The following is a 129,494-nucleotide window of genomic DNA, read 5'->3' as shown; positions in this document are numbered from 1 at the left end:
CAAATACATTTTTGCATCCTTTTTGTTTGCCTTGGTGTAAGCATCACTTTCCCCCACAACTATGAGGGCTACAAATATATTTTTTCTTTAAATGAGCACTGAGATTGCCATATAAGTACTTCCCTCCATCAGCGGGGGCTTAAGAAAACATACCAGATATCACAAGAGGTGGAAAAACTGCCAGCATGAGTCTGATGAATCAGATGCTGCCTAGTGCATAGACACAATGCCCAAAACATAAATCAGAGACGGTGGGAAAAGGTGGTGTCAAGCTCTCCTAAGCGCTGCCCTGATCCTGTTCTGTGTGCACAGTACTAGTACTTGCTGTGCTGTTAGAGCAGCCTGAGGGATGATCTAATTTGCACCAGGCCCTAAACTCTGGAAATTGACCTGCCTTTGTTGACCTTCAAGGTAGATGGCAAGGCCCATATATTCTCCTTGGCTTATGTGATAAAACCCTAATTGAGGCTGGTATTACAGGTGGGACATTCTGACGGGGATTCTTTGGGGGCAGGAGGTTATATTAAATGTTAGTTACATTTTTTCTGCTGCTGGTGTTGCAATTTGGAAGGAAGACTAGAGTTTGTACATTTAAAAGCAATTGTTAAGGGTGCCCAGAACCTGGAGTGAGTGCTCATTGTTGGGGATTAATCTAAACCAGTGATACTCAGACTGTGGCTCACGAGCCGCAAGTGGTTCTTTAACCTGTCTCCTGAGGCTCTTTGCAACACATGATATTAAAACACTGTGTGATTTAATTATTAACCAATTGGGATGCTTTTACTATGTTATTAACCAGTTGTAGTTCATAAAATAATAGTACTTGGTTAGTCATTTTGCTGTGAGAATAACTGTGGTACACACAATAATATATATTGTGGTACAGATGAAGGATACCTGAGTCTGTGAAGGCTTAAGATCTCCCTTTCTTTCTCAAGGTTACTAGGGTCAATCAGTTATCTCCTGGATCTCTGGAGAGCTGGTCTCTTTGGGCCTCTCACCCACACAGGAAATGGGCCACCAACTGTGACAAGGTTACAAACTCCATTTTCAACTTACAACTTTTAAATCCATCCTGACTCTTTATTAACCGAAAACCAATGGCCTCCAGGATACTACAAGGAAGGCAAAAAACCTAAAATAACCCCTCCTCCTGCCGCAAACCCACTGGACACCTTGTCAATCTAGTTCCAAGGGAAAATTTCCTTCTTGATCCCCAAAACTAGCAATCTATCAGACCCATTGCATTCTGGAAACACAGTTCCAACTGCACCTCCGTTAGAGGGCAGGGAGAATGGGGCAGCAGCCACAGCAAAGTTCCAGTAGAGAGCTCCAAATACAAGACCAGGCAGGGTGCAAGAGGCATCAAACTTCCATTGCCTCCAGAGCCTAACCAATCACACCTGGGAGAAGTAGAGAATTCTCCTGTCATCCACCGACACACTCAATCTCCATATATGTTCTGGATAAGGAGAGGAATGAAGGTCCCAGACCAGCCACGCCTGCCTCTGCCCTTCTTCTCTCCTTTCAGAATCCCGGGGTTGTGTTTCCCCTTCTGGTCAATCAAATATCTTGCCTGTTGAGATGGGGAAGCTGCCAGTCTACTCCTCCTCCTCCACACGTGAAGTGGTGGGGCCTTATTGCCCCCAGCCTCTCATGCCCCCATCAGCAGCTTTGAGCCAGTGCACCTAAGGAGGAAGTAAGCCACATCAGGAAAAGGGCAAGCCTGGCTCACATCTGCTTGGGAGAAAGGGGGAAGCATGAACTGAATTGTAACACTGGGTCACAGTTTGTTCCCTGGCCTGCTCATGGGGCAGCACAACTACACTCTTCCTCATATTTTAAGGAAGGGGCCAGTCTAGCCACAGCATTTTACATCTGCAAAGTGCTATGTAAGTCTTAACCATGAGAACAGGGACTGTCTTCTATCAGAAGAATGATTAGGTAGCTGTATTTATATCTCTTGGGTGTTGATGATTGCCCATATAACTCTATTACAATGATTTTGGCAGTCTCTTAGTCTTCGGGCTGGTCTACATTGAAAAATTACATCAGTACAGCTACATGTCTCAGGGATGTGAATTTTTCACACCCGACAGGGACGTAATTAAACAGACCTAACTCCCCACCCCACCAGATGCAGACCTAGCTACTGCCTCTTGGGGAGATGGACTGTCTACATTTAAAATGCTAAAGTGGTGTAGCTGCAGGAGACATAGCCCCTTCATTTTTTGGTTTTCTTTCACTCTTACAGGGTTTAATACTTCACTCACTGAACTGGACAGTGCCAGTGTCTTTAAAGTGTGCAGGTTCCAGGACTAAGACTGTTTAATTTGATCAATTTAGATCCAGTTTTGTATCACTAATACAATATACTACAAGGCTTACTTGAGGATGTAATTCTGGTCTGTTTTATTCATATGGAGTAGTGTCACTAAAGGGGACCAGAAAATGGGGAAAAATAGCAAAAAGTTTTGTGATCCTCCCACAACCCCATTTTTTTCAAAATGTTGTTTCAATGGAGATTTTTCAGCCAGTTCTAATTATTAGACATGTACATCATAGAAGTCTTGGTAAACATTTTTTCAACGTGGGACAGGACGTTATTAATACTTAGTGATTCACAGTTGAAGCAGGTTTCTATCTGATAAGATCACGTAGTCAACAAAATTGTAGGAGTATAACTGAACACAAAACTGTTTACAAAAACATTGTGTTGTGAAATAAAAGTTGCAACCTTTGTCTTCCAGGAAATGCTATGTGAAGTATTTTGATAGGCTGTGGAGGAGGTGATGAGTCATTTTAGACTACACAAGAACAGCTCAGTATTCAAGAACAAACTGCAGGGAACAATTGTGGAGTGGCCAGAGGGGCAGATAACATGAGACAATATGCTTTCATTTTTAATTTCCATGGTGTTGTGAAATCTTGTCCATGTTAGGAGTTTAGACATACTGTGTAGATGTATGAATGTTTTGTGTATGCTTGTTATTTTAAAAGTTTCCAAAATGGTGCGTGCACACAAAATGTGTACCTACAGCTTCAGTGGCTATTTTGAAAAATTGCCTCTGGATGTCAGATATTATATGAAGAAAAGGAGGACTTGTGGCACCTTAGAGACTAACAAATTTATTTGAGCATAAAAATCTGTCAACTTCTTGAAAAAACTTAAATTTGTTTAAAAAAACTCCTTTTCTCTTTGCAAATACAGACTAACACGGCTGCTACTCTGAAACCAGATATTATAGAGTTATTTTAGCTGCAATAATTTCATACTTAATAATGGCAGAAATTTCCTTGCTGTTATAGTTTTGCCCCATGCGCACTTCTACAATACTTTTTCTATTCACATGGCAAACACATTTGCTCCCATATTATGGTTCTTTCATATTGCCTAGGGAGCAACATTATATCAAACAAACAAAATAGTCAACCAGGCTGGAAACATTGTTATTATTTATTGATAAAATGTATGGAGCAATTTTACAGAAGAAAAGCAAACATGCAGAATTCAACAGGTTTTCTTACGATTCCCTCTCTTAAAAACTGTGCAAAATTCCAACAGTTATTACTGTTAGTGGTATTTTAAGGAGCAGAACACAGCTAGGGAGGGCATTCATTCTTTATATGGGTTTAACAGCACAATACATATGCTAACAAATATAAACAAAGGCTTAGCATATGTATCCTGCTGTTAAGTTGGTCAGGAGTTCTCAAGAGGGGAGTGGGGGGAGAGGGGAGATGGAAGGTGTTTAAACTGTGTTTTTGATTCCTGCTCCAGACTCTGGACTATGAACATATACTGATGGGAGCATTCTAACCAAGGGACAGAGGACTTTAATGGAATCTGGAGCTTTCATATTTCCTTGATCCTTTGCAGATGGACTTATGAGATGTATATGGTACAGAGACTGTTCTAGCCTCATTGATTGCCGATTTCTCCCTTGCAATGGACAAAGATCAGATATCTGCTGACTTTCTCATATGAGTCAGCAGCCTTTGATACCTGAGGTGTAAGCCACATAGCCCTTGCTTGAGTAGTTTTGTTCTTTCCTCTCCAAATGTAAAAGCCTGTTCCCATTGAACTCCATAGCAAAACTTCTTTTGATTTCAATGGGAACAGGATTTGGCCCCAAGAGATCAGAGAATGTGATTTTGATCAATTGCTTATCTGTCCAGAGACAGTTCTCATGCATGTTCTGCCAGGCTGGTTTTGATTGCCCTGCCTGTATGTCCTATTGAGGAAAATAATAAAACAATTTGGGCTGTGGTTCTATCAAGATGCACAGGACACACACAGTTCTATGCCTCTTTTCCATCAAACCCAGGTGGCGCAGCATCTTTGCTTTCCTAGTGCCTGGCGGAGAGCAATACTTAGGCCTTGTCTTCACTGCCACTTTACAGCAATGAAACTTTCTCACTCAGTGGTGTGAAAACACACCCCCTCCACCAGTGATGCAATTTTCAGCATTGGAAAGTGGCAGTGTAGACAGTGCACGAGTGCTGGGAGCCGCGCTCCTGGAGCTGGGAGCTACTCCCCTCGTGGGGGTGGGTTTTTTACAGCGCTGGGAGACCTCTGTCCCAGCGCTGGTGCTGCGACTACACAGCCATGTACTTTACCGTTGGTAGTGAAGACATACCCTGAGATAAAGGCAAGCTGGCAGAAGTTTAGCTTAGACCTAAGGGAAGCACTGAGAGTGTGTTAAGGGAAAGTGGGGTGATTGTCCTGGCTATCCTTCTTTCATTTAAGAAGTTTTCAATTTGGGGTGCTACTGGATCCCCAATGACACCTGCAAATGCTTTGGGCCCCTGGTGCCACCTGTATCATTTTACAACTGTTTAAACTTTTGTTTAAACAAAAAAAGTCCCAACCCACCAACTGTTAATTATTAGAATCATATTGCAACTTGCTGCTGCTTAATATATGAAGCAGAGTATTTATTTGTAACCTTTTTAGTAGATGCAGAATGCCAGTGAAATGTTCTGATATTTGCACCATTGGTTTCAATAGGGTTTTCTATGATTTGTGTGATAAGAGTAATATTGTTTGTGTGATGGTATGTACAAAGGTTCTCTCGAGTAGAAATAGTGGATTGCTAATGCAGGTTATGTGATAAGAAAGTATTCCATGGCAGTACTTACTTTACATATTATTATATTTAAATAGTTTCTTTTTTTAAATTGAAAATTTAATAAGGGCAGGTCTTCACTACCCACCAGATCGGCAGGTAGTGATAGATCTATCAGGAATCAATTTATCGCGTCTCATCTAGACGCGATAATCAATCCCAGAACGCACTCCCCGTCGACTCCGGAACTCCAGCTCGCAAGAGACAGAAGTGGAGTCGATGGGGGAGCAGCAGCAGTTGACTTGCCGCCGTCCTCATGGCCAGGTAAGTCGACCTAAGATACGCCAACTTCAGCTACGCTGGTCACGTAGCTGAAGTTGCATATCTTAGGTCAACCTCCCCACCTTCCCCAGTGTAGGCCAGGGCTATGAGAGCAAGAATGAGTAGGAAGAAAGTGCTATGGTACAAACAGAGAAGAAAGGCTATTATATAAAACCTATTATTGCATGTATGATCCAAAGTGTGGCTAAAATGAATGGCAACGTGCTTTACCTAGGAAGAATACTTTTGTACACTTTCTCTACGGAAATATACTGTATATAAAAACTAACATGGTTGCTGATGCATATTAGTCAATAACAGCATTCCTCAGAAATTAAAATGTAACATTTCATTAAAAATACTGCTGAAGAGATCATCACAGTTGCAACATGAAGCGCTTAAAAGTCAGGACATGCTAAAGTTAAAATGATGTGTCTTAGCACTGCCCCATTGTATTATAACATATACAGCGGTTAATCACAGGTGGGGAAGAAGAATGAACTTGTGGTTAAAGCACGAGAAAGATTCAGGAGACTGGGAGTTTAGTTCCTGCTCTGTCACAGACTTCCTGTGTGACCACAGGGGAGTCACTTAATCTCTCTGCAAAAATAGGGATAATAGCCCTTTCCTCACCTCACAGGGATGGTATGAGGATAAATACATTAATCATTGTGAGGCACGCAGACAGATATATGGCCCTCATCACCATACTATGTACCTCAGACAGATAACTTCATTGCTATATGGCCATGTCTATCTACAAAACCTGTACTCCTATAGTGTGCAAACTGGACTGCAGACAACGAAGCAGCTGTTTAATATTTATTTTCATCTCCATTGTGCAATGAGCAGACCTTTGCATCACTCAACTGCTGACCAATTTGCACACTGAATAAAGCGCGGGGGGTGGGGGGGTTTACACGCCACTCTTTGAATTCTATAACTTCTGCTCTCAGTTATACCTGTGTACCTTTGGGGTAAGTCCACTGACTTTGGTGGATTTATGCTGAATTTCACAAACTCCACGGGACAACGGAGGCACAGTTATTTATCAAGTCCATGTTGTGACTCTGCCACACTTTCTAATGAATTATATCCATTAAAATACGAGACATGGGCAATTTCAGTCAGGCTAGGGTTGTGCAATCATAATTTTTTCTTGAACATGAAAGAAAGTTTACAAACGTTTTCAAACAAACTCATACTTGCTATATTAATAAGTCTCAACCCATCCCAATGACTACCATATAAGCCAAAAAGTAGATACGAGGGACTTCATGATTTACCCCGATATCCTCTTTCAGATATGAAGCACCTCCTAAATTTCCAGAGCTTTATTTGCCCACATATATAATTCAACCTATGGTCACTTTTTTTAGAAAAATATACACTCATATTAAAAAGTAACAATACACTTGGTAAGACTATTATCAAAGAATAGAACAAATATGCCTGACATGTTATATTCTTTGGAAAAACTGCAGTGGCTTTTGCATTTCAGTGAAATTTGTACCAAGGAGATGAATAAACTCCATTGTCTAAATGCTGGGCTACTTTTGGAAGATGGAGGCATATCCACATATGCTCATTCGGTAGAAGGAATGTGACCCATGTGAAAAAAAGAGGCAGCTTTATATTAAAAATGATTAGTGTTCAAAATGGGTTTAGAGAAACATAATGTTAGGATCTATGTTTCAGTGTATTATATAACATTTTAAATCTTTGATACAAAATAAACATCATTTAAGTGCTTAGTCACTGTACAAAATTTTGCATCAGTTCTTAAACTTGTAAGTAAAAAATGATTTGTAATGGTTTGTAATACAAAAAGCTTGTCAGTGCTTTTCTAACTGCTCTTTTGATAATTATCTGGTTGGGCACTTTCAACCTACTGAATTAAATAGCTACACAGTAACTTTTCATGGATAGTTCAAGAAGCAACCCTACTGGCAACTCCAAGATACACAGTGAGGGGCAAATTTTTGGGGTGCCTCTAAAAAACACAAGACTTACAATTTTGCTGCCCACATCAGTTTGAGAGTCCAAATGTGATTCTGCTTATTTGCAAACAATGAGCAATCAGCTGTGCTTGTAATTATAGTTTTGTGAGCATAATTTTACAGGTCTGCTAAAAGTCAGATTCTGGTTCAGACACTTGTATGACTTAAGGGATCAATCCTGAATAGTTTTGTTAATAATAGAAATTTATTTCATGGAATGGCCTCTGTACATCTGGGTGAACTACATTAAGAGGGAAGAAAAGCCCTTGGAATTGCAAGTTTTGTGCAAGCTCTGCAGTTGCCCCTTTCCTCTGGATTATCCTTTTGTCAAATATACCCAACTGTATCTGGTGCATGCTCAAAGTTTGAAAGTCTGGCTTAGCCAATTGCCAGTCCATTATGAGAAATGACTTTTGAATACTTTGTTCTTTTGAAAATAAGGAACATGTGGTAAAGAGATTATGATTACTGCTTGAAACTTGGCTTCTTGCATAATTTGGGCTAAAGAAATATTTCATTTGATGAAAAACATGAATAGACTATTTTCCCTATACAAAACAACTCAGAATTTTAAAATTGAATTACTCTCCAAAAATGAGTAACAGCTTAAGATATTTTCTAACATATTACAAAATACTATAGGGCTGTTTTCCCTTTTTAACATCCACCTATATACTTGATTTGTTTGTTGCTGTTTTTTCCTCTTTTTAAAAAACACCTTGATTAGTCCATGATGGAGTTTAGAAAATGTTGTGACCATCAAATTTATAACTATATTTATAGCTTTACAGTCATATATTTGAGGCAGACCTGAGGACAGATCGTTGTTTAATTGCAACATACTCTCCTTTGGTAGAATTCTTTATTTCTCCATTTTCTTCTTTAGTGGCCTTTTGAAAAATCCAGCCTGTATATGGCAGAAAAAAGAGAATGCAATTCAAAACTGGAATTTTAGAAACATGAGACATTTTGGCAAAGCTTAAATATTTTTATTTACTGCTTTAATGCTTACAGATGATACAAATTCACTTATTACTGAAGTACAATGTTGCTTTAATGGATTGGAACAATAATGACATATCTCACACTAACAGACGAACTGAGAGCAAAGTTAATGTACAATGATTGCTGAATCATTGTTATGCTGACGGAACGTGTCAAAGGTTTGTCAAGTCTTCAAACAAACTAGAGGACTGTTGAACAAATATTAATTTACTGTTTAAATTCCAGATTTTTCAGTGGCTATGCATACTAATTACTAACATACTGACTGAGTTTTGGCTTTGAGAAGACTGCCCACTTGTGGCAAAAGATTTAAGCACAGCAGTCAAACAAACAATGTATCTGTCATTACACAAACTAAAAGCTATTTCCCCATGCTAATTTTCCCCCTACTGTTACTCACACCTTCTTGTCAACTGTTTGAAATGGGCCATCCTAGTTATCACTACAAAAAAGTTTTTTTTCTCCTGCTGATTATAGCCTACCTTAATTGATTACTCTCGTTAGAGTTGGTATGGCAACCCCAATTTTTTCATGTTCTCTATTTATCTTCCTATTGTATTTTCCACTACATGCATCTGATGAAGTGAGTTTAGCCCACGAAAACCTATGCCCAAATAAATTTGTTAGTCTCTAAGCTGCCACAAGTACTCCTTGTTCTTTTTACTGTCTTTAAATTATAATTTGAAATTTGAATTGCTGAAGAATATCAAATCTGAAGTCAATACAAAATATTTTTATAATGCTACACTGTTCATTTAATTTTTCAGCTAACAACAAATATAATGTCATATTTTGCAATGTTAATGAGGGCAACAGACAACTAGTTATACAGCATATTTATTCCACTCAGAATCACCACTTACCAGGCCAGTTTTTGTTAACCTGCAACATGGCACAGACAAAACCTGCTTTTGTGCATGAAAATCTGGTAATTTCATGTCTAAAATTATTTGTGAATTTTAGATGTGTAATTTTGAAGATGCAAAGGTAGTGGTGGCCACTTTTGAAAATTGGCCCCAACATATCAAGGTATTCGCTAGTTTTCTATTAGTTCTGCTGATTTTGTAAATATGTAAGCGCTGGAGGTATTTTCATAGTTACTTAATTTTAATTCTGCAATGATTAAGAATCAGTTAATAGGTACTAATGACACTTAGTATCTACATTTTTAAATTCACTAGTGATTTTGGTTGCTAAACTGGACACCTTGAAGGGGCCTGGTTGTCAGATAGTGGATGCATAGCACTTTCTGATAGTCAGGCCCCTTTAATGTGTCTCAAGTCGGGCACCCAAAATCACTATTTACTTTTGACTTTATTGCCTAATTCTAATTTTTTACACATATCATAAAAATAAAGGGTTGAGATCAACTGAAGAAATATGAGCAATGTTGTGCCTACCACGAGTGTACATACAAATCAAGTGACCATATGTGTGTACATGGCTAGCTAAGAATGTAATCAGTTTAATTATATGTTCAAATGGCTGTACATGTGCAGTAGTGTATCTGCATGTATGTATATGTGAAATTATATGTGGATTCTTGCATATGGACCTCAAGACTCCCACTTTTTAAAAAAAAAGTAGCGTAAAGTATACAGTAATATTTTTAAAAGAGAAAACTGTTATGAATCAGTACCAATACTAAAATTTTACTAGCACCATCTCTCTAAGGTACTGCTGTAAGGTATAAAACAGACTGGCAATAGCAAAGTCCTTAGTGGACTTTATGGATTTTGACTCTTCTCCCTTTTCATGGTATAGAAATTTTGCTTGGGATAGTTAATAACGCTAATCTTAGTTTACTATTTATGGTTACAACAATGGTCTATTTCTAGAGTTATTAGAAATGGCTTTGGATCATTAAAGGTCTTGCAAGGTTTTAAATGCTTATTGTGGGATGCTGAGAAACCTTAATTCCTACTGAGTTGACTGAGAGTGGAGGGCACCCAGCACCTTCAAGAAGTACTCATAACTTTGCAGGATCAAACCATACATACCTGGAGTTAATGCGTGATATCTGAGAATAGCTATTTAGGGCCTGACCCTCAGAGGTGCTTTGACTTCCCAAATTTTTAAGAAATTTTGAGACTGTATTTCAGCTAAAGCAACCCAAAATTCAAGGAACGCAGGAGAAACCTGGCATGGTTAGCTAAAATTATTTACCATTCTGTATTGTATACCTTAACTACTTCACTGTGATGAATCAGTGTTAGTGTTCCACAGAGTAGCTCTAAGGTATTTCAGTGAAACTTTCATTATTTTGATCTCTGAAGCATGACCAGATTGAACTGGTTTAGAAATGATTTCACAAGATGGAAGAATCTCTTGTTAGTAGGACAAAAGTGCAAAGCAGCACTTTTTCTAAGCATCCCTGTGTCAGAACCCACTTTTTGCGACAAGAACTCTAACTGAATCTAATTTTAATGAAATCTCACTGCTAGAAAACTGGCACATATTGATTGTACCCAAGTGGTTAGAATGGTCTATTTTACTTAGGGAAAAATCAAATTTCATTAAGTATTTATTATGATATTTTACTAATTTAGAGATTTATTATGTTTGTCAAATTCTAATGGTAAGAACACAGGACTGAGCCCTTAAACATCTAAGTATGTAAAAATCTAAACACAAATCAAACAAATGTGTAGCTTACCTTCCACAATGCAAATATAAGAAGTGCAAGAATCAAGAGTCCAGCAAAGGCACTCAGTAAAATGACCCATAAAGGGATGACGCCAGGGTGAAGTTCTCTTGAAATTTTAATCGTGATCTGTGAAAATTATTCGAAAGGTAAATGGTAAAAAAAAAAAAAAATTCTCTAAGTAACAAAGTAACATAACTTGTATCACCTACTGTAGATACTGTAGTATGACTTTCAAAAGAACCCTATAGTTTCATTTTGTGGGTAGAATTTAAAGGATGAAAGAGAGAATTTAACTCAGTATGAAAATTGATATTTATGTAAAGTCTCACAAGATGTGTAAAGTTCACACAATGAGCCAGTTTCCTCAAAGACGTTACAAGCTTCCTCCGAGACTCTTCAGCATCAACAACCTCCTTCATAACACCATCCCTACCACCATGGATATCATCTCCCCATATACCAACATCCCTCACCATGATGGCATCTCTGTCTGCCTCAAATACCTATAAAATAATGAACACTCAGAAATCCACCCCAAATGCATAGCCAAACTCATCCTCATCCACAACTACTTTATATTTAACAGCAAACACTTTGTCCAAACTATGGGAACAGCAATGGCTAATAAGATGGCAGTCTCTTTATGGGACACCTCATGGAGGAATTTCTGGAAAAATGCACCACAAAAATCAATGATATACCTGAGATACATCAATGATATTTTCATCCTCTGGACAGATGACCTAAGCTTCCTCACAGCTTTTTACCACAACTTCAATCACCACCACTGATCCATCAAACTCTCTCTACAACACTGTCACACCAGCACCAAATTCCTGAAGACCATGATTGGATTCAACAATGGAACCCTACAGACAACTATATACAAGAAAGCCACGGATCACTACATTTACCATCACAGATCCAATAACCACCTCAGACATGCCAAGAAATCTGTTATCTGCAGCCAGACACTCAGATACCACAGAATTTGCTCCAAATAGGAAGTCCGGGATACACATCTAAACACATTTAAATCTGCCTTCACTAAACAAGGACATACTACCAAAGAAATAGATTGTATCATGGAATGGGCCACCCAAATACCCAGAAGAACCTGCTTCAATATAGGGGAAAAAAAACTCACTGACTGCACACTTCCAGTTGTTACCTATCACACCACATGGGGTATCATGTAACAATTATAACCCATACTTGATGGGGACTACATCCTGAAAAATCTTTCTCAAACCCTGCCTTCTAGCCTTCAGACAACACCCAACCTCAACAAGCTCCCCATAGACCAGGACACACCAACTCAAAGTGCGACCAGACCCTGCCAGAACAACAGATGCAAAAACTGCGGACATAACTCCACTGCTACAATGATTGGTAGCCCCAGAATAAACCTTTCAAGATCCATGGGTCCCACACATGCCTATCACAACATGTGATATACCTCATAGAGTGCATCAAATGCCCTAGCAACAGTTACATAGGTGAAACCAGATAACTGCTACATTCTCAATGAACTCACATAGAAAAATGATAAAAGGCAGAAATACACTATCACCTCTGGGGGAACACTTTTCTCATAATGATCATTGTGCATCTGACCTCTCAGTCCTCGTCCTCAAAGGAAACCTGCCCAACACCATCAAAAAATGAGCCTGGGAACTTAAATTTGCAACTCTGCTGGACAATAAAAAACAGACTTAATAGAGACACTGTTTTTTATGGCCCTTACAACAATTTGTAACACAACCTACTGCTTGCTAACCCTTAATTGCTCACTTCATTTTAAGTGGTCTCCTACAGCATGTGTGAATCCCTTATGCTTAACAATCTGTCCCACCTTGTATTTAGCTCAGACACTCGTTTCTTCCTCCAGACCTGAGGAAGCGTTCTGAGAAGCTTGAAAGCATGTCCCTTTCACCAACATAAATTGGTCCTATTAAAGACATTACCTCACCTACCTTGTCCCTTTCATATCCTGGGACCAACATGGCTACAAGAACATTGCAAAGTACCTGCTAATTAGGAGTCACTGTTTTATTTATCACAATTCTGCTACTAAGTGACTGTAGTATTCTAATGAACTATATTTTCTGAAGTGTGATGGGGTGCACAAACCCCAGACATTAAGAAACCAGGCATTAAGAAATTACTCTGGGCTCAGCGAGCTCCAACCTGCCACACCATAGCAAATGTACCAACTGGAGAAGGAACTAAAAGGCAGGAGAATAGCTCATTTGGGGGCAGACCAGGGAGAAGAGCAGACCTGCTACTAGCAGCTCCAGGGAGATGAGCTGAGGGAAAGGCAGTATTTCTCCCAAAACAACTGCCCAAAGGCCCCTCCCTGGGGGAAGGGAGGGCCTGCTGCAGAGACACACTGAGAGAGAAGCATTGCCCTCTCATATGAGCTCTGGACTGGATTGATCCCCTTAATTTTTGTTTGAACTATCCCAACAGGGGAAAGCCTTGGACTGAGTTGGCCCAGGAGGCTGGGCCATACCCCAGGAGGAGGCAGTTGTCCTCACTCTGCCTTACCCCAGATGGCGACCTTGGGACAATTGCAGGAAGTGGCCTAGGAAGGGCTGCCTTAAGCCTCCCCAGCTGTCAGAACATGGATAGCCCTCAAAAGGCCCTGGGTTGGAGCCCAGTGGAGGGGGAGGGCCAGGGCTCGCCTGCCAACAACCCCCCAAACTAACCTAACCACTAGGCAGCGCTCTCCTATCAACCAACCCTGAGCGAAGGTTGTCACAAAAATTCTGGCATAACATTTCTCTGTTTATCATATGGTTGTGATTCTCAGAAAGGATTTTCAGTAATACTGGGAAATGTTTATTTAAGTTTGTGTTAAGCTCCTAAAAAAGAGATGTGTGTTCATTCAGAAGTACAGAAAATCATGTGGAAAGACTGCACACTATGGAGTGTTTACAGTATCTGCTCCATGTTAAGGGCTTAACTTCATGAAAAAGTTGCAGTGGTTTAAGTACATTTGTGATTTTAAACCAATTTAGTTAAATCAATATAAAAGGCTGTGTAGAAAATCTTCTCATTCTAAACCAGACTTATTTTGTTTTTTCAGTTTTATTTGTAATTGGTTTAAGATGACCTGAAATAAGAGTGTCCATACAGGGCCTTTCACCATTTTAATCTTAAATTGGTGTTAAAAACTAATTTAAGTTAAAACAATGCAACTCTCTTGTGCAGCAAGGCCTTAAAATTTGTAAACTAAACATTTAATTTCAATGACTTTTTATAATTAAAACAAGGTATTTCTGATTCATATCACAATGTAGAGGTAGCTCAGTTTATCCTCAAGAGAAGCCAAACTTCATTTTAGTTTATGATCTAAATTTTAATCTGTGTTTTAAAAGGAATGTATGTAGTAAAATAAAGAAAAAGCTTATGGCTTATCACTGGCATGTAATTAGTAGTTCCCAAAGTAATATGTACAAGAACTAATTCATTCTGAAGGTCATTCTTTCAGAAATTCTTGGGGGCACTGCACAGTAACATACAGTAAGATTTTTTACCTAGAGTTACCAGTGTAGTTATCTAATACAATATTACACAAACAAGAAATTACCCTAGAAAACAATACAATACATTTATTTTGTATAGCTTTATGCAATGTATTCTAAGATGTTTTAAAGAGTTAAATAAAAGTTACAAACGAAAAAATAGGATAGAGATGATTATACTGGCTCCCATTAATAGGCAATGAACTTTAATAGGAGTTGATCAGGCCATAAGAGGTATTGCAAATGAGGATTGCACAGTCAGGGTAGATGTAGCTTTAAGAAATAAAATCTTATTTTCATATAAATACTCTTGGTAATGAAGAGGAGGAAACAATTAGAGGAAAATATTGCATATAAGCAGAATTGTTTCTAAAGGACATTGTTTTTCAAGACTACCTAGGACAGCTGCTTTTTAAATTATTAATGTTTTTAAAAGATTCATTTTAAGTGTGTCTCATATCCACATGGACAGGGGAAGCACTAATGTACTGCAATGGTTAGCTCCAGATTAGGTGAATAATTTTCTACTTCATATGTAAATTGATAAATAGCATAGTTTTTCTATCATTCAATATTATTTTAAGTTAGTTCTGACATTTTTTTTTTTACTCTGAATAGATAGAAAATTATAGACCTCTTGCTCAGAGAAGTGTGGTTCACTGCGGCAGGTAACATATCAAACATGTCATTAACAGGGTAAATCCTACAATGGGTGTCAGAGACTAGGGTCACACATACCTCTCGTTTTTGATTGTCTCTTCTCAAAATCAGTGATGAGTTTTCACTCTGAAGTAATGCTCTTACAATGAGATGTAAACTGTGAACACTTGCCTGGAAGAAAGCAAGACACCACTGTTTATGTTAAATATTTTTAAGACTGAAATTTCAGAGATGAATAACAGCATAGAACTAAGTTCAGGTTGTGAGGTGGTAGGAGAGCAAAACGGAATGATAAATAGAAAAATCACAGAGAGGCATAGTGGGACAGCACATTAATTCTGTACATGATGCTAAAGGACAGAAAAGGTGGGGGAGCATCACTGTATGTAAGGGAGCAGTATGACTGCTCAGAGCTCCAGTATGAAACTGCAGAAAAACTTGAGTGTCTCTGGATTAAGTTTAGAAGTGTGAGCAACAAGAGTGATGTAGTGGTGGGAGTCTGCTATAGACCACCGGACCAGGGGGATGAGGTGGATGAGGCTTTCTTCCGGCAACTTGCAGAAGCTACTAGATCGCACGCCCTGGTTCTCATGGGCGACTTTAATCACCCTGATATCTGCTGGGAGGGCACTATAGCGGTGCACAGACAATCCAGGAAGTTTTTGGAAAATGTAGGGGACAATTTCCTGGTGCAAGTGCTGGAGGAGCCAACTAGGGGGAGAGCTTTTCTTGACCTGCTGCTCACAAACCGGGAAGAATTAGTAGGGGAAGCAAAAGTGGATGGGAATCTGGGAGGCAGTGACCATGAGTTGGTCGAGTTCAGGATCCTGACACAGGGAAGAAAGGTAAGCAGCAGAATACGGACCCTGGACTTCAGGAAAGCAGACTTCAACTCCCTCAGGAAATTGATGGGTAGGATCCCCTGGGGGAATAACATGAGGGGGAAAGGAGTCCAGGAGAGTTGGCTGTATTTTAAAGAATCCCTATTGAGGTCACAGGGACAAACCATCCCGATGTGTCAAAAGAATAGTAAATATGGCAGGCAACCAGCTTGGCTTAACAGTGAAATCCTTGCGGATCTTAAACATAAAAAAGAAGCTTACAAGATGTGGAAGATTGGACAAATGACCAGGGAAGGGTATAAAAATGTTGCTCGGGCATGTAGGAATGAAATCAGGAGGGCCAATTCACACCTGGAGCTGCAGCTAGCGAGAGATGTTAAGAGTAACAAGAAGGGTTTCTTCAGGTATTTTGGCAACAAGAAGAAAGCCAAGGAAAGTGTGGGCCCCTTACTGAATGAGGGAGGCAACCTAGTGACAGAGGATGTGGAAAAACCTAATGTACTCAATGCTTTTTTTGCCTGTCTTCACGAACAAGGTCAGCTCCCAGACTGCTGCGCTGGGCAGCACAGCATGGGGAGTAGGTGGCCAGCCCTCTGTGGAAAAAGAAGTGCTTAGGGACTATTTAGAAAAGCTGGACGTGCACAAGTCCATGGGGCCGGATGCGTTGCATCCGAGAGTGCTAAAGGAGTTGGCGGCTGTGATTGCAGAGCCATTGGCCATTATCTTTGAAAACTCATGGCAATAGGGGGAAGTCCCGGATGATTGGAAAAAGGCTAATGTAGTGCCCATCTTTAAAAAAGGGAAGAAGAAGGATCCTGGGAACTACAGGCCAGTCAGCCTCACCTCAGTCCCTGGAAAAATCATGGAGCAGGTCCTCAAGGAATCAATCCTGAAGCACTTACGAGAGGAAAGTGATCAGGAACAGTCAGCATGGATTCACCAAGGGAAGGTCATGCCTGACTAATCTAATCGCCTTCTATGATGAGATTACTGGTTCTGTGGATGAAGGGAAAGCAGTGGATGTATTGTTTCTTGACTTTAGCAAAGTTTTGGACACGGTCTCCCACAGTATTCTTGTCAGCAAGTTAAAGTATGGGCTGAATGAATACACTATAAAGTGGGTAGAAAGTTGGCTAGATTGTCGGGCTCAATGGGTAGTGATCAATGGCTCCATGTCTGGATGGCAGCCGGTATCAAGTGGAGTGCCCCAAGGGTCAGTCCTGAGGCCGGTTTTGTTCAATATCTTCATAAATGATCTGGAGGATGGTGTGGATTGCACTCTCAGCAAATTTGCGGATGATACTAAACTAGGAGGAGTGGTAGATACGGTGGCAGGTAGGGATAGGATACAGAGGGACCTAGACAAATTGGAGGATTGGGCCAAAAGAAATCTGATGAGGTTCAACAAGGATAAGTGCAGGGTCCTGCACGTAGGACAGAAGAATCCAATGCACCGCTACAGACTAGAGACCGAATGGCGAGGCAGCAGTTCTGCGGAAAAGGACCTAGGGGTGACAGTGGACGAGAAGCTGGATATGAGTCAGCAGTGTGCCCTTGTTGCCAAGAAGGCCAATGGCATTTTGGGATGTATAAGTAGGGGCATAGCCAGCAGATCGAGGGACGTGATCATTCCCCTCTATTCGATATTGGTGAGGCCTCATCTGGAGTACTGTGTCCAGTTTTGGGCCCCACACTACAAGAAGGATGTGGAAAAATTGGAGAGAGTCTAGCGAAGGGCAACAAAAACGATTAGGGGTCTGGAACACATGACTTATGAGGAGAGGCTGAGGGAACTGGGATTGTTTAGTCTGCAGAAGAGAAGAATGAGGGGGGATTTGATAGCTGCTTTCAACTACCTGAGAGGTAGTTCCAAAGAGGATGGTTCTAGACTATTCTCAGTGGTAGAAGATGAAAGGCAAGGAGTAATGGTCTCAAGTTGCAGTGGGGGAGGTGTAGGTTGGATATTAGGAAAAACTTTCACTAGAAGGGGGGTGAAACACTGGAATGCGTTACCTAGGGAGGTGGTAGAATCTCCTTCCTTAGAAGTTTTTAAGGTCAGGCTTGACAAAGCCCTGGCTGGGATGATTTAATTGGGGATTGGTCCTGCTTTGAGCAGGGGGTTGGACTAGATGACCTCCTGAGGTCCCTTCCAACCCTGATATTCTATGATTCTATGAAAGTTTCAAACAACAGTGAAGACAGAAATAATGCACATGGACCTATGGTCTGATCCTGCAACATGACAGTACTTGTAGTACATCTCAGTACTTGTAGGATTGAACCCCAAGTATAGTTAAAATTATGGGAAAGAAACAAAAAATATGAAATTAAGACTGACATATTTAAAGTCCTGATCCTGCAAAAATTGCACACATGAATATCTTAAGCATGTAGGTATAATTAATGAGCATCAAGTTAAGTGCATACATAAGTGTTTGCAGGAGTGGACCCTAATACATCTCCAAAAAACAAGGCAAAGCTTAGATATTTAAAGGGAAATAGAGTCTTGAAAAACTGAATTGCTGAAATAGGAGTTTGCAATGTGAAATATTAGCTATAATCTGAATGCTATTTTGGGTCATATACACAGAAGTATCACATCAGAGGTAGGTAATAATTCTTTTCTATGCAGCTCTGGTGAAAATGCATTTTTAATTCTGATGTTCTGAGAACCTCAGTAACAGAATATATGTAGGTTAATTTCAAGGGAATTCTTAAAATAGTAAGGAAACAATTTCAAGTACTAGAAGACTGAAGATTAAAAGAAATATAACTGTCTAAGCATTATATTTGGCTTAATATTGTTTCAAACCCATAGTTATACTCAATGTGGAGAAGGCTTACTTACTTTTATAAAGGTAGGTTTCCATAATCTTAATGAAATGTTCACTTGAGTTATATCAGATGGGGCCAGAGTACAATTAATAGATGCACAGTTGTATGTATCACAGTCCTGTTTAAATGTTTATGGACAGGAATTAGTAATTAAACATTTTAATATGACTCTCTAGAATAAAACATCCGATGTATAGACTAGTGATTTGTAATTTACTATAGGTTAGTTGTATGTGTTATTAACACTAAAAGAATATTGATTACCGGGGCTTGGCTAGACAAAAAAATTACACAGAAATAACCAAGCTTACTTTTTAATTCAAATGTAACATATCAGAATGCTAGCATTTTGTACCAATTTTGCATAGTTGGAAATGACTAAACAAAGTTGCCAGGAAGTGGAAGGTCAGGTCTTTAAAATATTACTTAATATTTATTTCATTAGACAAGAAGGACAAGGATAAAAGATTTACACCGATGTAAATAGGCATAGTTCCACTGAAGTCAACGGAGCTACGCTGATCTACACAAGTCGAAGATCTGGTCCAAGGATGTGTAGTTCAGCTTCATGTGCAGTTTTTGCAGCAAGAGCTAATAAAAAAATATAGCATGTTACCTTTAAAGGTAACGCTTTCAGCTATTAAAATATTTAAGACGAAATTATATGAAGGAATATCTTAACAGTATTTATTCAACTCAAAACATTCCAGATAAATACTGCAATGAATGTACACGTTTTAGACAGGCTTACCATACTTGTATCTTTTGTAGGCTCTTTTTTTTTTGCCACTACAAACAGCGTCCCAGAATTGATCTTGAATGGATCTATAGGGTGACTGGTTTGGCAGACTGCATTCTGTTAGAAAAAATACCAACATCTCTCTTACTGCCCGAAGGTCCAAAACAATAACATGAAAAAGCTCCAGAAATAGGTCAGTACCCTAAGATTTAGCAACTGTAACAACAAGATCATTTTATAGTATACCCATTTCTATACATTTGTTAATAACCGGAGCATAGAAGAGCAAAATGAAGGTGACATACCTATTGAAGCATATTATTTTTATTATCTTTCTCATTACAAATATGACAGTCTTTTAGGAGGTAATTTAGGCTACATCTAATCTGCACACCATTGGCAGTGGTAGGTAGGGTGCATGTAGCTAGATGCTTCAGTGAAAAGCAGGGTGCTGCTGAAGCTTTTCAGTGCCCTAAGCACTAAGCCACGCGCTTGACAATAAATGAAATTAATCTTGATATCTTCAAATTATTGTTCAAACACCAAAGCGAGGCAGGCCTTATTTTGTGAACGGCTACATTTCTAGAAATTCTTCAAGAAGGTTTACATCTTATTCCAAATCCAAGTTATCATGTAGATTGCAATCAAAGCTAAGTTTACGTGCCCAGATGTAATCAAAGTGAGTCTTTCATTTTCTGACACCAAACACAAAAAAATGGAAGAAAAACATTTAAACTTTAGAGTAAAATGAAGGTGCATCCATGTTTATAGTCATAACTTACATCTGAAAATGACAATCCACTTAGGTAGAGAATGGGGTTTTTGGACAAAGTCAAGTTGGGGAATGAAATCTGCAGAGTGAGTTGTGGCACTGGAAAGTGTTCACCTTTTTCAATCTACAAGAAACAAGAACAACTCTGTATTTTCTGTTTTCTAGTTAGGACCTTCCTTATCTTATTGGTGTTTGACTGTGGTTCCCCCCCGCCCTCCCTTCATAGAATCATAGAATATTAGGGTTGGAAGAGACCTCGGGAGGTCATCTAGTCCAATCCCCTGCTCAAAGCAGGATCAACACCAGCTAAATCATCCCAGCCAGGGCTTTGTCAAGCCAGGCCTTAAAACCTCTAAGGATCAAGATTCCACCACCTCCCTAGGTAACCCATTCCAGTGATTGGGTTTATTTCACCCTCCTAGTGAAATAGTGAAGTGTCTCCTAATATCCAACCTAGACCTCCCCCACTGCAACTTGAGACCATTGCTTCTTGTTCTGTCATCTGCCACCACTGAGAACAGCCTAGCTCCATCTTCTTTGGAACCCCCCTTCAGGTAGTTGAAGGCTGCTATCAAATCCCTCATCACTCTTCTCTTCTGCAGACTAAATAACCCCAGTTCCCTCAGCCTCTCCTCGTAAGTCATGTTGCCCTGCCCCCTAATAATTTTCGTTGCCCTCTGCTGGACTCTCTCCAATTTGTCCACATCCCTTCTGTAGTAGGGGGACCAAAACTGGACACAATACTCCAGGTGTGGCCTCACCAGTGCCGAATAGAAGGCAATAATCACTTCCCTCGATCTGTTGGCAATGCTCTTACTAATACAGCCCAATTTGCCGTTGGCCTTCTTGGCAAAAAGGGCACACTGCTGACTAATATCCAGCCTCTCATCCACTGTAATCCCCAGGCCTTTTTCTGCAGAAATGCTGCTTAGCCAGTAGGTCCCCAGCCTGTAGCAGAGCACGGGATTCTTCTTTCCTAGGTGCAGGACTCTGCACTTGTCCTTGCTGAACCTCATCAGATTTCTTCTGGCCCAATCCTCTAATTTGTCTAGGGACCTCTGTATCCTATCTACCAATCCTCCCAGTTTAGTGTCATCTGCAAACTTGCTAAGGGTGCAATCCACATCATCCTCCAGATCATTAATGAAGATATTGAACAAAACCAGCCCCAAGACCGACCCTTGGGGCACTCCGCTTGGTACTGGCTGTCAACTAGACATGGAGCCATTGATCACTACCTATTGAGCCCAATGATCTAGCCAGCTTTCTATCCACCTTATAGTCCAGGGTGATTGAAGTCCCCCAGTACAAGCAGGGCCTGTGATCTGGAAACTTCAGTTAGTTGTCCGAAGAAAGCCTTGTCTACCTCATCCTTCTGATCCGGTGGTCTATAGCACATGTCCACCATAACATCACCCTTGTTGCTCTCGCCTCTAAATTTAACCCTTCATAACTATGCAGTCAGCCAGTGGTGAAAGGGAGCATGATGTGAGCTCCATTAATTTTATTCAAGCAGCAGACAGGTATTAATTGTACTCCAGAATTAGCAAATGCAGTTTACTATGTATCTGATGAATAAATAGGTGGATGCAGACAGAAAGACAGGATTCAGTCCGCGTTTCTATTTTGACATATTCTACATTTCTTGCCACTCCCTTGTACAGCTCATCTGTTTTCCCTTTAGGGCTTGTATTACATGAGTTCCTAGGGGCTTTTCTTTCTATTTTTAACTCCGTGTTCAAGTCCAAAACAATGCTCTAACTTGGGAAGCAGTAGAGGAGCCATTGTTGGGAAAAGGAAATGGCTTCTGGCAGCAGTACTAGCTGGCTCAAAAGAACGTTCTTCCCCAAAGACTCTTAGAACAGCTCTAAAGCAACAGTCTTCTTGCAGCTCCCCTCCTTCCCTATCTCAACTCAGTCTGACTTGTTTCTCAGATCACAGTGGCTTCTCTCTCTCTCACACACAAATTTCTGCTCCTTCTGAATCGGCACTCTGCAGGAAAGGGTGGGGAGGAGGACTATCACTTACAAGCAGGGTCCCAAGCTAGTAGCAGGGACACTGTCTATCAGATTTCTGACTACGCGCTTTGCAGCCCCTCAGCTTCTGTCTTTATTCAGTCAGGTAGGGTTTAGAAATCAGATAATCCCACCTCAAACAATCTCTTAATTTTAACATTAACACAAAGATTGGAGAATACTGTATCTAAACTGTAATGTTTAAAAAGTATGGGTGGGTAACAACGACATAGGTGGGATATAATATAACAGAGGGATAACAATTTCACCTTTGTAATTACTGCATAGAAAGAGTTAGTCCTTTCCCAAGGCCCATCTATTACACACAGAAAGTTGCTGATTCAGACTTTTCATACGGATAGGACTAATATTCAATGCTAGATTTAAAACTGGGAAACAGGGATGTTTTAGAGATAACTAAAATCAGTCCTGCTACAATGTGAGGGATTTATAACCCACTAAATGTCTCTTCCAGCCCAAGTATTCTACTTTGCCATCTTCATTTAATTAGAAATGCAAAGTCCTTAGAGCATGGTACTTCCTTCAAAGCTAGCTGGTTTCTGGAAATATCAATTTTCAAAAATAAGTACAAACTGTAATGAATTAAGGGAAGCTTCTAGTTTCAATAGCACATGCTTTCCCATTGACCGTCTTGAATGGCTCCATGGCCCACAGATCACATTTGAATACCGCTGATATATAATATTTTGAAAGCAAAAAACACAAAATGCTGCTGTAGGAGGTTTAATATGTTGCAAATGTGACACTTAGGTAATAGGTTAGCAAAGGACATAAGTGCATTCAACCAAGTTCAAAAACAGAACTAGTCCCTTTATAGTGTCATTGTAGCTCCTGTTTCTTACCTTATAGTTTATGTTAACTTCATCCCCAATGTTCTCAGTTGTATTAATAACAGCAGGAACTGTATCATTTGCGGCAATTATAATATGGGGTTCTTTGGGATCTTTCAAATGACTGTGGGTTAAAAAAATAACAAAACCTTTATAATCGTGCACTCTAAGTTAATTATAGAGAACTTTTTGTTACTTTAAGTTAATCCTTCAGGGCTAGTTTTATTACAGTGTGCTACTATTTCCATTAATGCACATTTTCTAAGAAGTGCTTGTGTCTTTTTAAGTACAAATGTACATTACAAATCCCTTGTTTGGTTAAAACTATATCAGAACAAATCATTCATAAAAGAAAGATGGATTCAAGGCCTGACTCTACACTGCCTTGCTCACATTGAGCAGTACTTCACTCCAACCCTAGTGCCATGCGAAATAGGCAGAATCCTAATAAACAAACAGAAAAGAGAAAAGGTGGAAAAAAACAGATGGGTCAAATTTAACTCTATTCCATATGGGGAGGACCTGTATTCAAAGCTAGATTTGACACCCATTTATTAGGGATGATTTAAGTCAACGAAGTAACACAAAGAGTGGGAAATTTTCAGAAGCAAAAATGGGAGTTAGGCACTTAACTGCCTTCAGATGCTTTGAAAATCACAGTTGGAATGAATTCAGCCTAATCATTTACATATACAAATATACACACAGCACATCCCATATTGATATATGTAGGCATACCCTGCACACATATTTCTAAGGATGGAATTCAACTGAATTTCAACTGTTCCTGAGAACAAAGAATATATCTTTACTATGGCAGAACCCTTGAATTAAAAATGTATATGTGAACTGATAAAAGGCTTTTGAGAATCTGGAAATTAAGGCTAATTTATGAAACCTTAAAAAAAAAACAATAGAAGGCCAATACAAAATGCTAGTTTTCACTACGAGGGGAAAGCTATGCTTTCTAACGCACGTGACACACCTCTGAATGAACAGAACAAAGTATGAGAGTCAGCGAAAGCTGCTATTGCACTAGTCATCCTATAAATCACATGTAGATAAATAAAAAGTGGCTGCAGCCTGCTGCGGACAGTGACTGATCCATTTCAATAAACCCTTTGCTTTTTATTCACGAGACCAGTGTTTGTCTTTTGTCTACACTACCAAGTACAAGCTAACAGCAAAACCACACAATAGTCTCTTTAAATGTCTGCTGTATCCTATACTAGAAAATTAAATACAGAAAAACATTAATACCTTAAAAATATTAATCCCATTTCATATTTTACTGGGATTCTAACGTCTCCTCCATTGTCAGTCAGGGTCTCAAGTGGTTCTTCGCTGTCACTAGAACAGAACAACACATACCACTCTGGTCAGATTATGATACTCCTCAGTACACAGTATGTATAGTCGGTGGGGAGGGCTCTGAGAGACTGAAATACCTGCAGCTGTGGATATAAAAAATCCCACTGGCCATTTCAAGTTAATTATGGTCTTTTAAAAATAAATTGAAAGGGCTCTTTCCAGTAAGTAAAAGGTACATACTGCATTAGGCCAAAGTCAAAATTACACCCTTGTAGAAATGAGAATACAAACTGCTGTAGATTGAAAATAGCTACATTATATCAAGTAGGGGCAATCTCCATCACACAATCCCTGTAATTTCCTGTGACACCATATATTACAGGCAGGTGCAGTCCAATTTACCCATGCAGCTATGGCAAGGCACCTCAATCTTGACTTGCTGCAACACCATTGCTATTTGAGGCCTAGGCCTCTCTCCTTGGCAGAGACTGCAAATTGTGTTACAATGTATGGTAATTTTATTATCAGAACAGATGTCTTCTGCGGTTGAGGCTAGAAAATCTGAGTCACTCGTCTCATTGGCCTCTATAAATGAATGTCCATTTATTTAATCCACATCATTTGATAGCCTCAGACAAACCAATAGTTCTGTACATCTCTAAAGCTGGCCACTCTAGACATTTAATATTCTCTTTTGAACCAAACCCCTCCCCGCAAAAACCCCCCATCTCTGTCATACCAGCTGGAGCGCAAGCTATACAGTAACTAAAAGGAAAGTTTGAGATATAAAAGCAATTTTGGTAACTAACCTTGTTACATACACCTGAACAGTAGCATTTTCCAGAAGATAAGAAGCGTTGAATTGGAATACTATTCTGAAAGAAATCTGGGGGAGAAAACACATTTTAAAAAGATACTAAGAAAAGGAGAGTAATACTCAGCTAAACATTAAAATGTATTCAGATGAAAACTGGCAAAATTCCTAAGTCAAAAATCTTGGAGTCCATACTGAGTTTTCAGTCCATCTAACTGAACGAGTAGGACTTCAGGATTTTGCCCAAAATGAAAAGGAAATCCAATAGCAATCAGGTTATCACACTGCAGGGCCAATTTTTCAAAACTGGTGGCTCAGAATAAAATTGAATATATAATGTGTGTATGAAAGATAATTAAAATAAAATTACATATTTAAATTCCAATTTGTAAATTTAATTTCCTTGATTTAAGAATTCCACATCTGTTGATCCCGAGAGCCTGGTACAACAGCTATCAGGCCTTTAGGGAGGGATCTGTATACAAAGCCTTGGTCGTATAGCTGGTATGGACTGTTTCCCTTCCTCATTTAGAAGAGGCTGCTGGGTTTGCATCTGTTCGTACTAATGTGATGGCATTTTTAATACATGGCAAAGGTGCCTAGAGTGTTGAATAGGTATTTTTAAAATGTATTTAAGAAATCTAAACAAATAAATAATCCTGGATTTTACAACAATTTACTAATGACTATAATTAAGGCCAATATAGCATAACATGGTCACTTGGAAGGCTTTGGAAGCTCTGTTCTAAACATGCACCTCTCAGCATCACTAGACAGATTACACCGTAGCAGTTTTGCTTTGGTTTAATGAAAATGTAGCATTTGGTAATTATGTGATATAGCAATCTTACAGTTTGTTAATCTAAAGGAATTTGAATTCAAGCTCTTTATTTCTCCATTGGTTTAAATGTGTGCACAACTTTAGTATAAGTGATCCAGAGAACATTGTATGGGCAATTTGAGCATATAAGGAAGTCAGGAAGACCTAGAACAGGAATTTACTGGGACTGTTTATCAGCCAATTAGACGAATTAATATCTGAATGCAAATGAGGGTATGAAACATCTAGGTTTTCAGACTGAGTGGGAATTGAAGGACTCTAGCCACAGACAAACTGACAATAACAGTTGGAAAGTAAAATGAGAAGACTCTTAAGAAGCTGCGAATGGGAATAATAAGTGGGGTTTGTCCTGATTTGTCTACATGGAAAGAACAGTTTATCTAGTTGCTACTGTTCAGAGACTGGAATTGGAAAAGTGTGTATATTGGTGTCTGAGAGAGAATCTAAGGTAATTTATCATATCTGCACAAGATTTGGTGTACCCCAGAATAAAAGGAATAAGATATTTTATCCTAGAGCAATTTAAGTGCAATTGATTGTCCTTATTTTAAGCTATTTTACAAACACTGAAGTCCAAATTTAAAGTGCTGCATTTGGACATTTGATTTAATCACCAAAGAATACATCTGGGCTACCAGAAATTTATTCCTAAAATATAAAGAAATAGTTTACAATTGTTTAAACATTTTTACTTCCAGGTCTCTAGGTATGTTTCTTATGCAAAATGTTGAGGTTATAGGAAATTTTCTTTCATCTAGCTCAGGGATGGCCAACCTGAGCCTCAGAAGGAGCCAGAATTTACCAATGTACATTGCCAAAGAGCCGCAGTAATACATCAGTAGTCCCCACATCAGCTCCCCCCCGGCTCCTAGCGTCTCCCATCCAGCAGCAGCCCCGTCAATCAGCACCTCCCCTCCCTCCCCGTACCTCCCAATCAGCTGTTTCATGGTGTGCAGGAGGCTCTGTGGGGGAAGGGGAAGGAGCAAGGGCACGGCAGGCTCAAGGGAGGGGGTGGGATGGGGTGGAGTGGGGGCAGGGCCTGTGGTAGAGCCAGCCACAAAACTCCTGCTGAACCCTTAGGCATGTAAAATCAGTGCCTACATTTCCAGGGTAAAAGCTCTCTCTGGGCATGTGCACTGCTGCCTCAGTGGAAGAATCCAGACACCTATCTCCTGAGTAAGCCCCAGAGCGATCTGGAACTGGGGAAAGTTTGACGTTTGCCTGCCTATCTCGCATGTGAGGCCCCATTCAGTAGGTGTGCTCGTAGGCTGATCATCATGTTGGGTCCCATTTAGAATGGAAAAGGCGGTGGCGGCGGCAATGTTATAACTTTTAGCTCAGTGGTTAGAGCACTCACGTGGGACGTGGGGGACCCTGATTCAACTCCCCCTTTTGCCTGATGGGGATATTTCAATGTGGGGCTCCTTTAGTCTCACCCGTTGAAGTGATTTCATTGTGGATAAATTCTTAAAGAGCCATAGGGCCAGAAACAGAGAGAGAGAGAATGACTCTGTAACCTGCTAGCTAAGGCATCCACCTGGAAGGTGGGATACCCAAGGCACAGTGCTCCTGCTCTTTAATTGAGTGCCATAACCACTGAGCTAAAAGCTATAAGGTGGGTGTCATCTTAACCTCCTGTTTTGTGTGAGTGAGGCACATGCCTAACTCATTCTCACAAAACCCAACTTAGGTGGCTAAACTGCCTGATTCCAAGAGAGGGGTTTCTGTTTGTGGTTGACTAGCAGAGCCAGGTGCGTTCCTGCATCCTGGAATGAGACAACTATCTCTGTGAGAGGGGCAGGGTTTAGGACACACCTCTCTCACACATGGCTTTTGTGAATCACATTCTAAGGTACCTATCTCTCCCCATTCATCATAGAGGCTAGGTTTCTTCCGTGAAGAATTGAAAGTTAAATGTCCGGGGGGGGGGGGGGGGGGGGGTGGTGGTGGTACATCATGGCATTTCCTGGATCTTACATGGCTATTTCCATAGAGACAAAATCTAGACCTATATTAGAAAGGGGACCTTTTGAGTTTTATTTTAGGGAGGCACAGTGAGGTGGGGGGGGGGAGGGAGTTCTTTTTTCATTGACATGGAGTTATTTGAGATTTATTTACATCTAGAAGCTTAATTGGTGCATAAATACATAACTGATCATGTAGCAAAGCTCAGGATGGACAGCTGCCATACAGGGCTGCTGCCCTCTCCAAAAATATTCCATTAACAGTTTCCTACCTCTTCTCCAGACTTTAGGAAAGGGTATCCCACTTTACAGGTAATATTGTGATTGGATTCACAGCTATCTTTCTGTATACCCTAGACAGAAAGAGTCACATCATTACAAGAGTGATTTCACTTTTATGTGAAACATTTTAAAAAATGTGTTAATTAAAAATTAAACAGTCCAGAAGTATATCACATTCTTTGTAATAGTTACATTCCATCATCATCATAATCATCATAATCTAAAATTCAAATAGTTAATGGATAGGACTTTCTACATTTTTGTTTCATAACATATATAAAATATTTTTATCATAATATTGTTATATAAAGTTATATCAGAATTACTATTATTATCAGTGAAAGTGTACAGAGAACTTCACAAAATGCATAGGGCTTGAGTTTAAAATATGCATACATGCAAAAGAATTCTCTTCTCATCCAAAAGCATCTTTACAAATATGGGGAGCAGTACAGTGTCACCATTCAGTGGTGAAGTGGGGGACTTCAACTACTCAGACATCTATTGGGAAAATAACACAGCAGGGTACAGAGTATCCAATGAGTTCTTGGAATGTATTGGAGACAATTTTTTATTTCAGAAGGTGGAGAAAGTTACTAGGGGAGAGGCTGTTCTAGATTTGATTTTGAAAAATAGGGAGGAACTGCTAAGAATTTGAAAGTGGAAGGCAGCTTGGGTGAAAGTGATCACGAAATGATGAGTTCATGATTCTAAGGTATAGTAGGAGGGAGAACAGCAAAATAAAGACAATGGATTTCAAGAAGACAGACGTTAGCAAACTCAGGGAGTTGGTAGATAAGATCCTGTGGGAAGCAACTCTAAGGGGAAAAACAATTGAAGACATTTGGCAGTTTTTCAAAGAGACATTATTAAGGGCACAAGAGCAAACTATCCCACTGTGTAGGAAAGACAGGAAGTATGGGAAGAGACCACCCAAGCTTAACCAGAAGATCTTCAATGATCTAAAAAAAAAAGTCCTACAAAAAGTGGAAACTAGGTCAAATTACAAAGGATGAGTATATACAACTAACACAAGTACATAGGGACAAAATTAGAAAGGTCAAGGCACAAAGCAAGATCTATCTAGCTGGAGATATAAAGGGTAACAAGAAAACATTCTACAAATACACTAGAAGCAAGAGGAAGACTAAGGACAGGGTAGACCCATTACTCAATGAGGTGTGGGGGTGGGGAATAATAACAGAAAATGTGGAAATGGCAGAGGTGCTTAATGACTTCTTTGTTTCGGTTTTCATCAAGAAGGCTGGTGGTGATTGGACGTCTAACATAGTGACTACCAGTGAAAATGAGGTAGGATCAGAAGAGGCTAAAATAGGGAAAGAACAAGTTAAAAATAACTTAGACAAATTAGATGTCTTCAAGTCACCAGGACCTGATGAAATGCATTCTAGAATACTCAAGGAGCTGACTGAGGAGATATTGAGTCATTAGCGATTATCTTTGAAAAGTCATGGAAGACTGGAGAGATTCCAGAAGACCGGAAAAGGGCAAATATAGTACCAATCTATAAAAATGGAAATAAAGACAACCCAGAGAATTACAGACCAGTCAGCTTAACTTCTGTACCTGGAAAGATAATGGAACAAATAGTTAAGCAATCAGTTTGCAAACATCTAGAAGATAATAAGGTGATGAGTGACAGTTAGCATGGATTTGTCAAAAACAAATTGTGTCAAACCAACCTGATAGCTTTCTTTGGCAGGGTAACAAGCCTTGTGGATGGGGAAGTGGTAGACATGGTATATCTTGACTTTGGTAAAGCTTTTGACACTGTCTCGCATGACCTTCTCAAACAAACTAGGGAAATGCAACCTAGATGGAGCTACTATAAGGTGGGTGCAAAACTGGTTGAAAAACCATTCCCAGAGAGTGGTTATCAGTGGTTCACAGTTATGCTGGAAGGACATAATGAGTGGGGTCCCGCAGGGATCAGTTCTAGATCCAGTTCTGTTCAATATCTTCATCAATGATTTGGATAATGGCATAGAGAATACATTTAGAAAGTTTGCATATGATACCAAGCTGGGAGGGGTTGCAAGTGCTTTGGAGGATAGGATTAAAATTCAAAATGATCTGGAGAAACTGGAGAAATGGTCTGAAGTAAATAGGATGAAATTCAATAAGGACAAATGCAAAGTATTCCACTTAGGAAGGAACAATCAGTTGCACACATACAAAATGGGAAATGACTGCCTAGGAAGGAGTACTGGGGAAAGGGATCTGGGGGTCATAGTGGACCACAAGCTAAACATGAATCAACAGTGTAACACTGTTGCAAAAAAAAAAAAAAAAGAAAAGAAAAAAGCGAACATCATTCTGGGATGTATTAGCAGGAGTGTTGTAAGCAAGACACGAGAAGTAATTCTTCCGCTCTACTCCGCGCTGATTAGGCCTCAGCTGGAGCATTGTGTCCAGTTATGGGCGCCACATTGCAGGAAGGATGTAAACAAATTGGAGAGAATCCAGAGAAGAGTGACAAAAATGATTAAAGGTCTAGAAAACAAGACCTATGAGGGAAGATTGAAAAAAAAACTGTGTTTGTTTAGTCTGGAAAAGAGAAGATTGGGAGGGGACATGATAACAGTTTTCAAGTACGTAAAAGGTTGTTACAAGGAGGAAGGAGAAAAATTGTTGTTCTTAACCTCTGAGGATAGGACAACAAGCAATGGGCTTAAATTGCAGCAAGGGAGGTTCAGGTTGGACATTAGGAAAAACTTCTTAACTGTCAAAAGGTGGTTAAGCACTGGAATAAATTGCCTAGGGAGGTTGTGGAATCTCCATCACTGGGGATTTTTAAGAGCAGGTTTGACAAACACCTGTCAGGAAAGGTCTAGCTAATACTTAGTCCTGCCAAGAGTGCAGGGGACTGGACTAGATGACCTCTCAAGGTCCCTTCCAGTCCTATGATTCATTTTGGACCATGATTTGTACCTCCACTAAGCCCAGCTTGGTCATGTCCCTATGTATGATGTTCCATCACCAAGTCTGATCAGCCTCTAGGTCTGACTGACCCTGGTTGTGTTTTGCATTATTTTCTTTGGCTTTCTTTCTACCGTTTATCTTGTCCAATGTCCCCACCATTATAATATTTTTGATTGCAGCCAATCTCATAACGATCTCCGATTTCACATTCTACTCTCTTCCTAACTTCATTTCTTTTAACATCATCCCACTTTTTATACCTGCCATCTTCCAAAGAACTCTCATCTCTACTGCCTAAAGCCTTCTGATATCCATTTCATTTAATGCAGCTACTTCCAGAGTACTACGTTAATAAACTCGCTTGATAAATTTTCACTTTGGTAGCCAAAGTACATGTTTTAACCTCAACTTTGATGGAACCATCGACAATGATCAAGCTTCCTAGGTACACATAAAATTTCACTTGTTCAATGGCTTCACCACTGCTGCATTTCAACACTTCATCTATTGTCCATTTCACAAGATGCAACCACTTCATCTTCTTGGCATTTATTGTAAGTCCAAGTTGACTACACCAATTTTCCCTGGTAGTGAAGAGTATCATATTTAAATCAAAGGTGTCTGGCAGTTGTACAATGTCATCTGCATAAGCTACAGAACTTAATTCTAGATCACACAATGTCACACCCTCCATCTCATCTACTATTCTTAACATCTAATTTAGGAACATGATAAATAGTGTTGGTTATTCCATGCCCTCTTGTTTTACACCCCTCTTACTTGAATCAGATGCTTAATCTTCCACCAGAAATACAGGAGACTTCATACATAACTTTTTTCACTGCGGTTATCCTAGCTGGAACTCCATATAGATATTACTACTTTCCACAATACTTCACTCCAAACCAAATTAAATGCCTTTGTGAAATTGATGAAAGCAGCAGACATCTTTAATCCACATTCCCACTACAGGGTTCAGCATTTTGTCAAAATGTTCCTTTCCAGACTTTAATCACCTCTTTGACATTGGTTGTTAATTCACTGGAGGCTGTCTGACAACTTGCATTATTGCCCTGATTGTGTTTCTGTACAACTTAACCCTTTTGTATATCGTTTTCATATCTTGTTTTGTTGCTGCTCCTGCCAGTTGTTGAGTGTCTTCATTCCAAAACTTTTCTTGTCCAACATTTGTTATTTCCTCACTGCTTTGTGCAATGCTTTTAATTCTTCTGCTTTCCCAGCTGTCTTGGCTTGTTTACACTTCTCCTATAATGTTCTTGTTTCATACTCAGAATGTACAAAAATGCATGCACAATCACGCCTACTTGCAAGCACAATTACCATGACTCCATATAAATCTAGCATTTACTCCATACACACCAGGAATCATGCAATCAAGCACTGGATCTAACTGGCCATTTGTATGCACAAATACTTGATTTGTACATATAATGGTGGAAACTGTGTACACAACTTAGGCACATAATTACATGCACACTTTTAAAAAGCAGGCCCATGATAAATAGATCAACAACATTTTAAATTCTTGACATCTAATCAAACCAATCATCTTGGTAACTTCAAAATTGTTTATCATTAACTTTCTATAGCCCTGAGGTCATCACATGTTTATTATTAATATTTGTTTTAACTGATAAGGTGCTTCCCCGTACCCCTGATATCAGAACGTCAGCAAAGCACATATTGTTATTCTCCCCTTCCCGTGCATTTCATAATCCCCTCTTCCCAACTGTTGCTGCTGTAGGTGCTCCTTCTTGCCCTTTGACTATGATGATATGATGCAGAGCCTCCTCCAAGACTGCATTCATGGAACTGATTCCTCCTTTCACTTACACCAATGAATATGGTTCCTTTAAGTCAAAAGAGTTACATCGTCTTCCTGATGTAAGTGAATTTGCTTTGATGCTGTTGCTGTGTCAGTCCCAGGATATAAGAGAGACAAGGTGGGTAAGGTAATATCTTTTATTGGACCTACTTCGGTTGATGGAAGGGATGAGCTTTCAGACTTCACAGAGCTCTTCCTCAGGTCTGGAGAAGATAACCAGAGCATCCAGGCTAAAGCTGAAGAACATGAGGAAAAGCTCTGTGAAGCTCAAAAGCTTGTCCCTTCCACCAACAGAAATTGGTCCAATAAAAGATATTACCTCACCCAGCTTGTCTCTCTGGTGGGAGTGAAGGCAGATTTAGGCCCTATGTATCTTCACTGCTCTGACATCATCCTCAGTTGAACAGTACTGTTTCTCACCCATTTCCTTAACGACCATAATGGTGCTTGGTTTGCACTGGCCTAATTAATTTTAGTCCCATGATAATTCTCAGACTGATGTCCCTAGTTTAGCAGCTTAATAGACCAACCCCCTCAATTCTCTCCATCAGATTGTGATAAATTGAAAAATCTATACCTCAATTCCAGCAAAAATAATGTTTGGAGAGTACTGTACTAAGACTCTGGTATTATAGGCACTGTCTTTTTTATTCCTGACAGACAGTAGCACGTTGAACTTATCATTGCTTGACTTTATGATGAATGGAGAGGAACTGTAAAATAAAATAAAATAATTGTGTTAATTATCTTTACTTTACAAACTGATAAAAAAAATTAAGCAATGGAACTTTTTCCCATGGCCATACTGTTTTGTCTTTGATTGAGAAAACATTGATCACCAGTATTCTATCAGAACACAGAATCTCTATTTTATTAGTATGGCAGCTATATTAAGTTTCAGTGTAGTTACCTGTCTCCAGCTATACTTGTTGTTATAATCAGAACGAGATCTGTAATACATTTATTTTTGATTCCACAGTCTTTTGTGAAAGGAATCTGCAACAATAATATTGATAGTTGTATTCACGTTTTGTTATAAGTATAATCAAAATCTAAGTATCAGCATTTCAAGTCATTATGTATTTTACATTATAAAACACCTTTTGTTTGACTGTCATGGAGACCTTTGTTGTTATTAGTTAATGAAGCCTCCTGCTACCCTGTGAAATTATTGGGTGTTATTACCCAGCTGCAGAAGAGGGATACCTATGCATGGATGAACAGAAAGGTTAACTGATTTAACCAAAATCACAGAGTGAGTCAGTGGCAAAATTGTGAATAGTACCAATGAGTCCTGACACATTCCCTTGCTCTAATTTGTAGACTAGATACAGCTGCCTCCTTTCGCTGGAGTGTCCTATGGGCAGGTCATTCAGCTTTAAAATTCAGTTAGAGCTTCGCAACCTGATTCAAATGCCACTGAAGTCAAAGTCCCCACTAATGGAGGTTTCATGGGAGAATGCATCTCCCAGCCTGGCCCCTCCATCCTCACTGTCCAGCCCTAGCCAATTTATGGACTAAGCCATCCAGCTCTAGGCCTTGCAGGAGCTGTCTGGAGAGGGGTGAATCTCAGCTTAAATACTCTAGATATTAGCAATGAATCTTAATGACTTACATATTCATACGCTGAGTTCGGCTGGTCACTATCGAGAACTGGCCCATTCTCTGGGTTGGAAAAATTGAACTCCAACAAAACCTTTACAGAGTTCTGAAAATCAGGCTTGTCCTAGAAATGAAATAAATGAAACTGGTTTTGACATTTTCCCTTAAAACCACCATTGGTATGGAAGCCTCTAAAGGAGAATAAATACGGAGAACCCCCCCAAGTGCAATATTTTTCAGTCTCATTCTCATCAGAACCACAGTGTAGGAAAAATATCTGAAAAAGGAACAACTTGGTCTAGTTAGCTAATGACGACCAGCTTGTTTCCAACCAAAACCTCCAAAATACATGTCCCATAGGATCACAAAAGGTCATCTAGTCCATCCCTCTACCAATGCACAATCATTCAAGATCTTAAATGCGTCAACATTTACAGTTACTTTTATACTTCTTATTTTTCAAAGGCAGCCCTGGAATAGGCAGATACGAGGCTCACGGACATGAATGGAGTGCCCTTTTGTGCCAGGGATGAATCTGTGCCCATTATTCTTACACATATTGCACGTTCAAGCAAATCTTATGCATCATATACCAGTAGGGTAATTTTTTCAGCAAGCAACTGTGGAGTTGCTAGGATATGGGTGCACAACAGGAGTTAGGAACGTAGGTCCCAGTTCTCTGACCACTGCGATGCACAAAACTCCCAATGACCTTGTAGGCATCTCAACTCGCCCGCAACCTGAGTTTTTGCTGTAAAAGCTCCTTAGGCACTTGTGTTTCTGAGCAAGTGCACTGCTGCCTCCCTGTGAGCGTCCAGATGCCTAAGCCCTTGCGTGATTCACAGACCACGGGAAGAAAGGTGTTTGGTCCCCTAACTCCCCCAAGAGGCCTGATGCAGTAGATGTGCTCACAGGCTGCCTAACGGATTGGGCTCCCATAGGCGAGCTTACACAAAGCAGCTTGAGGGGTGGAGAGGAGGAGGAGCTGCCACCTCTCAAATGAGTGCTCTAACCATTATACTATGGGATATTCTGATATAGGGAGTCACTCTGTCTCTCCTGTTGATGAAGTTGCACTGTGGATAAATAATGAAAGAATCACTGGAGCAGGGGGACTGGATGCTGTGTCTCCCACATCCTGGGTAAGTAGTCCAAGCATCAGGCTACAGAGTCATTCTCATGCTTGTGCTCTCATTCTTTCCCCTTTAAAGAGTCAGTTGGGCCAGTCATTGGGCTCAGTGTGACAATGCCGAAATCCTTTTGAGCATTCAGCGCTAGATGTTTTAAGAATAGGTATTGAATAGTGTAAATCCCTAATGATTCTATAAAACCAATGATCATAATGGACCTTTCATATGAACTGCTAACTGCTTTACATTTATTTTTTCATAGTAAAGAGGTCTAGCTCTGGTCATCTCACACATACTCTGTCCCAACCCTAATTAGAGTTACACTAGCAAAGAATTGCACCAATGTGCAAATTACACTTTCATCTCACATCTTCCAGCTGACTCTTTTGCTCACACCTAAGTCATCACCACCATCCTTTACATGGCTGATGAATTCAGCCCAAATGTGTTATTTGGATTTTAAATATAAATAACAAAGAAATAAAAATAAATTGAGCTAGGAGAATTTAATATATAGTCAAAGAAATATTAATACTATGAAACTGATTAATAATGTGTATACCGGCTATTGACAATGATCGTGAATGTAAGGAGCCTTTTTAATCTATTTTAGCATTAATGCAATAAAAATGCACTTAGAGATAACTGTAGTGTAACAATGAGAAAATATAGCCACTTTATATGATTTACTTGCCAACATGTAGAAGTTATGTTTAATACATTCTGACCCTTTGACAGTGATATTTTTTTGTATCTTCCTTTCTTGACTTTCCATGAACAAGCTTCGAGATATCTGTCTTTGTGAGTCAAGCGTAGCCCAATACTGTATACCTACAAAGATAATTGAAATAATAAAACCTATGTGGATAGGATTATAAGCAGATAGACATCTCCCTACTCTTTTTTCTCCCCATTTATTTTTGCTGTTTTTTAAAAAATAAACTGTAATAAAATTTTAACAATTCTAATATTTTTATAGATTGTGAATATCAAACTTAAAAAATAATCATTTCAGAATTGCATGCTGTTTTCTGGGGGGAGGAGGGAACCCAAACCAACCTACCAAAAACAAAAAACAAACCAAAACAAACTCAAATGCAAATAGAGCAGGTTTTCATGCAAAGATTCAATGACTTGCTGTCTACTTACTGGTTTCATTTATTGTATCTTCTTTAGACTTTAGTCTGACTTCAAAACAAATTGTGGCATTTATGCATACTGTTTCTTTTTTATCCATATTACAGTTTTTCTTTTGGATATTGATTTTATTGGGTGTGAAATTCATGGAAACATTTACTACAGCTACATCACGAGACCTTAAGAAAACACCAAGAGGAAAGAAGACACTTAAATAATGTAAATCTTTTAGCATTTTAAAAACAAACTTGTCAAACTGTGCAATACTGTACATTACTGAACATACATACAGTGATATAGGCAGATAATGACATACACTATACATACTATAAGGTATACTGTATAATGGGAAAGGAGCAGTTACTGGAATACTCTTCAGACCTTCCATAGAAATGCACAAAGGATAAGATTTTCAGAAGCATCTAAGTGACAGAAGCCTAAGTCCCATTTTCTAAAGAGATTGTTAGGTACTTAGGAGCCTAAATCTCATTGCAAGTCAAAGGGACTTTGAAAATGGGACTTAGTCTGCTAAGTCATTTTGGAGTTTTTGAAATTTTTATCCAAAATGGTTGTTACTTCTTACTTTTCTGATGTTTGCAAAGTATGTAAAAGCCAGCAAATTAAAACCACACTGAGGCAACATAAAATGTATTAAGAGCAAAAAATAAAAGTAGTTCTAAGTCCAAAATTCTGGTTGGCAAAGTCTTCGGAGAAGCATTATTTGTTATGACGATTTCTGTTCTGTTTTTATAAGACAACGCTGATTTGTCTATGAAAACTTTCACTGACTTCAAGGTTAAATCCAGCCCAGTATAAATAGGCACAACATTCATTGGCTTCAGAAGTTGTATCTGCTTTCACTATTATGACTTAACCTATCTAATGTTGAAGTACCTAGATGCCTCAACCAGGTCAGGCCTCTGTTGTACCAGGCATATATAGTAAATGACAGTCCCCATGCTGCCACGTCTTATGATTTTGTCAAGAGTCTTGTGATATTTGGTATTTTGCTTAAAGCCCCAGCTCCTGGGGATCACTGATTAGGTAAGAATCTTAGCTGTCATTTAAAAACAAAAGGAAAGTTTCTAGTCTTTGTAGTCAAAGAAAAGCTTGAAAATGTAACCCAAGGGCACCTCAATGGTTCAAAGGCCAGAATGTAAATAAGAAGACCCCAAACTTATTATTTTTAAAATTTCTTATGATTGTTAAGAAAATCTGATGATTTTTGGAGTCTGACTCATGATTTTGACCTTTTGGGGTTGTTAACATTGAGTCTCTGCCCCAAAGAAAGACAGGCTAAGTAAGACCCTTGATCCTGCAAAGACACATGCTTAACTGTGAGTGGTTCCATTGCGAAACTGGGGACTAAAAGACAAGACAATTCGATGAGACAAAAGTAGGTTGGAAGGGGAAAGAAGAAAAATGGGGAAACAAAAGACAGGATCTGCTTAGAATAGACTAGCTGTCATTCAGACAGTAATCACAAACTCAGCACCAAGACTGAATTTAGTCTCAGGTGTTCATTTAAATTAGAACAGGATTTTATATGTTTAATTATTATTATTACAGGAAGTGCTGGATTTGTTATTTATTCTTTTGACCTTAGATGTAATGTATGCTTAATTTTGCCATAACATCTTAAGCCACAGTTAGTTCAGTGAAAATGTTGCAGGTTCTATTTTGTCTACATTCTAAAAGAATAGGGTCTTTTTGTTTAGATAAAAATTTTAAAATTATGTTTCCTTTTATAATATAGCAAGTTTCATTTTTTCATTATTCCTCCTCTCAGGGAGACATTAAAAATATTAAGATCCATAGATAATTCTAAAATATGAGATGAAACAAGTACACACAGGTGAGATACATCGTTTTCCTGCAATAGTCCACCCTTCAATCTGGAGTGTGTACGTTAATTAATTAGGTGCTTAACTTGTGCTATTATTTTAATGGACACGCACACTCCTATAATAATTGGGCCTGCAAATTTACCCTAATTGTAAGGTCAAATGTAAAAAGTAAGCGTAAGTTTAAAAGATGTCACAATAACCTATAGCAAATGTTGATGGGAAAAGATGCAAAAAGGCGACAAAAAATAAATTAGTCTGAACAAAAAGGCCTATTAATATAACTCAAGGTATGTGTTAAGATCCTGCTTTGTAAACAAGAAAATTCTAGAACTGAAAATCAGTAAACCAAAATTGGTGTGCTAGAAACTAGGCCTAATAGATGGACAATACTGAGAGGACTAGTCTGCTCATCATTCCCCTTTTGGGGTCCTCAAAAAGAGACTGCGAGAGGAAAAGCTAGCTACTGTGATGCTGGTTGACTGTGAAAGGAGCAAGCTTCACTATCATGGCTGCTACTCGTACTGTCTTCTAATCCTGAAAGACGTCCTGACTAGACCAGACTTGAGAGAGGGAACCAGATTACATCACCACCTCCACTGGCTTTGGCTAAATCCCAAATACTACCTGGAATGTGAGACTTGTATGTTCTTTTCCTTCTCCACTTTATTTCTTCTCTTTCCTATCCCTCTCCTTTTTTCCTTCTGTCTAACAAGAGTCTGGCTTAGTTGGCCAAGACTATATATTTTGCAACACTGCTCTAAGCCTCTGTCACGAAACAGGAAGATAAATGCAATGCCCTAAACTGCCCAATGTTGGTACAAGTTTGCCAGGTCTTGGAGTGACTGACAAGACCATGAGCCATGCTTGTGTTTCTCCAGAAGTGAGGCTGCAAGTGAGAGAGCTGTATTTTCTCTTTGTTATTTTTTTCTCTCTCACTTTTGTGTGTGTGTCCAACTTGTTGGGTCTTCTAGGAAATGGGAAAGGATGGACAATAACAGCAGGAGCAACAGCTCAAGTTCCAGCCCATCTCTTTTCCCAAAGAAAACAGTTATTACCACCTATAAAATTGTCGAACAAGGTGTGGAGGGGGTGGGCTGGAAGTGGGAATTCCTTCTGAAGACTCTCTCCAGGGAACAAGGAATGTTGTTAAAATGAAAACCTTATTTAAAGGCTTTGCATTTCAAATGCTTTAACTGCTTTTCCTTATTTTTCTGTACCTTTAATAAAAGGTTAAAAGGATGCTTAATGGTTTGTTTGCCATGGCACAAAGTAAGTAAGCTGAGGTCTCTGTGTACCAAACCCTGAACCTTGTTTAACTCTGTTTAATGTTGGAAAGTTTCAGGTCATATTAATGCCTATGGCTCTTTAGGCTCTTTTATTCCATCTAAATACATACAACAACAGTACAGGAATAAGGAAAACAGTCAACATGAAACCTTTCATCTACCAACAGAGAACATCCAACCATCTACAGGTGACTAGGGTTTTGCCCTTTAAACAAATGCTTTTAATATACATACCAGAAGAGGGCAGCACCACCAAGGCCTCCAATAGTGACATCCGTTAGACCATCACCATTTAAATCCATTTCTCCATGTATAGACTGACCAAAAAATTTCACTTTTTCCCCATCTCCACCTGATGGAATATGCTATGAAAAAGAATTAATAGCTTTATGTCGTATACAACAACTCATATATCAAAAAATTAAGGATGCACAAGTTGGGTGTGAATAGGCTTTTTAGAATTTTAACACTGCATTTTCATTATAGACCAGGGGTGGCCAAACTGTGGCTTGCGAGTCACATGCGGCTCTTTTACCATTAAAGTGCGGCTCACGGAGCCCCCCCCATGCACCTCCCCATTCTCCACCTACCAGACTGGGGGGAGGGAGAGCTCAGGACCTCTGTCTTACAGCAGGGTGCTAGGGTAGGGGCTTCTGCCCAGCGGGGAGCAGGGCCTCGAGGCTTCAACCCCATGGGGCACACCTGTCAGGGCTCAGGGCTTCTGCCCAGTGGGGAGGGGGGGTCTCGAGGGTTCAGCTCCATGGGGTACACCTGCCAGGGCTCAAGGCTTCAACAGGAGCTGGGCTGAAGCCCCGGCAGGCACCTCTTGTGGGGCTGAAGTCCCGAGCACCATCAGGTGCACCCTGGCTCTTGAACTTCTGAAGGTTGTCTTATGTGACTCGGAGGGTGAGTAAGTTTGGCCGCCCCTGTTATAGACCTTCTAAAAGAGTTACCATGGTGATAAGCACAATATAAATGCCCAATATAAATGGATCTTTTAGGAATTGTTAAGTGTCTCCTTTATCTATTCATACAGAGCATATTTAGAAGGTTTCTAATGAAAACACAGTAGAAAACATGATAAAACATAAGAAACAGTGTTTTCTAACGATAGATCATAATAGTCAAATTTAATAAAGTCAGAATGAGTTTAACTGTACTTAGCATTCTCAAAAGGAAGCTGTCAAGGTTGCGGAGGTCACAATTTGACCCTACTGAAGTCGATGGAAAAACTCCCATTGACTTCAGTGGGGTCTATCAAACTCTGACTGAAGTCAATAGGAATCTTGCCATTGAGCCACAAATGCTGTACTAAAGAAACTAAGGATTTAATCCAAAGTAAATGGAAAGACTTCCACTCATTTCAATAGGAGCTGGATCAAGCCCTCAAGGAGTAATAAGTCCACCCTAATCAAAGGATATGTCTGTTAAGATACACTGTTTATAAAAAGAAAAGGAGTACTTGTGGCACCTTAGAGACTAACAAATTTATTAGAGCATAAGCTTTTGTGAAGTACAGCTCTGATGAAGTGAGCTGTAGCTCACAAAAGCTTATGCTCTAATAAATTTGTTAGTCTCTAAGGTGCCACAAGTACTCCTTTTCTTTTTACGGATACAGACTAACACGGCTGCTACTCTGAAACCTGTCACTGTTCTTAAAACTGCTGCTAAACTATATGTTTGACTCTATAACGGTCCTCACTTGGGGAGTGTGGCCTAGTGGTCATGGCTGCAACTCTTGACTGCCAAGGGGATTGTGGGGAGGGGAGCCTGGGCTCTCCCACTCCACCAGGCTCTGACCCAGGGCCCTTTGGGCTACCAGTAATCTGACAACCCAGGCTGTATAAGGCTGTCCTTCCTGGGCCTCTTCCTCTTGGACACCCCCTGGGATCAGCTTAGTCCAAGGCTTTCCCCTGGGGGGGAAACCCAAATCACAATAAGTAAGAGGGGGTTACCAATATCCAACCTCCACAGGATACTTCCTTCACTGATTGTTTCTGGGGTGGGTCCTTCCTTCCCACACAGAGAGCCCCTTTGGGCAGTTGTGTCAGAGTCTTAAGCTTCCCGCTGCTCTGCTGGAGCTGTGGGCTGCAGATCTGCCACCCAGCTCACCTCCAGCTCTGCCACCTAAATGAGCTAAATCCCTGCCTTTTAATTCCTACACTAGATGGAGCATTTGCTGCAGGTGTGGCTGAGTGCGGCTGGCTGAGCCCAAAATAATCCTTTAACCCCTTGTAGCCCAGTGTGGGATTTGTACACCCTATCACAGACTCCTACCTGTGCATATTCTTTCCTTATACTATTGCCATTGCCATGATATATGTACACAGCTCCTCGATGATCATCCTCTAAAGGAGCTCCTATTACAATATCGTGAAACCCATCAAGGTTGAGGTCCTTTACTGAAGCAATTGCAGTCCCAAAGCGTGCACCGCAAGGTTCGTTCTTGTGATTTTTGCAGGAACTGTGCTTTAACAACGAACAGCAAGTTTGCTTCATAGGTTCAAGGCTCATCTGATATTCAAATGTTGTCTGTGAAAAGGATAAATGTAATGTTTAGGGACTGCCATCAACTTTACAGCAAAGCAGGCTTTTAAAAGCACGTGCACTCAAGACAAACAGATAAATTACACAAAGTTAAATCGCTTAACAGAAACCATGTGGTGTTAAAATATTATTCTATATATGGTGAAAAGCTGTGGTTCCTAAACTATGGCTGCCATACTGACTCTAAGCAGGAAAGGAGAGACATGCAGTGTGTTTGTCTGTCTGTGACAGCTGTCTGAAGTAATGGGCTGTAGGAAGGCACAGCATCCTAATAGTGTGTGTATGGTACTTTAACTAAACCACTTAACCCCTTAAGATGCTGCAAGGATTCTTTCCAAAAGAAGTTCCCTGAACTGGAAAGATACAACAAGGTTTATTCTGGATCACAAATGGCAGTTGTCCTGAATATTGTAATTCCAGTCTTGGTAAGGTATGGGTTGTTTACTAGCCCTGAAATAGTCACCCCATGTGTGCAAGATTGGATTCTTTTGGTCATCAGGGTCCATTCAGGCTGTGCCAGGTTCTAGCTGTCCTCAAGCCCCCCACCTGAGGTATAAAGGGCAGAGTGTGCCCAACCATCCTCAGTTCATTTGTCAATACAGAATGCCAGAGGAGTAGGTCTCTGTAGAAGCAGAGAAGGAGGGCAAGTTGTGGAATCCATGTGGACAACACATCTCAAAGAGTCACAGTTACTGTAAGGGAAGTAACCATGCTTTCTTCTTCAAAGGATTATTCATATGGATTCCACTTATGATGGCCATCAAGCAATTTTCTGTTTGTGTAGAGGTGGATACTAGGAATCCTGCAGGACAGCCCTACCAAAGTAGGCATCTGATCTGGATGCCTGTATCAAAGAATAGTCTCCTGTTAATGTGTGGACTGAACTCCATGTTGCTGGCCTTATACATGTCACAAATAGGGACATTCTTCAGTCAGATAGCAGAGGCTGCATGACCTCTAGTGGAATAAGCTGTAATGTGGCTGGGTGGATCTAACCTGGATAACTGTAACACACTCTTATACACTTAGAGACCCATATTGATACTTTCTGCGATGATATTGTGAGATCCTTAACCCTATAAGCAAAGGTCACAAAGAGCCTACGTGTGTTCCTGAATGATTTTGTCTTGACAATGCCCTTATTACATCAAGTATAACTTCCCCTAGGGTTGAGTTAACCTTATGGAAGAAAACTCGGAGATTAATAAATTGGTTCATATGGAATTCTGAAACAACTCTGAGCAGGAAGCTAGCTCTGAGAATAAAGCTGTCCTTATGAAACACTATAGAAGAACTGACTTATGGACCTGAGTCACCCCTATCATGCAAGCTGATGTAATGACTACTTGTCATAAATATAAAGGGAAGGGTAAACCCCTTTGAAATCCCTCCTGGCCAGGGGAAAGCTCCTCTCACCTGTAAAGGGTTAAGAAGCTAAAGGTAACCTCGCTGGCACCTGACCAAAATGACCAATGAGGAGACAAGATACTTTCAAAAGCTGGGAGGAGGGAGAGAAACAAAGTGTCTGTGTGTCTGTCTATATTCTGTCTTTGCCGGGGATAGACCAGGAATGGAGTCTTAGAACTTTTAGTAAGTAATCTAGCTAGGTACATGTTAGATTATGATTTCTTTAAATGGCTGAGAAAAGAACTGTGCTGAATAGAATAACTATTTCTGTCTGTGTATCTTTTTTGTAACTTAAGGTTTTGCCTAGAGGGGTTCTCTATGTTTTGAATCTAATTACCCTGTAAGGTATCTACCATCCTGATTTTACAGGGGGGATTTCTTTATTTCTATTTACTTCTATTTACTTCTATTTTTATTAAAAGTCTTCTTGTAAGAAAACTGAATGCTTTTTCATTGTTCTCAGATCGAAGGGTTTGGGTCTGTGGTCACCTATGCAAATTGGTGAGGCTTTTTATCGAACATTTCCCAGAAAAGGGGGGGGGGGTGCAAGTGTTGGGAGGATTGTTCATTGTTCTTAAGATCCAAGGGTCTGGGTCTGTAGTCACCTAGGCAAATTGGTGAGGCTTTTTACCAAACCTTGTCCAGGAAGTGGGGTGCAAGGTTTTGGGAAGTATTTTGGGGGGAAAGACATGTCCAAACATAGAATCATAGAATCATAGAATCATAGAATATCAGGGTTGGAAGGGACCCCTGAAGGTCATCTAGTCCAACCCCCTGCTCGAAGCAGGACCAATTCCCAGTTAAATCATCCCAGCCAGGGCTTTGTCAAGCCTGACCTTAAAAACTTCCAAGGAAGGAGATTCCACCACCTCCCTAGGCAACGCATTCCAGTGTTTCACCACCCTCTTAGTGAAAAAGTTTTTCCTAATATCCAATCTAAACCTCCCCCACTGCAACTTGAGGCCATTACTCCTCGTTCTGTCATCTGCTACCATTGAGAACAGTCTAGAGCCATCCTCTTTGGAACCCCCTTTCAGGTAGTTGAAAGCAGCTATCAAATCCCCCCTCATTCTTCTCTTCTGCAGGCTAAACAATCCCAGCTCCCTCAGCCTCTCCTCATAAGTCATGTGTTCTAGACCCCTAATCATTTTTGTTGCCCTTCGCTGGACTCTCTCCAATTTATCCACATCCTTCTTGTAGTGTGGGGCCCAAAACTGGACACAGTACTCCAGATGAGGCCTCACCAATGTCGAATAGAGGGGGACGATCACGTCCCTCGATCTGCTCGCTATGCCCCTACTTATACATCCCAAAATGCCATTGGCCTTCTTGGCAACAAGGGCACACTGCTGACTCATATCCAGCTTCTCGTCCACTGTCACCCCTAGGTCCTTTTCCGCAGAACTGCTGCCTAGCCATTCGGTCCCTAGTCTGTAGCGGTGCATTGGATTCTTCCGTCCTAAGTGCAGGACCCTGCACTTATCCTTATTGAACCTCATCAGATTTCTTTTGGCCCAATCCTCCAATTTGTCTAGGTCCTTCTGTATCCTATCCCTCCCCTCCAGCGTATCTACCACTCCTCCCAGTTTAGTATCGTCCGCAAATTTGCTGAGAGTGCAATCCACACCATCCTCCAGATCATTTATGAAGATATTGAACAAAACCGGCCCCAGGACAGACCCCTGGGGCACTCCACTTGACACCGGCTGCCAACTAGACATGGAGCCATTGATCACTACCCGTTGAGCCCGACAATCTAGCCAGCTTTCTACCCACCCTATAGTGCATTCATCCAGCCCATACTTCCTTAACTTGCTGACAAGAATACTGTGGGAGACCGTGTCAAAAGCTTTGCTAAAGTCAAGAAACAATACATCCACTGCTTTCCCTTCATCCACAGAACCAGTAATCTCATGATAAAAGGCGATTAGATTAGTCAGGCATGACCTTCCCTTGGTGAATCCATGCTGGCTGTTCCTGATCACTTTCCTCTCATGCAAGTACTTCAAGATTGATTCTTTGAGGACCTGCTCCATGATTTTTCCAGGGACTGAGGTGAGGCTGACTGGCCTGTAGTTCCCAGGATCCTCCTTCTTCCCTTTTTTAAAGATTGGCACTACATTAGCCTTTTTCCAGTCATCCGGGACTTCCCCGGTTCGCCACGAGTTTTCAAAGATAATGGCCAATGGCTCTGCAATCACAGCCGCCAATTCCTTCAGCACTCTCGGATGCAACTCGTCCGGCCCCATGGACTTGTGCACGTCCAGCTTTTCTAAATAGTCCCTAACCACCTCTATCTCCACAGAGGGCTGGCCATCTCTTCCCCATTTTGTGATGCCCAGCGTAGCAGTCTGGGAGCTGACCTTGTTAGTGAAAACAGAGGCAAAAAAAGCATTGAGTACATTAGCTTTTTCCACATCCTCTGTCACTAGGTTGCCTCCCTCATTCAGTAAGGGGCCCACACTTTCCTTGGCTTTCTTCTTGTTGCCAACATACCTGAAGAAACCCTTCTTATTACTCTTGACATCTCTCGCTAGCTGCAGCTCCAGGTGCGATTTGGCCCTCCTGATTTCATTCCTACATGCCCGAGCAATATTTTTATACTCTTCCCTGGTCATATGTCCAACCTTCCACTTCTTGTAAGCTTCTTTTTTATGTTTAAGATCCGCTAGCTCTTCCCCAGTAACCAGTATTAGTTTGGTGGTGGTAGCGGCCAATCCAAGGACAAAGGGTGGAATATTTTGTACCTTGGGGGAGTTTTGACCTAAGCTGGTAAAGATAAGCTTAGGAAGTTTTTCATGCAGGTCCCCACATCTGTACCCTAGAGTTCAGAGTGGGGGAGGAACCTTGACACTACTAAAAAGCCAGTCTTCTTAGATAGGTGGTACAGAGAACAGATTGCTAATGGTTCAAAGTGGGGAATCCATCAACCTTATTAATACTATGCTGAGGTCCCAAGTGGGATGGAGCTTCTGAACTGTAGAGAAAACATTAAAGAGGCCTGTAAGGAATCTGGTCACTGCAGGGTCAGAAAACACAGCGTGGCCCTGGATAGGAGGGTGATGCATAGATATTGTTGTTAGATGGATCCCTCTGAAACGAATAGAAAGTCAATCATTTCAGGGCCAGGAAATAGTCCAATATTGATAACATGGGTATTGTTGGGAAGCTGGTGAAGAGACGCCCAAATAGAAGACTTCTTCCACTTAGCTTTATGGAAGTCAGTCTAGTTGAGGCTTTCTTGCTTTGGAGCAGAATGTTCTGAACTTCTGCTGAACACTTTCTTTCAGTGGATGTTGGCTAGCCAGTTTCCAGGCTGTCACGTATAACAATACTGGATCTGGATGTAGGATCTAACTGTTGTGTTGTGTGACTATGTTGGGTGATTCAGATGATTTCCCTATCCCTGAGATGAGACATCTGTCACCAGAGTATTGGTATGCTGATGTGCAAAAAAGGTTACTCCCTTGCACACCTGAGATGTCTTTTCGCCAATCTAATGAGAGGGGACTTCTTGAGGGTGGAACTGTGACTAACACATCCATGTAGTGTCTGCTGTGTAGATACACTGATTTCAATCACCCTTGCATGAAGTATAGGCAAAGTCTGTCAAGCTGTCACATAGGACCATAAGGACATGTGTCCCAGAAGTATGAGGCATGAGGTTTTTGGATGAGCTTGAAGTTGGCTGATGAGGTCGGCTATAGTTTGGAATCTTTCTTTTGGGAGACAAGCTCTTGGTAATCTAGAATCTAACATGACTCCTATGAACTCTATGCTTTGATTAAGAGTAAGTGTGGATTTTTCACTGTCTTTGAGCCCAGTGTAATGTTACTTGAATTGAGTTTGTTACCTGCTGGGGATGATCTTCCTCAGATCAACCTGTAAATGGGATACATCTCCTCAAATGAGCTGCCAAGTACTTGATGGTACCCTTCGAGCTGTGGAAAGGCCAAAGGGCAGGACTTTGTATGTATACAGAGATATTCCTGCTAGAAATGTGAGATACATCTGACTCATAGCAAATATGCAGTTAAGACACTGAACCTTCTTTCTTCTTTGGAATGATACTATTGTAGAAATAAACCCACCTACCTCTGAACTCTAAGGGTACCTATTTTGTTGCTCTGAGACGTAGCAGAGAGTCTACTTGCTTCAATGGTATTTTGTGAGGGGTCCCTGAAGGGGATGGGAAAAGGGGGTGGAGGGTAGGAAGGGACTGAAATTGTATGCAAATATCCATTACTGACAATCTCTTGGACCCACTGGTCCATGATGATCCCAATCCAGGCTACTGAAAAAAAGGAAGGCAGTTACCAAAAGAGGCAAAGTGGGGGAGGAGAAGAGTAGAAATCTCCAAAGGTTCTGACTGTGGTGTGAAAGCTGCTGTCAAGAGAAAGACATCAAATGTGTCGTATCTGTCAGAGGCAGTGGGTCATCTGCATTGGAACCTCTACTTCTTCCTTGGTAGCTCCAGTGCCCCCTCTGGGTTATAATAGTATGAGGCACAGGAATGCTGGCTGAAGGAGGCTTGAAGTCTGGCTTGCTTTCTCTTTGGCATGTACTAGACTAGAGAACACAAAATGGCTCTGGAGTCCTTTAATGAGTGGAAGGACTTGTTGGTCTTTGAGTTGAAGAGATTGCAGTCCTCAAATGGAAAATCCTCAAATGATTTGGACATCCCTTGGTATCCCCAGTGACTAGCACCAGGAGGATCTTCTTATTGCCCCCAGTGTGGTCATGGTGTATGCAGATGTCTCAGACACATCCAAAGCAGCCTGCAGGGAAGTTCCCAGCTATCAGCTGTGCCTCTAGCATGATGAATTTTAATACTTCCGTGTGCTCCTGCAAGAGGTCTTTCTATAAATTGAGACAATTTGTTCGAGTGCAGATAGTCACATTTTGCCAGAAGCACCTGGCAGTTGGCAATGCCTATCTGGAAACTGTCAGAGTAGACTTTTTTGCTGAACAGATCCACTCTTTAATGATCCTTTTCCCTTTGTGTTGTTTATAAGGCCCTTGCTGCTTGGATCTTTCCTGAATAGCTGCTATGACAAGTGAGCTTGGCGCCAGAAGTGAATAGAAGCCCTTGTGAGGGGCTTCCTCAAAGCCCTTGTGATGAACTTGGTACCATCTATCCACCCTCTTAAAAGTGACAGATATTGATGCTGGAGTCTGCTCCTCATCCTTGCATCCTTGCAACGGTCCCTCGTTAACGCATATGGGTCAGCAAGGGGGACTCTGGTACCAGGCTCACTTGGTCTCAAATAGGCCACAGGTGTCAAAAGGGATGATATCAATGCACTGGGTCCTGTGGGTATCAAAGAGTCAGTACTGGAGGAAAGGTGGTCAGTGGATTTAGATTTAGCTGGTACTGCTGGCATCAGAGTCCAGAGGAACCCATCTTAGGCCATTCCACTGCAAAGTTCAAGACCAGCCCGAACACAAGTTGACAATTGTGACCCAGTTATGAGAGTCTCCTTATCTCTGGAGTGAGGCTCTTTCCTACCCCTGCTCCAGACAATATAACCTTTGGCTGGCATCCCTTCTCAGTGCGCTTGGAAAAAGAGAGGCAGCTGGAGCAATGGTCAGGGATATGCCCTTCACCTAAACGAATCAGCCATTTAGAGTGCCTATTGTTGAGAGGCACAGAAGCATCACGAGGAGCATGTCTTAAACTCCTAAGATGCAGCTTCTATTATCAGAAATTGAGTCCCAGTACTGGATGGCTGGGGCTCTGAGCCTATTAACTGTGTAAGAAAAATTAATAAAAATGTTATATTTTTAAGCCACTGGGCAAAATAAAAGTTAACTAACTACCTCAACTAATAAATCACTAACGCTAACTGCAACAGTCACAGAGATGCAGTCAGACACTGCAAGGGTTCTATCTCACCACCATGGGCAGTAAGAAAGAACTAAGGGATGGTTGGGCTCACAGTACCCTTTATGACTGGGAGTGGGGATGGTGGGGTATGAAGACATCTAGGGCACAGGCATAGCCCCAACAGACACTGCTGGTCAAAAGAATCCGATCTTACGTGAATGGGGCACATGCGCCTCAAGAATGGAATCCACATGGACAATCAATTTGAAGAACATTCAGGAATATCATTGCCAAGTTAGAGAACGAAGTGAATCAGAATCTATCTATCTGGGCCCCATCCCTGTAATATCTCCACAACTCACAATCTTTAATGTGTTCATCCTAACAGCACCCCTGTAAAGTATGGGAGCACTATTACATCTATTTTATGCATGCACTTGGGGCTTGTCTACATGGGGACACTTGGGAAAATTAATTTAAATTAACTAAAGATATTAATTTAAAGTGGATTACTTAAACTAGATTAAACTCCTGTGTGGACACTTTGATTCATAATTAAAACTGCCTTAATTTGATTTAGCTTAAGGTAAAGGCCATTTAACTTCTGATTCAGAGTGTCCACAAAGAGGCTTAATGTGGTTTAACTAATAATCCACTTCAACCATTAATTTAGATTAATTTCCCTGACTGTTCCCATGTGGACAAGCCCAGAGTCAAACAGGAAGTATGTGGCAGAGCAAGGAACTGAACCCATTCTCCCCCGACCCAGACTAGCACTCTAACCATCCTTCCTCTTTAAGCAGGAAGACCCAACAAGTTCCATCCGCACTGCAGTTGTAACTAACTCAGGAAACCCAGGTACAGCAAGGTTTTCCCCTAATTTGTTGACAACACAGATGAAAGTTGTAGTATGAATGGGGGCTGAACTCAGTTTTCACCCAGGTCTATTAAGGATACATTTCTTAGCCATATAAAATATTACGTTAGATTCCCTGGAACTACTCTGTATTATGTGCTGGTAATTTAACTAGATTTGTCATTAAAAAATATTTTCCATTCTGCTCTTTTTGTAGGCCACCTCCCTCACCTTCTGTCATTTGAGTATCTCCAAGTCAAGGTTTTAATCAAATTATTTGTTCAAATAAGGGATCCACAGAAACTAATGAGCATATCCCTTTTCCCCAGCCAATAACTGTATCGCTGTTACCTTGTTCAAAGAATACACATACACTTTTCCTTGTTCCTCTTTTTCAGTTCCCATGTACATAGGAGCTCCAACTAGCAAAATGTCTGTAAATGAGTCTTTATTGATGTCAACTGTAGTAATAACACTCCCAAAGTATGACCCAATCTGCAATAAAAACATATGACATATTTATTATAGGCGAGACTGATAGTACTGCCTAATATTACGGAGGCTCAACATTTCCCATTATAAGACCATGTTTTCAGTTGCATATATCTTTGTGAGACATTAACCATTTGGGCTGAAATTTTACAACTGAGGTTTCTGCCTTAAGTTGCATTTTCTGGAAAATTTCAGCCAAAATGGTTCACCAATTTCTGAGAATCAGACTAGAAAAAAATGTTTTTTTCCCTTTAGAAAAATGTGGGGACCTTTTCCTTGAACTGCTTTAGCACTCCTCCCCCCCTTGCTTTGGGGGCAGGGAATTGACATTTGGCAGGGCGTGGTCTTTCTGTCAGGGATCTGTCTTTTGCTCTTCCCGTGAAAATCTGCTCAAATTTGGACAAGTTATAAGCCTTTGAAAAATATCCGTTTTTAGTTTTAGTAGAGAGTTAGAGTTTAGTGCTCTACCCTCCATAACTCCTACATGTGACCAGACTATGCATACACCATCCCCACAAGGAAAATGAGCATACTGAACCCCAGGATTATGGGGAGCAAAACCCGACTTTCCCTATAATTACTGCTTCTGCTGATGTGGACTGGGGTGCTCTGGAAGTGACAGCAAGGAGTCTGTCTCTCTGGTGCTCTCAGTGACCATCTCTGCTGGTCAGACAGTATGGAAGAGGAAGCTGTCTGACACAAATCCAGACGGCACAAAAGCCAGACTCAGGGGAAAGGAAAGGAGCAGATTAGAACAAGGAGCCTCGTGAGGCAGAAGAGAAAAAACTATGACTGGGAGTTGAGGGGAGAGTCTAGGATTTGTTGGGTAAGGAGGCTGTGCCTGGGAGCTGGTGTGGGGGGAGATGGAGGGGAGGCAGTGGTGAGCTGGAGCCGGTTCGCACCGGTTCGCTAGAACTGGTTGTTAAATTTAGAAGCCCTTTTAGAACCGGTTGTTCCGTGAGGGACAACCGGTTCTAAAACGGCTTCTAAATTTAACCAGCCAAAAGTGGCGCCTTAAGTGCTGACTCCATGGGTGCTCCAGCCCTGAAGCACCCAAGGGGAAAATTTGGTGGATGCAGAGCAGCCACCGGCAGCTCCCCACCCCACCCCTGGCCCCAGCTCACCTCCGCTCCACCTCCTCCCCTGAACGTGCCACCCCGCTCTGCTTCTCCGCCCCCCCAGGCTTCCTGTGAATCAGCTATTCACGCGGGAAGCTGGGGCAGGCTGAGAAGCAGGCTGCGGCTTCCTGCTCAGGCCCAGGGACGTGGAGGTGAGCTGGAGCAGGGGGGCATGAGGAGGGCCACCCGTGCCGCAGCAGGTAACCCGGGAGGGGCACGCAGAGAAACCACTCCCTGCCCTGGCTCACCTCCACCTCCCTGGGCCTGAGCGGGAAGCCGCCGCCTGCTTCTCAGCCCTCCCTGGCTTCCCGCTGAACAGCTGATTCGTGGGAAGCCGGGGGCGGGCAGAGAAGCAGAGCAGGGCGGTGCGTTCAGGGGAGGAGGTGGAGTAGAGGTGAGGTGAGCTGGGGCCGGGCGTGGGGCGGGGAGCTGCCGGTGGGTGCACCCACCAAATTTTCCCTGTGGGTGCTCCAGCCCTGGAGCACCCAGGGAGTCGGCGCCTAAAGAGCCACTTTTGATGTGATCAGTGGGGGAGCAGCCGCTCCTCCTGCTCCCCCCCCAGCTATGCTCCCCCGCCCCTAGGAGTCAGAGGGACCTGACGGATGCTTCCTGGGAGCTTCCCTAAGTAAGCACCTCTGGGATTCCTCACCTTACCCCCACTATGGTGGCCCACGAGACCCTCCTGCCCGGTTCTGGGGACAGGGGAGGGGGGTGGATGGGGCAGGAGTCCTGGGGGGGTGGGGTTGGGTAACGACCCCTTCGTGGGGTGAGGAGGGAACCCGTTGTTAAGTTTTTGGCAGCTCATCACTGAGGGGAGGCTGGCACTGCTTGGACAAGGAGACAGGGAGCCAGTGAGGAAAACTCTGTATGTGTGTGGGGGGATGGGGAGTGGGACTGGGAGCCAGTTGGGACAGGTTACCAAGATCAGATGTGGAGCTGGGAAGAGAAGGCAAGTGTGGTGCTGGTTTGACAAAGAATGGGAATAGCATGAGAAGTCTGAGGAGTGGAGACTGGGAAGGCAAGGAGAATGGGATGGGATGAGGAGCTAGGGGTGGGGGAAGAGTAAAGACTGGGACAGGTACAGGTGGGAGGGAACATGACAGAAAGGGTCAAGCTTGGGTAAGAAAACAGGCAGAAGGTTCTGTGACTACTAGAGTACACTCCCCTTCAAAGGCTGGAATGGAATGCAAGACTCTCGAGTCTCACCATTCCTCTGCTGTCAGCAAGTATCGATGATTCCCATTGGCAGTGTGTGTTCTCCTCCCTGCCTGGGGCTGCTCCACATAGAGGATGACAACCTACTATTGCTATCCTTTACTCCATTAGTTCAAGAAGCTGAGATCTGTGCAGTGGATCTAAAGGTCCCAACTCAGCAGATGAACCATGTGGATGTCGATATGATGCCATATGATGGAATTTCTGATGTTTCAGTTTGCTTTTTTAAATACCTAGGAAATTACGGAAAAAACCCCAACCTGATTAAAGGCTATTAATAAGATTGCAATGCCGAGCACTCAGAAGTTAGGAAATGCCAGAATTAGGGTTGCCTGTGCACCCTTAATTTGGCCCTCTTGTGCATTTGTATTTTGATATAGTCTTTAATTACACGACCACATACTAGTTTTTCCAGAGGACTCCTGCCTCATTCAGTGCACTGGATGGATCTGCTCTGAGGAAGGATCAGGGTTGTGTAGTGACCCCTCTTATTTGCTGCAGAAGTTGGAAGATGTGTAGTGAATGAGGCCAGGGATTACAGGGATGAGAAAGGAGTGTCTCATGGTTAAGTCTAAGATTTAATCACAGGTATTTTTAATAAAAATCATAGACAGGTCACAGGCAATAAACAAAAATTCACAGCCCATGACCTGTCCATGACTTGCACTATAAATACCCCTGACAAAATCTTAGGTTCTCTGTGGGGCTCCAGGGTGCTGCTGCTGCTCTGGGGGAAGGAGGGGCTCTGGGGCACCGCTGCTGCTCTGGAGTGGCAGGGGTGTGTGCTCGGGGCACCACTGGTGCTCTGGGGCAGGGGCGGGCGACCTGGGGCACAGCTAGTGCTTGTGGGTGGGGGTGGTCCAGGGCGCCACTGCTGCTTCAGGACCGCTGCTACTCCGGCAGCCCCTAGGGCCAGCTGCCTGGGGCTACCCAAGCAGTGGTCGGTGTGGCTGGCCCCAGGGCCGCCCAAGTAGTGTCTGCTGTGGCTGGCCCCCAGACTGCCCCAGCTGCTCGGGCGGCCCTGGGGTCAGCCACACCGGCTGCTGCAGAAGTCATGGAGGTCACAGGAAGTCACAGAATCTGTGATTTCCATGACCTCGGTGACAGACTTTCAGCCTTACTCATGGTTAAGGCAGTTGAATGAGGTCCTGGAGAATTGGGGTTTGAGTGATGTACAATAAATAAGATATGGGGCCACACACTGAATGAGAAGAAAACAAAATATTGAATAAAGAACGAGGAGTACTTGAGGCACCTTAGAGACTAACAAATTTATTTGGGCATAAGCTTTCATGGGCTAAAATCCACTTCATCAGATGCACCTACTACAGGACAGGCCCAACAAAAAAAGTAACAGAATGCCGCTAGCTGTCACCTTCAGCCCCCAACTAAAACCTCTCCAGCACATTATCAAGGATCTACATCCTGAAGGATGATCCCTCACTGTCACAGATCTTGGGAGACAGGCCAGTCCTCGTTTACAGACAGCCCCCCAACCTGAAGCAAACACTCACCAGCAGCCACACACCACACAACACAAACATTAACCCAGGAACCTATCCTTGCAACAAACCCCGTTGCCAACTCTGTCCACATATCTATTCAAGGGACACCATCACAGGACCTAATCACATCAGCCACACCATCAAGGGCTCGTTCACCTGCACATCTACCAATGTGATATATGCCATCATGTGCCAGCAATGCCCCTCTGCCATGTACATTGAACAAACCGGACAGTCTCTACACAAAAGAATAAATGGAAACAAATCAGACATCAAGAATTATAACATTCAAAAACCAGTCGGAGAACACTTCAACCTCCCTGGACACTCAATTACAGACCTAAAAGTCGCAATTCTTCAACAAAAAACCTTCAAAAACAGACTCCAATGAAAAACTGCAGAGCTGGAATTAACTTGCAAACTGAACACCATTAACTTAGGCTTGAATAAAGACTGGGAGTGGATGAGTCATTACACAAACTAAAAACTATTTCCCTGTGCTAATTTTTCCCCGTACTGTTACTCACACCTTCTTGTCAACTGTTTGAAATGGGCCATCCTGATTATCACTGCAAAAGTTTGTTTTCTCCTGCTGATAATAGCCCACTTAATTGATTAGTCTTGTTAGAGTTGGTATGGCAACCCCCATTTTTTCATGTTCTCTGTATATATATATAAAATCTCTTCCTACTGTATTTTCCACTGCATGCATCTGATGATGTGGGTTTTAGCCCATGAAAGCTTATGCCCAAATAAATTTGTTAGTCTATAAGGTGCCACAAGTACTGCTCATTCTTTTTGCTGATACCTGAAATTGTGAATCAAAGATACACTTAGACTCCAGCTTTATATTAATGTATAAGCTTTATAAATTTACCATAATCATAATAAAAGGTCATTGTGATGACACAGTATGAAATCTGGATGAGTGTTAAAAAGGTCTCTCCTGCCTTCAATATACAAACATCAAATTCTCAACCATATCCGCTGTTCTCAGGCATACTTGACAATGGCAGCAGTGAAACTGGTTGTGATTCCCTGGTCCCTGGCTGCCCAGTCCTGGTGGAAGTTAAAGCAGCAGGGGGGCTCTGTAACTTTCACCACTACTACAAGGTGCTGCAGAATTTGTACTAGTGGGGAGATCAAGTGTAGTGGAATTTAGCTCAATCACACCCCTGCTCTGCCCTGCCATACCCACTCCTCCCCAGGGATAGGCGTAGCAGCTGGTGTAGGAGGTGGCTATGCCACCTTCACTAGGTATACACTGGCTAAGATTCCCTGTACACGGGAAATTCTCCTGGGAAAATATCTGGTTGATTTAAGTTCATTTTGCGTTCCTTAGCAGATAGGAGAATCCTGTGAGCATGTTAACAGGTTATACTTTATGAAGTATTAGTATCAACCCATCCCTATGTGTAGAAAGAATAGTAAATATGGCAGGCAACCAGCTTGGCTTAACAGTGAAATCCTTGCTGATCTTAAACACGAAAAAGAAGCTTACAAGAAATGGAAGCTTGGACAAATGACCAGGAAGAAGTATAAAAATATTATTCAGGCATGCAGGAGTGAAATCAGGAAGGCCAAATCAAAACTGGAGTTGCAACTAGCAAGGGATGTTAAGAGTAACAAGAAGGGTTTCAACAGGTATGTTAGCAACAAGAAGGAGGTTGAGGAAAGTGTAGGCCCCTTACTGAATGGGGGAGGCAACCTAGTGACAGAGGATGTGGAAAAAGCTAATGTACTCAATGCTTTTTTTGCTTCTGTCTTCACGAACAAGGTCAGGATGAACGGACTATAAGGTGGATAGAAAGCTGGCTAGATCATTGGGCTCAACGGGTAGTGATCAATGGCTCCATGTCTAGTTGGCAACCATTATCAAGCAGAGTGCCCCAAGGGTCAGTCCTGGGGCCGGTTTTGTTCAATATCTTTATTAATGATCTGGAGGATGGTGTGGATCAGCAAGTTTCCAGATGACACTAAACCGGGAGGTGTGGTGGATACGTTGGAGGGCAGGGATAGGATACAGAGTGACCTAGACAAATTAGAGGATTGGGCCAAAAGAAATCTGATGAGGTTCAACAAGGACAAGTGCAAAGCCTGCACTTAGGATGGAAGAATCCCATGCACTGTGTGACAGGGTCGGGCCGGATGGCTACAGGAGAGTAATAGAAGGCAGATATATTAGCCCCAGGTTAAGTAGGTCCATTTTCCCTGGGTAAAGTAACAGGCAAGGTTCCAGAACAATCAGGAACCTTCTGGAGACCATTAAGAGAGGCTGACTAGAACACCTGCAGCAAATCGAGAAGCGGCTAGAATCAATTAAGGCAGGCTAATCAGGGCACCTGGGTTTAAAAAGGAGCTCACTTCACTTTGTGGTGCATGTGTAAGGAGCTGGGAGCAAGAGGCGCTAGGAGCTGAGAGTGAGAACGCAGACTGTTGGAGGACTGAGGAGTACAAGCATTATCAGACATCAGCAGGAAGGTCCTATGGTGAGGATAAAGCAGGTGTTGGGAGGAGGCCATGGGGAAGTAGCCCAGGGAGTTGTAGCTGTCGCACAGCTGTTCCAGGAGGCACTCTAGACAGCTGCATTCCACAGGGCCCTGGGCTGGAACCCGGAGTAGAGGGCAGGCCCGGGTTCCCCCCAAATCCTCCCAACTCCTGGTCAGACACAGGAGGAGTTGACCAGGACTGTGGGTTAAAGAAAACGTCCAAACTGAGGGCTACTATGAAGCTCCAAGGCGAGCAAATCTGCCAATAAGCACAAGACCCACCAAGGTAGAGGAGGAACTTTGTTACAACTGCTATAGACTAGGGACCGAGTGGCTAGACAGCAGTTCTGCAGAAAAGGACCTGGGGCAGTGGTGAGCTGGAGCCAGTTCGCACCGGTTCGCGCGAACTGGTTGTTAAATTTTGAAGCAGTTTTAGAACCAGTTGTTAAAAATTATTATGGCTCCCTGAGCTCCTGGCCGGGAAGGCTTCCCCAAACCCTCCCCTGCCTTCCCCCCCACCCCCACAGAGCCTCAGCATGCTACGCTGCCGGCACCAGCACTCTGGACCGCTCCTGGGCAGCTCTGCAGCTCCTTCCGCTTTGAGTGGCATGGTAAGAGGGTGGGGCTGCGAGCTCCAGCGGGCCAAGCGGCATCCATACACGCTGCCCTGAGCAGCATGGTAAGGGGGCTGGGCCGGGGCTGAGAGGAGGGGTTGGATAAGGGGCAGGGAGCGGTTGGAGGTGACAGAGGTTCTAGGGGAGTGGTCAGGGGACAGGGAATGGGGGAGGGAGGGTTGGGGAGGCGTAGGAGTTCCGGGGGTCTGTCAGGGTGGTGGTAGATGGGGTCTGGGCAATCAGGGGACAGGGAACGGGGCAAGTTGGATAACGGGTGGGGTCCTGGCAGGCAGTTAGGGTGGGGGGTCTTGGGAGGGGGTGGCTAGGGGACAAGGAGATGGGGGGGGTTAATGGGTTGTGGGTTCTGAGGGGGGCAGTCGGGGGCAGAAAGTGGGTGGGAGTCGGATAGGGGGCAGGGACAGGCTGTTTTGGGGGGGGCACACCCTTCACTACCGAGCATCCGATACAATTTTGCAACCCCAATGTGGCCCTCGGACCAAAAAGTTTGCCCACCCCTTGTCTAGTTTATTATTTTATTAACAGGGGTCGCACTTGCCTCATTCATTATGTTGATATGCGTTTAATAAAGCAATAATTTGTTTCTATTGTAATAAACATGTAAAAATGTTTTTTTTTTTTTTTTATTAAGTACGACTCCCAGTGACTCAATGCATTGCCACTTCTTATGGAGAAAGGTACAAAAAATACATACTGTGGCACTTCCCTTAAATCAGAACATTTTATAGGGAACCGGTTGTTAAGATTTTGGCAGCTCATCACTGCCTAGGGGTTACAGTGGACGAGAAGTTGGATATGAGTCAACAGTGTGTCCTTGTTGCCAAGAAGGCTAACGGCATTTTGGGCTGTATAAGTAGGAGCATTGCCAGCAGATCAAGGGACATGATCATTCCCCTCTATTTGGCATTGATGTGGCCTCATCTGGAGTACTGTGTCCAGTTTTGGGCCCCACACTACAAGAAGGGTGTGAAAAAATTGGAGAGAGTCCAGCAAAGGGCAACAAAAATGATTAGGGGGCTGGAGCACATGACTCATGAGGAGAGGCTGAGGGAACTGGGATTATTTAGTTTGCAGAAGAGAAGAATGATGGGGGATTTGATAGCTGCTTTCAACTACCTGAAAGGGGGTTCCAAAGAGGATGGATCTAGGCTGTTCTCAGTGGTACCAGATGACAGAACAAGGAGTAATGGTCTCAAGTTGCAGTGGGGAAGGTTTAGGTTGGATATTAGGAAAAACTTTTTCACTAGGAGGGTGGTGAAACACTGGAATGCATTACCTAGGGAGCTGGTGGAATCTCCTTCCTTAGAGGTTTTTAAGGTCAGGCTTGACAAAGCCCTGGCTGGGATGATTTAGTTGGGGATTGGTCCTGCTTTGAGCAGGGAGTTGAACTAGGTGACCTCCTGAGGTCCCTTCCAACCCTGATATTGTATGATTCTATGAATTTCCCTAAGATGCTTTTCTGATCCATAGTTTTCATTCAAATTACATTGTGAACAGATTTGTTTACTATATTCCACCTACATTTTAACTGTAAAACACATGCTTACTTGTTCTCCATTTAACCGCTGTAGTATTTTTACATCTCCTCCTACTATTTTGTAAATGATAACTTGGCCTGTGTGATTATAGCGAGGTTGACCAGCAATGTATAGCACATCTCCGGGTGTCAATGCTGAATTTACAGTGTATCCTAGGAGAAGTAAAATAATTCAAGATGTAACATTTACAGACTGCATCAGCAATAATTGCTGTGATTTAAAACCTTAAGGTCCAATACTGCAAAACCACATACAAGTGTAACTTTGTTTCCATGAGGCCATGCTAGCAGATGTGTATAAGGGTGTGTCTATGCAACCCACAGACCTTCTGGGTGTGGTGTTCTGTCCCACCAAGACCACTTAGAGTTAAATGAGTTTGCTCTACAGCCTTAGCTAACAGCCAGTTAGCCTTTAGCTCATGCAGTAGAGGCTCATGCACTAAGCTCCAGAGGTCCCTAGTTCAATCCCGACAACCAGGGTCTGTCAGTGTTACATCTACACTGCAGCTGAGAGCGAGCCTCATAGCCCAGGTAGAAGGACTTGTGCTACCTTGGATTCAACTCCCCTGGGTCTGAATTCAAGTGGTTAGCCACTCTGCTAGCATGTTAGCTTGAGCCAAACTAGCATGAGTCAATCTGCTCAGGCTGGGAAGCTTGCTTTCAGCTGCAGTCTAGAATGACCCAAAAGGTTTGGGTGTTTTGTGATCTACATTGACTGCAGAGTTATGGTCATATTGTGTCATCTAACTCGATTGGTCATACTCAGGTTCTAATATGATGAAATATTATAGTTTAGACATGCCTCTGGAGTCCAAATCTTCCTCACCACCTGGAAGCCAGGACTGTATTTTGTTAGGAATATCTTTTTGGAAGAGTTTTAGAGAGAACACACAAAATTCATAGGGGTTTCCGCAAAGTTTTCCGCAGGATCATTTCTCTTACCTAGATAAGCTGCAAGAGGTTCATTTCTTTCTGAAGACTTGTCACGAAATGTATCATTTCTTGGCATTAAAACCATACTGTTTTTTTGCATGACTACTGTCCCATTCCAGTCATATGCTCCAACTGCTCCAAGCATGATCCAGTCCTTACATTCAGAAAAAAAAACAAAACCATTGTTCTTTACAAGAGCCATAATCATCATCTCTAGATTTTCTTTGATATTCTTTGATTTTTGTTTCACATATACTTGCAATATTTAGCCTTGCATTTCATACATTAGTATGTTCCTCACAATCATAAAGTGAAGTCACTTTTCATCCCATTTTTATTAACAACTTTGGGCCAAAGGAGTAAAGGCAAAGTGGAATATGTCTTATTCCACTGGGGTATGCAGAGCCAGATAGCATAAGCAAGACAGCAAAAGTAGCCAGGGCAAGGCCAACTAGGAAATGCACTCATTTAATGCCATTCTTGGGTAGCCTCTTAGTACAGTGCTTCTACTGATCTCCAGATGGATTTTAAACCCCTTGGGATGGGTCTGCTGATCTTTTGTGCCTGTAGGAGTCAGTCTGGCCTTCCAGAAAAAGTAAAGGTGTCCCATTTCCAGTCTGCTGAAATATCAACAAATCCATTCCTTCAACGAGGTTCTGATCTTGGCAGTTTGTCCCTTTGGCTACTGCAACCATATACAATACCAAATGGATCTTAAGCCTTCCTCTGGCTGGTAGTCTGGATAATATCTGTGTGTAAGGGCTAATAATCTCTCTGAATCATAATTACCATGTTATATTTTATATCCCTCCATGTAAAAGTGGAGAGATTGTATTTCTGAAACAGTATTTGTGCAAGGTCAAATGAAACAAAGTCTGTTGCTCAGGTTTTCATCAATGCTAAACTCTAACTGCATTCAAACCTGTGGGGGAGGCCTTTTCACATGGGCCAGTTCATCTCTGATGAACTGCCCAGTTCATTCCCTCTCTCTTTGTGTTGTTTTCCTTTGCCTCTATTTTTTTTCTTAGGGTGGAGGTCTTTCCATCCTTTGGGCCTAGTATTTAATTAACATATTAATTTTGTACATTGTCTAGATCATCACAATGGGCACATTATTATTTTCTAAAATAAATAAAGAGTTAATGATTTCTGGTTACTACAGTTTTCAGCTTGCGGGGGGAGAGATAGTTCAGTGGTTTGAGCATTGGCCTGCTAAACCCAGGGTTGTGAGTTCAATCCTTGAGGGGGCCATTTAGGGTTCTGGGGCAGAAATTGGGGATAGGTCCTGCTTTGAGCAGGCGATTAGACTAGATGACCTCCTGAGGTCCCTTCCAACCCTGATATTCTGTGATTCAGTACCCTGCACTGATGTTCCATTAATATTTACCACTTAGAATTTATGTATTTGAAATAGTCAATGTATTAAAAAAATGCTATACCTCTAGTAATACAGAACTTATACATTTCAGTATTTTATAGTTAAAACTGTCATTTAATAATATGAAATCTTTCCAAGAGATGGCATAAAAACCTCTTACTTTTAAAATACAGTAACAACAATTTGCATTTATAGAAAATCATTTGCTGATGCCACAGTGCTATGTGAGCATTAATTAATTTAGATTCACAAAACTTATTCTTATAAATATTTTTCTATTCATTTTACAAATGACTGAGTTATTGAGAGCTTCAAAATGTGATACAGCAAACCAGTAACAAAATTGTGGACAGAATTCAGGAATCCTAATTCCAGATCCATGCATTAACCAATAAACAGCTGCTTCCCTTCTAAAAACAATTTCTACATCTAAACAGTCAATTTACCTGGGAATAATGAGCACTGAAGCCAGCTTGAGACATTTCCATTTCAAACGAGGCTGCCAGCTGGTCTGTTGTAGCTATCAAACAGGACATTTGAAATTTTAAACATGTTATGGGTTTCAGTATAAAATAATGAAAACTCTGACCTGAGTTGATGGTGAGATGATGCAATTAACTAGATTGTTCACTAAACACAGTTTACTGTGCATCATTATTTAATGAACATTACAGACTTAATGGCCTGGGTAATTAGTGTTACTGTTAAGAACAAGAAGCTGTTTCCACTCTACTGCATTATATCCATTCTAACTTATTGTATTATCATTTGTTATAAAATAATGTTTGGACTGACCTCAGCCCAACGGTAAATATGTCTGGTATGTCTGATCAAAACTGATCCAGCCATTTTTCACTTGAGCTAAGTAACCAGTAAAACCCCTATTTGTGCAACCTTTGTTTTGCTCTCAAATACTCAAAAATGGTAGGCAGCTTTAATGAAAATGTAGCAAAGTTGCCACCTCAGTGCACCCCTTGTGGCCAGATATAGTAATGCAGAAACACTGCCTCATTTTCCCCAGTGTCTACTCTGGCCAGACCATTTTAGCTAACACCTTCCAGGGCCTCTGAGCCTGTTACCAAAATCCTAAAAAATATGAAAAGTAGGGCTGTCAAGAGATTAAAAAAATTAATCGTGATTAATGGCACAATTAAAAACATTAAGCATGATTGATCCTGCGATTAAACGACTAATAATTCACCTCATACAAGTACTGTAGTGCAATCTCTTTATCATGAAAGTTGAACTTACAAATGGAGAATTATGTACAAAAAATAACTGCATTCAAAAATAAAATAATATAAAACTTTAGAGCCTAGTGGCTTTAGAGCCACTCAGTCCTATTTCTTGTACAGCCAGTTACTCAGACAAACAAGTTTGTTTACATTTGCAGGGGATAATGCTGCCTGCTTCTTGTTTACAATGTCATCTGAAAGTGAGAACAGGTGTTTGTATAGCACTGTTATAGCCAGCGGCACAATATATTTACATGCCAGGTATGTTAAAGATTCATATGTCCCTTCATGCTTCAACCACCATTCCAGAGGACATGCGTCCATGCTGATGACGGGTTCTGCTAGATAACAATCCAAAGCAGAGCGGACCGACGCATGTTCATTTTCAACATCTGTGTCAGATAACACCAGCAGAAGGTTGATTTTCCTTTTTGATGGTTCGGGTTCTGTGGTTTCCCCATCAGAGCATTGTGCTTTTAAAACTTCTGAAAACATGCTTCGCGCTTCATCCCTCTCAGATTTTGGAAGGCACTTCAGATTCTTAAACCTTGGGTTGAGTGTCGTAGCTATCTTTTTAGAAATCTCACAGTGGTACCTTTTTTGCATTTTGTCAAATCTGCTGTGAAAGTGTTCTTAAAATGAATAACATGCTGGCTCATCATCTGAGACTGCTATAACATGAAATATATGGCAGAATGTGGATAAAACAGCAGGAAACATACAATTCTACCCAAAGGAGTTCAGTCATAAATGTAATTAATGCATTTTTTTTTAACGAGCATCGTCAGCATGTAAGCATGTCCTCTGGAATGGTGGCCGAAACATGAAGAGATGTATGAATGTTGAGCATACCTGGCATGTAACTACCTTGCAATGCCTGCTATGAAAGTGCCATGCAAATGCCTGTTCTCACTTTCAGGTGATACTGTAAATAAGAAGCAGGCAGCATTATCTCTCATAAATGTAAACAAACTTATTTCTCGTAGCGATTAGCTGAACAAGAAGTAGGACTTTGTGGACTTGGAGGCTCTAAAGTTTTACAATTATTTTGTTTTTGAGTGCAGTTATGTCACAAAAAAATCTACATTTGTAAGTTGCACTTTCACGATACAGCTATTGCATTATAGTACTTTCATGAGGTGAATTGAAAAATACTATTTCTTTTGTTTATCATTTTTACAGTGCAAATATTTGTAATAAAAATAATAATATAAAGTGAGCACTGTACACTTGCATTCCGTGTTGCAATAGAAATCAATATATTTGAAAATATAGAAAAACATCCAAAACTATTTAATACTTTTCAATTGGCATTCTATTTAACAGTGTGATTAAAACTGCGATTAATCTCAATTAATTTTTTTGAGTTAATCGCATGCATTAACTGTGATTAATCGACAGCCCTAATGAAAAGCAACCAGTCCTTCAGCCCAGCCAGGCTCAGTAACCCACCTATTCCTCAGTTTCTACCATTTTCACCACACCTTTCTGCAGGTTCCTGTGTCTCAAACACCACCACTGTCTAGGGGTTAGTACGCTCCTCCCCTTGCTAGCAGTTCAGATAGGCTGCAGCTCATCAGGGTTCCTGTCTCCAGGCAGGCTCCTTGCCTTCCACAGGACAGTCTGTCTGTACCACTTTCCCCATCAGCCTCTAATTGTTGGGCTTCCCCCTTTTAAACTCTCCTTTTAAGCTTAACGGCCAAATAAGATGTGATAGGGTATGGCTAGTTAAGCCTCAGATTGCCAATTAACCCCTTCCAGCCAGGGACAGTGTTTATATGCCCTGTCAGAAAGGAATAATTAATGTTAGAGCCATGTGAACCTTGCACACCAAAACCCCCACTAAAAGATTCACTGAGCTTCAGGCAAGACTTGGCTGACCTGGCTTCAGACAAGGGCTGGGAACCTTATTCTTTTCCAACAAGCTACAAGAACACCCCACTCTTTCTTTTAGATGGCTTTGGAAAAGGAGCTAATCTGGTGGCCTGGTATGGTACAGCATCTTTTCAAAAGATTCAGGAGGCAGCCAACTGGCCTCACCTTAATTTTCGGGGGACTGCTGTCAATCTAGCTCCTGTTACCTGGAGTGTTAGGGGACTGGCAAAGTAGTCTTCCTCACTCTGAGAAGCATACCAAATATCTTCAGTGGAATAAATAGTCTGTCTGGTCCCACTTTCATCAATGGCAGGATTAGAAAGGCTCCCTGGCCCAATGCTACATTCAGCTCATATCTTTACTTCATTCCATGGGTTGATAAATCCCAGAGAACAACCCATGGTAACAGAGGAAAAGGGGTTGTAAAACATACCTTGAGGTTTGCTTGGCAAGAACCTTCTGTTTGCCTGTAGTCTGAGAACCTTAACTCCAGGTAAACCTCAAAGAATGTGAAACAAACCCCTTTGTAAGAAACCATTGCCTCATGCATATTTAGTCACCAAAGGCATCAGAGGAAGTTCAGCCTGTGAAGTTCAGTACATAAAACCCAGGTGTCCATCACTTGAGCAAAAGGAGTAATTTTTTTTGTCAACAATAAACTATTAATTGTTGTGGTCAGCCACTAGAGGGAGACATGATCATGGCCACTCAGGCAATGTATTATACGAGCAGACACAGCCCCATAGATGCACAAGACCTAATTATTGTACTTAGTCTGAGAAAAATAGGTAATGTTTAAAAGCAGAAAATTCTAACGTTACATATTGGCTGATATTTAATATTTACCATGGGCAGCCTTAAACTCCCCATTCCGGCCTCTCTGAAGCCAGTTGTGTAAAGTGGGATCCTCCTGTTATACTGTAGATGACAATATTACAGTTACCGCTGTGAATACAGATTAGAGAATGGTGCCCACTCTAATTTTCCATTTTTTTTTAAACTGCGAAACATTCTAAAGATGTCTTGTGCAAAAAACACTTCTGCCAACCTAAAGTTTGGGTAAAACAGAAAACCACAGCCCATGCCATGAGATTTAGAGTCATATGAAAAAGATTATGTATAAAAATTCATTTTCTGGCACAGAATTGAATTGTGCAGTGTTACTTGGCTTTGGTTTTTGCACTCTCTCTCTGTTTTTTTCCTTTGTAGGTTTTTTTAAACAAACAACCCCCCGCCCCCCAGGAAATAAAATGTAAGATTTATGTTAATATGATGCTGGTTAGACTTAGAATTGAAACACATTAAAGTCAGGCACTTCAACATGAAGTTTCATGCTGTGCTGCAGAAGATAACTCAACCATCTTGAGCACAGTTAGCAAACACTTTCTAGCCAGCACCAAAACCATGAAGCTGTGTTTGACACAGGGAAGCTTCCCAAGGGCAAGGACAAAGTGAATCCTTCCCCTCCCCTAGCAATATTGTGTCCATGGTTGATACTGCAGCTCTGAGACCGGAATAACTCCAGCTGTGTCTTCGGCTCTGTGTGAGGCAATGACTACAGAATCCACAATCCACCTTGCCTAGCCCCAACACAGATTACATTGCACATTGGTACACAGGGGTTCCCACAGAGCTGGGCTCCTTAGTGCACATTCTGCTGCCTCTGAGCAGCTGGACAGCACTGCTTCTGCTGAGGCTGGGGAACTCCCACACCAAGGAAGAGGGGCAGGATTTTATACTTCCTCCAACCCCACAAGTGGCTCAGTCAATGTTACTGTAGAACCTTGGTCCATACCCTCAGCACCGAGTCCAGCTTCCCTAAAGGGGCAGACAAAGACTTCCCTGGTGCAGATGGCATAGAGCATAGCCAGCTCCACTCCACCCATCTCTCAGGGAGGAAAACGCAGCACAACCAGTGCTCTGTCTTACTCTTAGGGGGTGTGGTGAAGTCCTAATGGGACTTTGGCAGCTGATGTAACTCAGAACAGGCCTTGGGTTTCAGCCCCTGACCAGCACAGAATCAGTGGGTTGGAAAGGATTTTCAGAGCCACCTTCCTTCCCATCTCTCTAGCTGCACAAAACATAAGCCCAGCTCAGCTGAGGATTGATTCAATTTTTCAATTCCTGACTTCTCTATGTTTACATTATTAACCTTAATTTTGCCTGAACATCATTTTTGCATGCAAGAGAAAGCTTATTTTTCCTGTGTCAAACAGGAGCTTATTTTAAAAAGTCCTTTTGTATGAATTTGAAAACATTTAGTACCTTGATCAAATGTACTTGAAATTAGAAAATTGCTGGAGAAAAGGCTACATTTTTTTTGAGGTATGTAACAACATATGGTATTTTTCTTTGTTTAGCTAAACCTTTGTCTTTTGAAGGCCACTATTTCACCTTCCTCAAATAAACGAAGTTCAAAAGTGAGAAAATTAGAAGTCTTCAAAAGCCAAGAAAGGAAAACAAGAAAATATAACATTTAATCGAAAGAAGCTGTCTAATATTTTTAAACAATCCAGTTAAAAATATTGGTACTTTATCCAGATAAATGCTTTAATAATAACAAGCTGTCTAAATGTGTCTAAATAGTGGAATTCTAATTTAAATGTTTTTATAAATTATTTCTTATATTTATATTATTTCTTGACATTCAAGTTAACAGTATCTTTTGGTCTAGCCATAAACAATCCCATTCCAATTATTTGGAAAGTTGAGATATTGAAATGTGAAGTATATGCAGATGTCTTCCCTGCATGGCAATGTAATCCTTTTGAAAAGTGGCTATAATTTAAGATGAAGAAACAACTTGGTGTTCTGTTACTAGCCACACACTTGAAACACAATATTGACTCATTGGAATAGAGGATGTGGGCTGATTTGGATGGCGGATGTGGCAGCCATTAATACACAAAGATCTTCTCTATTAAAAATTTGGACTCCATGAACATTTCCAAAAGGAAAGAATAGTTTGGTGCAGCTCTACCTCCTTGGCCAACTATCTTGTGTGGCAAAGTAATGTTATAATTAAGGCTACCTTTGAGTCACGTATTTTTAGTAAAAGTCATGGACAGGTCACGGGCAGTAAACAAAAATTCTCAACCTGTGACCTGTCCTTGACTTGTACTATATACCCTTGACTAAACCTTGCGGGGGGGGGGGGGGGGGAGAGGTGGCCTGGGGGGCATCTCAGGGGCACTGTGGGTGATGGGGGAGGGTGGCCCGTGACCCCTGCTGGTACTGGCAGGGGGTCGGGGGGGAGGGACGGCATGGCCTGGAACCCCCACTGGTGCTGTGGGGAGCAGTTGTTGGGGCTGACAGGCTCCCTGCCTGGCTCTGCACCTCCCCGGAAGTGGCGACATCACCCTCCCTCAGCTCCTAGGTGGAGGTGTGGCCAGGCAGCTCTGCGCACTGCCTCTGCTCCGAGCACTGGTTCCGCAGCTCCCATTGGCCAGGAACCGTGGCCAATGGGAGCTGCGGGTGCAGTGCCTACAGGTGAAGGCAGCGTGGAGAGCTGCCTGGCCATGCCTCCGCCTAGGAGCTGAGGAATGTCGCTGCTTCCGGGGAGCCTCCCCGAGGTAAGCGCCACCCAGAGCCCTCACCCCCTCCCACGGCCCAACCCCCAGCCCTGAGCCCCCTCCCACACCCAAACTCCTGCTGCTGCTGTGGGGGGTGGGGCATGGCCCAAGACTGCCCCAGCAGTGGCTGGTGCGGCTGGCCCTGGAGCAGCCTGAGCAACACCGGCTGCTGCAGAAGTACCAGAGCTCCCGGAAAGTCATGAAATCTGTGACTTCCATGACCTCCATGACAAACTCACAGCCTTAGTTATAATCAATAACTAACCAACATTTAGGAAGTAGTCACATACTACTGTGGGGAGGGGCACTGCAGAAAAATGTAGGATAGACAGACATGGTGAAATTTTTCACCCTTTAAATCAAAATGCACTCCTTTCCCAATAGTTTCCAAAAATCACCTTGTCTCAGCAAACACCAATGAAATGTAAAATGAGACCAGGAGAAATTTAGAGATCCATTGTGTCTTGTATTATCTTTAACACTTCAAACTCCAGGTAAAGTTTCAAATAAATAAATAAATAAATATAGGAGGAAGAGATTTGGTACTGTTGCTGTGTTACCACGATGGTGCCTAATAGAGTGACCTTCTTTACTTTTTCCAGCCTACTGTCTCCATCTACTCAGCCTCGGAGCATAACATTTCACATCATCTACCCTCTCTGATATGTATTGCAAGACAGCTGTATGACCAGCATGTTAAAAAATGAACATATAATGTATTGTACTTTACCCAGTACAGTACATCCCCAAGAGTAGGTGATCCATTATTTACTTCAATCATAATGCAAGGATACATTAAAATTTAAAGAAATTTCATACCTTCTAGGGCAAATATTCTCTCTCCAAGTGCTTCAACAATAGTAAGAAGAGCTAATTCATCTGAGACATTGAAGAAATGCTTTTCAGTAGGTTCACTTGCAATTGATTTTATTTCCTCCACAAATTTCTCTGTACTTAAATTTCCTCTGTTGTAGCTACCAAGAATCTAAGGCAATAAAAAAATGTCTAGAATATATTTTACAAATTATATTTTAAAGACACATTTTAGGCAGATTGTCAGTGCATACTGGGAAATATTACCGTAGCTTAATTCAATCCACTTAACACTAGCCCTACAGTGTCAGAAAAGCACTTTTGTTAATATGAGATCATGAATATTAACTTTAAAGTTTGTCTAGAAGTTGACGCAAACTCTCGTGTTCCCTTCAAAAAAACAGATTCTCACAAACATCAAATTTAAGGGAAATATATATATATATCCGTAAACCTCCATTGAAGTGTGAATTTAGAGTGGGGCGTTCAAAAAAGCTCAACATGGCACTAACTCTGTTCCCACTGATATCTTCAAGGAGTACACAGTTATGTAGGGTGACGAAACATCCCGTTTTTAAAGGGACAATCCCGTATTTAAGACCTCCTGCAGGTGTCCTGAGTTTTTCTTGAAAACTGGCAAATTGTCCCATATTTTATGTCTCTCCCTCTCCCCCCCATATCAGCACTGGCGGGTCCTGCTGCTGGCCAGATCCCTTCTCGCGAGCCGCCCGCCCACCAGTGGTGATTGAGGGGGTGGTCCAGTAGCTGACGATGGGGGCGGGCGTGTGCAAGGCTGGTGGAGGGACGAAGATGCAGTGTGCAGGGCTGGCCGCTCCCTCTGCTGGTCCATCAGCACAGCACCTGCTGCATGCCAGCTCTCAGCCAGCAAGGCCCCACCCCCCCGTCCTGGTTCCAGACAGCAGTGGCTGTGCATTGAGAGCTGCGGTGGCTGGTGAGTGTAAGCAGGTGCCACATGGCAGCGGGTTACATGACGCCTCTGCTGCCCACCCATCGGCCTTTTACGTGCCCCACCTCTCACTGTCCTCTCCCTGCTTCGCCCCATCATCTCTCCCAGCCTTGCTGCTCCTCCATATCCTCCCCGGAGGGACACATCCCGCTCCCAGCTGTGCAGAGAACCAGCCCCTGGTCGGACTGTTCAGCTCACCAACAGCCTGGCCAGCAGGCTCCTTCCTTCCCCCACTGCCTCTGGCTGAGCCAGCACCCTGGAAAAGCCCAAGACCCTCTGGCCTGTGGTGCTGGCCAGGAGGAGCCAAGCCCTGCATGTGCCAAAGCCCCACCTAGTGCTGGCACAGGGAAGCTTCTCTGCCCCTCAGCTAAGTTCTGGAGTGGTGGTGAGGGAAGTGATTTCCAGCCTCTTTGTGCCCCGACCCTGCAGGCTTCAGAGCAGCACCCCCAGGCTGGGGGCTTAGCACTCTCTTCATCCACCCTCCCCCGACCCTGGGTCCTGTCCTGTCCACAGGGAGCATGGGGTTTCTCCATCCCCTAGGCACCCTCCTTAACTTCCTTAATTCATGGGGATTCAGATAGAGACCTGAATTTTGCTACAGCCCGTCAATAACTATGACATTTCAGCTCCACATGGGATTTTTAATTTGGTGAACTCTTGCTTAATGAAGGAAACCATCACCAAAGCCTCATGTGTTACCACCTGCCACTATTAAAATACTGGCAGCCTAAAACCAAATATTGTTTCCTCCTTTAAAACCTGTGATTTGTGCCATTTAGTTACACTGATGTTTAATATTTAAACAATTAGTAGTGAGCTGCTTGGCCTTGCAGGAACAGTACTTCCTGATAGTATTGTTCATGACTGGGGGTAGCAGGGAAATAGATTCTTGGATCTGGCAGTTATCTGCTCTGCTTACAAAACCTTGGAAGCAATACAATTGTGGTGTTCCTGTTAGGAGCAGTAAAGAGAAATGTGATCCTGAAGAGGGATTAAAAATAAACTTTCTAAAAAAATCAACTAGTTAAATATGGGACTAATTCTAATGTATAGTTACAGTAGATAGTTCACACACAAAAATATTTAAGGACCTTATGCTTCTCTGCGTAGGTTATTTTCACATAGGGAATAAAATCTCAAATTTCATCTTCATTCTCTCCCGGTTTATAGGGTTTGCCCCCCTTCATGAGAGAGGGAGCTTCAATATCCTAATTGCAAATATCAATGAGAAATAAAATGATTAAAAACCTGATAGAGTCTCTTAAGAAGTTGCTGGATGATTCAGACTGATCCACTCAATTCACTTTTGCTCTTAACAAATAGATTACACAGACACAGACTCAGACACACACACACACAGAGGATGAATTGATCGGCTTTTTCTGATGTATTATAAAATTTGAAAGATGTATTTTATGTTCTTTAAGTTTCTCTTATTTCCCCCTCTCTCTTGAGCAATTATAGCTCCATAAAGATGCTGTGAAATAAACTTTTTAACAGGCATTACAATTTAAAAGATGAAAAATGCTTTTAAGATCTAAATTTCCCTGTATCATTTCACTTACAGCAATAGAAAATCTCTGAATGTTTTCATGTTTACAGTCCTTAATCACGTCTGCTAATTTGTAGCTGTCGTGTGATTCCCCGTCAGTCACAATAACCATTACTTTCTTTACTCCTCTTCGTGCACCCCGAGCCTCAGTGAACGCCTCTTTCCTTTAGGGAAACACACAGAGAACACAGAAAAGCAAAACACCACTCTGATTTCACAGAATTTTTAAAAAATGGATCAGAGACTAAACTACTTGCGATCAACCAATAAACAGAAGGGAAACATAAATGCTTAATCTGATCAAATGTTAAAATCTCACCCCTACATTCTTTTCTCTTTCTTTTATGTGTACTGTGATCTCTGTCTCTTTCAGTTACCTCACAGCCTAGCCTGATGGATTTACAGTGCTGATCAAACAGCTGTCCACATCAGTTGTATGAGTGTCCGATTTTGCATTTACTGTCTATCCAGCAGAAGCCAGAATTCATGTCTTGTGGGTAAGGGAGGATTCCTAAAGTAATAGTATTCAGAAAAAAGAACTTTAATTCTCCCTGCATGCTCAGAGTTTGAGAGCCAGTACTTTCAGAAGCTTCTGATGCTCAGCAGCCAATAGAATCGCAGATTCTTCTAAGTTTGGTTCTGAGAGAATGTCTCTTACAGCTTTTTACTACAGGATTTGTTTTACTGAAGAGTACCACAGTACTAAGTAGAGCAACAGAAGCAGAAACATCAGTACAAATCCCTGTACCACTCAGCTTTAGAAGTACCCATGACTGTTGCTGTGCTCATTAACCTTCCCTTCAGTGAGGTTGCTTCCTCCTTCCCCCTCTCCCATTTGAATGCTTTGATCCTGACTGAAATAGGATGTTAAGGTATGAGGAGGAGATGAGGTCTGAATAAACTACAGAAGAGAACAAAATAATGTAATAAATTGCATTGTCAAGGGGCTTTTTGGTAGATTGTGATGTTATTAAATACAATAATAGAACAATTAAAGCAGATGGTGTCACTCTAGAAGCAATATAGACAGACTCGTTAGATCGGTAGATCTGTGCCCTGTCTGTAGGTAGAGACGGAGATAAAGAGATAGACCGACAAAGAATACTAAGTATCAGTGTTCAACTCCCATTTTTTTCACCCAAATTCCCTCTACACGTAACAAAAATAAGATATAAAAACCAAAATTTATATAAGAAAAAATAAAAAGAACATTTACCACAGCATGGAAAAAATTAAAAATATAAACCTTTCATATACACAAACTTGCATGTGTTATACAGATAATTACATATGGCATAAGGATGTGTTAAATAGAGCTGGGTGACATTTTTTAGCCCAAATTATTTTTCAATAAAATAGTCTGGCGACATCACAATATTTTGTGAATTCATGTAAATTTTGCTGACTTGTTTATTTAGAAAAAACAAAATTCTGGAAAAATCAAATTTTCATTTTGACATTTTTTAAATGAAACGTTTCAATTTTTCAGTTTCAAATGAATTTTTGTTTCTAAGTTGCCTTTAATTTTATTTTAAAAATTCAAAAACCTTTAAAAATGGTCAGCATCAAAACTAATATTTTCATTTTGGCAAAATGATTCTTTTAAAATTTTCTATTTACTGAGCAAAAATTGGTTTTGGCTCTACTCTAAATTTACTCCTTATTTAAATTAAATCTACTACTAAAAAAATCCATTATTCACCTAGCTTTATTCAGATACAATGGAACCCAGATGCAAACTGCCCTGGATTTTGATTTGCAAAATCAAAATCTATAAAAACCAAATCTACAAACACATCTGATTTTATTCCTCTCCACTGTAACTTATCCATACTTCATAAAATAGTATGCACCTACCTTGCTGTATCTATTCCAAGGGCTGTCATAGTTTGTGCTCCACCTCTTTGCTTTATCGCCTTGGCTGCAATCAGTACATCATCTGTTGTCATGTAAGTACTGAGGTTAAATTCATGGACTACCTTTTGCCCATATTGAACAATTCCAACCTGAAACAAGCAATTTCTGTTAAAAAAAGCCCTCAATAATGAATGTTTTTGCGATCATCAGTGTCTCTCAATGGGTTAAATACGTTCCTTTGCTGAAGGCCAGGGCAAGGGGTATGGACAACACAAGTCCTGGGTAGAGCTGTGTGAGTAACTGATTGGCAGGCAAAAAAATCATCGGGTGAACTCAAAATGAAAACACTTCAAAATTTTCAATAAAACAAAAAAGAGAAAATAATTATTCGGGCCTAATGAAATGTTTTGTCCAACCCCATATTAAACATTTTATTTATTTTTTGAGTTTTTAAAAACTTTTTAAAAATAAAATTGAAGCTTTTTTAAAGAATAATTTTGAATAAAAAAATTAAAACATTTCATTTAGAAGATGTCAAAACAAAACATTTAGATTTTTTCAGAATTTTTTTCTTTTTTGTTTCAGCCAAAACAATTCAGTAAATTTAACACATATTCATGAGCTGTTTAGGTTGACCTGAAGATACTTTTTTTTTGGCAAAAAGAATTGCATCCAAAAAATTTCACTCACTTCTAGTCCTGGGGTAAATTTCTCCTAAGATAAATACATAGTTTGCATGTGAGTAGATATGGTTCGAAAACAACTATTGACTTTCACAAAACATACTGAGGTTTTAAAATTTGGTTTTTGAATCTTTCACAAAAAGGGTGGGGGTTAGGAGGAGCAAGACTCACCCCAGTATAGCTAATAGCCAGGTGGTTAGGCCATTGACCAACGGGTTAGGAGACTCAGATTCAAGTCTGATTTAGGAAAAAAAAACTGGGATAGAAAAACTCTGATTTGAATGCAGAACCAGGCCAGTGTCTTAACTACCATGTTATAGAGAGTCTCCCTCTCACCAGTTTTGTTTTAAAAAAAAATTGTCTAGCTCTACAGGTGAGCTTACACAACTGCCTATGGAGTAAGAGGACATATTTCACATCCAATAATGCTAATGCTTTTGAAATACATTTCAGTTATATCCAATATATCATTTATACTAAACCTAGAGCAGAAGTATCTCTCAGCTGATGTTTTCAGGTCCCAGTATGAGATGAAGATTACAGTGATCTTTAGCTTGATCAAGAGCACAGTGCTCTCTGATTTAAGGGACAGCAGGGAGGGTAGTTCAGGCTCAGGCCATTCTCCCAGCAGGAGGTAAGCCAAACCAATAGATTCTTTATGCCTGACATGCGCCAGAGGGGAGAACTTGAATAAAATGGCAGCTCCTGGAAAGAAGGGAAACCCAAGAAGACCTCAGCCGGACAAATCTTTGTGTGAGAGATTGACACACTGAATTACAGCCAGTGTGCAAATGCCTGAGGGAACCTACTGCAAAAACAGAATGTAAAATAAAAAAAGATAAGCAATATTCCTAAATATTAATTAATTTCCCCTCATTCATCTCAGTCTCTTTTAATGTTTTGGCAGGTTCTTGACTGCTTTTACTGGGAAAAATCCACACAATATTCCATTAGCATATTTCAATTTTATGTTAAGCTTTACGATTTATTGGTGTTATTTAGGGTAATGCACTATTATGTGGCATATTTATATTTCGCCCATCTATTATTAAAAGCTCTGTAACATTTAGGTATTGGGGATCAATAAGACCTCTATAATGTTTATACAGTCATATTATTTTATAGGTGGCTTGGTGTGTGTTTTAGACTTGCTTTATAGATGTGTTTCTGAGACAATTTTATAACATTTCCATCGGCTGTGAAAAGATTTTGTTTACTAGCATTCAGACTGATGATGCTATAATGGGATAAATATCCTATACTGTGATAAAGTAAACATTGACACTGTAATAGTCTTATTAACCCCATGGTCCTGCTAGCAGTATGATTATAAAGGGATATGACAATAACAGAGAATCCTAACATCACCTTTAACTTCTGCAACTCAGATTTGCTTGCTTTTTCTAAAGGAAGGATATACATAAGTTCACCCCATTAAGATAAGTTGCACCCTTTTAAAATTGCCTCTAAAAATTCACTTCTGCTCCCATAATGAGGAATATCCAGGGGCTGTGTGCCCCTGTGGATTCTGCACAATGTGTATCTCTTGTTTAGGTTACACAAAAGACTGAGGCACACATGACATTTACTGCTCATAGAAGACGTGTGGCTAAAACTTTATCCCTTGTCAAAGATTAAATTCTGAACCCCTTGCCTCCATTGCACCTAATTTTGTGGCATGTGTTTTAACTGCAGTTGAAGGAGGAATGTGCCCAGTCAAAGGAAGCTGGCTTTCAGTGATTTCTTTTTCTTAGATAAGACCATTTAACCCATGATGGAGCTTCATCCCCCCTTATCTTCCATTTCATGTGGTAGCAGCCAATAAATTGGTACATGGAAATTAGCTCTATTCAATCATGATCTGGCTCTTGCATATAAAATAATTCCAGTGAGGTACTGTGAATATTTTAACAAGGGGCTCTCAAAACTTTTTCCGTTCACCTGTGATAAACTCAAAAGGCCACATCCCTATTCCCTACTTGGTTGTATTTTCATTGCTCTAGCCACACAAAGGGGACAGAGGCTTGTTTCAGCAATCAGCTGTGGATTCCCTTGTGTTTTAAGGAATCCCTGGGTGGCATAAAGCTGGTCTAGCCAGCTCCATGCCACCTGCTCTTGGTCCTCCTAGTGCAGGGGACAGGCCAAGAGAATGCTGGGGCCATGAATGAGTATAGGCAGAGCAAGCTGCACTCCAGCAAACCTAGGCTGATGGAATGTTTCCCAGGAGACTATTACTGCCTGCACAAATAAGATCACAGCATTGAGGCTGCTCTAATTTGTGGTAGGGTCCATATCGGCCCCTGGATGCTCTCGGGATCAGGGAAGCGGAAAGGATGCTGGTTGCCACATATACCACCCCACCCCAGGAATGTCCTATGTATGTAGGGGTGCTTGTTTTTGCAGAGAAGAGGCGCAATAGGGTAAAGAATTGATTAATTTGTTTTCCCTCTTCAAAGAAAATCGTGCCCATAACCATGGAATGAAACAGCACCTCTTGACAAATGTATACTAAGAGCATTTGCTGAAAATGTTTACACTTTGTTTCTGAAAATCACACTGCATGTGTTGATAGTATAGCACAGCATTCAGCTTGTAAAATATGAAGGAGGAAGATGTGATGACCTTTTGGGAGTTCTGAGGAATCCTGCCCTGGGAGAATTTTTGAAAAAACCTGTCATCTGGTACAATCTAGTCCAAGGTGTCAAGGATACATCATCTCTGGCAGGGATAATTTACTGGTTTTCGAGAAAATTGTTACAGTCTTTGGCAAAGTGACAGAATAAGTTCCACCTTTTAAAATTAGACATAAATCTCTATTGTAATAGGAATGGAAGGTTAGGCTTTTGGGGGCTTTTATAATGGACTGATGTAACCTTACCTTAGTGGGACTATGATCCTGTCCAAACCCCCATACCTCATCAGACTACTAATCCCAATCTGACATGTAATATGAGTCTTGATTTACTTGGTTTACATATGTGACCTAGGATCCTATTAGTTAGGAGGCGGTATTTCTATGTTGCCTGAAAAAAACTAACATTTTTCCTCCCAGCTTTACTGACCACAGCTTATTGAACATGTTTTTTGACTCATGACTTATTGAACATGTCTTTGTTCTCTTCCCTTACATTCCACACATTTTTATTTTCCATGAGGGAATGGTTCTGTAATTGTCCCAAGTTCCTGTGCAAAAGCGCTGTAAGACTATTCAAGGAAAAGTTCTATGTTCTGCGTGACCGTTCTATTTTAAGACAAAACTTTTTGTGGCAATATATATTGTTGTTCCTTCTATTAATAAATACAGTCCCTTGTTTGAAGTATATAAATTAGCTGTCCTAATAAATATACATGCAAACAATTGTATTCCTAAAAAAACAAAACAAAACAAAACAAAACAAAACAAAACAAAACAGTAAAATTTAAAGCAATGAAATGCCAGGACATTCCTCACTGGGATGTGGAGGAGGGAGAGAAAGAAAATTATTAGTTTTAGCCAACTTATTTGAGATGAGATTAAAAACTGAAAAAGCTTGGAAAGCAATAACAGATGGTTCATTTTTATGGATATAGAACCAGCTGAACTTTCCTCAGTAATGACACAGTCTGATTTATTCCATGGCATTTTGTTTGGTCTATCTTGCCCCTAATGAGTCAAACATAATGATCTTTAAGCCACCACTAAATCCTCCCTTCATACAAAACCTCCTTAATGCCACAATATTTTTGATACATGTAATGCCCTTTCTGTCTTTTGGAAATAAAAGTGATCATTAGGATACCACGGGGCACGTTTTATTAGCCCATTGATTCAGCCCAGTGGGGGGCATCATGAGGCACAAGCCACTTGCCCATAGTCCCCCAAAGTGTGAATTAATGCAAAATAAAATAGGCCTGAGAGTCTTTTAAAATCATTGTAATATGGTTCCAAACTTCTAATGAAACTTTTTTTGCTGTTCGGCATAGGGCTTGTGCCACAGGAAATACCTCATACAGGAGGGAAATAAAGAACTTGTATGAAAAAGGCAGTAATGCTTTTTTCCTTTATTCATGATCCGCATTTTAACTTTCTCTTTGCTTTGCAGCTTCTCACCCCACTCCCCATTTTAATTGTTTCTTTCCTCCTATTTTCTCCATGACCCTTTCCTTTCCCACACCCCTCCTCCCCCCACATATTCCTTCAGTTCTCTTCCCACCATTCAGAAAAAGCAACCACACTTGGCCCACCCACTTGAGCTCTGATGATCGCATGACCAGCAATAGCGATGTCACCTTTCAATTTGAGTTTGGGGCACCATGATTGCTTCTCAAGTGGCCAGACTTCAAAGGAGAATGCATTTCTCCTTCATTTCGGCTTCTGTTCTCATCAGCCATGGCTGAGACAACTGGGCTGCTTTGAACTCCGGCAGCTGGACTGCTTTTGAGCTGAACTCTTACATCTGATGCTGAACAGGGAAACATACATTACATGTCTGATGTACTAGTACAACTTAAAAGCAGGCCAGCTGCCTCAGAAACTGTGCTGAGCACTCTGCTCAGTTAGGGAAAGAGACAGGAGAAGGAGGAAGTTCTTGTGGGAAAAACATATACAGCAAACTTTGGCTCTTTGTACCTGAATGTTTTAGCTATTGCTTTAAAATATCATTCTAAAATAGAGAATGGAGGACTTTTTCTCTTTCCCTTTTACTCCATTCCTTTCTTAGTTATAGTGAGAAGATGAAATCTATCTAGCCATAACTGCGATGATCATTTTTTCATGGAGGAGATAAACCAAAACGCCCCAAGCAGACAATCAGAAAATGGTTTTGTAAAATTAATAGCCAAAGCCATATTATAAATTCTTTCGAAACTACAGTGTACAGCAGTGACCCAATTCTCCTGTCACTTGTGGAACACTGGGCTTGAAATCAGTGTAACTCCATAGATTTCAAAGTGTTCAGAAATTATAGTGATGGAGACAGTTGTACAAATCCAATCTGATCCAATCACATAGAATTTAAAGCAGTGTGAGTGAGAGTAAAATAAGGCCTACATGTTTAAAAATATAGATCAGAGGGGCAGAGGGCCCACCCACACTCCTCTTCGCCTAGGCAGCAAGGGGAAAGGAGGAGAGATCCTGGCCACTCTTGGGCGAGAGGAGGGGTGAAGGAGAAGTCCTGGCCAGTCAGGGTCTCTCCAGTGGAAAGTAAGGGGAGATGTTCCAGCTGGTCCTGGAACGGGAGAGGAAATGGGGAGAAATCCTGGTGGTTCTGGTCTCTCCAAGGAGAGTGGAGGAGCTCGGAGGGGCAGGGGGAAAGTCTCAGACTATCAGGATCTCCCCAGTGAGAGGGGAGGGGTGGGATCTCAACTGGCCAGGGCCTCTCTGATGGGCAATTTAGTAGTCTGGAATGAAATTTCCCATGCTCTCACAGCCTTCCTCCTATCTCAGTAGGAAGGGGATGTTTGATATCATGGCAGGGGTCCTGAGAAGAGGAAGGAAGAGCAGAACAGACTTGGCTGCTCTGAGGCTTTCCCTCTACCCAGAATGCACATAGAGATGGTGCCTTGATGGGAAAGACGGCAAAGGCATAGAGATTCTCTGTCTTTTCCTGCTGCCATTGGCTAAGCTTGGGGAATAGAGGGGAGGAGAGAGTTGATTGTCTTTCATATCCTTATTCTACCTGTATTTGAAGGCCAGGGGGGCATGAGGCAGCAGCCATTCTCCTGTGGTTGCTGCTCGCCTTCCCCACCCTGTAATGGAGGTGTTGTTTGAACAGTATTTCCAAGAAGCTGTGGGTCTGAGCAGGAAGGAACTTTTTCTTTGTGGCAAAACTGACAAAGTGAGGATAAAATCATTTTTTTATTTTGACTCCTCATTGTAATAAACTCACTTTATTCTGCATGGACTCTCCTCTCGTTTTATTTTCCGTAAAGCATATTTTTCTGCAAACAAGAATAATATCACAGCATCACTTTACCTGTGTTTGTTGAGGGCCTATGTCCATTTTTTTCAGAAGGCGGTTTAAAAATTCTGTGACACTCTCCCATGGGTAAATACTATTAGAACCATCAAGAACTATGACAATATCCAGTTGGGTCTTACATTCTGCAACATAAATTGCCAGATGAGAACTGTCACAAACAAACGTCAAATGTATAATCATTGCACCAATAATTGTAGACATCACAATGAAGCCTGACTTTTAAAAATACATGTCTAAAACAAACTGGTTTTCAGCAATATTTGCGTTGCCATTTTAGTCCCAGGATTTTACATGTGTGAGTAGTCCCATTAACATTAGTAGAACATTGCATACAGAAAGTTAGGCATGTGTTAGTTTACAGGATTGGGATCTTTACTAAGGTAAACCCTTAATTTTCCAATTTCCTACTTTCCTACTCTGGCTCTTCCACTTAAACATGTCCTAAGATTTTGTAATGTACATCTTACCAGACTGGGCTTGTTAGATGTCTCAGTAACTTGCTTTCATTATTTAAAGAAACTCTTCTGACCATAAGGAAAAGCATCAGGACTATTTTTAGCAATTATGTTTGGACATTACAAAGCATTCTAGAGATTGTTTACACTGCACATTTATTCCAAAAGTAGCAAGAAGTTAGCTTATATACTGACAATGAAAACATTTACTTAACTTGGTAATGCTGGTAGCTTGGAAAAATAGTTTATGCTTTTTGGTATGCCTGTGTGTATACATTTGTCTTGTTCAGTGCTTCATGCTTTCAAACACATGAGAACAGTACTGTGGTATGCATACCTTGTACAGATGGTGCAATGGTATTTACAACTTCAAATGTGGAACTGACATTAGAACAGATGCCAGTTGTGTAATGCAAATGCCCACATTTGTAAGCGTAGAGAGGCCCACACGCCTTTAAGAAACAGAAAGAGTTAAAAGTTAGATAATGGAGCTTTTGGGATATGTATAATTCCCTATCAAAGTAAGGAATGTATTTATTTTCTTACCAGAAAGCCTCCTTTCGGGTTAGTCACTAAAGTTGTTCCAAGAGTCATGTTCTCTTTTACTTCCATGACGTTAGGAACTGAAGTGTCAGCTATAAATAGATCAAAATGTTAAGTATTTTGAAAAGTGAAAAGATGTTAAGTTATATGTCCTCTAGTATAAAGCTTCCAAACATAAAACACAGCTTGTTTTCAGTTCTATCAAGTATTTTAGCACTCCTCCTCCCGCCGGAACAGTGATTGGGAGTATAATGAACAAGTAAAAATGCCAAGACTGGCTTTCATCCCAGAATTTTGTCTGGGTCACTGTCTCAAATAGTTTTCCTGAACCACAAAAGAACGTAGAAATAGCAGTGCGATGAAAGCAGGAGATTACTGTTCACACAATTTTGCCAGTTAGAACAAATAAACATTACATCTTGTATAGAAGTCTGCTGTTATATATGTTATAGATTTTACATCGAAATAAATCACTGATATGTAAGGGGTTTCAGTAAAGATTAAAACTAAATAATAAATCTGGTAAAACTCAGCTTGACAGTAACTCTTTTCCTGTCACTATCAAGGATCTCCAGATGCCAGCCACAGTTATGGTGGCAATCCAGGCCTACTGTAATTGACATATTAATTGCTTCATCCCTGTTCTGGTGAGACCACTTCTAGCCAGTGACCATCTCATCTAAAGCCCATTGAAGTAATTGGAAAGACTCTCATTGGCTTCAGTGGGGTTTGGATGAGATACGGAAAAGGTAATCCATGATAATTTAGGGACTGCCACACAGAGACAATTAGTGCCAGTTGTACTGGTGTTTATATAACATAGCCATTGTTCACCATCAAATGGATTGAAATCACCAACACATTTCATGCAGACATAGGGAACTGAAGAGACTTGAAGAGAATACTATTGTTATTAATATTCAAATGTGCAACCTTGATCTGAAAGACTTCCTATTTCATTATCATGAGTTATTTTATCCCCCAGAATGTAAGCATTTAGCTACACAAATTTAGCTATCTTTTTTTGTAAACAATTTTAATAAAAAAAATTTAGCTATAAACTTGCTAAGATGTCACTTCTATGAGAGCTCCACACACAGGATAAGGGTAGTCCTCTGCTACCCCTATTTTATTTCATACCTGGTAGGTTCAGTTTTATGCAATGTGATTGGCCCTTCCCTACAGGGCATTTGTAGACATCTCCTGTTCTCTTCTTGGGTTGGCCAACTAATGGAGAACCAATAAGTACCCTGAAAATGAAATAAGTCACATGAATTTTCTCCTCAAAGCATACATTCTTCCTTTTGTTCCATTAGTGGACATGAAAGTCAGTACTGAGTATAATGCACCTTTATAAAACTTATTGGGGGGCCCATCTGCAGCAAGCTCTGCACAAGTGTGCAAGCTGGAGAGACAGCTGGAAAAAATGGCATCATATTTTTAGTTCAGAGACAAAGAAAAGTAACCATGTTATCTTCTGCTCCTTGAGAAGAACACAAAAAAGGAAAGAGGTGTGTAAGTGTATGTGTTCACGGATGTGTGGAGGAAAAGACAATGCCAAACGCCAAGGATATTTTGGGAGACAAAAGATTTGAAAAAGTATCTGCATTTGTCTTTTTAAAACATCTTCTCTCCCCTCTCTTATTTTTTTTTCCATTTTAGTTTAAATTACAATTTACAATGGTCTACAGCAGTGGTTCTCAAACTAAGGCCACTGCTTGTTCAGGGAAAGCCCTTGGCCGGCTGGGCCGGTTTGTTTACCTGCCGCGTCCATAGGTTCGGCCGATTGCAGCTCCCACTGGCTGCAGTTCACTGCTCCAGGCCAATGGGGCTGCGGGAAGCGGCACGGGCCGAGGGATGTGATACACATCCTGCAGCCCCCATTGGCCTGGAGCGGCGAACTGCAGCCAGTGGGAGCCACGATCGGCCGAACCTGCGGACGCGGCAGGTAAACAAACCGGCCCGGCCCACCAAGGGCTTTCCCTGAACAAGCAGCAGCCCTAGTTTGAGAACCACTGCCTTAATGTATATTTAAAGAACCCACAAGCCAGAAGGTCATGAAATAGTATTTTAAAAGGGGCACCTGCAGTTTCATTACTTTCAATACTTTCTAGTGATTCTGTAATAGCCAGCGTGAGACAGTAATATTGTACATGGCCTCATCAACAACCTGTGGCTATATTGTTGCATTTGTGCATAAGATTAGTGAAGGTATTACATACTGATAGCCTGATCTAGCAGAATATATCTATTGCCACATGGGCCTCAAACCCGTAGATTGTCATTGGCTGTTTTCCTATCTTGTTCAGCAGAAATATTAGACTGCTGCAGAAGCCCATTTCAAAAATAGGGAAACCTACACAGAATGGTGAATGCTACACAGTTATGCTTCAGTATTCCCAATTTTTGGGTCATTCGACTTCCAATTCAATCCTCTACCCAACCAGCAACCAGTGTGGGAACAGGAATAATTCTCAAAGATGCAGCTGCAGAGAGGACTATTAACTCCCTATCAACTGGACAGGTAATCGGACGGAGATAGTCTTATTCTGAATTCCACTCTCAGTGCAGAGGAGATGGTCCCCTCTCTGATTTGAGCTTTCTCATAGCATTGCCATCTCAGTGGAACATCTAGCATGACATCATTCTGAAGAAGCAAAGACAGCAACAAACTTGGCTGAATAAAACTTTTATTTCAGAATGTAGCAGCAATGAGCAGAGGGTCCAAAGCACCAAACACCAATATAATAATCAAAGAAGACATTTTAGCCCAAATTAAATGGTATTGTATTATTTGATATTTTGATCTAAAAGTCTTCCTCTAGGTTGGCATAATCAGTGGAGACAATCACTGACAGAACCCATTAGAGACAATCGTACAAAGCAAGGAAATATTTACCGTGACTAAAGAAGGCAGAACCTGGCCCTTATTTACTGAAATTATTGAACAGAATACAGTTCCAATGTGTGCTATTCCTGTTATTAAATAGTTTACCATTAGGATATTATGCTATTTAGAAAAAACTCACCATTTTCCTTCCTCATTTTCATACTGTTGAACCGTGTACCCAAACATGTCCTCCACAGAGCCATTGAACGTCATTGCATTTTTGACATCGACATTGAAAGATGCACTGAGGTGAAGCAGAGCTGTTAAAAAAAAATTAAATTCAATGTAACATGCAACATTATGTAACTATGTATACAAATCAAGACTGAGTAAAGTGACCATTGTGATTTTGATTAAAAGTGATTTTACTGAGGTTGCTATTGGAGTCAGCCATTTTGCTCAAAATGGCATTTTTGAATAGCAGAAATAAATATTAAGCAACCACATTAAGTTTTAATTTTAGTTAATATTAGTTTCATAACTTTCCTTTATAAAAAATCTTCATTAATTTTAAAACAAAAATATAAGGAGGATTCTGTTTCTGCAATAGCTGAATTGCAGGATTGATGCAAGAAAGCTAGATAAAACAGAATTATAAATTGTGGTATGGGAGAACTGGTTGGATTCTGGATGGATGGATTTTGATGACTCAGGATCTCTTCCTATCTGTTAATTAAGTGTGCTCCAGGAAGGTAATAATAAGGTTCACACTTTGGGTGTAATTTTTGACCATCAGCAGAATATGGAAGAACAGGCTTTTAGCACCAGGCCAGAAGTTGTACATTTTAATTCTACATATAGAGTTCATCATGATGATCCATGCCTTTGTGATATCTATGCTTGACTATTCTAATAGCCTATCAATGCTCAGTCAGAATGGCTTATTGCAATTAGAGTCTGACTTGTTCCTTGTGCTAGAGGGTATGGCAACAGCAGCTGTACCTGTGATCTGATCACTGGATTACCAGTTAAACTGCCCCAGAGTAAACCTGAGGGGCAAAGCTGTGTCTAACTGATAGACTGAGGATGGGCTGGAGGATGGGCTAATTAACCCAGTAAGTAGAAAGGTGCAAGAAGAAAGTGGTCAGGTGGGAAGAGAGATTGGTAGAGTTTTCAGAGTCAGAAGAGATCTCTTGCAGGGAAGATGCCTTCTCCACTCCTTGGCTGAGTGAGCTAAGGATAGGGTGACCATATGTCCAGTTTTAGCTGAGACAGTCCCTTTTTTAAGCCCTGTCCCAGCTGTCACGACTTTTTTGGCAAAACTGGGCATTTGTCCCATTTGCTCTTGCCAACTGATCATCAGTTAGCAAGAGCAAGCTGGACAAATGCTCAGTTTTGCCCAAAAGGTGGGGTGTGACCCCTAGTGGAGCACAGAGGAATGTGCAGGGGGACAAGCGGCAACGCCATCCGCCATCCCCATGCAGGAGGGAGAGCTCAGGAGAGTGGCCCGGGCTGAGCCCATATAGGCAGGCAGCAGGGGGGGGCTTGGGCCAGCCCTGCACATCAGGGAAGAAGGGAGGAGGACCTCAGATCGGTTCCCTGCAGAGTCCCATTTTCCCTTTGGGAAAATATGGTCACGCCAGCTAAGGAGTGTGTGCTATTGTAAATACTGAGCTGCATAAGTCTGTAAGGCTGGTGGGAAAGAGCATTGCAAATAAATTGCACAAGGTGTTTGACCAGCAGAAGGACTCTGGGTGGTTTGTGACTAGAAAAGAGACAGAAGTGGGATGATGCCCTGTCATATTCCTTTAACACTTCATTATTTTTGATAAAACTACTTTTCATAGCCTGACATTACTCTGAAGGGTAAATCTCTTGGCATCATTGGCAGCTTTTGCTACTTGGGTTCTATGATCAGCAGGAATCTTGATCTTCAGACTGAACTAACAGAATCAGAAAAGCAGCTAAGAATTTCTGGCTATTACAGAAACGCGCATGTAATAACAGCAAACTATCAGCGAAGGTGCAGATGAGACTTGTGTGCTGTCATCCCTGCTCTCTGGTTCAGAAACATGGACTACATATGCTAAGCACATCAGGATGCTGAACAGCTTCCACATGAGATGCTTGTATAAGATTCTGCAAATAAAGTGAGAAGACAAAATACCAAACATAGAGGTGCTGGAGCGTGTGGGATTGACACACTTAGAAACTACTATCAAGAAGAGGACATTGTGATGGCTCGGTCATATCAGGAGAATGGGTGGAGGCCATATCCCCAAGAATATTTTTAACAGGGAGATTCAAGACAGCACTAGAAAGTGTGGTCACCCTTTATGGCTGTACCATTATGTGTACAAAAATGATCTGAAGTTATTCAACATCAATGTAGACAGCTGGGAGGAGTGCACAGAAGTCCCCGTTCAGTCTGGAGGGAACATCTGGCACTTGGTGCAGCTCAAGATGAAGTGGCTTTGATCCAGAGAATGGAAGCAAAGCAAAAAAGAAGAAAGCAGCATGCTGTAATCTTGGACTCCAACTCTGACAACACGTACATCTGTGAAACTTGTAATGAGCAGTGTTGCTCTCTAATAGGCTTCTCAGCCATAAGTCTGACTAGACCTTTTATACATACACCATGATCCAGTGAATCGACAGTTGCCAATATATATCCTTGCTCTAGGAAAATTAGTTTCTTCTGAAGGAGATAAAGAAAGTAGTAGGGGAAAGGATATAAATACCTATTTTCAACTATTTTATAATACTTATTTTAAAAAAATCCCTAAGCTGTTTGGACCCATTTCTTCTCTTGTCCCCTATTTCACAAGACATTTCTGGCCCAGCAGATAATTTTAATTCATTTCCTTTTCATAAAGTCTACTTTTGGAATATAGAACAACTCCCAAGCTTTTACACAGAAAATTAAGGTACAAGTGGCTGAAAGGGACACAAACTGTTGCTGAAATGATCTCAGTTATCACAACAGACTATGAGGAAATGGATCCTCACATACGCACGTGATATACTATTATAGATTTTACATATTGTTTGGGTACGGCTGGGGATGCTGATTCTCCAAAGCCTCATTCCAATTGGCCAGTTTGGGCATTTTAATGATATCACACCTGTGCACCAACTCTCAATAGGGTACACCAATGAAACAATCAGAGAAAATACCTAGATACCTATTATATTAAATGGATGGGAGAATATTGTTTGGAGACATAATGATAATAAAGGACTTTGGAGGGACAGGGAAAAGTAGTATGAGGACAGCAGAAACCAAGCTAGCTTTAAGGTTAGAGTTACTGCCTACTAGGCATAAGATTGAAAGAATGGATGCAAAGCCTTCTCTGCTGAGTGCTTGCAACAGAAATGTTTTCCCCTGATTCACCAGAGAACATCTGTGGTACTCCTCAGGGCAAAGCTCAAAACCTTGCTTCCTTTATAGTTTGTGTTGTTTATTGATTGATTGATTGTTTATTTACAGTATGTTGGAGTGGATTCCTTTCCCATTCCCTTTCACGTTCACACACAGTTATACCTGGAGAGCATTACCCTTTTTACATTACTGTACCATTCTTCTGTTCTGGGACATTGTGTCTAAAAATTAAACTTCATTATGTAAAGTTCTTCATCTGCATGTAAATCAGTATCAAAGAGGATCTTAGCTTACAGTCATTTTCATGGGTTTCATCTATCTGCAGTTCTAATGTAAAATATGAAGTCACAAAAGATCTCCATTGCCCTTAGTAAACTCAGGAATTGCCTATTTGAATACAACATTATTTTCAACATAAGTCATAATGTATGCATGAAGGATATTGTGAAGAGCTTTCAGCCAAGTTAAATTCCAAAATACTGGACTGAAGAAAATGGTTTTCTTGTAATACTACAATTGTCCTGTCTGGAGTGTTTGCAAATATGACCATGCTTTTTTATTTGTAATATTTCTTTATGGGATGAAACAGTAATTTCTCATACAACTACATGTTCTTATCATGAAAGTATTTGTCTGCATTTTTGTGAGCACTGCCAGAATTCTAACCATTAGCCTCTTGTGGATTGTCTCTTTGCCACACATACAACTTCATACTGTTTTGTTATGTCGGTTCCACACAATGATGAAGAATGACTATTCAGATTAACTTCTCCTAGTTTAAATATAAAAGTTTATCAATTCTTAAACACATGGCATGTTTTCAAACATGAGTGTGTAAAAAAATTCAAGCAGACAGAGCTGGTGGTCCACATAATATTAGTGTGAAATCAGGACCATAAATGAGAAATTATGTTATCTAGCTCCCCTTCATGTTTTGGCATTTTGTGTCAATGACCCTAGTGATGAATATGTACATGAAAAATGGCCAGATTATCAAAATATCAAGTTTACAGATCAAAGCCAAGACCTTATTGCAAAACTAGGGGAAGTGACCTATCTAATGACCAACCAAGGATGACCATTCATTCATACTTTCAGAATCCCCACACCGTATGCAAGGCAGAGTTTAGAGGCCATATTCTGCTCTTGTTGTGGTATAAATATAGAGTAATGGTGAAAGTTGCTCTAAATTTCAATACTGTAAATGCTGCCCTAGGACTAAAAGGCTCCCACTGACCTCTGTGGTGCAAGATCAGATATTAAGTGTGTAAAAGTAACCTAATGTGAAGGAATCAAGAAAAAGGTAAATAATCAAGAACTATTTACATGCTATTACAACTATTTTAGTAAACAATTATATACTTAAACTTAATTTAATCGCAAAAAGTAATTGATGATTTTAAATATTTATTGAAGTTAAACAACTATGTAAAAATACACATATCAATATGTAACAGTTGTTATAAATCAGTAAATTGTCTAAATAACCAGTGGTCATTTAGATACAACTTTCTTACCAAGCCTAAAATGAAGTGATATGTGAACCTCATATGTGAACCCTTGAATACTCAAATGTTCAATACTGTACTTATTTGCCTTTCTGAAACAAACTCACAAATGCTCTTTTTGTGGTATTTTTGGCTCTAGCTCGGCAGGAAATATCCTAAGAATTGCTTTTCTTGTGATATTTTAACTCTGCAGATTCCAAACAGTATGAGGCAGTGCAGAAAGTCAACTTTTAAACCTCAGAAATGATTTATTATGGGTTTGAGTTGAGGGCTGAGCAAAAAGTTTTATGGTAGGATGTTCTGAGGAGAAAAGGACAGGGATTACTGGGGAAAAAAAAAAGACTACTTAGCACATGTCCCTCTCATTAAAATATTAAGGACCATATTGTGTTACACTTATTGATGCTAAGTAGTTCTTTACACAAGAAGTTCCATGGAATGGTTGTGGAATCTGCTCCTTAAAGTTCAAGAGCTTTGTGATAGATATAAATATGTAACTTGTTATAAAAATGACTTGTTAAATCTCAAATATTTTAAAATAATCAACTGGTACAATGAATTTTTGACATTGTCTTACTATAAGGCAAGAAGGGAATCTGGTCTACTGGTTAGAAAATAAGACTGGGATTCAGAATGCCCACTTTTCAATTTCACTTAAATAGCTTGCCATTGACTCAGAGTACGGCCTTGCATAAATTACCCAACATCTCATGCCTCAGTTAACCCACATGTAAAATGTGGACACTTCACAGGAGTGTTATAAAGTTTAATTCATGGATGCTTGTACAGTGCTCCCTGGAAGAAAGATGTTTCTATATAAATTCAAAGCACAACTATAATAATTCCTATTCCACAGATAATAATAATAATAGAAACAATAATAGAATTACTGGAACTAGTAATGGAGAGACATAGGCCCTCTTTATTCCCTGTGTAACTCTTAATTTCAACAGTTTACAAGAGATGAGAGTTGCTCTCCTGTATAAGACTGGGAAATCTAGTGCCCTGATAATATAGAATGGTTCCTGATAGCATCTTTTGCCATGCTTTGTTTCAATTATCTTCATAGATAAGACTTCCACCTTTACCCTTGAAAGATTATAACAGAGTTTTATAATCGTAATCCACTTGGGTGATTGTGACTCAGTGTGAGGACCCAATTCATTTCAATTAACAAAACAAAGAGAAAAATAAATGTTGTCCAGCTTCACAATACTGTAGACCAGTGGTTCTCAAAGCTGGTCCGCCGCTTGTGCAGGGAAAGCCCCTGGCGCGCCGGACCAGTTTGTTTACCTGCTGCGTCCGCAGGTTCGGCCGATCGCGGCTCCCACTGGCCACAGTTCGCCGCTCCAGGTCAGTGGGGGCTGCGGGAAGGGCGGCCAGCATGTCCCTTGGCCCGCGCCACCCCCTGCAGCCCGCATTGGCCTGGAGTGGCGAACCGCGGCCAGTGGGAGCCGCGATCGGCCGAACCTGCAGACGTGGCAGGTAAACAAACTGGTTTGGCATACCAGCGGCTTTCCCTGAACAAGCAGTGGACCGGCTTTGAGAACCACTGCTGTCGACAATGTTTCTTGTAAAAACAGAATTTTTTGTGATGAATTGGGTCTTTAGAAACTTACTAGAAGAAATTTGAATAGAGTTTTGATACCAGAGTGTCCAAATGGAGAATACATTCATATCAGCTGTACTTTTATTGTACAGAAAATTAAAGGAAATACATATATGAGCCTTCTTACAAGTTCAAACTGTATTCTAATGCAATGCAGAAAGCTGTAATATACTAAACTTCAACATAGAGTCAGTGAAAGGAACCTAGACACCCTAACGCTCTCCATAATGGATAAAAGTAAGATTACTAAAGATGGTTGGGAATTTTCAACAAAACATTTTTTCATCAGAAAACACTGATTTATCAAAACTGAAACTGTCCATGGGAAAGGAGTGGTTTCAAAGAATTTCTCATTTTGAAAAAAATTGGGATAGTTTCAAAATTGACAAGATGTCTCATTTCAATATTTTTTTAATTAAAAATTCATTTTTTCCAGTTCAAAAGGACTTTGTTTCAAAATTTAAGCTAAGTGTAGTAAAACAAAATTAAAGATCAAAATCAAAACATTAACCCAAACTGATTTTTGTTGTCGTCTTTTCATAAAAAAAACTTTCAAGATTTACTTTTTCATCTAATTTGGTATAGGAATTTTTTTTTCAAAATCTCAATTTTTTTCCTGGGATGGGAAAATGTTTCTCACCCAGCTTGAATGCAAATTAGATTAGGAAGCAGGTGTAGGGTCAAGTCCTGGCCCCAGTGAAGTCAATGGGAGTTTTGCCATTGACTTCAATAGTACCAGGATTTCACCTGTATTATACATAGGAAGGAGAAACACTGATATAGGATTACATAATATCACACACACATGTCTTCCCAGTCCTTTACTTGCTTCTTTTCTTTTATTGTCTCAAATTCAAACTCCTCATTCTTCACTTCAAGGCCTTGCACAAGCTCACTCCTACCTACATCTTTGGTGTCATTTCCTTCCACTCCCTATCTTGATCCCTGCACTCCTTCTAATGCTCTCTCTTTACTGATCTGTTCATTCTCCTTTTCTCACTCAGCTTTGTTCCTCCTCATTTCCTATTACTGTAGTGACCAGGGCATGGACAGTCATGCCTAATAGTCAGAGCAGGAGTCAGGCCTAGCTGTCAGAGCCAACGGTCAAAACCTAAGACAGCATCAGGTGCTCAGCCAGGGGCCACAGCCAAAGACAAAGCCAGGGATAAGGTGGAGGAGTAGGGTCCTGGAGTAGGGCAGGACAGTAGGAACTGGGAATAGATGGAAGTCTGGGTTAGGATGGAGGACAGGAACCAAGAGCAGGCAGAAATACAGGGCTCAGGAGTCAGGTAAGCAGGAGGGCTCCATAGTAGTAGCCAGCCAGGGATTCCTTTACCTGCTCAGACAACTTCCTGGTTTATATAGCACTCCACAGCCAATCAGTGGGCTGGATATTTGCCTCAATCAGGAACCTTTGGAGTGGGGCCCCCTGCAAGCTGACCCTTCCCAGTTTACTCAGGTGAGCTGTTGGGTAACAATTGTGGCCTGAGCACTGCCTAGGACTCCATGGGACCTGGGCATGAAGCCAGTGATCCCTCAGAATTACCCTCTGTGCTTGCCTCCTCGTCATTAATGAAAATATTGACGAGTACTGATGCTAGGAGAAACTCCTGAGAGACCCTACTAGATATGTCTCGCCACTTTGACAGCAAACCATTGGTAATTACTCTGAGTACAGTTTTTCAGCCAGTTTTACACCAACTTTATAGTAATTTCATCTGGACCACATTTCCATGGTTTGCTTCTGAGAATGTTATATAAGACTGTGTCAAAAGCCTTACTAAAAATCAAGATGTCCCCCCACATCCCAGTAACCCTGTCAAAGAAGAAAATTAGTTTGGCTTGGCATCATTTGTTTTTCTAAATCCACATTGGTTATTACTTATAACTAAGGCTACGATTATGTCACGTAGGTCACGGAATCCATGACTTACATTGACCTCTGTGACATTTTCTTCCCCGGGGTTGGAGCTCCCAACCAGCCCAGCCCCTGCAGCTCCCAGCCCCCACCCTGGGACCCCTCAGCTTCCCAGCCACGGTGGGGGGACTCCCCGCAGCTCCCCAGCCCCGACCAGGGGACCCTGCAACTCCCAGCTGCCCTGGGGATGAGGGGACCCTGCAGCAGCCCAGACCTGCAGGCAGGGGGACCCCAGAGCTCTCACGCACCCCAGCAGTGGGGGGCCCGGGAGCCCCAGAAGCAGCAGGTGCTGAACCTGCCTACTCCTTTTGCCAGGGATATTTTTACTGAACGTCAGAGACAGGTCACAGGCTTCTGTGAATTTTTGTTTATTGCCCGTGACCTGTCCATGATTTTTGCTAAAAATATCCATGATAAAAATTTAGCCTTACTTATAACTCTATTATTCTCTTGGTGCTTACTGGAACAAATTATTAAATAATTGTCTAGTATCTTTCAAGGTATCAAAATTAGGCCAACTGGCGTATAATTCTTCAGGTCCTCTCTGATCTCCTTTTTAAAGATAGGTACTATGTCTCCATTCTTCAGTCCTCTGGGACCTCATATGTCCTCCAGGAGTTCTCTAACACAATTACTCATAGTTACAAGATTGTTCCAACTCGTTTCAAAAGCACCCTAGGGTGAATTTCATCAGGGTCAGCCAATTTGAATACAGCTAATCTATCCAAATATCGCTGAACCTGTTCTTTCCCAATTTGACTTGTGTTTCTTCCACTTATTGTTAATATTAATTGTATTAAATATCTGGTCACCCTTATTCTTTTGTAGCCAGCCTTGCAAGGTATTTACATGCCAGATATGCTAAACATTCATATGTCCCTTCATGCTTTGGTCACCATTCCAGAGAACATGCTTCCATGCTGATGATGCTCGTTAAAAAAAGAATGCATTAATTAAATTTCTGACTGAACTCCCTGGGGGAGAATTGTACGTTTCCTGTTCTGTTTTACCTACAAACTGCCATATATTTCATGTTATAGCAGTCTTGAATAATGACCCAGCACATGTTCGTTTTAAGAACACTTTCACAGCAGATTTGACAAAACACAAAGAAGGTACCAATGTGAGATTTCTAAGGACAGATACAGCACTCGACCCAAGGCTTAAGAATCTTAAGTGCCTTCCAAAATCTGAGAGGGATGAGGTGTGGAGCATACTTTCAGATGTCTTAAAAGAGCAACACTGCAATGCAGAAACTACAGAGCCCGAATCACCAAAAAAACAAAACAAAACAAATCAACCTTCTGCTAATGGCATCTGTCTCAGATGATGAAAATGAACATGTGTCGGTCCGCTCTGCTTTGGATTGTTATCGAGCAGAACCCATCATCAGCATGTCTTCTGGAATGGTGGCTGAAGCATGAAGGGACATTTGAATCTTTAGTACATCTGGCATGTAAATATCTTGTGATGCCGGCTACAACAATGCCATACGAATGCCTGTTCTCACTTTCAGGTGAGATTGTAAACAAGATGTGGGCAGCATTATCTCCTGCAAATTTTAAACAAACTTGTTTATCTGAGCGACTGGCTGAAGTAGGACTGCGTGGACTTGTAGGTTCTGTAAACTTGTAAAGTTTTACATTCTTTTATTTTTAAATGCAGGTTTTTTTGTACATAATTGTCCATTTGTATATTCAACTTTCATTATAAAGAGATTGCACTACAGTACTTGTATTAGGTGAATTGAAATATGCTATTTCTTTTGTTCTTTACAGTGCAAATATTTGTAATCAAAAATAAATATACAGTGAGCACTGTACACTTTGTATTCTGTGTTGTAATTGAAATCAATATATTTGAAAATGTAGAAGACATCCAAAAATATTTAAATAAATGGTATTCGATTATTGTTTAACAGTGCGATTAATCGTGATTAATTTTTTTAATCGCTTGACAGCCCTACTCCCAATGTATGTATAGTACCTCTTTTTACTGCCTTTTATGTCCCTTGCTAGGTATAACTCATTTTGTGCCTTACCCTCTATGATTTTGTCCCTGCATGTTTATTCTATTCTTTTATACTTATCCTAAGCAATTTATCCATGTGTCACCAGCCTCCTCCTCTTCTTCCTGTCTTTCTTTTGCATCAGGATAATCTGAAGTTGTGCCTTTAATATTTTGTCTTTGAGAAGCTGCCAGCTCTCCTGAACAACTTTTTCCCCTTAAATGTTCTTCCAATGGAACCTTACCTACCAGTTCTCTGAATTTGTTAAAGTCTACATTTTGAAGTCCATTGTCCATTCTGCTGCTCTCACTCCCTCCTTTCCTTATAATTATGAAAACCATCATAATAATATAATGTTGGTGCCACTCTGTGTGCAGATCATCTGGGCACATTATCTTCTGCTGAAGTACTGTTGTAAAATGCCCAGATTTTCCCAGAATAGAGTGATGGAAACACAGGTAGAATGATAGCACAAAATTGGACACATGGCTGTGCTGTGGAAGAAAAAAGAAACCACCACATATCACCTGGAAGAGATGTCCTTGGTTACTGATTTAACCAACAAAAGCCAGGAAAAAAATTAAAGCTCAGATCTGAAATCTGTTCTTAGCATGCCCTATAGGGCACACCTACCTTTCAATTAAACACCCATGACTGACCCATGTCAGCTGACTTAGGCTTGCAGGACCCAGGCTGCGGGGCTGTTTATGATGAGATTGCCTATAATGGCATGTGGCCCATCTTGTGACTGCTAGCAGAAAATATCTCCAACAGCCAGAGATGGGACACTAGATGGGGAAGGCTCTGAGTTACTACAGTGAATTTTTTCCAGGTGTCTGGCTGGTGGGTGTCACTGATGTGCTCAGGTTCTAACTGATCACCATAGTTGGGGTAGGGAAGGAATTTCCCCCCGGGTTGGATTGGCAGAGAATCTAGGATTTTTTGCCTTCCTCTGCTGCATGGAGCATGGGTCATTTGCTGATTTGAACTAGAGTAAATAGTGTAACGTGATGTCTTTAAATCATGATTTTAGGTCTTCAGTAACTCAGCCAGAAGTTACGGGTCTATTACAGGAGTGGTTGGATGAGGTTCTGTGGCCTGTCAGGTGCAGGAGATCAGACTAGATGATCACGATAATCCCTTCCAGCCTTAAAGTCTATAAGTCCATGGTTTTAACTGTAGTGTAGATGTTCAGGCGCAGGCTGGAACCCATCTCTGGAACCCTGCGAGGGGGAGGGTACCAGAGCCTGGGCTCTAGCCTGAGCCCAAATGTCTACACCACAATTAAACAGCCCTGCAGCCTGAGCCCTGCAACTCCAAGTCAGCTGACACAGGCCAGCTGCGGTGCACAAGAGGGATTGTACCTTGCATCTAACAGAGGCTGCATATTGGCTTCATGTTTATCTTCATCCCCAACAGCTTGTAGAAAGATCAAATTCAAATTTATTTGTATTCGATTTTGGCCCCCGAACACCAAACCTAAATATATATCAGTCTTTGCGCACAATGGTACAAAGGTGCTTAAGGTTTGACACTTTGTAAAAAGAAGTTAAAAACTAAAAGGGTTGAGTGCGATGCAAAAGGACAAAACAGACTGAAACACCTCACAGAACACTAAATATATAAAACTGAAAAGCCTTTGGAAACTACAAAAAAGCAGCTAGGAAAATCCAACTTCTATCTAACCATGACTCTGGGTAATAAAAGATGACAGGGGAATTTAAGATGAAGATTAAAATGTTGTACAGAGTATAAAAGTTCAATCAGGAACCTTATGCAGGAAAAAAAATACTGCTATAATGTTTTGTACAACACATAATGCATCAAATGCCATTATAAGGATATTTGAATACCTGAGAACTTATCAACATATTTTTATAAGATGCACTCTTTTATAATTAAGTGATACTAGGATGGGTGTCCTGTTTTATGAGGCAATAATCGAGTTCCTGAGTGCCTTGTACATTAGTTTATGCTGATGTGGAACCAAATTATTGCCTTGTAAAAGTCTGCCTATTCCATTAGTGCTCTTATGGTCCATATGAAAATTGGAAATAAATAGGATAAAAAAAAGAAATTTCCAAGTTATTGACAAATTACTGAAGAGAGTTATTTAGAAATGGCAATAATGGACAGTTGACTGGGAGTGTTTTCTGGGCTTCACTGCTATGATTAATGTGAAAAAGAAGTCAAGTAAAACCACCATTTTGCACTTACAAAGCACCTTTCATTTGAGGACATGAAGCAACTCTGAAACTGAGGCCCAAAGCTCTTCACAAAAGTAGGTGTTATCCTCACTTTATAGATGTGGAAAATGAGTCACAGTCAGAAGTTGCTTAACCAAGGTCACATTGTGAGTTGGTGAAAAGCAGAGCTAAGGATAGAAACAAGAAGGCCCTCTCAGTGCTTGGATGCTATCACTAGACCTCACTCACAGAAATGCTAATAACTAACTGGTGGCTCAAGAACACGGAAGTGGATTCCTCCATTGTGTAATATAAGTGTAAGAAGCTTCACACTTTAACTTTTGCCTGGGTTGTGATAATGTCACCACTGAATTGTACAATCTTGGTCTATTATTTATCAGACCAGTATTCTTCTTAGTGAAATATAGGACTAGTTGCAAACATTCCACATGGAAGAAAATATTCATTTGTAGTACAATGAACTTCTGTGAACTTAGGAGACAGAGTGCTTTAGTTTCACAGCAGAAGTCTGAGACAGCTATGCTGGGAGTTCACATTGTATTTAATTCCAGTTGGCTAAATATCAGTGTCTGTATTTCAGAAAAAGCTTTATAAAAAGTTTTATACTTTATAAACCTTTCAGTACAGTTTAAATCAGGCTTTTTATTTCTCTGGACTACAAAAGAACCTTTTTATAATATTGCCTCCAACTAGTATTCCTTAATCCTTAACCTTTGAGGAGCAAAAGACTGACTTTCTGGATAGACTCCAGTCCACTGAAAAACGACTTTTCGTTATTAAAAGTAGACAATTGTCCAATAAAACAAGGCAAAGAAATATATATCTTGCAAAAAGCTCCAAATTCAGTAGTCATGACTTATTCAACCCCAATAAAATGCTTTGTACAAACCAGCAAATGAAAGCTTCTTTTACTGGCTTGCACAAAGTGATTTGTATTGGAACATAGTTTTATAATGTGGTATCAAGCCTGGAAATGTATTGAATCAAAGCTTTGTAATCTGTTCATGAATGAATAAGACTGTATAACAGGAAAAACTTTTCTAAATACAATAACAGAGTTTTAGAAAATGTCACCTACTAAATTGTACAACCATCTGAATAAGCCCATTGAATTTAGAAATTTGGAAACTGGCATTTGTATGTATGCAGCTCTTAACAATTTGCACATTTCATTTTATGCAAGAGGCTCCCAGAGTGCTTTACAAATATGAATGAAGCCTCACAAAGAGCCTTGTGAGGTTGTTAAGTGTTGTTATACTCTTTGAAATATATGTAAACTGAGGCACGGAGAGGCTGAGTGATATGCTGAAGGCCACACAGCAAATTCTAGAAAACTCTTCAACTCAACTATTCAGTGATCTCCAGTCCATCTCCTCATATATCCCTCCCTGAGTACCATTGACTCTACTCCACTATCTAGAAACTCAGCTCCCACTCCAGTTTGGACTCTGAGGTCCACTCCCTTCTGTACATTGCACTTTCTTCCTTAGGTCCTGGCATATCATTTTCTACCTTATCCCTAAACCAGACTCCAACTTCTGTCCCCTGACCTTATAGCTGAACAAAGGATAACATATATATTAATTTTATACAGGCCTAGGAAGCAATACATTAGAGTATCTTTAAAAATTATTTAGGCTATAATTTGTTATGAAGAAATATTGAGACTTTTAAAAAAACCAAGTAGTGTGATGGTACAGAAAATTATTTTATGCAAAAGGTTAAGTGAACACTATACGCTTCGCATGTTGCAGTATTTTCTAATCTAGCACTTTCTGTCAGTTATGTTGTCTTTAGAAATAAACACACACACTACACTTTTACCAAGCCCTAGACATGTATTACTTGTTCCATGGTATTTTTTCATCAAATGCCGCTACTAGTAAGCTGTCTTCTTATCCCCAATTAAAAACACATGCCTTTACACATCTCTACACAATATCAGTATATTAATATTACCCTAAATACAAAGACATATGTCTGATAAGAGCCTGAGAATTTCTTTGGAGCACTACAAGTAGCATTTGAGTATCTAGTCTTATTTTTTCTACCATGCTTCAATGTTCCTATGTATTTTTAATCACAATAAGTGATTTCATTTTAAATATAATATTCTTTTAAGAACAGATTTCTAAAATATGAACTTGAACAGGAAGAAGCAAAGAAATATTTTTAGCTCTTACATTAGCACTGCAGTTTTTTGCTATCACACTGAGCTCCCAGAAATACTATAGTTAATTTTCTAACTGTTATCCATCCACGCACATCAGTCCTCCCCAAACAAAGGTTTTTTCAACATTGTTCCTCTGCTTCATGCTGAAGAGTTTAGCTGGTATCTTGCTATACCTGGCAGAAATAAGTTAGTGAGGCAAAATCATTCATTACCTTGTTAAATTTACCACCAGGGTTAAATCTGCTATAATAGCGGTTCTAAAACGTTAGCAATCCAAGGCCCCCCATTTTGATTTAAAAAATTTTCACAGACTCCGAAACCTCCTGCTCAGCCCCAAGCCCCGCCCCCATTCTACCCCTTCCACCAAGGCCCCACCTCCATCCCAGCTCTTCCCATCCTCACTCCACAACTGCCCCTCCTCTTCCTGCCCCTCCCTCGAGCACGTCCCATCCCCACTCCTCCCCCTCTCTCCCAGCGCCTCCTGCATGCCTCTGAACAGGTGTTCAGCAGTGTGCAGGAGGCACTGGGAGAGAGGGGGAGGAGTTGAGGGAGGGAGGGGAAGGTTTGATCAGCGGGGCCCGTGGACTCCCTGGAGTACCCTTGTGGACCTCCAGGGGTTACCCCAGTTTGAGAAATGCTGCGCTATAACATCCTTGACTAGTATCACTCGCTGCTTTCTGTAGTCAGTAATCAACCGGTTAAAAAGATATGTCTTAGTATCAGAGAAGTTCTACAATATTGAAGTCAAAGCTCGTAACACAAATATGTGAAATCTTTTAGGAATACATCAGTAGGTCTACTCCTGTGCATAAATGTTTGAAAAAGTGGCATCTTAAACAATGTATGTGGTGCCTATTCTTCACCCAGAGAAGGATTCGTTTCTGTAATTAAATCATAAGCATATAAGTGACTGTTAATCTCTCTCCTCATCTTCCTCTTTGATGCATGGCTGTCATAACCATACAGCTAAGGGTAGCCTAGAATTCCTCCTTACCTGTAAGGGGTTAAGAAGCTCAAATAACCTTGTTGGCACCTGACCAAAAGGATCAATGGGGAAAGAAGATACTTTCAAATCTTGCGGGGGGGGGGAAGGCTTTGTTGGTGTGTTCTCTGGGGAAAGCAGAGAAGCATCAGGTGAAAAAACCCCTTCTTCTATAAACCATCCTGTACAAGTCTCTGATATTACAAAAAGAGTAAGTAAATAAGGCAAGGCGCGTTAGATTACCTTTTGTTTTCAACTTGTGAATTTTCCCTTTGCTAGAGGGAAGTTTATCCCGTTTTTTTGTAACTTTAAAGTTTTGCCTAGAGGGGAATCCTCTGTGTTTTGAATCTGATTACCCTGTAAAGTATGTACCATTCTGATTTTACAGAGGTGATTCTTTTACCTTTTCATTAAATAAAATTCTTCTTTTAAGAACCTGATTGATCGTTCATTGTTCTTAAGATCCAAGGGTTTGGGTCTGTGCTCACCTGTACCAATTGGTGAGGATATTATTCTGAAGACTTCCCCAGGAAAGAGGGTGTAGGGCTTGGGGAAATAGGACTCCTTTCCCTGGTTCTTTGTCTATGCACTGCCTGGCCCATGCCGCCCAGGGCTCCAGCAGTGATTTAAAGGGCCTGGGGCTCTGGCCACTGCTGCAGTAGAGGCAGCAGCGGCCGAAGCCCCGGGCTCTTTTCAATCGCGGCCCTGGGACGGTGGCTCCTTTTGCCTGGGGGGCGGGGCAGCAACAGGCAACACTTTAAGTAGGGTCCTTTGCTGTGGCAGTGCTGTAACATCAGCAGAATATGGGCACGTATTGGCAGCCACTTTTTACTGGTATGCCGTACCAGCCCGTACCGGCTTACTTTCACCCCTGCATATAGCAGTACTTCCTAACTTCACATACAATGACAATGCGTACAATCCAACAGGATATTAATGTTCAACAAATCAAGACTTTTTAAATGATACCTCACAAGGCATACTTTGTACAAAACATATCATAATTATATGACAGTGGTGAATATGAGGGTTCCAGGGTGCTACTTTGAGGTACAGAGTGTCAGAATGAGTAATTGTATAGGGCAATAGCATTGACTGATGTAGAGCAGTTAGTGCCATAGTTTCACATTCCTGGTAAATTAAAATGGGATGGCAAATTTTTATAGCTCTCAGCACAGTCCCAATGCATCCAGCCTCATCACTACATTAAGTTGACTGCTGTGTCTAACAATTTTTCCTGCATTATTATCAGAATTGTCTGAAGCCTCTCTATGTATGGTTCATGAGTGGCTGGGAGATCATTCATGTAACTCAGTTAGGTGTGTCCCTGCCTGTGGATGGCTGTGTAAGTGGAGTGCCTGCCAGAGACTTGTAGCTTGACACTAGCATCACAGTGTGAGGGATAGCCCGGGTGGGTGGGTTTGGAGGGCTCAGTGGTCCCATGGTACAGGTTGCATCTCGGGGACGCCGTGACACTTATCTAGTGATCTCTAGAATGGAAAAAGAAAATATAACAACTCCCTTCCTTCATTCTATGAAATATAAACATCGGAGTCCAGTTATCAAAACCGAGGGCTACCTAAAATATATTGTTGACATCTCACTAAAAATGCCCAAGAACAGTTTTTGCCTTGTTGGCTTGTTCATTGCCAGTCCAGGCTACACCATTATTTATCTTCCCAAACAGCTTCCCTGTGGATTTCTCCCGCCCTGAGAAGATCTCCGCAAAGCTTGTCTGGCTAGAGGCAGATATCAGAGTAGAAGTAATTTGAGGAATGGAACTTCAGCATAAACCTTTTCTGAAAATAGCTATTTTTCTCACTTCTTTGATCCTCAATAGCCACAAAACCTTGTGTCTGCCATGCCATATGCTGAACATATAGACATTCAAGCCTCATTCTGATTCCATCAGTACAGGCTGAAGCAAAAGAAGAAATCATCCAGAAGGAATAGCAACCATCCTTATGTGATTCTCCCAAGCCCAGCTAGCCTAGGGAGCAAAGGAGTGAATTAGTTTCAACTCCAAGTCAGTTGCACATCATACTGCAACTAGCCTTTAGAACTGACCTTGGAACAGAATGTTTAAGGACAGACTTGTAATTTGCTATGGTACAGCAAAAATGTATGCAGCCATGCAGGTATCCTGAAAGCTCCAGTAGTCTTACATAGGGTATGCATTGTTCATCTTAAGGCTCTACAGGGGTTAAATATTAATACCTCAGTGATATGAAAAACTGTTATCAATATAAGGCTCAATATTGAGCCAGGAAATCAGTAAGAATAAGGATCAGGACTTCAGGCATCTAACTTTCCTTATGACTTGACATTAATTTATCTCATGGCATATATGTTGTATAATTATGTAATAGAAAACCCAATTATAATGCAAACAGGGAAGTGAGCAAAGAAAAAGTTTCAGAGTCTGATGGGAACGTAGACTTCACTCTTGGAATTTCTTAGCACAAAAGCCCTATTCATGTTTTTCGCAGGAACAATTTATGGGGAACTCTAATAATACATTAAGTTTTTCATTTGGAAGATAGTTTTGGAACAATGTTCAGTAACTGTTTCTATTCCTGATCCAACGTCCATTAATGTCACAGAGAACCTTTGTGTTGACTTTAATGGGCACTGCAGTGGGCCCCATGTAAAAATATTAAAATGACCTTCAATTTTTTTCTTATTCATAATATTTAGTTCATCAGGACTTGAGAAATCTCTATCATTTTAGCAAAATAAATAAATAATCATGTAAATAAATAAATAATGCCACCTAACTCTCAAATGTGCTAAAATGGAAGTCGGGAATAGGTTTTGGGGCCTAAATTTGGGCTTGATAATAAGAAGGCCCAGTAAAATATGAGTGAAGTGACATAATTTAGAGGCAAATTAGAGATAAGTTAGAACATACCAGGCCACATTGTAAATATGTTTTGGTGTTAACAAATGTTTTTAGGGAAATCATGCCGTATCAACTATTTGAATTCTTTGAGGGGGGTCAACAAAACATCTGGATAACTGTGATCCAGTGGATTTAGTGTACTTGGTCTTTCAGAAAGCCTTTGAAAAGTTCCCTTACCAAAGGCTCTTAAGCAAAGTAAGCAATCATAGGATAAGAAAGAAGGTCATCTCATAGATCAGTAACTGGCTAAAACATAGGAAACAAAGTGTAGGAATCAACGGTCAGTTTTCATAGTGGAAAGAGTAAATAGCAGGTTCCCCCAAAGATCTGTACTGGGACCTGTGCTGTTCAACATATTCATAAATGATCTGGAAAAAGGGGTAAACAGTGAGGTGGCAAAGTTTGCAGACAAAATAAAATTACTCAAGGTAGTTAAATCCAAAGCAGACTGCAAAGAGTTACAAAGGGATCTGCAAAATGGGGTGACTGTGCAACAAAGTAGCAGAATATATTCAGTGTTGATATATGCAAAAAAATGCACATTGGAAAACATAATCCCAACCATACATACAAAATGATGGGGTCTAAATTAGCTGTTATAATTCAAGAAAGGGATCTGGGAGTCATCGTGGATAGTGCTCTGAAAACCCCTGTTCAATGTGGCAGTGGCAGTCAAAAAAGCAAACAGAATATTAGGATCCATTAGGAAAGGGTTAGATAATAAGACAGAAATTATCATAATGCCAGAATTGGAGAAAGTACAGAGAAGGGCAACAAAAATGATTAGGCGTATGGAACAGCTTTGATATGAGGAGAGATTAAAAGACTGGGGCTGGTCAGCTTGGAAAAGAGACAAGTAAGGGGAGATATGATAGAGGTCTATGAATGGTGTGGGGAAAGTGAATAAGGACGTGTTATTTACCCCTTCACATAACACAAGAGACAGGGGTGGCCCAATTAAATGAACAGGCAGCAGGTTTAAAACAAGCCAATGGACACTGGAGATGGGCTAGCCCCCCAACCCTGCCCCTTCCACCCAAGTCCGCGCCCACCAGAGCCCAGCCCGCACGGTGGCTGCTGGCCCCTGCCCAGGCTAGCACCCCCAACCCCCCGACCCCGGAGCAACAGGCAGCGCGGCCCCAGCCTCCCCAGGCCACGCCGCCCGGCCCGCATGCCTCAGCCTCCATGGGCCATGCCGACTGGCCTGACCCCCGCCTGGCTGCCCCCCACCAAAGGTGCCCCCCCGGTGGAGCTGCCAGCCCCAGTGCTGGGCAGTGCGGCCTCAGCGCTGGGAGGACGGGTGGCATGGCGCAGTCCCGGGGGCGCACTGCAGCTCCCAGCCTGCCTGCCTCAACCTCTGGCACAAAGGGAACAGAGGCAGGATGGGGTCTGGGGGTGGAGCATGGGCGAAATATGTCAGGCTGTTTGGGAAGGTGAAGAGGTTCCCGTGCCTACGATACCTGCTGCCCATACCAGTGGAAGTACTTCATACAATGAACTCTCAGCTTGTGTAACTCATTGCCCGGGGATCTTGTGAAGCCCAAAAGTATAATTGTATTCAAAAAATAATTAGATAAGTTCATGGAGAATAGGTCCATCAATGGGTATTAGCCAAAATGTTCAGGGATGCAACCCCATGCTCTGGGTGTCCCTAAGCCTTGGACTGCCAGATGCTAGAACTGGACGACAAGGGATGGATCACTGGATAATTGTCCTGTTCAGTTTTTTCCCTCTGAAGCATTTGGTATTAGTCATTGTCAGAAGACAGGATATTGGACTAGATGGACTATTGGATTGATCCTGTATGTTATGTTCTTAGACACAATGTGAATGTCTTGGATATATTAGTATCTTGATATATTAGTAGTTATTGGAAAGATACTTACATAGACGTTAATTAGATGATGTTAAATGTTAAATAGCCAATGAGACAGAAGAAAATATGTAATTATGGTAGTGGAAATCGAATCTAGATTATCATGAAAGCATCACTGTAAGTGATGCTATCTTCCATTGCTTTTAGTGTGCTAATTCTTCACAAAAATCAACTTGCTAAGTAATATAGTTTGAGATGTCATTTTAAAAAAATTCTTAACATATAACTAGCAGTCACAGCTGCAACAAACATATGGATTTTTAGTGATTACTATAAGCAGTACAGGAAAAGAAAGCAATATTCAATTGGTTCTACTGTTGGAATTTTGCCAGGGAGGAGCCCCATCTCTTTAAGAAAGAGAGCCTGTACTTTGTGTAAATGGAGGTCAAATGGAAGCGTCTCCTCATCTCCAATTATCTAGATGCTAAATTCCAACATAGAATAGTCTGTTCTGCTCTGTCAAAACACTGCACATCTTTAGAAGATACATGTTTAAATGTGTCATCTTTTGGTAGTAATTAGGTTGATATGTTGAGTTTGTCATAGACAGAAATAGAAGAGCATTAGTGACAGATGTTTTCATATATCAAGTTCTGTGTGAAGAATGGTTTACACTATAATGTTTCTGAATTATATTATTTCATTCATTGAGACACATCTGTTTTGAGATATATATTTTTAAATTGACGGACAAATTGCTACTACACTCTCTCAGATTTTGTGTAAGCACATTCACTTCCATTGTGGTCTGCGACAGATAAACACTGTTACAAACTCACTGTAGTGCATATTAGTACCTGCTAGTTAGTTATAAATAAAATGAAGATAAGAGGAATATTATCCATGTTATATATCGGCATCAGCTGAAAGATAATCTCCTGTGAATGGATTCACTACAGTAATTGGTCTAGGATTTAAGTCCTCCATGGAACATCACAAATCCACATGAAGCCCCTGAGTACTTAATTTAGTACTTGGATCTCTTAGTTAGCTGAAGTAAGTGCAAAAAATTACATATATATTTATTATGCTGCTGTGGCTATATCGGAAAATTCTCTTTTGTGTGCTTTATTTGGAGTGCATTATACTCAAGAGACATATATTGCCATTGCCTGCTATTGCCATTGCAGACTGCAGTTCATCAGTTGACCCTAGTTCAAAAAATCTCTTAGGTGAAATAAATCATTACCGCTTTAGGAAGGTGTTCAGACTAAAAATCACATTCGTTTTAGGATTGAAATGATGAAGTTTTTAGATTTTATGTAAAAATTGATCATTTCTCTGAAGAGCTAAAATAATTTCAAGAGATTTTCAACTTGAAGCCGCGAATGTGCATCTTCAGTTGCATGTGTAATATATGGCATCCATAACATCTATGCCCACAGACTGTATGGGGGTGGAGGATCTGGCCAGCAGGAGGAGCTTTAAGTACCTTTTGTGTTGTAGCAGTGGAGTTTGATGCTCAGTAGTCATTTAAGGACCTTTTATCTGCGAGCTAGATGACAGTCCTGAAAATGTAATTTAATTTAATTTAATTTAAGCTCTGGCTTTTTACTGTGAATGTTGCTCCACTGTCTAATAAAAAACACAGGGTAAATTGGCACCAGCCATGCAGAGGATTTTTTTAAGCTGATTTTTTTTCGAGTTTAAAGCCTTAATTTTGACATTTGGATTCTGAGGAAGGGAGAAATCTAGTTTTTCACATTTAGTCCTAAAAACAGAGCTTTTATACATGGATAATTGCTGATTATACTGTACGTTCCCCACCCATGGTACATTTAGGACTCCAGTGAGTGTAAGAAAGTTAGTATCCTAGCAGAACAAGAATTTAGTGAAGAGGCTGCTGCTCTTCCCCGTGGACATCTAGATCAGCCTTGCAAAGATAACATGAAAATTTACTAGTTAGGAAAAAACCTGCATTTTATTCACTATTTTAGACACTGCTTGCCCTGGGTGAGCAAATGTTGCAAGGCTCATGTAGATTACTCCAGTTTTGGCAATGCACATCAATGGTCTCATCTTCAGTAGCCAATAGGAGCTGCAAGTGCTCAACACCTTTTTTAAAAAGCTATAAGCTACCATCATGTACAGGGAAATGAACTCTTGTGAATAAACACTTTCACTTTATAGTTTTATCATATTCTCTTACATCAATAGGCTCTCAACTTTATAGCTCCAGCAGTACAAAGGGGCTGGAAACTGGCCAGTTACCCTTTTCTTCCAGCCTCAGCTTACAGGGTGTGCCAGAAGCTATATTGTGTTTCAACTAGTCTTAGCTAGCTGACAGCTCCTTGGAGGATGTTAACAGCTGCCATTGTTTAGGGAAGACCCCAGGCTGTTCTAAACTATGTTGCGGTGAATGGAGAAGAAAAAAAAATATCAGGAAGTTGTGTTTGCTCCTTTGTGACGCTATCCTTGCTGTAGTGCATGGAGATTGGGTGTAGTAGCGAATTTGGATCTTAGTTTTGTCAAGCTTAGCAATTTATAGTTAAAAATCTATTTATCTGGTGTATTTAAGGTATTTTCTTACATATTGCAACATTTCCAATTTAATTTAACATTCTAGAACTTCTACTTGGTGGTGGTGGTGGGAGGGGATTTGGGCCTGCACAAGCTATGAGCTTCCACATCCAGCACTTTATAATTCCTGGAAGAGGAGATTAGAACTAGAGTAACCAAGTTCAAGTTCCCTCATAAATGTTTCATTGAGTGACTTTAAACAAGAATAGTGGTTGGCTAATTAATAAGAACTATTAGTAAGAACAGAAATAATAGTTTACTTTACTGTACTGATTGTATCATGACCAGTGGAACTGGATTCAGAGGGCCCATGTTCCATAGAGCAGAAACTGTTTATTGTAATTCAAATCAATCCATTTCAACCCACACATTCCTAGTATATGCACCATTCTTCAGAATTCACAGTGGCTACACATAATTTAATTTTAACAAGGCAATTCTATAGTGCCCAGAGTATTAAATTGTTAGGTCAACTAGATATACGTCAACAGTTGCTTTTAACCTTAAAACTAAATACTGAGGCCTGATCTACAGTAGGAATTTACATTTACGTCTCTCCAGGCTGTGAAAAATCCACATCCTGGAGAGACATAGCTATAGCGGACTAGCACCCTGGTGAAGACAGTGGTAGGTCGATGGAATTCTGTGGGAGGTGGGGAGGCTGCAGCTGGCCTCTGGAGGGTAGGGGGTGTGAGTGCCTGGGCTGGGGAGGGCCCCATGGCTGGGCTCTGAGTGGGAGGGAGTGTGAGTGTCTGGTCCCCTAGCTGGGCTCTGGGGGCAGAGGATGCAGAGAAATAAGAACTGGGCTGTCATAGGATTTCTTTAACTCTCTACACTTGGGGAAATTTGTATGTGTCTGTATTGTTACAGACATGTTTGCAGATAAATATTTGGACACAAATTACCAAAATAATTGAAACTGGAGTGATTATATTGTCAGGTTTCAGAGTAACAGCCGTGTTAGTCTGTATTTGCAAAAAGAAAAGGAGTACTTGTGGCACCTTAGAGACTAACCAATTTATTTGAGCATAAGCTTTCGTGAGCTACAGCTCACTTCATCGGATGCATTCGTTGGATGAAGTGAGCTGTAGCTCACGAAAGCTTATGCTCAAATAAATTGGTTAGTCTCTAAGGTGCCACAAGTACTCCTTTTCTTTTTGATTATATTGTGTTATTTTGACAAATAACATTTGCAGAATTTTGTAGAATTTTAATACTGTACACAGATATTTTAACTTTTTGGTGCAGAATTCCCCCAGGAGTACTCTCAGGGAGGTGGATTACCTACACCAATGCATTTTAAGAGCAGCTATATCTTTAGTGACATAAGTTCAATCACTTCAGTGCCTGTAGAGAATCTAAAACAGGAGACTCCAGGTTTCTCATTTTATTTTATTTTTTTAAATGTAGAGCTCATGAAAGGTACTGGAGATTGAAATATTGTTAATTCCCACAACAGATGCAGAATAGGTAGCACAAGTGTAAGTAAGCATCTGCACAAAACTCTGCTAGTGCGCCTCATTCCTAGTCTGGAAGGTCCAGCTATAGGGGTGAAAAATTATCCCTGTCCATTCAATGGCCTTGTTGGGGTCCTAATGTGATGTAAACAAATGCCCACTAAGAACTAAACTGAGGCAATCTTTTATTTCATATAAGGCTACTCAACCTCCAAAATAGTCATGGCGAGGGCCCTACCAAATTCATAGGCATGAAAAACGTGTCACAGACCGTGAAAGCTGGTCTTTTGTGTGCTTTTACTTTATACCGTACAGATTTCACTGGGGGAGACGAGAGTTTCTTAATATGGGGGTCCTGACGCAAAAGGTAGTTGCAGGAGGGCCACAAGGTTATTTTAGGGGTTGCGGTATTGCCCCCCTTACTTCTACACTGCCTGCAGAGCTGGGCGGCTGGAGAGTGGCGGCTGTCAGCTGGGCGCTCAGCTCTGAAGGCAGCACTCCACCAGCACCAGCAGCGCAGAAGTAAGGGTGGCAATATCATACTATGCCACTATTATTTTGGTGTCGCTACCTTCAGAGCTGGGCGGCTGGAGATTGGCAGCTGCTGACCGAGGGCACAGCTCTGCAGACAGCAGCGCAAAACTAAGGGTGGCAATACCATACCAGGCAATCCTTACTTCTGTGCTGCTGCTGGTGGTGGCTCTGCCTTCAGAGTCGGGCTCCTGGCCAGTAGCCGCTGCTCTGCAGCGGCCCAGCTCTGAAGGCAGTGCCTCTGCCAGCAGCAGCGCAGCAGTAAGAGTAGCTGTCTGTGCTGCAGTGTTGAAGGTTCATGTTTCAAACCCTGATGATCATGCATTATGGGGAGGTTGTTACAATTATACATAAATGGTTTTTACTTTTGCATACAAAAGGAAATTATATATAAAAATTGGTGTTAAAAGACCTTCCCGCTTTCCCCCCCTAAGCTTGTGACACCCCCTACCCAACTCCTTTTTGGATCAGGACCCCTACAATTACACCACCATGAAATTTCAGATTTAAATAGCTGAAATCATGAAATTTACAATTTTATGGTATGCTATGACCTGAAATTGACCAAAATGGACCGTGAATTTGGTAGGACCCCAGTCATGGCTGTCGGTCACTATGCACCTGAGCTGAATTTTTGCTTATGTTCTAGACGTGAAACGCTCCATATGTTCTAAATTATATATTCTAACTGTTAAAAGTTATCTATCTACAGTAGGTTGCAAAGTCAAACACTCAAAAGTTAGGAAGTGCCAGATTTACCGTTGTCTGTCCAACTTTAATTCATCCCCCTCTGCATCTAACCTGTGCACTGAATGAAATAGGTGTTCTGAGACAAAAAATAGTACATGATGATGCAGTTAAAGACTAACATAATACATATGCAGAAGGGAGATGGGTGCTTCAAGAATGCTTGAAAAAATAATATTCTTTTAACAGATTTTTATATGTAATTTCCTAGTTTTTTTGGTGTGCAAATCTAAAACCCATTTATGTATAACTGTAACAACTTCCCCATAATGAATGATCATCAGGGTTTGAAACATGAACCTTTAACACTACAGCACAGACATATACCACTTAAACCACAGGACTAATCACATTAGCTGGCAGCAGGCTGTTAACCCAGATAGAGGACGGGAACTATGTGCTATGTCCAGAATATAGCTGGCTCTCTCTCCCCCGCCACCCTAGGAGCCATCAGAGCCATCTCACTAGAGGTAATGGGCTGCTGGGTCCATATAATATAGGAGCCCAGCTTGGATTTCTTTATCTTGGGAGTTTGAGGAACTCCTGCTCCATGTAGTACCCCTTCCTACACCCCTCTCCTCCCACCAAAAGCTGCTGTGGCAGCTCTCAGGGGTTTTCAGCAGTATTGCCTACTAATATGATAGTGTTAGCCTGGTCTGGAGCGTTCTGTGATTTTGAGAGGCTGCCAAATTTTTCCCAAGAAAGAAAAAGGAAATAGTGTTTAACACCGTACAAATCAGGTCTTTTCTACACACAAAAGTTGAACATTTGGGGCCTGCAGAAATACATATAAAGAAAAGACATAACCTTCCTCCTAAACATTCTTTTGGCTGGCAAATAGAAGTGCCAGCTTTCTGAAGGTTAATGCTTCACTGAAAGACTTAATTAAATTTGTCTTTCATGTGAAGACATTACATATTCTTGCAGCAATATATATTTCGTTTGCTGGCTTTGAAGTTCTTCCAGTAAAAAGGCAGTTGAACATTTTTCCAGCACACAAACTTTTAAGCATTTCTATACTGTATGATTAATTTATTCAAGCTTTATGGCAGCAGCTACATTTTGTGCAGAATTCAGAGTTTCCAAAGTGAATGGCAAAAAATCAGGGGCCAGTACTTGTTCAGAACTAAACTGACAACTGGCATCAGCCAGAAGCTGGAGGTGCTAGGGAGCTACTACTTTCCCTAGCATGCTGTTGAATAGTGGAATTCCTAGAAGAGATCAGCTCAGGAGTTAATGCTGCTCGAAGCAATATTCACTCCCCTCCCCCACCTTCTACAGTTCTGAACTGCGATGGGGAAGGGCAATAATTTTTTAACAATGGCACAATAAGGAACGAATTTAACATTTTTTTTCTTAATACTCTGTTTTACATTAGGAGACTACAAAACAACTTGACTTTGTGATATTTCTAATTCAGTCAGTTGAAAGAGCTTGCGCTACTGGTTAGCTTTGTGTTAAGAGATTTTCATTCCTTTTATATTTCGTGTAATACAAGTGGTCATTATCTTAAACAGAGCCATTGCACCAAATAAGTCAAACACAAAAAATTTGGCAGCATTAAACATTATTCATTCAGCAATTCTTTATGCAAGTGTCAGACTAGAAGCTCTCCAGCCTGTGTTTATTCCTTCCATTGCTGGGAAAACAAAAAGCTCAATCTGGAGCTTGAATTTAGAACCTAATATAATACTTGCAAGACCTGAACTGTTTGGCATTTTCTTTACTTCAGTCTTCACTGAATGAAGATTTCCTTAATCAGGGTTTCCATGTTAACAGTTCTATAGGTTTTAATAAAGTTACTTTTCTACACAACATTTGAATATGACAATCTTCTCCTACAAGCTGGGGAAGTAATCAGATAATTACGGTGCTGTGGAATCAATTATCCTGAAGTCATTCCCTCTCAGAAAAAAATCACTATTATCTAAATTGCACACCTCAAAATATTCACTTTATTACACAATAAAATGTTTCTTTATCTTTAGAGATCTTTATATAAAAATGACCTTCCAAATTCATGCTTGTTTGAATCTACTTCAAAAGTATGAAAACTGCATATTTCTAAATCTTTCCCTTATGTTTTTGATACTACATCCTCAAAGTAACTCAGATTTCTCAGTAAGCATTTCCATAAATTGTTGGCCCTCTTCAAGAATTTCACTGTTTTGAAAATTACTTTCAGAGATCTTGTGTATAAGAAACAGACCATGCTTTGCAGATGACAGACTGGGGATAAGATGAACAGTAGCATAAACCTTTTTGCTATTTGACACTTGACATATTTTTCCTTCTAAAAATGAGGTAACTTGTGCCATTTCTGTTTAAGAAAGCATAGCTAGGAATATGAAAACTTTAGTTATGTAAACAGTGGTCTAGCTGAGCTAATTCAAAAATGAACATTAAAAGCCTACATATATATGTTCACTTTTTATAAGTAGGTTACATTTTCATTATGTATAGTTCAAAGTAAACAGAACAAAATGTCAAATATATGCTAAGTAACAAAGAAAAAATTTGTTTGTCCATCTATATTTTCAACAGTTAAAAATAAGTGGAGTTGGTACTATTCTGTTCTGCTCCAAACCTAGTACTTAAGGTTTTTTTGGAGGGTTTCAGACCCAAGGATACAACAATAAAATATAATCCTTAATATCATTACATAGTTTCTATTTAACTAGTGTTGCTGTAACAAAAGGAACTTAAAAATCAAGTTTTACATTTCAAGGCTCACTATCATGAATCCCTGAGTCCACTACCACTGCATCCAGATTTAGTGTCTGCATTTTAAATGGATATTTCAAATTAGAGGGTTCAGACTGAGGCTCAAGAGTTGCAAGTGGCTCTTTAATGTGTGTTGCAAAGAGCAGCAGGAGACACATTAAAACATGTGATTTAATTATTAACCAGTCTAAGTTATTAAGCAGTCAGGATGCTTTTACTATGTTATTAACCAATTGTGGTTGATAAACTAATACTTACTCATTTTACTGTAAGAGTGTGTGTATTACACATATAATGAATTCACACTACTGTGGCACTTTTGGGTAATGTTGATTGCTAACTTGGCTCCTGAACCACTGAGGTCTGAGTAATACTGCTCTATAAATTTGTTTTAAGTTTAGTAAAATAACCTTTATGTGTCTAATTAATAGCATTTTATTTGAGTGGCCTGAATGAGAAAAAAACTGCTCAATGCCAAATAAAAAGATAAATGATTGCCTGTGTTAATCATGTTCTTCTCTAAAAAAGCTGTTACAAAGCAAATAAAATAAGATATATAATCCAGTGGATTTATTTTTTAGTTGCTGATCATATTCTATTTTTATAGTAAATTTCATACTGAAAATCCCAGAACACTTACATGTTGAGATCAGCAGTGGTTTTTCCCAAGTGAATTATTCAGTCCAGGAACAGGGGTTGCTGGATCAAAATAAACAGGACTACTGATACTCTTAATGTTAAGCATAGGCCAGGTCACAACATTCCAATCCTACAAGCAGATATGCTAGAGCGGACTCCTCTTTCTATGAGAAGTCCCATATACTTCACAGTCTCAGATCTGGGGTGAAGGGGTGATCAATAAGGTAACCACAGCATAAACCATATTATATAGAGTTAATATAAGTCTATACTTCTCATCCTTCTTTCAGAAAGGCAATACTGAGGTCCTCTTTGTGATTGCTGAAAACCCAAAGGCATAAATTTAAGGGTGGGGCCCTCCATGTTCTGGCCCAATCCCAGTGCAGGGATCTCTACTTCCATTGCAGTTTTGGTTAGAAAAGGTACTCATTTCCTGTCCTAAGTTGTAGTGTAATACTGCTGTGTTGTTTAACACTTGCTGACTTCTAGTGGTGAAGTATCCCTGTATATGGTTTATATAAGTTTAAGGACTTAACTTTGCAAGTACACGTGCCAGTATGGAAAGGACCCTTTGGCAAATACCTCTAACTACAAAGGTATCAGCATCAATGGAACTCTGCCAAGTGTAAGGAGTCTGCATTACTGTATCTACCTGGAGGATGATTTCATCCCTTTTTCCTGAAATCTGATGCATTTTTCTACCTGTTACTTGTGTATCATTTATGAGTTTGATTCCACTACAAAAGTGTTTATGAACAAATTTCCAGGTGTCTTGTTTTCTCGAAGTATATTCCAGTAAACTAGCGGCACTGCAATAATAGTTAAAAGAAAAATCTATATTTTACAAATTTCATTCACTGCAGAACTCCCAATTCTAAACTTAAACGGAAATACTGCAGAGAAACAAAATCACTATAAATCAAGTGTTACTGAACTGCGAAAATAAGTTCTTTCACTTCTGAGAATTATACCTTTCCAAAAAATTGATATATTGGTTAGCTGTATTTATTTGAAGAGCTGTATTTGACAATACAGTACATGCTGTCATACTTAGAGCCACATAGTGTAGAACTGTAGAATTACAGTATTTTGACTTTGTACCTTTCATGTACTACAAAAGGCTAAAAAAAAGTAGTACCACTGAACGTTTTTTTAAATGAACTCATTTTTTCCACTCAAGACACAAACAACCAGCAAGCCCTTCTGTCCCACAATCTGGGATAGCATAATTCAACAAATTATACTAAAGTAAAGATATTTTAATCCAACCAAATTAAAGGGGGCACTAGCTATCCATGCTAAATACAAGTTCAGTACTGTAGTCTGGTCTTAATTATAAACAGTGTTATCCTGAAGATTATTGCAATATTTAATAACGACCACTGATGTTTGCTTACCAACATACAGGCCTAATATAGCTATCTCAAGGGAGAAAATACTTATGCAGTATTTAGACACAGTGAAACCATTTAGTGCTATAAAACTAACTTGTCAGATTTAAGACTATTTATTGCAGCTTGGTTCTGCCATGTGCTGAGTATCTGTCAAATCACATTGACTTTAATGTAAGCTGAGGGCACTCCAACCCTTGCTAGTGGCTCAGGATCTTGCCCAATAAAACTACAGCCTTTCAACAAGAATGTCCTTTTTTTTTTTTAAGTCAAATAGTGCTAATTGTTAGAGAAAAATTCAGTGATTACTTATAATTCCTCAAATAGATAAATGTTCAATAGGAGTTGAGGGTGTTCAAGACCTTGCATGATTGGGCTCTAAGGCCAAGATTCCTATAATCAGATATCCAAAGTGGACCACAGCAACTCACTGCAGTTAATTCAAGTTATAATTAAACGGCTGCCCATAAGTTGAGTTCTAACAGTTATATTTAAAGAACAAGAACAAAAACAAAAAAAAAAATAAATTTGGGGCCATGCCTTGCCTGACAACTGAGTATTATTTGTATGTAAAAATTACACTATTACTCTTGAACGCCCCCCCAAAAACCCCTCCTTAATTGGGTTTCAGATTCTGAAGATTCCCTCCCTTTCCCCTCCGCTAAACTTTTTTTTCCAAACTATAAACTCCAGGAAATACTGAATTACTGTTTGATCACCTCAATTCTGAGCAGCTTTAATAAATATAGATAAATAGGTTAAATAAAATTGGGAAATAACAAAGTTAACTTTTTCCAACCATCACTACGTTCAAAAAGATCAAAGTCCTGCCTCTAATTAGATCTTCTATTTCCAAAAGATATTGTTTTGTACATACCTGTTTTTAAAAACATCTACGTGAGAACAACAGATTGTGAGATTGTAATGCAAGCCATTTATCTATTGCCAAAAGGATTCCTGGTGAAGCTATGGACTTAATTCTGCAAACCTTACTCATGCAAGTAAGGGTTTGCAGCGTGAGGTCCAAATGATCCCAATGCTGATTCATTAGAAAACAATAAATCAGACGCTCCAGCTTTAATTAATAGCATATAAACCAGCACAGAGCACAACTTTCTGGAGCTTACATGACAGGGATCTGAAGTAGTGCATTTAAAGAAATGTTAAAAGCATGGCACATACAGCTTCACACCTTGACCTGCAGTTTCCATCATGTCTATAGAGATATTGTCAATTCAGTTTTGTTTTTTTTTTTAGTTTCCATTTCTGATAGAACACTATTAAATATTGCCAAATTCAGTCAAATGGCTGGACTCATGACGAAGACAGATCCACATCTAGTATTCTTCCCATCCCTACTACAATCTACTCCTTTTTACATCAGTAAGGTATGGCCCCTGGATTCCTGACCTAGTTGTCAACATAGCCCTTTCAGATGGGCAAGCCTTGGATAGCTGATTGAAAAGTATCAGTATTCTTTATAATATGATACCTAACACGTTGCTTCCCATACTTTGTAGTATTGTTTGCAAGCACATCATTTAAAACAGGAAATGTGACATTTTAGTGTTTTTTCCCCTCTTAATTTATTATCCTTTTTTGTACATTCACCAAAAGGCAAAGAAACTCATCTGCTTTAAAATACCTAATCAGCAGCTTTCAGGAACCAAATCAGAGAATTTTATATTAGTTTGTTGTGCTCTTGGAGATCCAGAGTGTAGTTTGTACAAACAATGGTCAACCCCAACCTATAGTATACCCATCATCATCATCATCATCACCACCACAGCAAGTGCAAATATATATGACTATCCAGTAGAGTGTGTTGAACAAAACCAGACACCTTAAAAAATATTGTCCTCAAAAAGTTAAACTGCATGCCATGGCACATCTGCTTGCAGTATTTGGAAAGGAAGTGCCATGACTGTCATTTTAGTCTTATTATGCTATGAGGGAAGGGTGGAGTGAGCTATCATCATCAATCCTCTTCAGAACTGGATTCCTCCTCTTGGTCAGAGAGCTCAGAAACAGGGAAACGCAGGATAGCTGCTACCCCTGTCAGCTGGCCAAGCTGCTCCCCAGACACATGGAGGCTGGAGAATATGCGCACTGTGCCCATGTTCTCCCGCACACTATCTACCAGCCGCACATATCGGCTGCGAGAAGCCACATCCTGGTGCCTGAAGAGCTCATCACTGATCAACAGGGTATCAATGGCCATGGCCTCATTGGCTTTTTCCACATGTTTGAGGCCATAAAAAGCACGGTCAGGCTCATGTTGCAGCATCTTGTAGAAGTCATCCAAGGCTTTGACCTCACCAGCTGCTTTTGTGTCAGAGAGACGGCTGGCCACAGCTGGGTCACAAAGAGCTTCCTTCAGCGCATATTTATGTCCCGAGGAGGAGTGGACCTACAATAATAAATGTTATAGATAGAAGAAAAAGTGGATCATTTAGTCCATGCTGATTACTTAGTCTTATATGTTTCACTTGTGAACTGAAATTTTCCATAGTCAGTCTTTTTATCAAAGTGAATTTTTTTCAGAAATATTGAACAAAATCTCTTCAGCTACCTCTGAATTTAGCAAGGATACAAAAAAATGCTTCCATTGTTCAAGATTTGTTTTAAACATCCTGGGATCTTAAGCACTGGCCTAGAGCAAAAAACATCTGAAACTAGACAGAGTAATTCTCAATAGGAACTAGTGCTTTTGCTACATTTGAAAAAAAAAAAAAAAGAAGAAAAAGAAAAAAAAAAGATGGGTTGTTTTTCTCTCTAAAGTTACATCTCTGAAAGGATATACCAACTGTTCAAAAAAACAACAACCTGCTACGGCTACAGATATATGCTTCAGAAGAGGCATGCATTGCACATGCTGCAGACGCTTTTCAGTAGTGATTGGACCCTGCTCCTCATGCTGGTCATCACTGCAAATCAGATAATACCTGATACATATCCATATTAAAACACTGAGTTAAAACGAATACCCGTTTCATACTTCTGAAGCTATTTTTAATGCACTGGGACCTCCAAAGGCTTGGAAGCTTGATTTTGGATTAAAGACCTGCTTAATCTAGGAAGCCAGAAGCAGTAAACTCAGGAAGCCAAGAAGATCTGGATTTTCTTATTTTTTTCATCCTTCTTTAAAAAATACCCGAGAAGTCAGATGAAAAATAATTAGTAAATGAAACCTTAAGGTCATGCAGACAGCAAAACGCGAAGAGAAACAAATATTAAGGTTTTCAACAGCAATGTTAATTCAGCCCTGCCAGTTACAGGTATGTTTTCATTTGCTTTTTTCTCAGCAGCATTAAATTTGTCATTAAACACTCATGATTAGGGCTCTACCAAATTCACGGCCATGAAAAACGCGTCACGGACTGTGAAATCTGGACTCCCACCATGAATTCTGGTCTTTTTCTACCTTACACTATATAGATTTCACGGGGGAGACCAGCATTTCTCAAATTGGGGATCCTGGCCCAAAAGGGAGTTGCGGGGGGGGGGGGGGGTCGCACGGTTATTTGGGGGTGGGGGATCACGTGGTATTGCCACCCTTACCTCGGTGGCATGGTACGGTTTTGGTATGCCACCCTGACTTCTGTGCTGCCTTCAGAACTGGGTGGCCGGAGAGCAGCAGCTGGTGGCTGGGCACCCAGCTCTGAAGGCAGCACAGAAGTCAGGGTGGCATACCAAAACCATACCATACCACCCTTACTTCTGTGCTGCTGCCTTCAGAGCTGGGCGGCCACAGAGTGTCAGCTGCTGACTGAGAATACAGCTCTGCAGGTAGCAGTGCAGAAGTAAGGGTAGCAATACCATACCATGCCATCCTTACCTTTGCACTGCTGCATTTAATTATCCACTGCTTTATCTAGTCTAGATTTAAATGACCCAAACAAAAGGACACCTACATTCCTTACTAGCCCATCATTTAAGATCTCACAAAAAATAAATTTCTCTTGATGTTGAGCCTAAGTTTTCTTTGTGTTAACGTCACTTTACTTATAACACCTTCTTGTCACACTGTATAACTCTTCACTCTTTTTGGATTTCCCAGTTTAAGGGTTACTTATCTACTTTACCTGAAGGAATTTGGACCGGTTCTCTAGCAGCAGCTTGTTGTCAGTCTTGACTGCCTGCTGGAACATGTAGTCACAGAACTGTTCTCTTACGAACCCCGGGCTGGCCACCAGAACACATTTCACAATCTCAAAGTTGATATGACGCTGGATTGCCTGCACCACCTGCTCATAGAATCTCTCCAGTGCTCGGTCATGTTGACTGCAATTACCCTTTCGTTTTCTGGGGATGTTCACTTCAATCTTAGCCCGGGTCAGTGTCATGCTGGGGGTAACAAGACAGATATGAGCCAGCCCCTCCTGCATGACCACAGCTGCCACGTCAGCGCTCCAGCTTGGGTCGCAGGCCTGCTCAATGCGCTCCAGCACCACACTGTCCCACTGCTTCTTGGCTAGCGTGAACTGGCGATTGGGCTCCAGCTCGATGGTGTGGTAGGCTCCCATCTTGACGTACTCGTTCTCCTGGATGTTGGTCCCCTTGACCCGCAGCTGGCAGGCCTGCGAGTCGAAGTCGATGGTCTCCACGCAGAGAGTGAGGGTGGTGCGGATGCGGTTGCTGCCCACGCTGCCCGTGGCAGACTCGGTCTGCACCTTGCGGATGGTGGATGCCCGCAGGCTGTCGCCTACCTGCAGCAGATTGTAGGTGTGCCATATGTCCTCGGGATCCTCGGGGATCAGGGTCACCTGCCCCGCGTTATCCTTCTCGATGTCCTTCCTCACCAGCTTCATCCTGCCGCTGCCCGGCCTGCCCCTCTCTGATCTCACCGGGAAACGGGGATAGCACGGCGCCCCGCACTCGGGACAGGCGCTAGCTCCTCAGCCTACGCACGGGCCGCCCTGGGCCTCACACGGCCTGGCGGCCCTGCGTCCTCTCAGCGGGAAGGGGACGGGGTCAGCGCTGGCCCACACAGCGGGGAGAGAAGCCTCTCGGAGGGGACACGTGGCACGAGGCCGGCCGGCTCTAGGCCCGGGGCACAGGGCGGGGGTGGTGCTGCCCGCCGCCGGACCCCTCCCGCGAAGGGGCTGATCGCTCCGCCGAACCGCGCTGATCCGAGCGGCGCTTGACGACACTGTGCAGTCAGTCAGTGAGGAGCAGCGGCGACACCGGGACGCGCCTGCGCACTGGCTGGTGACAGGACGCAGCACACTCAAAAGCAGCCGGCGACAGCCTAGTTTCCGCGCGTACGCACCAGCTCCTTCACACAACGCATGCGTACACTACTGACCCGGAGCGGAGACGTTGAGGTTACTTCCGGCGCATTTATGGTAAGCTGGCTCAGGGAGCCCGCGGCGAGTCCTATTCACGCATGCGCACAGAAAAGCCGGGCGCCGCCGACGCCGATTGCACCCCCATCGCGCGCTCTTTTAGCGCATGCGCGGAATGTGCCCGGGCCGTGACGGGGGAGCCAGGGTTGGGGTGGACGGTCGGGGCTGGATGCGGCTGCTGCTGCCGAGGCAGAGACGGCGGCCGCTGTCCGGAGAGAAGCGGGATCGGGGTGGCGCACGTGGCCCTATCACCGTTGTTCTGAGCGGGGCTGCGCTTGCCCTCCAGGCGGCTCGTGGCCCAGCCCCTGCTCCCAGGCTGCGCTGTCCCTGCCCAGCCGCCGCCCTCTGCCCCGAGCAGTTCCTGACGCAGTCAGTTTGGGCTGGGCCAGGACTGCGGGCAGGCAGCGAGGTGGAGCATCTCCAGCTGGAGCCTCTCTCGCCCTGCTTGACAGCCGGGCCCGCCTGGGTGCACGGCCTTGCTCTGTTACACTTCCCTTTGGTACAGAGCTAGAGTAACACCTTGGTCAGTCGGGCCCACACATATAGCCCTTGGCTAGCTCTTCCATTTAATAGTGATTAGTAATAATATCTACATTTTATACAGTGCTTAACCATCAATAGCTTTCAAAGCACTTTACAAAGGAGGTTAGTATCCTTACCCCATTTCACAGATGGGGAAACTGAGGTGCAGAGCAGAGACTTGCCCAAGGTTACTCAGCAGTTCAGTGGCAGAGCACCCAAGGCTCCTGAGTGCAGTTCTTGGGCTCCCACAAGCTGCCAGTATTACAGTTCCCACAACAAGCCAAATTTGAAGAGTAAGTAAGTTAAATATGAAGCTAGATTTATGACTTGTGTTATACAAGAGGTCAGATGACATGATCACACTGCCCCTTCTAGCCTTGGAATTCATGAAGGATAAAACTCTTGGGAAATGTTAAAAAGCAGCATTGTGCCAGGTAGACCAGGGGTTTTCAACCTTTTTTCTTAGGTGGACCCCTAAAAAATTTCAAATGGAGATAGGACTCCTTTGGAAATCTTAGGCATAGTCTGCAGACCTCCTCAGCAGTCTAGAGACCACAGGTTGAAAGCCACTGTGCTAGAGGAAGCAAGATAAGAAACTATATTAAGTGCAGGTTTCAGAGTAGCAGCCGTGTTAGTCTGTATTCGCAAAAAGAAAAGGAGTACTTGTGGCACCTTAGAGCCTAACCAATTTATTTGAAATTAAGCTTTCATGAGCTGTAGCTCACAAAAGCTTAAACTCAAATAAATTGGTTAGTCTCTAAGGTGCCACAAGTACTCCTTTTTATATTAAGTGCAGATCATTCACATAAGAATTTCTCTGTGAAAAAAATATCAGGGTTAGTAAAAGTTAGAAAATAAAAACTGTCTTGGTTCTTTTCCCCATGTAGATGCACCGTGTAGCACTATGTATATACTGAAAAAGTTGCAGAAAGAATTGGGGCATTTTTTCAACAGTAGTATTGGAAAAAATAAGGAACTTTTTCCTAGCATGGGATTTTTTAAAAACGTACTTAATTCTATTATATCTTGAATTCTAAAGGTTGTTATGATAGAGGCAATCAAATGGACTCAAGTAATTGAGAAACTCAGGCCCTGAGACGCTGAACGTACTCCTCTCATTTAAGGCCTTGTCTACATGGAAAATGGAACTGAAATTAGAGGTGCAGTTTGCACTTTCAGGTATTTCAGTGCAGGCCTTAGTAGAAAACTCTTATTTTGGAATCGTTTGTTTATGTAAAAAATTAATTCTTAGCAAGTAACAAGACCAGTCTTTTAGTTATACAAAAAGGGTAGAGGCCTGGAATCCTTTGAAAAAAGGAATCTGAGAAGCAATCACATTAAGGCAGAGAAACCTGGAAGGAACAGAAAGGAAAAATGTAACAATGATTGCTAGTATCCCTGTGGGCAACAACCATCCAAGAAGTGAGGATGGGGTCTCAGTTTCTTCCTCTTTATACTGCTAGTGGAGAGGATTACATGTTGCACTTCTCTAATGGGGGTGGCAGGGAACATACTTTTTCTGTGCATTTGGGAGGTCTGGGGCTATGCTTGATAGACACAATGGAGTCAAAACATTAGTTTAATCGTAAAAAAAAGAGTAGTTAATGCTGAAAGTGAAATTAAAACCACAAACTGAAAGGGCATATAAGTGAGTCAGGTTGTCTTTTCCTGTTACTAATCTTTTTTCTGTTCTGTCAAGAGCAGGCATGGAAGCATCTAACAAAGTTTTAAAAACCATAAGGTATTTGGAAGGAAAATATCAGAGGTACACGAATTGGAGAGATTGCTTATTTTGTGTTGGATTAGCTATGTGGACAGGCTCTAATTGATTGTCTTCCATCCCTATGATTTCTTTTGTTCTTGTAATCTAGATTTATATTCATACAATGAACAGATAGATATTAGGGAACAGATACTTATTTTTGTCGTGGGGAAAGCATAGTCCACATCTACTCTGAGGCTTATGTTATGTGATATTGTATATGCATCTAGTGGCTAACATAACAGTGCACAGTCAATGCTCTTTATAGAAGTCACAACATATGTTTACTATAGCAATATTGATAGTAAGGATATGGGCCAGAATTTTCAGACGTGTGCTCCTAAATTATGCATTCTGATCAGCTGCATAAATATTAAAGAATCAAGTTAAATATTTTAAGAATGAAACTAATACAACTTCAATAGACAAACACATTTTAGCCTGTTTTGTCAACTTCAGATATTCTACCAACATCTAAAGTTAGCCATTCATATGTCACTATTCACTTGTTCCAAGATCTCTGTGATAAATACTAATGCTCTCATTATTTAATTAAAAAATTAACATACAGGGATCTCTGAAGAACAGAAAAAGATCAAACTGGTAGGTCCCATATTCTACAAATCTTTACTCACCTGAATAGCCTTATAGAAGCAAAGGGGACAACATGCGTGAGTAAGGGTTACTTCCCTAGGTAGATTTTGGAAGATTTCTAAACTATTGTTCCAGATGATTGAAGGGTAGCAAATATTGTATTTGTGTATAAAATGGTTCTGGGGAGTATTACAGACCTGGAAGCCTTACCCTGTACCTGGCAAATTGGATGAACAATTGAAAATCAAATAATAAAACACTTGAAGTTCATGATATGATAGCATCTAGCCAACAGGGTTTCTGCTAAGGAAAATAATCATTAATCTCTTAGACAGCATCATTAAAGTAGTAGATAAAGAAAAACCACTTGACTGTTTAGATTTATCAAAAGACTTTTAACAAGGTCCCTCAGAAAAGACTATTAGAGTAGCTAAGTAGTCATGGGATGGGCAATGAAGTAATGTCATGGATCAAACAATCCTGTAAATAGTTAAGCATTTGAGTATCTTTTTAATAAAAAGAAAAGGAGTACTTGTGGCACCTTAGAGACTAACCAATTTATTTGAGCATAAGCTTTCGTGAGTAGCTCACGAAAGCTTATGCTCAAATAAATTGGTTAGTCTCTAAGGTGCCACAAGTACTCCTTTTCTTTTTGCAAATACAGGCTAACACGGCTGTTACTCTGAAACCTATCTTTTTTATGTGAGTAATCCCATTCAAGTCAATGGGCCAGATCTTCACCTGGTTTAAACTTTGAAGACCTATAACAGTTTCCATAACTGAGGATCTGGTCTCTTGCAACTACTTGCTTGTGTAAAATTAAGCACAAGCATAATGATTGTAGAATTGAACTCAGTCATTTAAACAGTTTCCCTGTTATTTTGTGTAGGTCCTTTTTGTGGAAGACATGGGAGAGAAATATTTTTTTAAAAAATAGGAAATTGTGATTGTAAAACCATAAACTGGCAGGGAGACTAAAGAGCAGGACAAAAATTGACAGGTATTTTACCAGAAACTATTTTTAACTGATTTTAAAAAACAAACAAACTAGATTTCAAGTTGAGAGTGTCTCTTTAAGCAGAATTTAAATTTTAAATAAAGCAATAGTAAACTCTGACTTCCCAACATATCAAATTATTTTGCCTGTTTCTGCAGCATAGGGTGACAATTTAAAACAGAAGTTGCAGTATTAAGATAAAAAAAGTTAATGAGAGGTGCAAAAGTCAGGAGTTCTGCTTAAAATCTGAAGTTACAATGTGACAATTGAACTTCATATGTGGTAAGCAATCTCTTGAACACAGAGATCAATACAGCCTAGTTCATTAAGAGCTTTTGGAAGCAGTAAATTGCTTCTTATAATAGTTTTGTATAAAAATATACTACAAGCAGGGTATTGCACCCATGGTCTGATCCTGCATCCACTGAGCTCAAGAATGTGTTGTTCATTGTAATGGGCAAAAGTTTTAGCCCCTGGAGAGATAAATATTATCTCAGTAAGTTTGAGGAACACATAGCTGAGTTGTGTGGCACCAGAAACCTGGTCCTGATCCCAATGAGACATTGAGACTTATGCCTTTGACTTCAGTAGGGCAGGATCCTATGACCAAGGAGACATCTGCTAAGTACCCATTACTATGAGTTACATTTTTCATCAATTTTATTTTTGAAAATTTCAGAAAATTCAAAAATACCAAGTGCTCAATTGGAAATGTGAAGGATTATATGTTGTCTCCCATTCATTCTCAGAGAGAGAGACAGATTTGTATGTGTAGGACCTATGAGCTCTTGCTACGCTCACTCCCCCACCCCTACCTTTTCTAGCTTTCTGTTTTGTTTTCCTAGATAATTTAAAGGGTTCTATTTTCTTTTTAAATATAGCAGTTCAGTTCTTGATTTTCAAGCTCTGAGCAGTACAATAAATAAAGGTGTGTATAGTGTATGTTAACATGATTTTCTGAAGTTTCCTCTTTTTGATTAGATAATATCTTGTTTGCAGTTGAGTCACTCAGCTCTCCTTAGTCAAACCAAAGTTGCACCATCACCTTGTTTTTCGTTGCTTATCTTAGATCAGAACCTGTATGAAGAGTAGCTCTGGCTAAAGCAGAATCCAGACAAGACTGAGGTGACACTGGTAGGAAGAAGGGATGTGACCAGTATATCTTGGACTTATGAACTCGCAACAGTCCAGAACAAGACAGGGGGCTCTGAATGGGAAAGAGGTCTCTGAATGCAAAAAGCTGTGGGGAGAGCAGCTGAGAAATGATGGGAGAGAAATTGTTATGGACAAGAGGAAAAGAACAGAGAAGAGGTAGTGAAGGCATAAGAAAAGAAGGGATGGGATAGTTCTGTTATATCACTTTCAGCCTGTGTTTAGCTTGTCTATGTGGATTGTAAGTTCTTCTGGATAGGGACTATCTGCTACTCTGTGTTTTCACTTCTAATCTGTGCAGCCCATTCTTGGTTGGTCCTTAGGAACTATGATAAACATGGTTAATAAATAATAATTCATTAATGTGCCCATGAAGAGAGAGAGCTCCAGTAGAGAGAAGGCTCAGGGGCTGTGTAGAAACAGATTGAGAGTAAGTGCGGGTGAAAGTTGAGGAAGCCTCATTGTTTTGATATTAAAATAATCTTTGTGTATGCAATGGTATTATAATTGTCAAAGATTAGGCAATTAAAGTTAAGATAATAGCACTATTAATTTGTCCACATTGTACACACGTGAAAGAACCTTAACTTTTGCAGTTCTTGACTTCATTTAAATTTGCACTTTTCTTGCTGAACCATCTGAAGCCAATACAAGTGTTAATTTTTCAGTTCCAGATGGAAAAGGAGTCCAGAGATAAGTATTTCAAACTGCTGTTGCTGCATATCCTCCCTCCACAAAGAAACACCACCATCGCTTACACAAAACCGAGCATAAGGATTTGGAAAAGGATCATATAATAGTTTAGGAGATCATTATAATAACATGATATACATTTGCAAAGTGCTACCTGTCAACTGCCTGGTAAACCTAGTTTGCTACACTTGTTCAGGTTTCTACACGGATCTCATTTCAGAACAATCCCAAAGTGAAGAAAAAAGAGTTACAAAACACTTTCAACAATATAAATATTATCCTTCCCCGCCACCCCCTGTCTCTCTCCATTTAGATGATTTATATAAAGCTTATTTCTTCTTGCTTATTGGTTAATTTCAGACGTTCTCAGCTCAATTATTTTGGCTTGCTCACACTGTAAGAAAACCCTACCCCAGAGAGCCAAATTCCACAGTTGTGTGAATGTTTGCATTTCCTCAACTCATTTCCATTTCCTTGAATTTTCTCTCTCCAAATACAAATGCTTTAGCCACAAATCCCACAACATATCAGAAATTGTTGTCCATACTTGAAGCGCTGCCCCCCCCCCTTTTTTGGCAAAACAAAAGAAATCCCCAACAACATTAAGACCTTACATGGAAATACTCCATGCTTAATGGGCTGAGCTACCGTCCCTGTAACCTTTTTTCTCTCTCTCCCACAGTCACTCTGAACAGTTAACATTGCCCTTCGCAGTCAACCATATCAGAAACCAAGAAAAAAAGTTCACATTCATAAATGTTGTTCCTACATACCCCACCCTTCGCCCAGCAGCTTCTACTTGTATTGTTCTCGTCTCCCATCCCTCCTGCTTTTTGAGTATTTTCCCTAGATCCTAGGGTGTAAAGGAGACTGACGCCCGGCGAGGAAAAGTTTCTTAAAAACCTACTCCCAAGAGCCGTCTTAAACCGGGGCACTCTGAGCGGAGTGAGGTTGCTGGGGATGATGGATGCAGAGATTTGAAGCGACTCTGGGATGCCATATCCTGAGAGATTCATCCTCCCCAAGAAGGGAGCCTCCCTGCAGAGGAGCGAGACTTGGCAGATCTGGGTCTTCAGAGAAGAGGGAAAGAGAGAAGAGTTCTCTCACCTGTCAGAATCCCGCATGGGACAGCGACCCCTGGGCTTCTGCTACGGAGGGGCTGGGAGCCCATGGCTGCAGTGGCAAGGATAGCCCTTGAAGGAGCACAGGGCCGGGGGGGGCAGCAGATCCCCTGGGCTAGCTCGGTCGTTCACACGCTGCCTGTTAGGGAGAACAGCTCAGTGCGCTGCAACTGCCTCTGGTCCCCTCTGCATCAACAGCCGGGCTAGGCATTTCCTGTTTGTTGTTTCAGTCCCTTTAAGTTTTCTCGTCTCATCAAGATGAGTTGCGCCCCCCTCACACCCTCCCCCCCCCCCCCGCAACCCCAAACGGTCTCTGAGCCTTTGAAACCCCCACGTGGCAGGATCCCAGAGCGGAGAGACATGCACAAATAAAGTCAGATCTCAGTGTTGAGGCTAAAGTCTGCAGGGAGCAAAGCAAACCTTAAAGGGACATATGCACTTTTATAATTCATGGGTGTCTCCTACCGGCCAACCCGCACCCCAGATGGGAGTGGGAGGGCAGTAGGAGAGAGCTGGATGTCCGGCTCTGGATTACAACTGGCGTGTCATTGGTCTCCTGCCCCTTCCTTCCCTCAGCATATGAAACAAATCAAAGAGATGAAGAGAAGTGCGTTAAATCCAGATTACAAGACACTTCCAGGCTGAGAGCGGCTTTTGTTGGGCTAGTTTTATTTCACTTACGTCACTCTAAAAATGTGTACGTGCTGTACCACAGTCCTAAAGCCGGTCACTTGCTCCTAGGAGAAAATCGGGGAAATTTCCCCCTTCCCCACCAAACTACGTGTTGCCGAGATCTAAATTTTCAGTGGCTTCCCAGACAGAGGATGCATGAATTTCCTCATGCTCTCTGCATTTGCACGTGCTTTGCATTATCATTCAAGCGCAAGACAAAAATTACCTCTGCCCACAACTTCCAAACTTTTTTGTGATCCCTTCCATTCTCCCTCAGGAATTTCACAAATTAATCACTGAATAAACCCTATGAATAATGCTGAGCTAACTTCAGGGTGAGTAGTGTCTATGTTCAGGATATTTTAAACTCAACTGCAAATGTGCCTGGCAATTTTTATTCTTTTCTGATGTTCCAGAGATGTATCCAGTTTGTGTTATATTCCTTTCAAAACAATTGATCTGAGATTCATCTTTGAACATACTACCAAGTTATTGTATTACTCTTTACAAAACAAAGGAAATTGAGATGGTGCAGTGCTGCACTATGGCAAGGAAATAGAGTTCAAAACATGATCTCAAGTACTTACAGATTGTGGGTCATTACTGAATTCTCCTCCCCTTTTTGAGCTGGAGCCAGGACTTCAGTGAATTTTCTTCAGTTCCTCTGAGGCTAATAAAATAAGGCTACTAATGACCATTAGCCCTAGTTAAAATGTGTTTTCTATTTCTGCCTTAAGTGTTATGAGAACACCTGAACATAATTCTTATATGTAAAGTCTGTGGAAATACAGATTTTTAGAAGATTGAACATATTTAGAGCTGAATTTATCAATGTGGGTCTGATCCTGTGAAAATGTGTGCACGTGTTTAACTTTGAACATTGAGTAGTCCTGTTTACTTCAATGCTACTACCCTCAGTTCATAAAGTTTAGCAAGTACTGTATAGAAGTCTTTGCAGGATCAGGACCTTAGATACTGTTGGTGCCCATGTAAGAAGCCAAATATAAAACTTTTTCTCCAGATGTAAGAGTTATGCATAAAATTGAACCAAACCAATGCTAATCTTGAGCAATAAAAAAAGTGAGTTTATGCAAAAGTTATAATTTAGTATTTTTCCTCATGAAATCTTACAAATGTCTGATTGCATCTTATCAATTAGAAGGAAAAGATTAGTTCTGCATGTTTTCTGCAAGACAAATATTTACCTTTTAAAGATTTTTTTTTATTGCCTTATCGTCACACATAAACAAAATAACTGTGGGGGAGCATCTCTCGTTTTTACAGTATATCAAAATACTTATTTCCATTGTATAACTAACTGTTCCAGGCACAATTCAAAAGAAAGAAAGGCCATTTCAAATATTACTATACTACATCTGTGATCTTCTGTAAACGTGGAAAATGTACATACTGGCTGAGAGTAAGACTCACTCTTTGGGATTAGAAATAACCCTGATAAGGTTATTCATAATTGCCTATGAATTATTATAAT

General features: G+C 41.0%; 2 protein-coding genes and 1 long non-coding RNA gene across 3 annotated transcripts; 1 reads left to right on the top strand and 2 right to left on the bottom strand.

Annotated features, from left to right (window-relative positions):
- Positions 1-8,179: 8,179 nt before the first annotated feature.
- On the bottom strand, positions 8,180-127,477 carry ITGA1 (integrin subunit alpha 1). The gene is made up of 30 exons (XM_077816830.1): positions 127,317-127,477; positions 84,767-84,887; positions 82,878-82,987; positions 81,741-81,829; positions 81,532-81,646; positions 80,734-80,861; positions 74,097-74,245; positions 72,253-72,403; positions 69,727-69,892; positions 62,672-62,745; positions 60,857-61,001; positions 59,925-60,067; positions 51,278-51,421; positions 42,567-42,821; positions 40,524-40,654; positions 37,169-37,335; positions 36,714-36,850; positions 34,903-35,013; positions 34,198-34,283; positions 33,865-34,000; positions 28,489-28,569; positions 25,407-25,483; positions 24,547-24,636; positions 23,299-23,410; positions 20,431-20,544; positions 19,661-19,765; positions 18,923-19,027; positions 15,311-15,403; positions 11,052-11,168; positions 8,180-8,297 (listed from the first exon to the last, which is right to left on the bottom strand). The coding sequence occupies exons 1-30, from the start codon at positions 127,378-127,380 to the stop codon at positions 8,253-8,255; spliced, it is 3,561 nt and encodes a 1,186-aa protein (XP_077672956.1). The 5' UTR covers positions 127,381-127,477; the 3' UTR covers positions 8,180-8,252.
- On the bottom strand, positions 116,204-120,392 carry PELO (pelota mRNA surveillance and ribosome rescue factor). The gene is made up of 2 exons (XM_077816831.1): positions 119,227-120,392; positions 116,204-117,551 (listed from the first exon to the last, which is right to left on the bottom strand). The coding sequence occupies exons 1-2, from the start codon at positions 119,950-119,952 to the stop codon at positions 117,120-117,122; spliced, it is 1,158 nt and encodes a 385-aa protein (XP_077672957.1). The 5' UTR covers positions 119,953-120,392; the 3' UTR covers positions 116,204-117,119.
- LOC144264887 (uncharacterized) lies at positions 120,412-125,951 on the top strand. The gene is made up of 3 exons (XR_013346124.1): positions 120,412-120,489; positions 123,345-123,376; positions 125,434-125,951. It is a non-coding gene; the product is annotated as an uncharacterized LOC144264887 (long non-coding RNA).
- Positions 127,478-129,494: the final 2,017 nt, after the last annotated feature.

This window comes from Eretmochelys imbricata, chromosome 5 (genome assembly GCF_965152235.1).
Source record: "Eretmochelys imbricata isolate rEreImb1 chromosome 5, rEreImb1.hap1, whole genome shotgun sequence".
NCBI classification, from domain to species: Eukaryota; Metazoa; Chordata; order Testudines; family Cheloniidae; genus Eretmochelys; species Eretmochelys imbricata.
This window is presented reverse-complemented; position numbering and strand designations above follow the sequence as displayed.

Bases quoted from the DNA above. Each gene is read 5' to 3' on its own strand.
- PELO (XM_077816831.1), bottom strand. From the start codon at position 119,952: ATGAAGCTGGTGAGGAAGGACATCGAGAAGGATAACGCGGGGCAGGTG. The intron at 117,552-119,226 runs GTAAAGTAGATA...TTATTATTGTAG, and splicing joins ACCGGTCCAAATTCCTTCAG to GTCCACTCCTCCTCGGGACA.
- ITGA1 (XM_077816830.1), bottom strand. From the start codon at position 127,380: ATGGGCTCCCAGCCCCTCCGTAGCAGAAGCCCAGGGGTCGCTGTCCCA. The intron at 84,888-127,316 runs GTGAGAGAACTC...TTTTTTTAACAG, and splicing joins CCCATGCGGGATTCTGACAG to CTCTGCTTCACCTCAGTGCA. The intron at 81,830-82,877 runs GTATGAAATAAA...ATCTATTTATAG, and splicing joins CATAAAACTGAACCTACCAG to CTGACACTTCAGTTCCTAAC.